This window comes from Equus quagga, chromosome 2, assembly GCF_021613505.1.
Source record: "Equus quagga isolate Etosha38 chromosome 2, UCLA_HA_Equagga_1.0, whole genome shotgun sequence".
Classification (NCBI taxonomy): domain Eukaryota; kingdom Metazoa; phylum Chordata; class Mammalia; order Perissodactyla; family Equidae; genus Equus; species Equus quagga.
In genome coordinates, this window is record NC_060268.1 from 133,455,750 (window position 1) to 133,599,928 (window position 144,179).

Consider the following 144,179-nt stretch of genomic DNA (forward strand, 5'->3'; position numbering starts at 1 on the left):
ACAGAAGTTTATTCTCTCACAGTTCTAGAGGCCACAAGTCCAAAATCAGTTCACTGGGCTAAAGTCAGGGTGTCAGCAGGGATGGTTCCTTCTGGAGACTAGGGGACAATCCATTTCCTCACCTTTTCTAGCTTCTGGAGGCTAGGTGCATTCCCTTGGCTCATATCTCCTTCCTCTTATTGCGCCAACATCTTGCTTCTGCCATCACATCTCCACCTCCTCCTTGGACCTTCTTGGCTTCCTCGTACGAGGACCCATGTGATCACATTTAGGGCCCACCCAGACAATGTAAGACAATTTTCCCATCTCCAAATCCTTAACCCAGTCATATCTGCAAGTCTCTTTTGCCATACAAGGTAATATTCACAGGTTCCAAGAATGAGGACACAAATGTCTTTTGGCGACCATTATTCAGTCCACCATAGACATCTTCCGAAAACTTGATTTCGCTTCTCTAAAAGTTAACTTTCCATCTACAACAGGGATGGGACCCTGTAGCCATGTACTATGCATCTCGGCCAGAGCTGTTTGAACCGGGGCGCACACTCTCTCCAGTGGATTTACAATCAGGAAACAGATGCAAGCAAGACCCTGCTAGAGTTACCCAGCTCAGCTGCAGAGAGACTCAAATCCAAGCCAGGATTTCAGCTTTATCTCAGGGTGGCTTTTGAATGCACGTACTAACTTAACAAGTTGCCCGCCATTAAGCTATAAACTCTGAAAGGATAGAAGCCAGTTTAATCTAAATTTCAATCTCAAGCCTTATTTGTCTTGCTTGTAAAGTTTAAAGACATTTAGGAAAGTTTTGCCAACCATTAAAACTTGCCAATCATTTCTTTCTGCCACTCACAATATCACAACATCAAATAGTTATAAAGAGAAACCAATGGGGAAATTCAAAGTGAAGATTAATGCCCCACTTATTTGTATAAGTAAACTCAGTGGTTCATTTATCAGCTCCCACTAAATTGCATTAGCTGTCTTTCCAGATTATAAATTGTTCTTATTAAACCAGAGGCATTTCAGTGGCAAAGTTGGGCACTCTAGCCAGGAAGATAACTTACCCCAAATGCCTTTAAGCCAGAGGGGCCTGGATCACCTTCACTCTAAAATCAAAGTTAAGATTACATATCATTAGCCGCACATCGTTTCTCTTCCACCAAAAGTATTTGATTTCATATCAGTGAAATCACCATGATGAAACCTACTAATTTCCTTATTTGTTTTAAATTCTTCTTAAATGCATTTCCATCCCCCCACTGCCTTACACTCTTCACTAACCAAGATTTAACCAAAGACAAAAGTGCCCACTGCAGAATCACACTTAGATCTTTTTTTGCTTTTTCCCAAGGCCAAGAGTTTCTTGGCTCACTCAGGCCACCGTGATGTGTGGCACAAGACAAAAAGGTGCTATACTTTCTATAAAGATCTTAACTGCAATGGCTGAGTCCTGGAACCACATTCTAAATTACTCATTGTCCTTTGTACGCATCCGCTGTGCCCCATCGTGTCAGATAACCACAGCTAACATTCTGTGGGCAAACATGGCCCCATTCATTCCATCAAGCAGTGAATAATTCATATAGCAAGTTTTACCCTGGGCAAAATACACTGACATCAGGAGGCATTAAACCGGAGTCATTCAAGGAACAAAATGGTTATTCATGCTTTCAATGTGAACCATTAAATCTTGCCAGTTAAGTTAAAGAATGAATTAACTCAATTCATGGGACATATCACATGAGGCCATGAAAACACAATTGCACGAGCAAGTTTCTTGCTTGGAGTTTTCGTACCTGAGAACGGAAATGCCAGTCATTGTGTCAAACAAGTCTGAACTGGTTGGGGGGAGAGGTGCTCGGGGGAACCTCTGCTTCCCTTTAGAGCCCCTTAAGAGAAAATGGTTTCCATTCATCATTTTTGTTTCATCTTGTTCCTAACCCCCCTCCCTTTCTTACTCTACCAACCACCCGTAGCCAAAAGAATGGCTCAAGGGAAGCTGGCTTCTCTCCACAGCAACTAACCTGTGCCTACAGATGATGCACTTGGATATATTTGGCATTTATTGGCTATTGCTGGCTACATGTCCACTGTCTGCTTTTTAAAACAAGGATGCGAATGGTGGCTACACATGCCTTTTGGAATTAATTTTCCAGAGCCAAAGACATCGTATGTTTGATGATTCCTGAAATGGTGCTTCCCTTTGGCCTCCATTCTCAGCTCTGACTCCAGATAAGAACTGGCTCCCACAGACACCTCATTTAGCCAAAATCTTCCTCCCAAATGGGTCTCTGAGGAGAGTAAATGTTTCTCCAAAACATGGAGCAAGAAAAGGGAGATTTCCAAACTGCATGAGCACGCATGCGCACACGCACACGCACACACGTTTTCCAACCAACTTCCTTCTAGCTGCTGACCCAGCCTTTCTCCTCAAGGAGGAAGAGAGATCCTTGGATCCATTTCATCAGCACCTGCAGTCGGTCCCTTGAGTACGAAACCCAGACTGTTGTGTTTAAGGTTTCTAATCAGACTGAAGAAATCCAGGAAAAAGAGTAAAGAGGGTGGAAACCAAATACACGTATGAGGAAAATAATCAATAAAACCAGGCTGAAATGTCAAAAAAGCCATTATTGAGATGTTTTATAGTATGATGATGCTCTTACTCCTGTAACTCCTTCTTCCCAAGTCATAGGGTAGGTAAACAGTAAACCCTTTTGAGTTGAAATTAGACTTTCAGCATTCAATATAGGAGAGCATTTGAGGATATGAGAGATGCAGAGGTGGGGAGAGTGAACACCAACATATACGTCAGCTCATTGAATCCCACTTCTGAGTCTGCATTATTAACATCTGTATTTTATAAATGAGGGCCAGAGAGCTTAAAGGCTATATTCAGCCAATAAGTGGCTGAACTGAGATTTGACTCCTAGGACTTCAAAGTCTATGCTCTGTCGACTGCCCTACAGTGCTGGAAGATTATGATATAATCTTTCTCTCTAGGGAAAAAAAAAGAATAAAATCCTAAGTGAAGTATTTAAGTACTTATGGCTTGTACTGGACCCACCTTTCCAAGTATACCTCCTCTTTTCTTGTAAAACCTTCTCTAGCCAACCAGGTCTCTCACCAAGGCTTGAAACTACCAGGTGTCATTCAAAAGAATTTACAATCTAGTTAAGGAGATATATATGCATAGTGAAAATGAATAAAGGATTGAATGACAAAAATTCTTTTCAGAAAGTGCTGATTTTCATCAAGAACCAAAAACAGATTTTTTTTTTTATCATTATAAACCTCAAAGACTTTCAGAAAAAGACAGAATCAATCAAGGCATCTGTTCTTGTATAGATCAATAGACACACTAAGGCCAAAGTTTATTGCTCAGCACTTTTCACACAGTTTTCACTCTTCTCCTCTGTCTCTTCCACCCCTTTATCCAGTGCAGAAACAAGAGGAGAGGGGAAATGAGATGGTCCATTTATTTCATTTTACGCAGATAAATGATTTCAACGTAGACTTAACTTTGCCCATTATAAAGAGTTAGCAGAGTCTGAGGAAAAAAAGAGCAGCTATAAAGACATTATTGGGAGAATTGATGAAATTTGATTATTGACTGTGAGTTAGACAATGGTATTGTATCACTAAGTACCCATTTTTGATAAATATACTGTGCATATGTAAGAGAATGTCTTAATTCTTAGAAAATTCACCCTTTGTGTACACGTCATCAAAAGTGTATCCCATGCATAGCACACTAATTCTGCAGGATTTTAATAGATGTTATATAAAGAGGTCTGTGCCCAAATAAGCTTGGGAACACGGGGTTAATACTTCTCAAGGCCTATAAGACACTAACGTGCCCATTGTGGCATAAGTAGCATTGACCAAACATACTTGGACAGAGAAGGATCTTTTTTTTTCCTCCAGATTCTTAGGGGTTACACATTTTGGAAAAGCTAGTGTAGAGGAGCCTGTGGATCACAACCGACTGTGACCGGACAGGTGCCTTGTGTCATTTCTCCCATTCAGCACCGTGAAGGTCCTATGTTTCCTGGACTGTAGGGACTTCTTATGTGGTGTTGCTAAAGGAGAGATGGAATACAGGGCTAAGTCCTAATTGGCTTTGAATTTACAAACTATAAACTTTGGACAAATCAGCAAACCCCTTTGAGACTGTTTCTTCATCCGTAAAAGAGACATGATGTCTATATTGCAGAGTGCTTTGCGTGGGTTAATGGATTTTATCTGTGAAAGTTCCTTGCAGTCTGTAGACCACTGCTTAAATATGTAAGGTAGCACAGAACTGCAGAACTAAAGGTGAGGGTGCTCTCTGAAGAAAAAACAAATAAAATACTGCCACAAACTGTGGAAGAGTATTGCGGGGTGGTCCCCATAGATGGTGGCTCTGGCAGAAGAAGTGGTTTGGAGAGAACTATGTGCAATTCCAGATCCATTGACTACCATTGTAAGTCCATTTGAAAAACAAAGATTCAGGGCATAGAACTAGAAGATGCTCACAATTGTTTGAGACACAATTAGGGAATACAAGTATTCGATTTGGTTTGTCACTCTTTGGCAAGGAACACTGATGTAATGCCTCTATCAACATTTTACATGATATTTGAACTAAAAGGTCTCGACTGCCTAAGAGGCAGCCAACTCTTTACCTCTGGCAGAACAAGCTTTCCTTACATTCAGCCCAGGTCAGAGGGAACAATAGTGGCTTCCTGTTGCCCAGCACATGGCCTCAACTGTGTCAAGCTATTCAGGCTCTTTCTGCCTCACATCCAGCCTAAGCCACCATTTAAGTGTTTCATAGCTCCCATCACAGCCGTAACTTTTTACTAACACTTACCAATACATAAGCTAGTTCCACTGTGGTTTTAGTTGCTGTTTTGATATCCCATGGATGCATAACATTTTACAAGCTTGAGATTCTTTTTAGGAAACTATCCAATTTTATCCCTCTTCACAACAGTTCTTTGAGGTGGACTTGACTGATGCTGTCATCCTCATTGTAGAAATGAGGACACTAAGGCCCAGGGTGGTAAGTATATTTCTAAACTGAGGTCACAGTGCTGAGATCAGACTCTGCTGATTCTTGGTCCTGCACGCCAGGCTGCCCCTAACACATTTGATGCCAGCATCTCGCCTGTAGGTCAGAGGCAACATCAATAGTAGAGCTTGTCTCTCATTTTTGTGGAAAAAAAAAAAATAGTGGATTATCCAGTGTGATAACCTTAAGGGTCCCTCAAACATCTCCCTACCTGGGTACTTCAATTTGGACAACAATTTGGCACCACTAAAGAATCATCCTGTCCGGTTCCTTGCTTTGAAGTTCTATTTTACCAAGCAAAATCTCCCAGAAGCCCACACCTGAAACAAACCTCAAAGAAGGTGAGAGGAGAAAGCAACTGGCGAAGACCCTCTCATCAGGGACTAAGAACAAACCAGAACTCCAGGCATGGAGGGAGAGAAAGCTGTGCTGACTGGGGAGGAGAGGAGGTGGCTTGGGCAAGTTGAGCCTTCTTCCCACTGGTCGAAAAGGAGAAGGCATGGCATTGCAAAGCCCCCTGTGTGCGTGAGACCCGACGAATCTGGCTAGAAGTCCTGCTCTAAGGTGTGGGGTCCCTGGGGTCCAGGAAGTGCCTACTTGCACATGTGAATTCCAGAGGGGCTGGGAGGCTTTTATTAAAGCTCGGGATCCTACAGAACCCAGAAGGCTACAAGCCGAGGAAAGGAAGTGGTGGAAACAATTAAGAAATCTAAGCAGAAACGGTTGCCGGAGAGAGGGCCGCAACTGTTCTTTCAACCACATCCGATATTTGCTTCAAATTGTTATGCAGGACAGTAATTGTCTCCTGGGAGGGCAAGAGGCAAACCGGGCCGGGCTGGCCTCTAATAGGTTTCAACAGCAAAGCACCCTCATAAATAGTGCATATTGTGAAACCAAAGTTTTCTCCTTTTCCAGTAGACCTCTCCCAACCCTCCTTTAATTAAAGAAACGTGGCTTACCAAGAAACAAATACCTCTTTTCATAAGGCATTAAGTATGGATTAAGGAGAAAAAAAGAGAATTCTACACTGAAGAAGTGGAGGTTCAATAAGCCATTCATGCAGAGCTATGATATATAGATAATTCTGTGTTTATGATCGTCAACACTGCTTGGTGATTGCCCAGCATCACTGTCTGGCATGTGACTAAACGATGCCCCCGAGGACCACGGCTAGACTGGAATGTGGATGCATCGGGACTCAGTCTGGGGCAAACCTTTGTTCTCGTGAGCCTGGTTTCTCACCAACCGGAATTGTTACCTGCACCAACCTCTCTAAATTTGTTCACATTGTATTTTCTTGTGCCATCTGGTGGATTTCAAGTGAATTTGCAGAAGAATCCAAAAACAGTCCCTCTTAAGTGCTGACTAGTTTCATTTCCAAGCTCATCTCAGACAATCATGACCACACCTCTACAGCCTTAATTTTCTTGATCTTTTCTAATCAATTTGCATGTGCTTTTCACACATCAATTTGACTTTTAAACAATCACATATTTTTGAATCAGTAAATCAAGCGTATGGTATAAAATTCAAAAGGCGCATACGGTAAAAACGTCTCTCCTCCAGTTGCCCAGTTCCTCTTCTAAGAGGCAACCCCCATTTACTTTATTCCAGGAATGTGCAGCACTCGTGTATATCTTTAACAAACTTTAGCATGTTTTGCACACTGATTTGTTTGGCTTTTTTCTCCCCATTTAACATAGCTTGGAGAGCTTTCCATACCAGTATATATCATTGCCTCATTGTTTTAGACAGCTACGTAATATTCCCTTGCATGCTGTAATGTACATTATTTAACCAGTCCCTTTTCTATAGATATCTAAGCAGTTTTTAATTTCTCAATATTCAAAATAATGTCACAGAATACTCTTGTATATCTATAGGATAAGTCCTGGAAGTGGGATTTCTAGATCAAAGGGCATCAGAAGCACTTTAATTGTAGCTAGGCATTTTCAAGTTACTCTTCAAGGAGGTAGTAACAGTTTACACTGCTATTAGCCACGTGCGAGCATGCCTGTTTCCTAGACTCCAGCCAACAGCATGTTATCAAACTTCTTGATCTTTGCCCATATGATACATGAAAAATGGTGTCACATTACCATTTTTCACTTTTTTTCGTAAGGAAGATTGGCCCTGAGCTAACATCTGTAGCTAGTCTTCCTCTTTTTGCTTAAGGAAGATTGGCCCTGAGCTAACATCTGTGCCAATCTTCCTCTATTTCGTATGTGGGATGCCACCACAGCATGACTTGATGAGCGGTATGTAGATCCGTGCCCTGGATCCAAACCTATGAACCCCAGGCTGCCAAAGTGGAGTGTGCAAACTTAACCATTACACCACCAGGTCAACCCCTACAATTTTTTTTTAAATTTGGAATGAGGTTAAGAATCATTTTATATGTTCAAAATTCATCTATATTTTCTTTTAGATGCTCATTCATTTTCTTTGTTCATCTTTCTGTTGAGTTACTGACTTGCTTAGTTATTTGTAGGAGCTCTTTGTATATGAACAAAATTACTCTGATTATATCAAGTTGGAAAATTTCTTCCCAATCTGTCATTTATCTTTACTCTTCCTGTATGATGTGTTTTTCCATGAAGACGTTTCTTTTTATTTTACTGTCAAATTTATCAATCTTTCCACTGAACACTAGAATCAGTTTGTCTAATTTAAATATCTTTACAAACTATTAATAGTTTTCTTAGAATTGCATTGTATTTCTAAATTAACTAATGAAGAATTACCATCTGTATAATATTGAGTCATCCTATCCTGGGATAGGTTATGTTTTCCTCCCATTTGTTAGTGTTCTTCTGTGTCCTTCGACAGTGTTTTAAAGTTGTCCTTATGTAAGTTTTACACTCTTTTGTATGTGAATTTTTTCCCAGGTACTTTATCTTTTTTGCTGTTATTGTAAATGAGATCTTTTCTGCCATTTTCTGTTCCAATGAGTTTTCAGATATATAAAGCCTATTGATTTCTGTATACCAGTTTTGTACCTAACAATTTAACTGCATTCTCTTATTGTTTCATAATTTTTCAGTTGATTTACATGGGCTTTTCAGGTAAACAATCATATCATCTGCAAATAATCACTTCTCACTTGGCCTCCAGGTCACCACCTCCCTTGGTTTTCCTTCTACCACATAAGTCCTTCCTTCTCGACCTTATTTCTTAGTTCCTTCTCGTTTTCCTGACCTCTTAATGTTTAAAACCCTGGAGTTCATTCTTTGAAACTCTAATCCCTGTGATGATTTCATCCTAATCTTATAGGCTTAAAATATTGTCACCAATGACTCCCACATTTAACTCTCCAGTCTGGACCTCCCTCCTGAACTCCAGACTCAGACATTCAACCAGCTCTCAACATCTCCACTTGGATGTCTAACCAACACCTCAAAAGGAACACACCAAAAACTGAACTCTTCATCTTCCCCTCCGGCCACCTGTACTCTTTCCTGTCTCTAGATGCACTCTGTTCTATCAGGTGCCCAGGTCCTAAACTTGGAGGTATCTTTGATTCCTTTCTTCCCCTCAAATTGTTCCAATCCATCAGGGAATCCTGTTGGTTTCACCTTCAGAATATATCCCAGAATCCCATTGCTTCTCACCATCTCCACTCCTACTGTCCAGGCCTGACCCTCCATCATCTCTCTCCCGGATGACTGCAACATCTTCCCAACTGGTCTCCCTTCTCCCACTCTTGGCCACTTAACAGTCTATTGTCAACACACTAGCTAGAGAGATTTTTCACTCACAAGCAGTCTTTTCACTCAGTACCATTCTGCAGATTCATCCAGAATATGTTGTGTGTGTACATACCTATAGTTCATTCCTTTTAATTGCTGACCAGTACTCCAGTGTGGATGGACCACAGATGGTTAATTCACCCATTGAGGGACATCTGGGTTGTTTCCAGTCTGGGCTTTTATGAATAAAGCTGCTAGGAACAACTGTGTACAGGAAACACACACACACACACACAAGCAGATCATATCAGCTACTCCACTAAAAGCCCTGCAGGGCTTCAGCTTTCATTCAGAATAAAAGCCAAAGAACTCATCAGGACCTATATGAACCTTCATAATCTGCCCACTCATTTCCCCACCTCACCGGCCTATTATCTCTCTGACCTCAGACTTCATCTCCTACTTCTCATCCTATGCTCACTCCACTTTAGCCCCTTGCTATACCTTGAACATGCGGGGCATGCTCCCTTCTAGGGCATTGTCAATGGCTATTCTCTCTGCCTAGAATAGGTTTTGCTCAAAATATAAAAGGCAGATTCTCTTACCTCCTTGAAGTCTGCCCAAATATTATCTTCTCAATAAAGCCTACTCTGATGCTCTTATTTATAATTACACCTCAGATTATTACAATCTACCCACCTCACCCTAGAACTTCCAATGCCCCTTACCCTGCTCTATTTTTCCCATGGTACTTACCACATTCTATTACACTGTATCATTTAATTTATTTGTTGCTTGTCTCTCCCAACTGAAACGTAAGTTCCATGAGGACAAGAATCATTGCCTATTTGTCCTGATTTATATACTTAAAACAGTGCTTGGCACACAATAGGCACCAAATAAGTATTTGTTGAATGAATGAACGGACCAATAAATGAATCGACAAATGGTAGGCTCTTCTTCATTTTGTCCAAGGGAAATACTCGTGCATTCTTGACTCTGGAGGCCCAGGCCATTCACTCCCAGCACAGCCTCCCTCCTTGCTGGACTCTCAGAACACGCAGCTCCAGCCATACCCTTTTCGCCTCCAACTGATTGCTCAGGCTCCACCTCATACCAGCCCACTGTGTTCAACAAACCACTGTGGAGACCATCAACCTCTGAGTGGTCCCAGAATAGCCCCTCTCATCTGATGAGACAAAAGAGTTCACCTCACCCTTCCCAAGATAATAGAGGCAGGAAAGACTCTCGTGGACTGTTATTTCAAAGCAAACCTTGCACTAACCTCCGTTGTCTCTCTTGACATTGTCATGCTCTTTTAAAGACTGGAGTTGTGATCAGTTAAGGAGCGCATAGCTGGGCTTCAAACGACTTCTTTGTAAGTCCTGCACCACTAGTCTAGCACCTCGTTTTAAAATGTGGGAGCACTTCTGCCTTTTGATTTGGGGCCCCAGTCTAAACTGAAACAGAAAGAGTCTTATGTTAACATCTTGTTACATACAAGTTCATAAATGATATGGGATATTGTTTTGTGTGTTTTTAACTTACAATGAATGGTTTCACAGTGTTTGTAACACTCTGCAGTTAGATTTTCCCAATCAACATTATACCATCAAGAATTACTCATATTGATACATAAAGATCTAGTTCATTCATTTTTATTGTTGTCTAGTAGTCCATTGTATACCACAATTTATTTATCCACTCTTTTATTCATGGATATTTGAGCTGTTTTCAATTTTTTATTATTACCAACTACAATAATATCCTTCTACATGTCCCCTTGGGCACATGTAAAAAAATATATCCAGGATATACACCTACAAGTGAATTTGTTGAGTATGCACATGCTCAATTTTAAGAGCTATTGCAAAATTGCTCTCCAATTTACACTCCCACAAGCAAAATACTAGAAATCCCTTTTCTCTAAATAGTCATTTCCTTGTCAACACTAGTTATGGTCACAATTCTTAATTTTTACAACTTTCTGAATGTAAAATAGCATCTTATTGTTTAGAATTGAATTTCTTTGATTACCAGTGAGGGTGAGTATCTTTTCATATTTTTAATCAAAATTCTTATTGAGATAATTGTAGATTCATTTGCAGTTGTAAGAAATAATATGAAGAGATCTCTTGTAGATTTTGCCCAGTTTTCCCTGTGGTAACATTTTGCAAAACTATAGTATAACATCACATTCAGGATATCGGCATTGATACACTATTGATCTTATTCAAATTTTTCCAGTATTACTTGTATTCATTTGTGTGAGCGACACTTTGAGGGGAGCTATTCAAATTTCCTGGTTTAAGAATTGACTGTCATATCCTTTGATGATTTTCTTTCAGGTTTTTTTTGTCTTTTTCTTATTCATATGTAAGATATATATATTCTGGATAATAATCTTTTATCTGTCATGTGTGTAACAAATACAGTATCTTTCTTCCGTCTGTTTTGTCACAAATTTTTAACTTTATTGTAACTTTTAAGAAATTTGAATAGTCAAATTTAATAAGTTTTTTCTCTTTACATTTAAACTTTTGCTATCTTGTTTGAGAAATCATTCCCTACTCTGTGAAATCGTCTAATATTTTCTTCTAACACTTTTTTGAATTTTTTTTTCACACTACAGTTTTTAATCCATTGGGAAATTGTTTTTATGTATGATGCGAAGCAGCAATATAATTTGACTTTTTCTGTATGAAAATCAGTTTGTCCTATGCAATAGTTACTGATTATTGGAATTTTTTTTCTGCCTCCTCTGTTATGTATCTAGAGCCCATATAAGCTTGTTTTCATTCCTAAGCTATTTGCTCTGTTCTGATGACCTATTTGTCCATCCAGCACCAATACCACCTCTCCTTACCTTAATTACTACACCTTTATAACTCATCTGGATGTCAGGTAGCACAAGTCTGCACTCTTTGTTCTTATCTGAGAACAGTTTTAACTATTGACTATTCTTGATTATTTTCTGACTTCCTTATGAATCATACAATTTTTCAAGTTTCATGAAAAACCCAAATCACTTTTTATGGACACAGAATTGAATTTATAGACTACAAATATTCTACTGAATACTGCTTTTAGCTCAAATTTTGAAATGGAGTACTACTGTTTTAGTTTAGTACTAAATAGTTCTTAATTTCCACATTTGTCCTCCTTAACACTTGAGTTTTTTAGAAATTTGTTTCTCCCCTAAAGGTATGACAGCTGCTGTTGTTTTTAACTATCTTTTTATTGTTGTTTCTAATTATTTCTCTTTGGTTACATAACATGGATCATATGAATAAATTCTTTGGAATTTGTTGAGATTCTTCTCATGACCGAGTATGGAATCAATGTTTATAAATGTTCATTAGGTGCTTTTAAAAAAATGTATTCTTGGCCTGTGGGGTATAAAGTTCCACATCTATCAATAGATTGAGCTTTTAAGTTATGCTGTGCAAATCTTCTACACTTTTACTAGTTTTCTTTTGTCTGCTTGATCTATCAGTTTCTGAGTGAAATATACTAGAATCTCCCACTATGATTCTGGATTAGTCTCTCTTTGTAATTCTCTCAAATTCTGCTTTAGGTATTTTGAGGCTAGGTCATTGCTATATGCAGGCTGGTGATTTATATATCTTCCTGGTGGATTGTTAAGCTACCCCTTTGCTTTCAAAGGTCCACAGTTCCTAGAAAGCATTTGTTTGTTCCTAAATCACATAAATCACAAAATATTCTAAACTGCAGGTGGCGGTGTGAATTGGGCTGCTTCTCTCTTGGGGCCCTCCTTGTGTAACATGCTCCAAGTAGAGCAGCAATAGCAGTGCATTTATATATCCCGTACAGAAGTGCAATATATAAAAAGATAAACATATTTTAGATCTGTATTGACTATTATAATCCTTAAACATTGGAACAAGTCCAAACATTTTTAGTTTATTTTAAACACTATTTATTGAATATTAATGATTCTCCTGAAAAATGCCAGGGAATACAGCTAATTCAAAATAAAATCATTTCTTCCACTATCCCCAGTCCACTTTGGTCTCATCAGCCTCCTTATTGTCCTCCGAATGGCCAGTGTTTCTTGAAATGTTTGCCCCTTCCTGTAGACCGAGGCAAACTATCCATCTGTCAAGATCTGGGTCAAGTCCCACTTGGTGTCCCAGCACGCTCTATGGGAGAAAGCTCTGAAGCCAAATTGTCTTGAAATCAAATTCAGGCTTCAATACTTAATTGCTACGTGATTATAGAGAGGTCAAGAAATATGACGAGAGGCCAGTCCCATGGCATAGTGGATATATTCAGCATACTCCACTTTGGTGGCCTGGGTTCACAGGTTCAGATCCTGGGCATGGACCTACACCACTCATCAGCCATGCTGTGGCAGCGACCCACATACAGTGGAGGAAGACTGGCACAGATGTTACCTCAGGGCTAATCTTCCTCAGCAAAAAGAAAAACAAAAAAATAAGAAATAATAAAAGAAAACAAAAGAAAAAGAAATACGACAAGGTCCTTTCTGTGTCTTCGTTTTTACATAGATTAAGTGGGGATAATGCCTGCTTCAGAGACTTGTTTGGATGCTTACTTAAAAAAAAAAAAAAAGAATGTGATGCTCCTAGAACTTAGTTATTTTCTCCTTTTTTCCTTCTTTCAATATTTTACCTGGAGAACCCAGTGCACTGTGCTTCTTTCCACCTCTGGTCTCACATTAGCCAGCACCACAAAGCTTAGTGCACAATTGATTTCTATCTTTTCATACAAGTGAATTTTGTTCCTTTCAGTAGACTGAGAAAACTCCATGGAGGCAGGGATATTTCCTATGTCTCTTTATATCCCCTATAAAGCTGAGAAGAACAGTGAGTCTGTGGTAGGAGACTTAGAAAATTGTTGACAGTTGATAGAAGGAATAAAATAAAATTTACCTAATTAATTCTTCTTCTCTTGCTCAACTTTTGGTGGATATTGTAATTAGCAGAGGAAACTACCAAACCAGAGAAAAGAAAAGAGCCTGGATCATCAGACCTTTTTCCATAACCAGATTCCTCTACCCAAGTCTCACTAGCAAGGAGAGAAATAAACAAATAGGGGGGAAAAACCAAATATAAGCCCATAGCTTCTGATACCACATTTTCTGGGAAAAAAAGTCAAATTTCTTATTCACTAAGTTTGACTTTGCAGATCAGAGTTTGAATGATTTCTTTCCTTTGGGAAGTTCCTATTGTAACAGGCACAGGTTTCTTAAGTACAAAGAGACGGTAACGCAGGTGTGTGGAGCCGCGGGCCTCTCTGTATCACCTCTCTCTCCACAGAGATCAGCAGAGGGCCTGAAACAAGGGAAGCTTCCAGGGGATGCTGCAAATGAATAACTGAATGAATAAGTAAGTTAATGATGCACAAACAACTATAGAAACCCAGAAACCAATGCTTTCCCCAATGCGGGTTCCAATGTCTTCAGTGCTGCCCAGGCCAGGAACGCACAGCTGTAGGCAGTGGCCTTGCCCCAGGGCAGCTCCAGTAGAGCAAGCAGCTGTCTGAAATATACTTAACCTCTGTCAGCAGAGCGAAGCGCAACCTCTACAGCTGGGGTCCCTCGGGAGGCTGAGCCAGGCCAGGATTGACCCATGGCAAAAATGTGAATGGCAAGGAATTGTGTCCCCACTGTTTTGCCACCTTCTCTTTCCATGGCTGTGTGTCCTTCCTCCACTTCCTGCCTCCAGCTCCTAGAGCACTAAGCTCTATACTCCTCTAAGAATTAGCATTCTATCCTCCTCGTCCAAAAGAAAAGAGAGGGGATAATGTTAGTGCATTACAGCAGTGAAATAGGATGGAAGGTAGGGAGAGGGTAGGGGAGGACAAGAAGAACAAACGGCAGTAACATCTATTTTGTTCAGACAATGGAGGAGACTTTGTGCTGGGCGCTTTCATACATTATCTCATTTAATCCCCCCAGTAACACTATGGGATCAGCATTATTAGGCCCAGAGAGGTTAAGTAACTTGCAGAAGCTCATAGGGCTGGGAACAGAACACAGGCCTCCAATTCAGGTGTGTCCAAAGCCAAAGTCTCTCCACAACACTATGCCAAGTCAATAGTTTGACTAATTTTCCAAATTGCGTTAGAGAGCTAATACTAGCCTAAAAGACAGAGGGACCATAAAATTTGGCCACACAGATAAATTATTTTTTAACAGATTGAACTCACTTGGTTACTTCTTCTGGAGCATGCTAAAGAAACAGGCTTATTTAGTGCAAATAAGAGAAACAAATATGACAATACACCACATATGCATATACAGGGATTGATGGAAATTCTGTGTTAATAAATCATGTTTCTTGCAATTTTGCACAGTGAATTATATATGTATTTTTAAAAAGGAGCAACACAATGAGTATATCGCATAAAGTCATTGAACATAACAGATTTTTTTATATCAATTGTCCATTTATCTTGTATAATTATCTATTTTTCCAGACTTTGGGGCCATCCTGTATAACGCAGGAATCAAAGGGTAGTAATACCTTGAACCCAAAGGAATAATTGCATGGTGATTTTCAAGCAGCGTGAGAGAGAAGTTGGACAGATATTTTGGGAGTAGCAAGGACTCCTGAAATCACACTGCATAAGTGATCTTCTGTTCTTCCCCTGTCTGAGATGGGTTCGATGCTGGGCCCACTTTTCATCCTATACTACTCAAAAGGTCTGACTATATTGCCATATCATGCTGAATCTCCAAACTTATCTGCAGGAAAAGGACCTTAGAAATCAATGATTCCTGTACCCAAAGTCCTGGAATACAAACCATCAGAGAATGGCCATCCTTGCATTTTTGTTATTAACCAGTCTAGAATGATCTAAGGTGCTGTACTTGGATCACCTCCCTCCATAGACCATCACTCCTCTAGTTTAGCACCCTATAAAATAAAAAATGGCAAAGACTGGTGAAAATAGGAATGAAGGAGTTAATTAAGCTGTGATCCTTAGCACAAGTCTATAACATCGATCTTATTGAATCTCAATAAATGCTTACAACTCATCACTACTAAGAATCTAATTAGACATTTATTGCTTATGTAATTCTGAGTTAATGGCATAGCAATAAGATTTATAACTCACATATTTGTTACACCTCAGCACTCTCCACTTTAATAATCAATTGATATTTAGTTAACTTACATTAACTATCCTATTAAAACTAAATTAAATGCTATTCTGATTTGATTTTATTAAATAAATGCTTGCAACACTAATGAGGTGCAGGCCATTTAAATCATGATGGAACAGCCAAATTTGGGCCCCTCTGTTAAATGAAGTAATTTCAGAGTGAAAAAAAAATGAGCAGATGTGTTCCTCGAATTGACAATTTCATAAATACTGCACAACTCAGTCATTATGGATTCCTGACCAACATCTTGAAAGACTAAAAAAAACTTCCATAATATTCTCATTTCTAATAAGGCTGTGTTAAATATGCCTTAGAGAAAAAGCACTTCCCCTTTGGCTCCTGTTATCAGGTCACTGACTTTGACAAGAGCAAGACAGTGTTGCGTCACGAGAGGAATTCAGTTTAGTCTCCAACTTTTCTGGCAAAAGTACTTCTGAAACAAACTACACTGGACTTCCTTCAGCAGTTGCTATTTCTACTTGCACAGGGAACTGAATTTTGTTTTACCAAGGGAATGGAACTTAAGAAATAAATTACACAATAAATATTCATTCATGTAACAACAATTGAGTACCTGCAATGTCCCAAACTAAATAGAATATGATCCTATCTGATAGGAACAAATATTCTGAAGCCTCTCTGGCAGGTTCTGTGAGAAATACACAGCACGTTCTACGAGAGATGGGTTGTGCCCTCAAGAAGTCTATAGGATCATTAGGGAGAAGAGTCACAGACATGTGAAAATGAGCTGGAGCTCACGCATCGGCAGTCTGAATCTGCTCCTCATGAGTAAGGTGTAGCCCAGTGCGTTGTAAAGTGCCCTGCATGTAAAATCTGCTTAATAAATATTTGTTGAATGAATGAAAGCTTCTCTGACCCAACGACTGCATGATTCTCTTGATCCAAGGCCTCATTCAGAAGCATACCATTTGAAGTTCACTCTTCCACAACTGCAGATTCCTACTCATAAAAACCAAAAGAAAAGTAAGAACAGCCAGCAATGGTATCTAGGTGCCAGCAACAATAGTCAAAAAAAGTGGATTCAACCACGGGTCTTGGCAAACACTTGTATTGGCAACTCCTCACTTAGGTGCTGCCAAATTGTGATTGACATGTAGAGTGCGTTTTTCTACAACTGAGAATTCATACTGTTCTGGCAAACTCTGTAATTGGAACTTGGAGCTGAGCAGATAGCTCAGGTAGGGAATCATACATCCTCGTTTGCACAAGATAGTCTCTATTTTTACCGTTTTTTGATGTAATTATTAATAGCACCAACTTTGACTCTCAAGAATGCCCTGATTCAGATGACAAATTATATAAACACCATGAATAGGGGATAATGCCTGCTAAGCCAGAGGTATGAAGCAAGACTTTCTGGTTAAAAAGGTAAATTGCACACACCTCCTTACTTTTGTCAGCTGCGTTCTTCTTTCCATGAGGTTAAGGTTTTCAGCACTTCTATTTTATAGGGTATACCTATAACTACCTTCTGTGTTTTGTCTATCTGTTGACTCTAAAATTAAGAGTAACTGTGGTAAGTTATGGTACTGATTATTAAATATTCTAGTTTCCCTCTCTGTGAGAGAAATATATATCCCTGCCTGTTGAACTCAGAAGTAGTCATACTACTTGCTTTGGCCAATGTGGATGGAAGTGATACATGCCATTTCTAGACAAAAGTCTTAAGTGCTAATACATGGATCAGTCTCTTTTCTCTCTTTCATAAAATCATAAATGTTATAGCTAGTATCTGCTCCATCAGTATTAGTCCTAAAGTGAAAGTCACATCAAGTAGAGCTATAGCCACCCCACAATGGACACTAAGGAAAGCAAGAAATAGACCTTTGTTGTTGTAAACACTGGCATTTTGGAGCCTTTTGTTACCTCAGTATAAACTAGCCATCCTGACTGATACAAAAATTATTAATGGACATGAGGTGCTATTGTAACAACAACAAAAACTAAAATAAGTTGCACTGGCTCAAGGGCTCATTAGTGGAAAGCAAGGATATTGTTACTGGAGGTGAAAGGATGCTGATCTGTATCCTTAATGGACTTGCAGCTTTAGGAGATGTGGGCAAACAGTATGTTAGCAGCTTCAGTTGGTTGTTATTAGATGCATTTGACAAGAAAGAGATGAGCTCAAAAGGAATTGATCAGTTTGGAAGCAGGGGAAAAAAGAAATAGATAGCATCCAGAAACTTGGGGATCTTCATGGTTTGAAAGATACAATTGATTCTCATTTGCAATCAATAAATCATAGAAAAAGAATATCTTTGAACAATAAAGTTTTACTAAAGCTTAACTTCACGTCAAGGACCAAATCAAGGAGTTGCATGTAATTTGTGAAATTTTTTAACCTGTGAAGATGGCATCCAGTAAATCCTTTTTTTTTTTAAAGTTTTGGCCCCTTTTTTTTTTTAAAGATTTTATTTTTTCCTTTTTCTCCCCAAAGCCCCCCAGTACATAGTTGTATATTCTTCGTTGTGGGTCCTTCTAGTTGTAGCATGTGGGACGCTGCCTCAGCGTGGTTTGATGAGCAGTGCCATGTCCGTGCCCAAGATTCGAACCAACGAAACACTGGGCCGCCTGCAGCGGAGCGCACAGACTTAACCACTCGGCCACGGGGCCAGCCCCCCAGTAAATCCTTTTAATTAGACAAAATGCCTAAAGGAGAAGAGATTAAGGGTGTGTGTCTCCTAGGAAAATCTGATAGATGCAAGGTACCAGCAATTAAACATGTCTATAGAGGCATTTTTTTTTTTAAAGATTGGCACTTGAGCTAACAACTGGTGCCAATCTTCTTTTTCTTTTCTTTCTGCCTTTTCTCCTTAAATCCTCCCAGTACACAGTTGTATATTTTAGTTGTGGGTCCTAGTTGTGGCACGTGGGACACTGCCTCAGCGTGGCCTGATGAGCAGTGCCATGTCCGTGCCCAGGATCCAAACCAGCAAAACCCTGGGCCGCCGAAGCGGAGTACGCAAACTTAACCACTCGGCCACGGGGCCAGCCCCTATAGAGGCATATTTCAAAACAGGATAGGAATTCTTTGACAAGAATCAAATAGACAAGAAGTTAAAAGTTGAAAGCATTGTACCACCAGAGAACCACTAGCCTAGATTGAAAGAGATTGTTCAAGACTTAAAACAACCCTTGCCTTTCCTGCATCCTTCCTGCTTGAGCTGGAAGCAGGGGGAGGAAGCTTTTCAGCCTCTAGGAGATCATGTTCTGCAAGTCTTTCTTGAGATACAGCCAATGAGAATAATGGATAAGAAATATTTCCCAAAGGATAGGCCATGAGCTAAGGAGAAAAATGGTTAGGGGCTATTCCCAGGGAGTAGAATGAAGGCCTAATCCAGGAATACTTTCCATTGCAGTCAACAAACGTCCAAGGGGATTTTAGAATTTGTAGAGACTGGTGACAACTGTATGTCTCCCATTCTTCACCTTTCCAAATGGGAGTGTTTACTATGATCTTCCTGGCTCTGTTCCACCACTGCATATTGGATATGTGAGGGGTATATAGCTTCTCCTTTTGTTCCTGCAGCCTTGGGTCAAGAAGAACTACACCCAGACCTGATACAGAGACTACCTCACATCACCTGGAGATATTGGCCTTTACCTTAGAAGTAAAGGTGACTTCTGGTTGTCTGGGAAGTTACCGTTTGGGTCTTCCGGTTGTCTCTCTTAGAGAAAAGGTGAGTGTGTTCAGCATGTGGGAAAAGGAGGATACTGATTAGTTGAATACTAGAAAGGCCTGAGGGAGTTTGTGTTATGTTCACCAAATATTTTTGTTGCCATCCCTGTGGTGCCTCTCCCTGTGCGAAGATTATACACATCCCTAGAGTTGAACTCAGGAGTGGCTTGAGCCAATAAAATGTGGGTGAAAGTGATGAATGTCATTCCTAGGCAGAGTGTTAAGAGACACGGATCACAAGTCTCTTTTTTCTCTTCTATGAGACTGACAATGTTTCAGACAGAGTCTAGGTCCCAAAATGAAGATAACACACATCAGGTGATCTAAGATGAACATTTAATGTGAGCAAGAAATAAACTTTTATTGTTGGAAGCAACTGACACCTGAGTCATTTGCAGCATAACCTAGCTCATTCTGATTGTCACAGCAATAAACAATGCTAACAATATTATGATTATGTAAAGCTTATTCACCATATTCACCATACGTTCCAAGCAATGTGACTGGACCTATGAAGAAGAAGATATAATTCCACACACCTAAAGGAGAAAGCTGCCAGCATTCAGTGACACAAAATCTTGCTACGTTTACTTGCTTCATGTTTGAACTGTGACTTTTTTATATAGCATTTAGTTTCCCTGGATTTTCCGGTTGCCTTTCTTTTTGTTTTTTGGGGTTTTTTTTGAGACCTTAGTGTTCTGAAATTTCACCAGGATACACCTAAAATGTGAGTCTTTTTTCATTTATTTTGCTTAATGCTCTCTTTCTGAATATAGTCCCCTTCTCTCCATTGCCTCATCTGAAAAACCTACCCTAGGCTTTCAATCATTATTTAGCTGGTACTACCTTATGGTAGGTACCCAAGGGGTACACTTGCAGTTTTCTTAGAATTACGTTAGGTTTCTTCTCTTCCATTAGACTACGAGCCACTTGAGTTCAGGGACTGAGTCTTGCTCCACTTTATATCCCTCAGCTACCACGATTATGGGGGCAGAGAATAAGCTTATTAGTAAGATGCTGAATTTTTTACATCCTATCTGCTTCCTGGTCACAAAAGTGATTAAACAGAAAATGGTAAATTGGATTTTAAGGGACAACTATCTTCAGCTTTCAGTAATGAATGATGGACACTGTCCACTAATACCTTCAAGGCAGGGCAGGAAACATGAATGGATTCCAGCATACAGATGCTCTCACAGCATGAAGCAGTATATGGTGTTTCTCTGCTTCCTAAAATCCAGATCGTGCAAAGAGACAGCATTCATGGCCTAGAACAAGGCTGCTTCAATTAAAGGAACAATTTAGATCAAGTTCTTAGCACAGTTTGACATCTAATTTTATTTCCTTAAATATTTGACTTACGCATTCCTGCTTTTCTCCAGAGCTTCCATGAAGGAGGAACAAGAGAAGTCCATAATTGAACTTCCTAGCACAAGATCTTAGCTGATCTTAATGGCTTCTTTGACATCAGGTGTCAGAATAATATCTTTCTCTAGACCTAAAGTGAACTATGATCTTAGTTAGGGCCTCATGGAATGAGCAACAAGTGTATGGTGGAATTTCAGAGCTTCAAGAAAGTTTCTCATCCATCCAAAGTATCTATCCAATTGTTGACTGGTACCCCAAATTAAGCCTTCAATCTTTAGCTTAGAAGTTTAAAAAACAAACCTTTTTTTAATACTTGGATGGAAATATTCCATAGAAGCCAATTACAGCATACCTTGTCTCTCAAACCAGGTTCTGTAGAAACTCCAAGGAACGTAGACGGTTCTGAGGAACATAGCTTGTAAACCATTGCAAAGCTCAAGGCTATATCTCCCTTGAGACATGTGAATGAAAATAACTCAACTATGTCACCAGTTAGTGACACCTCAAAGTAGAGGAACTTGAGGTCCTTTCCTAAGAGAAGATTTTTCTCCTGAGTGAGGAGAAAGCACAATAGACACTGGTCCCTGGGGCATGGAGACACTTTCCCATCCTCTACCCTACAGAAAATAGATATGGAACAGGTAAAACAAAGGTTCTTCAATATGTTTCTGCACAACTTCTCAGAGGGCAAACCCCGATCTTGGCCACCTCCTTCCAGTAACCTAATACCCCTCAGATGTATTCAATAAGATCCATCTGAGTTTTAAGAGGGGCTCCATAAATACAAATGGAATTGAAGTTTTAGGCAGCCAAGAGTCTGCTAGCTTTCTGGAAGATTCCAGTCCAGCTCCCACACTACTGAGCTGCCTGCACCTGATTGGCCTTTCGAATAATTGATCACAGCTGGTGGCTTAATTGGGCTGTTACAGGAAGACCAGCTCTTTCTAGACACAAGGTTCCATCCTGCTGCAGTGCCCTCGGGGCCGGTGAACTCACTGGGAGGAAACATGACTCCCACTTCTTCAGTTGAAGAACTTGGGGCATTTCCTAGATGGGGCTCCACGCCAGGGATCTGGTCTCAGTTTGGTGGGCTTGAGAGGAGAACGCAAGTTCCCTCCCTTCTCCTCTGAGTCTTCTAGTGTCTCTCTAGTTCTGTATGATCTGCTTTTTAAGGTTGCATGGGGGGGGGGGGGGGGGGGGGCAGGGGTTTCTTTAATATCAGTTCATGGTAAAGCAGTCTGAATCAGTGATAAAATCACAATTACATGGCATTTTAAAATTTCTTTTTATTGAATTCAAGTTCTCCCAATAGCAGGGCCTTTGGCTCCCCATCCCATTTGATTGATCACTTGTCCATTGTGAAGAATTAAGAGATGATGACAAACTTTTACCCCTTCATGACTGAGATAGAGCAAGAGACTGGCCACAGTCCAGAGCAAGGCCATGTCTTGCCAGAGTGGCCATGAGGGCTTCATGAGGGGTGGAGGGCCGGCGATAGAGCTCTGACTGTGCTGAGGTGCATTCTCGTCAGGATATAGACTGACAGGCATTGTCCAAAGGGACATTGCTTACTTGAGGACAAGAAAGCAGACAAGGAGGATTGGAAATGGAAACAGTTAATGAAAAAGTTGGTTAAGTTGACTGGGCAGGACCCAGAGAAATTAAGCATGTCTAAAGCATCCAGTCAGAAGCAAGACCAGGTGAGCTGGTGCTATTGCACTGTGAGCTCCACTGGGCAGGGCTGAGTCCTCTTCTTCCTTGATGATTATGTCAATTTAGGAGGAAACATGCTGAGTTCTGAACTTGTCTGAGATTCCTACAGGATAGCCAAATAAAGACTGTCATCAAGATGTTGAATACACTTTCTCTCTCACACACACACATACACACACACACGCAGCCCACAGAGAAAATGGCAAATAGTATAACTTTCTATGAAAAATTACCTGAGGCTGTAGAAACACATTGAGGGAAAACAAACAAACAAAAAAGTTTATGAGAATAAAGAAACTGAAATTTCAGCAACTCCATCCAGGAATCGAAAGGCAAACTAACTGCAGTGGAGATGTTTCTTGCTGACCTACTGCCCTGTTTCCAGGCTAACAGAACCCTGATTTTGTGTTCTCTGGTCTGAGTCATCACAGCCTTCAAGGAAGGTGGATTCCAGCCCAGGATCATGTGATTCTCATTCCACATCCTAAGGATTGGTTAAACATGGACATGTGATATAATGCTGGCCAATGAGACATGAGAAAACTTGTGGCAACTTCCAGGAAAGCTTTTTGCTTGTTCTTTAAAAGGGACATATGGTGGGGGAGGGGTACTCCCTTTACTGACTCTCTCTTTCAGTGTTATCAAGTCTGCATGGGACTCCTGGAATGTGATAGACATTTTGTGACCCTGAGGAGACAAGGCTGATGACAAAAGCCAACATGCTGAGGATGCTTAGCCCTCAAACATTGATGTTTCAAAGATAGGAGGAAGCTTTATTCTTGGTGCTGTCAACAAGCCACTGAATTACCAACCTTTAAACCTCCTTCAGAACTTCCTGCTATAGGAGATGACAAATGTCTTTACTCCTTAAACTCTTTTTTCTTGGATTTTCTGCTCCTTGCAGCCAGAAAGCATCCTAACTGATACACTAACAAACCCTTACAGCCCTTACTCTTTCCCAGGCATGGGTCTAAGAGCTTTAGCCCATTTAATCCTTATGGCAACTATAAAAAAGAGATACTATTGTTTTCTTCATTTCCCAGATAAAGAACTTGGTTACAGAGAGGTTAAGTCACTTATTGGACGTCACACAACTAGTGGTAGAACTAGTATTACAAAGAGTCTGGCCCCCAAATCCAAGCACTTAATCAGGATGTTAGACCGCCTCTCAGATTAATTAGTAGATTAATTAGTTGGGTGAGTCCTATTCAAAATCAATTACTGGGAACCATTAAGAAAGGCAAAGAAGTCAACAGCAAAGTTTTCATTTCCTCTTCAGTGAAGTTCCTCTGCTCACTCTCCCTAACATCACTCAATTCCTCACCATCTTCCCGCCCTGCTCCCCAAGCAAAATCTTCCCTCAGATCCTGCTTCACCCTAAAGGTGTAAGCGACTAAAGAACGGGAGTGTCGGATATTAACAGCAATCAAAGCCTTAAACCAGCTTGAATTTATGCGTCAGCCTGCCTGAACTTAGCTGGTGAATAGTTCATTAAACTCAGATTTAGTAAGAGCTGAGATGACACAGAAGGAAGCAATGTCCCTTCCCGCAAGGGGCCTGTGGCCAATGAGAGGAAACAGGGAACTAAACTAGGGCTGATCCCGAAACTAAGGATGTAAGATACAGATAAGAGTGTTTGCCTCTTGGAAGGGCACTTGGGGGGCTGGGGATTGGGTGCTCTAAGGAACCAGCAGAGGAGGATGCAGTTTCCACTCCAAGTCCATTTTGTACTGTTCCATACTCTTAGAATTCTTTTCCATGTGCATTTACTACCTGTTCAAAAACATCAGAAAACTCAAAATGCAACAGATCTCTTCTAGAGGCATAGGAAACATGCTTTGAGAGTACAAAGAAGTAACAAAGGCAAGGAAAATGTATGAGTTTACTGAGGCTGCTGTAACAGAGTACCACAAACTGGGCGACTTTACAACAGAAATTTATTCTCTCAGAGTTCTGGAGGTCAGAAGTCTAAGATTAAGGTGTTGGAAGGACCATGCTCCCTCTGAAAACACTAGGGAGGGATCTATTCCAGGCCTCTCTCCCAGCCTTGGAGGCCTCAGGTGATCCTTGGCCTACATTCCAGCCCTCTCTCGTTGGCTATGTAGATGGCCATCTTCTCTCTGTGTCTCTCATGTCATCTTCCCTCTATGCATGTCTGTCTCTGTGTCCAAATTTCCCCTTTTTATAAGGACACCAGTTATATCGGATTAGGACCCCCTCTTACAACCTCCGTTTAACTTGATTACCTCTGTGAAGGCCCTCTCTCCAACGGAAGTCACATTCTGAGGTACTGGTGGTTAGGACTTCAACACAGAAATTTGGTGGAAGGAGGGCACTATTCAACCCATAACAGAAAGCTACAGGAAGGCTTTCTGGAGAAAGTCTACTCCTTTGACACTGACAGAAGACCATTTTGAGGCTTCTTTTCTTAGAACAATAAATTTTCTCAAATCCTTGTAATAAGCAATCCCTTGGCATTTTAATACAGTGAGATGAGACCACATGGACTCAGCTTTGAGGGGCACAATTTAGACAATGGTAAATGTAACACATGACAGGCACATGTTGAATCAGGGAGGCTGGTAACTAAGCAACAGGCTGTTTGTAATGCTGGGCACCCCAGCTCTGGCTTACTTCCCCCGTGTAACTACAAAATCAGAAAAGGCATATTGTTGAAGCTTGAACACTTACAGGCAATTTCCATTCTCATGCTACTGATATTGCATTTGTGGAAACATAAGGAGTCCCTGGTGGCTGATTTAACATATACCAATTTCTAGAATTTTACTTTATAACCAAATAGTGTATCCCGCTGAAGAGAGTGTCGCCTTGTACAGAGACAAGGTAATTTAAAAATCATGTTCAAGTTATGTTTACAATAAAAATTCAAGATACAGTAATGTTTTCTTTCTGGTTGACGTTAAGAGTTTGACTTGTAGGTTGCAATGCTAAAGAATGCAAGAAGTTAGAGAATAATCATAGGATTGTTGTACATCCATGCCAAAAATATAGACAATGGTGGGTATACAGTATTGGTAGCCAGGATTTTTCAATAGTAAGCCATATGATCAGAGATTAATATGAATATAAGAAACCTGAATTTTTAAAATAAGCATTGTGAAATATCGTTAAAGTTAATAAGTAAATTAAAATTAATTATACAAAGTAAAATTAACATATATTATGTGAATTAAAATTAACAAGTATTCCAAAAATGGATACCAGTAAAAATAAGAAAATACAAATCAATCAAGAAATCCATTAATCCTTGTTTTCAATAAATTGATCTGTTAACATAAGAATTTAGTAAATGTGGCATTTCAAGTCAGCATGGGAAAAATAGATTATCTATTTGATCCCTACTGCAAACTATAAATCAAAATAAATATCAAATGTATTTGTGTAAAAGTTTTAAAAGTAAAAAAATAATTATGCATGAAAAAGCTGAGGCCATTAATGATATACAGATGAAAGTACATAAAAATTTATAACTTTTCCATGTTAATGAATTATAAAAATTACAAGGCAAAGAACAACCTAGGAAAAATATTTGCAACACATAAAACAATAGCAAATTTTAAAAGGTGAGCACTCCAACAGAAAAGTGGTCAAAGTAAATGGAGGGTAATGCACAAAAAAAGAAATATTAACTACAGTAATAAATAAATGAAAAAAAGTTTAACTACAACACTGATCAAGAAAATGCAAATAAGATAACTTTTTATATATAATGCCTTGACTAAGCACAGTAAACCCAATGTTGCTCATAGCACAGAAGGTATGTATAAATTGGTACAACATTTCTGTGGGCAAATTTGGCAATCAAAATTATCATATCTTAGGATTTTATTTTTCCTAAGTTTATCTAGAAGGAAAATATCATGGATATATTTTATAACAGATGTTGTCAGTGTTCATCCACAGCCCTTCTGTGCATGCAACCTGGTTTCCAACCGCCAGGACTGGCAACTCTCTGCCTGAGATCTTTTCTGGGTAAGGAAGTGTGCCAGATCACACGTGAGGCTGGCTGGAAGTTCCAAGGAGTAAACACCCCTGGGAGCAGTCTTCAACCAATGATGGACAGGAGTTAAGGATTCCTCACCCTCAATGGGGACAACTGTGAGGTGAGTTCAATACAGACTCCCAAAGGGCACAGGGGAATTGAGCCCTCAGTTGCCCATGGAGGTAACCTGCTCATTAATCCACCCTGGATTGACTTTCTTCCTTTCCTTTTCTCACTTCTCTTACTGATGTTTCCTCGATCACTCTCAAATAAGCTTCTGATGCTCAAATCCCTATTTCTAGGTCAGCATCTGGGGGAACTTAACCAAAGATATATGCAAACATTTATTGAAAAAGATGTTCATCACAGTGTCATTTATAATAGTAGAAAACTGGAAATATCATACCTTAACAACAACAATAATAATAGATTCATGAACATTACGACGCAGTATATACCCATTAAAATATGATAGAATGGGGATAGGGAGGAATAAATAGGCAGAGCACAGAGGATTTTCAGGGCAGTGAAAATACTCCGCAGGGTACCATAATGATGATACTTGTCATTATACATTTGTCCAAACCCACAGAAGGTACAACACCAAGAGCGAACCCTAAGATAAACCATGGACTTTGGGTGATTATGATGTGTCAATGCAGGTTCATCAAGTGTGAAAAATGTACCACTCTGATAGAGGATGCTGATAATGGGGGATGTGCGGGGACAAGAGGCATATGGGAAATCGCTGTACCTTCCCTTCAACTTTGCTGTGAATCTTAAACTACTCTAAAAAAAATAGTCTTAATAAAAAAGTATGATTGAAGAATATTTAATGTCTTGAGAAGGAAAGCGATATAGTGTAATGTTGTTAAGGTCACAGGTTCTGGAAAGAGACATCATTTCAAGTTCTGGCTCAACCAATTACTAACTCCATGACTTCAGACAGTTACTTAACTTCATTGTCTGTTTCCTCACGTGTAAAATAAGAGTGACAATAGTATCTCATAGGGTTACTGTGACGTTTGAATAAGACAGTTCCTACACAGTGCTTAGCCTGGTGCCTGGCACACAGTAAATAACCCTCATCACTATCATTATTAGTATTACAACATGTTATAAAGTTAAAAATACAAGTTTACAAAACAGTGTGTTCCATCATTTTAACACACACTTACATATATGTATTCATAATACATACATATAAAAAAACTCATACACATATATATTTACAGAAGCCTTGAAAAAATAGGAAATACATGCAAAAAAATTAACTGTACATGACTAGAATTTGTGCACTACGATGGTAGGTATTTTTCTATGTGTTTTTCTATATTTTCCTAATTTTTATAATTATTTCTTTTGTATTCATATGGGAAAACTTAGAGAATTTTACAAATAATTTTGAAGTGACTCAAGAAGTACTTTAGCCAAATTTCTTCACATAAAAACACACGGATTTTGGCCCAGGTCTAGTCCAGTCCTTGTTGATGAAATCAGGAAGAATACTATCCAGCCAATTCAATCTTCTTGAGAACTGTGAGTGCCTTCAGTCAGGGACCACTGCAATTCTGGCACTAGGTTTATATTGTTGACAATGAGTCTCAGTGTCACGAAATAGAAGGCAATGCCTCAGAGCCATGCAAACACAAACATTGCCCACATTGAGCACAAGTGGCTCTAGAAACTGAGTATCATGATATGACAGATACTTGATCATTCAGGAAACTTCCACATTTAAGCACCAAAAGCAAGCAAAGAGATTAAAGCATGATTTACAACATCAAAATGAGGGAATTGCTTCTGAAAGAGAGATTTCATTTTCTCAGATAGTTCTGCCCTTCTTCAGAATTTCTGATTCCATTAAGTTCAGATCCGGTCACAACGGAAAGTAAGTCCAACGTCTCTTTTGGGTCTAACAGATTGATTCCCTCAGGATACTCTTCCAAGGACTTCCCGAAAGTCTTTGATCTGAGTTTGGTAAATAACTTCAACGACTTTCTGCTACTCGACTAACCAGTTAGAATAATCTAATCCTTGCAGCTGACTTCCACTTCTCTCAAATAACCCATAAATTGTCAAAGGTCAAGGGCATTAGAACAAAGAAAATCCACAATTTTGATCACTTTTAGCATTGAATCATCCAATGAATTAATTTGAAAGTGGTATGGTCTGAATTCTGATGAATCATACAACAAAAGAAGAAAACACCAAACTTCTCTTTGGATTTGGGGGGTGGGGCAGAAAGTATTTCCCTTTTCATTATAGATGCCCTATGTATGGAAAATGAATTCCACTTTTTTTTTCAGGTTTAGAGAAAATTTCTTAGATTTTTCCCACTTGCAGCAAATGGCTAATATACACTCAGTTTAGTAAGGAATTCTTTTTTCTTGTGAAAAATCTCAGCAAGGCTAGGGCCCTGTCAGGTTAGCCACTCAGATAACCTGCTGAACGCCCCTTGCTGGGCCAGTGTATGAGAAAAGGCTGAAGATTAAGAAAGACAGTAAAATACAGTATATACTGAGCATGATAAGGAGGCTAGAGCTACAGACCAAGAAGCAAAAGATGGAGACCCTGTGCCGAACATACCACCAAAGAGATTATGTGACCCTGACAATTAACAATTACTCGTTTGACTTCAGCTATGGTGTTTCCAACAGGAGAGCCATAAAGTGATGATCCACCTATACCCAAGCTCTAAAATTACAATTCTTTACCAGGAGACGAATATTCTGGAGTTTGTAGAAGAAAGCAGGAAAGTGAATACATCTGTCAAACACCAGTGAAACAGAGAAGAAGAGAGGAATAAAGCTAAAATGGGTTGATTTGACTGATTCTATGTGCAGACTCTGTTAGAGGCATTACCTCCCAATCCTTCCACCAACCTCAGGACCAGATCAACCGTTCATTCATTCAACAACTGTTTATTGAACATCTGCTATGAGTTAGGCTGTGTGCAAGGAGCTTGGGATGATACTAAACAAGAGTACCTCTCCTTATCCCCATGGAGCTTATATTCCAGCAGCAGAGACAGATTACATAGAAGTGATTTCAGTATGATCCTCTTATGTGTTGTGAAGAAGTAGGACAGGTTACTTTGAGTGGGAGACCATTTAATAGGGACATTATGTAATATGGGGATCATGTCAGGAAAGTATTTTTTTAGAAAGTCATATTTGCGATGAGATATTAAGTATGAATAAGAATTGGCTAGGCAGGCAGATGCAATGACATGCGTAAGGACCCAAAGCAGAAAAGAACATGGTCAGTCCAAAAGGCCTTCTAATCCTTACCCTGCAAGCGAGGCTTAGGTATAGATTTCCCTCTTAAATCGCCTAATCATCTCATTGCTAGCAGCTGTGGGGTGAGGTTTAGCATTAGGACTATTTGAGTTCAGAGGCTTTTCTTCTTCCTAATAAAGTGTGCCTGGTTCCTCTTTGATGACTCCATCTACATCTTGTTAGAGTAGGGTTTTGAGGTGACCCCCAAATGCACCCAGTTTGAGTCTCCCATCTGTTGGAAGAAGACCTGCTGCTAGCAGATCGTTCAGATGCATCCTAGCAAGGTTTGCCCGAGGCTGAGCGACTTCATCTGCTGCGAGTCCCGCAGAAAGGATTGGTGAAGAGCTAGAGAAAGGGCTTCATGTTCCCTGCTCCTACCAAGACAGACTGAGAAAGTGTGCCCGCATTTTGCAAAGCCGGAGTGAACACTGAGCATTATGTTTACACTGTGCAAAAGATCACTATTATGACTTATTTACCATCTTTAAAGTTTCTACTTACTGCCTAACGACACTTTTAACCAACTCTCAATGCACTGAGTTGATTATAGTTATTATTAAGCTGAAAGTTAAGAAATTGCTCACAAGAAACCTGCATCCTGTCATGTACCAAAGCCTCACATATTTGTCCCAGTTCCTTCTCTGAGTGCAGATAAACATTTCCCTATGTCAGGGGGCTTTTCAACATTTCAATGGCCTAGTGGGAAGCTCTTTTGAGCCCAGAGGGCAATTACTAAAACTTAAGGTAAGTGGGGAAGGGAACAGAAAACGTGATTGCCAGTCCAAACAAGGGAGGTCCAGGGGACAGCTTAAGTTGTACATTAAGAATAATCTTTCAGCTTTGACAAGAAGGTGAGGTGACCAGTAATTAGCCATTCAAGTCAAACCCTGAGCAGCATGACTGGGATGGGAAGTAGGCGGCTGCCCGGCCCACAATTCCTGGCATTTGAGAGCTTTGCAGGCAGGAACTCATCTTGAGATTAATAAAATGATTTGCTAGAGTGAATTTGTTTGTTGGTTTGTTTTTGAACATGTGCATTTTTATTTTTTTCCCAGAAAATATTGGCAGAGAAGGATTAGGGCACTAGCTAAACAATCCTTGACAAGGCCTGGGAAAGACTGAGAAGCTGGTGGAGCTCATCTTCTGTGGCCCCTAGTGCTTCTATGGCCTTGAGTGTACCTTTCCTCCCTCTTTTGCTCATCCCATGGTGCATATCCATCCTGGGCTGGCAGAGACAGATCCCTGGGAGCTGTCAGGGAATCCTTCCCATCAGCAAGGCATTCAACAAATATTCGAAATAAGTGTAAATCTCAGTCTGTAAATTCATGTATTCAAGAAACATGAATCTTTTTAGATTTCCTTATATCAAATTAAATTTGAATTCTGAGTATCCAGCCCACCAAGTTGGCAGGAAATTTCATCCAGCCATGCTTGGGATGCTTCCACACCCCACACACCAGGATTTTACAGAAGTCTGAGTCTTACAGAGTACAGGGTCTGATATGGTGTAGAGGGATTGGGAAGACACTCCACCAGGATTTTGTCATGTCTACACTAGTTAGTACTGAGAGAGTAATTGTCCCCAGTCTACATGGGCCACTCAGGTTCCACTTCTGCTGCTTCCAGGCCACATATGGGGTGCAGGAATCTTTAGCAAAGTGAGAAGACCTACTCCTGGGGTCCAGCCTACCTCGCAGCACATGCTGCCCTCCCCTCAAGGGGGGCAGTTACAGAGTGGTACCCAGAGCCCCACTGCTCATGGGAGCCACAGAGCTCTCATCCCTTTCCAGCCTAGGAAAGCCACTTCTTTCTTTCCTCATCCTTTGAAAAGCAGGCTGTCTCCTTTCTTGCCTTAAGCAAGAAATAACAAGCCTGACTGCTTATTTGAAATGAAGAGAAAGTGTAGAACATATGGAAAGCAAACACAATTGAATTCACCAGAGGCAGCTTCCTACATGGGGGTGGGGGGTGGGGGGCCAGGGAAAGTGGTGGTTGTAACATCTAACTGGATATCAAGTGAGGATCTCACATACTCAAAATTCCTTTATATATGTGTTTGGTGGTGGTGGGGGGTCCAACTTTGTACAAAATATTCCTATACACACTGGAGTAAGAGAATCACTGAATTAAACCAAAGAAAGGAATAAGAAGAAAGTCTATTTTCAAATATCTAACATCCTTAGTAGTAAAAAGAGGATGGGTGGAGAATACTAAAGTTTTCCTGTTTGCCTGTAGAATTTACATCATTCTGAATTAATATAACCTTAATATATCTTAATGGGCTTGCTTACTATCAAAAGGATTAGAGCCAGGCCTGATGGCCTAGTGGTTAAAGTTTGGCACTCTCACCACTTCAGCAGCCCAGGTTCATTTCCCAGCCATGGAACCACAACACCCGACTGTCAGTAGCCATGCTATGGCAGTGGCTCACACAGAAGAACTAGAAGCACTTACAACTAGAATATACAACCATGCACTGGGGCTTTGGGGAGGAAAAACGGAATATTGGCAACAGATATTAGCTCAGAGCAAATCCTTCCCTGAAAAAAAAAAAAAGGATTAAAGGAGAGAATTAGGTATTTTATGCAGGGATTAAAATTTTTATAAATTTTTCCCCCTTTTTTTTCATGTCCTACAGTTTTGCTATATATGGATTTATTATTTTCTCTTTAATCCTATATAGGACTTGTGGAGCACATTCAATCCCAGGATTATCTTTCTTCAATTCTGGAAAATTCTACAGTCAGCTGTTAATTTAATCAGGACTGATGTGACTTGATTTTATTAAGTGATCTCTATTGAGTAGTTACATCTGAGGCAGTGTATTTATGGGAATAGGATTGGGGTGGTGGTGGATAAACCCTGTGTGCCAAAGGGGAGAAGCTCTAAATGGAACTGTGGCATAATAAGAAATGTACTTGGTCTTTTCCTTGTTTCCTGTCACAGAGTTCCTAAGACTCTTGGAATTTCCTAAGTGATAGGAGTGTCTTTTGTTATTTAAACAAGCCCTTTTCAGAACACCTGAGTTTACGCTAATGTGGTGACTTACATAGGGCTCCTAGAGAGTCTCAGTGTGCAGCTGGTCACCAGAAAGACCAAGCGATTAGAAGGCTGGAGATTAAGCTCTATAAAAACTCTTGAACAATAAGATTTGATGAGTTTCTAGGTTGGTGAATCATGGAGGTACTGGGAAGGTGGCACACCTGGAGAGGTCATGGAAGCTCCATGCCCCTTCCCCCATACCTTGCCCTACGCATCTCTTCCATCTGGCTTTTCCTGAGTCATGTCCTTTTATAATAAATCAGTAAATGTTAGCAAATGTTTTCCTGAGTTCTGTGAGCCATTCTAGCAAATTATCAAACCCAAGGAGGGGGCCACGAGAACCTCAATTTATAGCTGGTCAGTCAGAAGTACAGGTGATAACTTGGACTTGCTATTGGAGTCTGAGGTGAGGGCAGTCTTCTGGGACTGAACCCTGTGGGATCGGATGCTATCTCTACATCGATAGTGTCAGAATTCAGTTAAATTTGTAGGACTCTCAGTCAGTCTCTGCAGAGAAGCGGAGAATTGCTTGGTGTGGGAAAAACACCCACCCATTTGGTGACCCAAATTGAAGTGTTCTGAGTGTAAGTATAGTGAGTAAAGGAGAAATAGAAGAGTTTTTCCTCACAGGAGCACTGTAAGAAAAGCCGAGGCAGGGCATCAGACGCAAGTCCTTCTCTGAAGAGGTGGGATGGAATTTCCTCATCTGCATCATAACAATGTTCAGAGGTCTTTCTCTTCTCAGACAAGATCTTAGTCAGGAGCCCAACATGTGAAGCAGCTGCCCTGGCTGAAGCAGCATTCCTCTTTCCTCTCTACCGGGGGGCAGCCCTGGAATTCCAGGAGCACCCCTGGAAAATTAAGAGACCCAGCCTACTCCACCAGCTCTTCCACTGCTGGGTTTGTGGCCCACATACCCCATAGATAGAATGCCCCGTAAAAGCTAATTAAACTGATTTTTAAAGAATCTCATCTCCCACAGTGGAAAAGTGTATTTTTGCCTTTGAGGTCTTCTCTATCATAGTTCTGGGGGAGTCAACACTAGAAGATTGTGTTAGTTATGCAGATGTAATTGTGTCCTTGGAGGAAAGCTTGGGTCTCTCTCTGGGATGAAGGAGACAGATGAGTCTGAATTTAAAGGCAGAGGGGGCCTTTTGATGACGTAGATCTGCAGACAATGACTTGAATTATTTGACTTCGAATTTTTAATATGAAATTGAAAGCCTTTCTGTGGGGCATGCCCCTCAGTTTATCATAAGTTCCACCACTCCCAATTGCTTTACACCTGGTGGGACTCAAATATTTATGGTGACTGCCTGGCCCCCTTAGCGTCTGAGTTCATGGACCCCTTGGCCTACATATAAAGACAGCACTGCCTCTGGCTTTTTCTAAACCAATGAGGCAAAGAATCTTCTTCACACATTCCATATTCTCCTTTGACCATTCAGTCTTCTTTGCTTTGTACTCATTTTTCCCACTACCACCATCAGAATCAATCTCTATTGTCCCTGCCAACCTTATTTCTACCTCTCTTTGGGCATAATACAGTCTCCTCCATATTACAATTTTGTGTATATGTACCTAATACTCATTAAACCATATTTCTGCAGAGACTTCGATAATGCCATGTCTTCATAAAGAGTCCAATAATTATTCTTTGACATGTTCCCAGCTTGGATCAGCTCTGCCCACCATGCTGTTCAGAATAACATAACCATTGTCACAGCTTCTAATACCATTACCACCTACCTCCACTGATATGGCTCCCCTCAAGAGCTGTTTGGGTAGAGAACAGAACAAGACAAGGGGCAAAGCATTCAGATCAGGTGATATTTGTTAAAAGAAACATGATGTGTGAAAAGAAAGGTACAGAATAAAATAGACTCTCATTTTTACAAGAGAAATGGGCTTCCTCCTTGCTGCTGATGGATTGGAAGGAGGGGAACATGAGAATGAGTGTTTACATACAGCAACCAATTGCTTGCTCCAGCCCTTCCAGCCTCTATGGGTCTGACGGGCTGCTGGTTATTGTAACAACAAGACCAAATCCACCACCCATAGGATGGCTCTACCTCCATCCCAGATCATTTTGGAACACCAGGCAAGGTTCACCAGTGCCTCTCCAGCTATGAAATGGGAAAAAGAGTATCACCATCATGAATGGAGCTAGTGTGTAAAATGAATAGATCATAGCAAAACCACAAGCAGTGCTATGCTACATTCATTTAAATGAAGAGAGCTGACATATTTTCCCAGGCTAGAAGCAGAAATTGCATTAATGTGCTGTCTGATTGCAATCAGGACTATATCACTTTGACTTTTTAATTCAGTTCAATTTTTTGTTACCCTTTATTAAAAACCATATACTTCTCTGCATTTCCCTAAATATTTTAATTGGTACATTTTAGACTGGATGTGTGCACATTCTCTACTAGCTCCCATCTGGGTATAATTTTCCATAGTCTCCCCTGATGATCTGCATTTTCTCCTTCAAGTCCTTCCTCTAAACCCACTTCTGTGGATCTTGCCTTCACATTATGCCATTAAAAGCTCCAGCTGGAAGGAAGTGCCTCTGAATGGAGTCCAAGGGAAGAAACAAAGAAGATGGAAACCAGATGCCATTTAAGTCATCCTCGTGTGAGTCACCATTTTCTCCTGGAAAGTGTGTATCTCAGTGCTGTGCACCTCTTCAATGGAGCCCACTAGACAGAAGAAACCCTCCTTCAATCTATGCGTGGTTTAGCCATCCTCAGTAGACCTCTATGTTTTGAATACTATTGGCATACAGTAAATGTACACATAGTACTAGCAATAACAGATAAATATTTATTAGTTAGGTTTGACCCAACATAAGATAGTCATTTGCTTCATGGGTCATTTACCCACTCGTATTCCAGGCCCCTAGCCACCATTTCTCATCAACTATGCTCAGGATTTGAAGTGAGTCTTCTAATTTGATAAGAGTTTATGGTTTAGAATTGTTCAGGATTAAAACAAACAAATAACAACAAAAACAAATAAACAAAACATTCTCTAACCTCCAGAGGTTAGAATCGATTGATTTTCATGTATACTTTTTCCTGTTTTTTAAAAACCAACTTAATCTGATTTCTGTGTAGTGGATCTTATCATCCCTGAAGTTAAAATCTGAATCATTTATTCATTCAGGTAGCAAAACAAACAACCAAACCAAAAACCCAGGTAATGTTACTTTTTTAAAAAAAAAAGAGCAAGAGGAAGATCCCTGTTTTCCCAGAGTCACTTTGAGAAACAACTTTTGAAATTCTTCTAGAATGGTATTCAATTAAGCAGGTGGCAAAAAATGTATTGGCAGGATCCACTTCTGTTTAAAAAATTATTACATATGTATATAATATTATATATTATTAAATATTGGTATATATATTTCTATGATATTATATATTTTTATATGTGTGTGTGTTCAAGACTGAGTGTGTACATTTATCTATACTCCCTTTCAAAATTCTGCTGGAGAGTCAGTAAAGGGAATAAATTGGCAACCCTGCTGAAGATAAAAAGAGGACTATCAGCAAAGATTTTGATAATTTTCTGGAGGATGGGAAGGAAGTGAATAATATTGATGGATGAAGCAGAGCAAAGAAAGCAGCATCCCAGATATACTCAGGAGAAGGCTGTAGAAAGGGTGGAAACGTTCTTTCCAAAGAAGCCTTGGGGAATCTCCACGCTGGGTATCAACACATTCAGAGCTCAGGACTGGAAAGGGGGCCAAAATCAAGGTTGTCCAGAGAAGAGCTGTAACATTTGGCCTTTCTCGTCCTTCTTCACCTTTCCCATGCGTGCCGATGGGCCAACAAGAGAAGATTCAGAAACCCTCACTCACGCCCCAAGATCTGCTTAAGAAATAAGACTGCTACCTGGGCTGAACTAAGGCTCTTTATATGAGATTTGGCATTCCACAGTGAAGCCCTGTGTTTTGGTGTTTTTAGGGGAAAAGAACACCATTTGCATGATTCCCTATGCTTGCACCCTAAAGGGAAGCTTGTCAGTTGACACGTCCCACCCATGTACTCAGCGAGTCCCCACCTTCAGAGGGATATGCCACTTGAGGAAACACATCTACCCAGTGGCAGAGAACTGCACTACCCACACCCAGCCACCTTACTAATTACCTAGCCCTTCCCTGATAAACATAAAAAAAAACCCTTGAATTATCAAGCTGATAGAAGTGGGAAAAGTGGAGTGAAAGAGAACTCTTATGAGTTTGATGAGCCAAAGGCTCAAGAAACAGAAGTTTAAGTATATTACTTAAAGTTATAATCATCATTGTGGAATCCATGTCCCCTTCACGTGACCAATAGAACTCTGATCTTGGTTTGGGGTGAGCATTCCTTTCCCTCTCTGGGTCCACATGCTTCGGGTGAATCTGAATGCAACATCTGCTCCCAGAATGAAACATGGGATCTAGGCCTAGGCCAAAGTGTGCAATCCATGCTCTTGGCCACAATCACTGGTTTTGAAATGAGAAAGCAAAGCTCATCTGCTTAGAAATATTCTTTTCCTCCTTCTCACTTCCATGGGAGGAGTATACTTCCCCATTCTATTGATTTGGGGTGCAGCCATGTGACTTTATTTGGCTAATGGGATGTGCTTGTGGAGCTGGTCTCGTGCTCTTGCACCTCCATCATCACATGAGAACATGCTTAGGTTAGGTCACCAGTCCCAGGAAGAAAATGAGAGACACACAGAGCACCGCCGAACTACCTCAGCCCAAAGTTGTGAGCAGTCCCAAACAAGATCAACAGAGCCACCCAGCCAAGCCCAAACCAAATCAGCTGACTTCAGCCAACCCACAGATATACGAGTTAAATAAATGCTTATAGTACACCACTAAGATTTTGTGCGTGTGTGTGTTTTAACTCAGCCTTATCGTTGGCCATAGTTAAATAGCACAAGAATAAAGACACATGCATTCTTTCCTGATTGTCTGGAATCTGAGAAGATACAAAGCTCTAGCTCTTGTAGCTATGCCATCACATAGAATTTAGGGATGATGTTACAGACTGAGGAGAGCTGGGCTGAAATCGAGTCCTGCTCACATTGTTTGAGCTCTGAGTTCAGCCTTCCTAATGTCAGTTCCGCTCTGTCTGTAATGTAATGTCTGTAAGTAATGTCTGATCTTCTTGTTTATATGAGCCAATAAGTTTTCCTTTTCTTGCTCAAATCACATTTATTTGGCTTTTTTTTCTCACTTGCAATCAGAAGACTCTTAACTGATGTCAAAATATAGAGGTAAGGGCCGGCCCCGTAGCTGAGTGGTTAAGTTCGCGCACTCTGCTTCAGCAGCCCAGGGTTTCACCAGTTCATGTCCTGGATGTGGACATGGTACCGCTTATCAAGCCACGCTGAGGTGGTGTCCCACATAGCACAACCAGAAGGACCTACAACTAGAATATACAACTATGTACTGGGCAAAGAAGAGGAAGCAAAAAAAAAAAAAAAAGATTGGCAACAGATGTTAGCTCAGGTGACAATCTTTAAAAAAGAAAATATATAAATATATATAGATGTATATATATATATAGATAGATAGATAACCAGTGGAAGAATTAAAATAATTAGCAAAAGTTAGGAGAGGGGAAGGATGTGGAAGAGGGGCACACAAACTAATTTCTCCTCTTGCATGGCATAATCAATCCAATGTTTAAAGTAGGTAAATCAAGAAATAGAAATATAGGCACATTTTCTGGACTTAATAGAGATGAATATGAGAAAAGACTGAAATCAGAAATAAACAAACGTGTTTAACTGTGATCACTGGACAGGAAGCACGACAAAGGCATAAGGCGTCCGTTTTTTATCTTATGTAGTTCCGTGCTGTTCAATGCACAGCCACTAGCCACAGGTGGCTATTCAAGTTTAAATGAATTAAAATTTGAATAGAATTTAAAACTCAGTTCCTCATTCACAGTAGTGGCATGTCTAGTGCTCAACACTACATGTGGCTAGTTGGTACCACACTGGACAGTGCAGATGCAGAATATGTCCGCCTTTGAAGAAAATTCAGTTGGAGCACGCTATAGTAGAGCATCAAGAGTCACTGCGCAAAATCGATTAATCCAACAACAGAGGTTTGAATATATCATTCAAAATTGTACCGTAGGGGTTTAAGGGTACAGGCCCTGGAGATAAACTGCTCGGGTTCAAATCCCAGCTCTGACTATTACAAATTATGGAACCTTGGGCAAGTCATTCTCTTTCTATACTTCTATATTTCTTTTACCCATAAGTGGCAAAATACACACAGAGCTACGTCACAGCATTGTTGTGAGGATTAAATAAGCTAATACATATAATAAGTTATTGCATATTTTATGCTTCTGAGTGTCTAGCATGTGGTAAGCACTCAATAATTATTCTAATTTCTATCCTTTTGTAAGTTAGATTTTATTTTACCATATGCACCTATTTTAAATAAACTGTGTGTATATATGAGAGATTTATCTATATTTAATATTTTATATGTGACATATACACACACACATCTCAGCTCCAGTTCATGGGATATAAACATTTTCATTTTCTTCTTTATACATTCTATATTTTCCAAACTTTTACAGTGACCATGTATTATCTTTATCATCAGAAAAAACAAAATGTTTATTTTTAAAGACACCAACATATTTTGAAATGAGTAACATGTTAGCTACATCTGGATCATTTGCTTTTGTTGATTTGGTCCCCAGGGGGCCATTATATAATCATTGTCATTAGTCAGTCAGGGCTTTGTGACCTCTTTCCTGGACTATTACAAAATCCTCCTGGCTGGTTCCCCTCCCCCTGCCCAGGTCTGCTCCAGCCTCCCAGTCTAATCTCCACGGTGCTGCCAGAGTGAGCCTGCCACGCCACGACACTTAGCAGACTCCTCTGCTTAAAACCCGTCAATGTTTTCTCCTCCTTTAAAGTTTAGTGCCCAGTCCATGGCATGGCCCAAAGGCTTCCCATTCTAATCTTGCCTGCCTTTCCACCTCCTACCACCCCCCAAAGGCATCCAAGCCTCTACCCCCAGACCACAAGAAGGAACGCTTCTACATCCTTTCCATCTAGGGAAGTCCAATTTATCCTGCAAGACCCACCTAACACTTGCTTTCTGTGCAGGTTTTCTAGTCTCCCAAAGCAGAGCTCCAAGCTCCCGTCCAACTGCGCCTCTGACTCAGAGCCTGCTCTGCCGAACAGCAATCATTTGTTTACATTCCTGACTCACTCTCAATGATGTGCTCCATGAGGGTGTGGCATCTTTGTCTTCCCGCGTCTGTCCAAAAACTGACCCCAAATAGTGCTCAATACATGGTTGTTGCACAGATAAATTCAGGAAGAAATTATTTTAAGATAACTTTTATTGTTTTACTAAAACAGTAAGGGTTCATGGTAGAAAAATTAGAAAATTCAGCTAAGTCAAAAGTAGAAACTGTAAAGCAGCCATAATCCCATCACTTGGTAACATTTAACACTCTGCTATACGTCCAGGCTACTGCAGAAGTTCTCAAACTATCTCAGTTCATGGAACCCTTAGTGTTTCAGTAATTTTTTCTGGTAGTTCAAACCAATATAAATTATGTTTATTATGTAGTTAGGTCCAAACAAGTTAATAGTAGTTAATAGTAGTTCACACAGTGTCCAGAAGTGTTGTTTCTCTTGAAAATTTAAAATATCCCAGGGGGCCCCTGTGAGTTCATACAGTTGGCATACAGTTTGGGAAACCCTGGTCTAAATTTTCTAAACGGATTTTTAAAAAATGTCTATGTTGTTATACTATATAAACTGTTTTCTTAACCTGTTATTCCTAGCTAATAATAAGTAAAAAACAACTTTCCTTCTTGGTAGCTGCTTATCTAAAATATCAAATATTTGATGAGTACCTAATATGTTCCTTATGAGGAAAGTATAATATTATATCATTATTTTCATGAAGAAACTGAGACACTGAAAATTTAAGAAACTTGCCCAATGTCCCACAGCTAGTAAGTGGCACACCAGGTTGTACACCCAAGAAACTGAGTTCTAGAATCCCTACTCTTAACTACCTCACTCTAATGCCTTTTAACATTCACAGCATCATTTCGATGAGGGAGTCAAGACACAATTGTACCCTATTGTAAAGATATATTACAATTTATTTTAACAAATTCCAAATATTAGACATTTAAATTATTTCCAATTTTCACTGTTTTCGAGAACCTTGAAATGAACATCTTTGTAACTAAATCAATCCCTGGATGCTATCATGTTTATTTCCTTGGGGAAAATTTTCTAGAAGTAGAATTACTTTGTCAAAAGGCAAGAGACATGTAGGGGCATTAGTTGGTGCGCCCCTTTAAACGCCATGCGTCCTTGAGGCTCCTTGTCTGGGCTAGGTGCCAGCACTCACGATGATAACAGTCCTGGGTTTGGCCAACCCAGCTGCTGTCTCTTGGGAGAGTTAGCACCAAGACCCTTGCAGTCTGAGGGAACACAGAGGCCCTCCAGGAGGGGCTCAGGTCTTTGGAATGCAGGTCATACAGGGGACAGTCCCCCTTGGAAAGCATGCAGCCTTTGCTCCTCTGCCTACTTAAGCCAGCTTCTCTTAGGGGATGGGAGCAGATGCACATTGCCTGTCCAGCCAGTTGCCACTGGACCTTCCCTGTAAGTAAGTCCCAACAAACCTATATGTCTCATTCACTGTCTCCAAGTCTTTTCTTTGGTCTCTTGGCACCCTAACCCAGACTGCTCACCCAGATAGGCATGTAGTGGAACAAGATGCAAACTCCAATGTTTTTGGTACATATTGTCAAGTTATTCTACCAGATGAGTTAAACAAATTTCTATTCCACTCTGTTTTTTCTCATCCTCACTAATACTATTTTCATTCTTTAAAAAAGAAATCATTACCAATAAATCAAGGAAAAAATGTTGTAGTTTATCGTTATGTTAATTTGCACTGCTTGATGTTTATGAGGTTGAACATTTTTATCTTAATAACCAGAATTTATTTTTTACTTCAAAAGAAAGAAGCAAAGCCGTAGAAGCAAGATGACAGCTGGACTATGGTTGGGAAAGTCCCTTGCTGGAACTGACTAGGTCCCGTTCACATTCAACTCAAGCTACTCTGCAACCCATGTCCTATGCAATGAGAAGGGGATTGTAAACCACAGTCTACAGTATCCAAGATGGCATTATTTCTGCAACCTAATTTTCCTAAGGCAGGAAAATATACTCTCCTTTTAGAGTATATATCCACAACAAAGAATGGATTTATGGAATAGAGGAGAGAACAATAGACAAGGATTCAGGGGATCTTGGGCCCAGTCCTACTGCGACTATAGAAGAATCATTTAACACCTCTTAGTTTCAACTTGTCTACTAAAATGACCAGTGCTTTTCAAAGTTTTCACAGAAATAGTCCAAAGATATAAGAGAGTGAAAACTTATTTCTAGGGTTAGTACCTGGGATGTATTGATCCAGAGAGACCCACGTCAGATGTGTGGTTTTTCCTTTCTTTAAAATTCAGACCAAAATGTCGTCTTCTCCATAAGATGTTGGTGTTTTTAATAGATAACCACGTTTTGTCTATTTGTTCTCTTTGTTGTTTTTTCTCAAATAGAATTGGTGCTCTGGAGGGTGTGCCATAATTTAATATGTAGCTTCAAGAGCCCCAACACACTGCCCCGTACTCCACTTTGAGAAACAAGGAATTCTCTCCAAGATTCCTTCAACCTTCATCAATGTAAGATTCTAGAGAACAAGATCTACTCTTCAGTTAACTATAAAATGTGAGGTCATTATTCTGGGGGTTAATTTTCCTAAAGGGGTCAGAATTTTTCCTTCCTGTCAAGATCCTTGGTCCCTGATACAAAGATGACCCTTCCAGTCAGGTCAGACCATACCTGTCCATCATTGAATAGGCTGAAAATTTAGGTCCACATGCTAAAATCACTAATGATAATAATATTCCCAGCTTCACCCTGAAAGTAACACCTGTTTTCTCAAATAACTTCCTTCTTTCTACTCTGAATTTGTTTCATGATAGAAGCAATGAGATGCAGTAATGGAGAAATACTGTTCTTGGCATACAAAGATCTAGGCTGACATCTTAGATCCTGAGCGAATCACAACTTCCCTGAAATTCAGTTTCTGCTTTGGCAAAATAGGAATAACAATGGTTCTTATCTTGCCTACCTGACAGGTGCGTGATGCGGATCATATAAACAAACCTTGGGGCCAGGGGTAGGTATTACTTTTATTATTTAATATCCTTCCTTAATTCAGATTGAAGAAAAAATTACTCATCACGACAATCCTTCAGTTTGGAATGTTGGTCGTTGGGAACTGTGTTCCAGCTCTGAGAAGGCCGAACCCTCAGCTGGATGCTGCTGTGGACCTGCCTGTACAAGTGCTCACCAGACACAGGTGAAACCCTTTCAGAAACAATGATGGGCATTGTTGAACTGGGTGGGGCAAGAAGAGGAACGGCAGTAACTACAATGAACCTTAGCCAAGCCCCCTTGTGACAAGAAAAACTTTCTCCTGTGTTTCCATTTTCTAATTAAGTAACACTAAGCTAAAAGATTTAAAACTCGTGAGGCATCTATATCTCAAGGCTGTCCAGGGGCAGGCAGCAAACGCCTCGCATTTACCGGGAATGAAGGCTGCAGCCTCTACGCCAGCTTCCACTCTTTTGCTGTCTCCAGCCCTCACCCTCGTCCTCCACTGAACAAGTCGTTCCAGGGAGTAGGAGCCAAGGCTCATCTCACTGCCAAGCAGTGAGGACCCTTGAGGCTAAATTAGACAAGCTATTAACTAGCAGCTCAAATTGAGCAACTGGAGAGAGGAGACAAGCACAGACGAAGACCACAAGCAAAACAAGGGCAAAAATCACAGTAAGATGGAAAATGTGGGTGCCAAAGCAATCAGAGAAAAAAGGAGTTTCAAACCCAAATCAGAACATGTGGGAAATAGAGAGATCACAGGTAAAAGAAGTCACCAAACCTCTCCATATATCTCACATGTATGGGGATCCCACCGTGTAGTTTTCCCCAGTCTGCAGCCATTGTGTACTGAAGTTTCCTTTGGCGCAAGGGTAGATGAGTTTATAGGTCTAAAGCCTGGGCACAGAGAAGCTGTCCTCAATTGAGACAAACAGTGAACAAACCCACACGTTTGCTCAGAGATGCTGAGTTCACCCCTCTTCTTCCCCAAATAATGGTTTGTTTCAGAAAAGCTCTTGCCTTGACTACAGGCGATGAATGTAGAAAAATGAACTTTATGTCACAGGAGTATTTGCATTTCCTGAGGTAGAACAAGTCTCAAATATTAATTTCATTTGCCAAGAACAATACCCAGGAAATATTAATTTAAGCACAAGTCAGACATTTATAAGTTATTCTTCCCACATTGGTTTTTCATGTCTTTAGTTATAGGCATACGCCATGTTACCTGGTCATCTGTTACTAGTTTCTTGTTTGTTTTTTGTTTGTTTGTTTGGTGTGTGCTTGTCTTGCTTGTTTTGTTTCTTTGTTTTTCCTTCTCTTAGCTTCATTTAGAGGGGTATAAGGCAGCAGAATAGAATAGTGGTTAACAGCACAGCCTCTGGAGTCAAACACCCAACTCTACCCCACAGGGCATAATTTCCTGGGACCAGCATAAAATGAAAATGCGGGGCTCCTTGTGCAAAACTTGTTAAGAATTTTGAGATGGTAATCTCAGGGGATTAAACCAAATACAGAGCTCTTCTGACCACAGGGCCGTGTATGACTGACTGCCCAGGTCGCATGTCCATGAAGTCAGCCCTACTGTCCTATGCTATGTGACTTGAGAAAGTCACCTTCACAAGCCTCAGTCTTCTTATCTTTAAATTAGGGATAATAATAGTACTATTGGCAGAGTTGTGGAATGCTTAAATCAGATGATAATTGTAAAGTGCTTTGCAGAGTGCCCAGGACATAGCAAGTGCTTAAACATTATTAGCTCTTGCTGTCACCAATTACCTGCTTATGTCATAATGCTCTTAAGAACCTTAATTAAAACAGCAATGAGAAGGGCCAGCCCCATAGCCTAGTGGTTAAGTTTGGTGCACTCCACTTTGGTGGCACAGGTTCACAGGTTTGGATCCTGGGTGTGGACCTACACCACTCATCAGCCATGCTGTGGTGGCAACCCATATATAAAGTGGAGGAAGACTGGCACAGATGTTAGCCCACAGGTAATCTTCTTCAGCAAAAACCAAACAAAAATACAAACAAACAAAAAAACCGGCAATGAGATACCTCTACAATCCTACTAGAATGGCCAAAATCCAGAACACTGACAATTTCAAATGCTGACAAGGATGTGGAGCAACAGGAACTCCCATTATAATTGCTGGTGGGAATGCAGAATGGTACAGCCAGTTTAGAAGACAGTTTGGCAGTTTCTTACAAAACTAAACATACCCTTACCATTCAATCCAGCATATGCAGTGATTGCAACTCCTTATCCAAAGAAGTTGAACACTAACGTCTACACAAAAATTTGCACATAGACGTTTATAGCAGCTTTATTCATAGTTGCCAAAACTTGGAAGCAACCAAATAAACTGTCGTCCATCCAGACAATGGAATATTATTCAACACTAAAAAGACATGGAGAAACCTTAAATGCATATTATTAGGTGAAAGAAACCAATCTGAAAAGCCTACATACTGTGTGATTCCAACTATATGACGTTCTGGAAAAGATAAAACTATGAAGATAGTAAAAAGATCAGTGGGTGCCAGGGGATGGGGGGTGAGGGAGAGATGAATAGGTGGAGTACAGAGGATTTTTAGGGCAGTGAAAATATTCCATGTGATACCATAATGACAGATACATGTCATTATACATTTGTCCAAACTCATAGCGTGTACAACATGAAGGGTGTATCACTGTGTAAACCATGGACTTTAGGCGATTATGATGTGTCAATGTAGGTTCATCCTTGGTAACAAACATACCACTCTAGAAGGGGATGTTAGTAATGGGGGAGACCATACATGTGTTGGGGCAGGAAATATATGGGAAATCTCTGTACCTTCCTCTCAATTTTGCTGTAAACTTAAAACTGCTCTAAAAAAATTCTTTAAAAAAAAAACCTGATAGCCAAACAAAATGAATAATTGGGGCAATAATTAGGTAATGTAGGACAATCACTACTACACTCTTTTCTCTGCTTTTCTTTGAATTATCTGGACAAGAAAGCTTTAACATAAACTGCTCAATTAATTACTTTAATTATTACCATTCACTTTGGCTCTGAGTAGATCCAGTCAGATAACATTTAATATGAAGTTGTAAAAATATGTAGTAAAGATCAGATGTTTACGTTATTCATAAAATCAGTCAGGTTAAGATTCACACAAAAGAGCTGAGGAACTAGAATATTTGGAGATTGAAGAACTAATTTGAGGGGACAGTGCAAAGGAAGAATGTGCTGGTGACAATTTGGGGATGACCATCATCTACTACCACTTTTACAGGTCCCAGAAATGGAAGCCAAGATAAGAAGTCTATGCTTTCAAAGAAATGCTGGAGGTTAAAGAGGAGATTTTTTAAATTAAAATTTTATATTATGAAATATTCCAATGATACAGAAAAATAAAGAGTGTAATAAAATAACAACTAATAAGGTACCCACCTCGTAGCTTTGTCAGATCTTAACATCTTTACATATTTGCTTCAGATTTTAGGACTTTTATTGTAAAATATAAAACATAAAAGCAGAAACCCTTCAAAACAAACGCATGGCTTAATTTAAGTTGAACACACTTGTAACCACCATTCAGGTCAAGGAAGAGAACTTGGACACTGAGCCGGAAGTCCCCCATAGGTCCCTTCTGTTCATACGCCCTTCTCTTCCCCCAAAAGTAACCACTATTCTGACTTTTATAGAAATCACCAAGGAGGAACTGTTTATTTTGGTTTGAGACAAAGAGAGAGAAAGAAATTAATTCTGACCATAGAATACCAAAATAACACAACTGATAAATAGTATCATATGTAAGAACCAAATTCCCAAAAAAAGGACATAAGGACATTTCTCTTGGGCAATAAAATACTTCCTTTACTCCCCCTCGGATGATTGAGAGCCTTCTTCTCTTTCCCTTCTCTCACACATGGACTCAACATTTTCCAGATTGGACCCATTTCAGCATTTTGCAACCTATTCCACCTCTAACAGTGAAAACACGCTGCCTCTGTTTCTGCAATTATTTAGCTAAGCCACAAAAACTGGGTAATGTTCAAGTTAGAAAGAATAATTAGCAAGTCCACTAGGGTCCTGGTTTTAATGTTACTAACTATACTTTTAATATCAAGGTTATCATATGTCATGCTTTTGCTTTTATTTTTACTTGTTAAAGATTCTGCTTTGAATAAACTTGCTACTGCCAGCACAAAATTGTCTCTTATTCCATACACACAATGGACCAGAACCAACGTAAGGCCAATGCTTTCAATTTACTAGATCCACAGTCTCTCAGATTTGCAAGAAATCTCAGACTTTCTTAACCTCTTGCAATTTGGTCCTGATCCTTGAAATAGACACATAATACCTTACTTAAAATTAAAAGGGACAGTTTATGTATATTAATCAGGACTAGATGCAAGTAAAAGTAACTCAAAATAGTTTAGGCAAACATGAATTTAAATAAATTCTTAAATAAAAATTTAAGGGGTCATGTAACCAAATTGAAAAAAAAAGAAAAGAAGGGCAGAGATGACCACAACACTTTCAAAATTGTTTTTATCTCTTAGCTCTGCCTCCACATTGGTATTCAGCTTTCTTATCCCCAGCTGGTTTTCAGAATCCAAAGCTGGATTCATAACTGCCCCACTCTGGGCTCACATCTTTGAGCCTCACTTTATAAAAGAGAAAGAAGCTTTCTCCCTACTCCTGATGAAAATAAACCCTGAGTGCATACATTCGTCAAAACTCTGCAAATGTACAATTAAGATATGTGTACTTCATTGTATGCGATTTTTATGTTAAAGGAAAACCCACTGTAAACAAATATTGAACTCTAGTTAATGGACGCATTCTGAAATACTTACAGAGAAGTATACTAATGTCTGCAATATGAAATGCATCAGAAATAATTTGAATTAATAGCTAGATAGAGGGATGGAGAGACAGATGATAAATCAATGTAGTAAAATGCTAATGGTTAATGGCAGAGATTAGTTGGTGGGCGTTCACTATAAAATTCCTTTAGCTTTGTTGTATGTTTGAGAATTTTCATGATAACGTGTTGGGAGTGTGAGGAATAAATCCTGAGGAAGGACTGGTTAGACAAGCTTGGGTCTCCCCACAGCCTGCCCCAATGTAAGGTATGAGACACTGACTGCCCAGTTTAGGTCAACTGCCTACCATTAAACCATCCACTGTGACCAGTAAGGAATTGTCACAAAGCTCCTGTCCAGGACATATGATAGAGCAGGGAGTGGAAAGATGAGAGCTTGCAAAGAAAAGTCCTCCCCGCCAAAAGAAAGGAGCATGGCATAGAAAAGGCTATGGGAGCACATCACGAGGCAGGCAGCCACCCCAACGTGACTCCTCACAGTCTTTAGGACAACAGGGCAGATGACAGGATATAATTGAGTCCTCGCACTAAGATTGCATATCTTCTTGCCATTCACAGATCAAAACTAGCAGGAGAAGGTCTGACTTTTCTTAGCAGGTGACTTTTAAATACATGCCACAAGGAGTGGAAAAAATTAACAGAATATGCCAAAGAATATAAGTCATCGTTATGTCAGAGTAAAGACATACTTGTCTAAGGAAAGGCTAGTTTTCAACCATTTGCTAGATATTGGCTTAAGAGTGCATCAGTTTATGTCATTCAGCATCTGTCTCCTGTAAAGCCCAGATCTACATTTTTAAAAACCATTTAAACAAGGGTTTTTAAGCTTAGGTCTGCAGGGGTTGGCTAGGTTGGGTTAGGTGTGAAGAAAAAAGGGGTCAGCCTTTTCTTCCCAGCCAAGGAAGGGCTTAAGGAATAGTTCTTTAGGGTAAAATTATGTAATAATATGTATTTTTGTGCTAAATTATTAAAAGGCCCAAATTTCTTTCTCTCTGACTCTTTCTTTCTTGTGCAACTTTTGGAGATTGGATTTATCAGGAATTTTAATAGTCAGCATTGGGAGGTAATACACCCTTGCCTAGAAAATTCAAAACACATTTGCATAGTTTTTAATTGACAGGAACATGAGGTCAGGTTTGCTAAATGAAGCCGTATGTTCTCAAGTTGGCTGAGAATGGACATACGCAAGCCAAGGCCATCTCGGCATTTTTCTCTTTTCTGTTTGATTTAGGAACATCTTCAATGCTCCTCTGCTCTTCCCTTCACTATCACCTCCCACACATCAAAACCAGGAACTTGGGCTGCTTGTGTGAGTCCAGGCCAGAGCAGGGGAAGAATAGTTCCAGATCAACCAGGCCTTCCACCTAGGCTGGTGCCAAAGCCCAAAACTATACAAAATGACCAGCAACCAGGGAGTCAGCCACAGAGGCTTGTTTGAACGGATCTTTATCCCCCTGGATTTTATAGCCATCAATTTCTGCAAGATCTACAGCAGTAGTTCTCAAATTTTATTACAATAAAAAAAAACAATCCCTGGAAGCTCTATATCTTACTGTTGCTATGTTTCCTTCTGCCTAGTCCTCCAATGTTCTAAATATAAATTTAAGTAGCAATAATGATAATAGCATCAGCTAGCACTTATGAAGAACTCATTATACACAAGGCACAATACTATTTTCCTAACATATAGAGCTCATTTAATCTCCCCAACAACCCAATGATGTGGTTTCCATTAATATTTCCATTTATCAGACGAAAAAATTGAGTTATACAGAAGTTAAGAAACTTGCCCCAAGTCACATGGCTAGGAAGTGGCAGAACTATAATTAAAACCCAGAGACCACGCTTTTAACTACTCTACTATGAAATTGAAGAAATCAAGAAAAGTGAAAAGGTAAGTGTCTTGCCTAAGATCACACATGAGCAGAGACTGGAAACCTGAATTTGTTACTCAAAATTCTGGGTCTTTTTCTGGTACAGCACAAATAGAACTGTGGGACTTCTGAGGAATTTCTCATAAAGAAAGGACACAGGAGAAAGCCACATCAGAGTGTAGTGACTTGGGTTTTCCACTCTCACACTGACAGAATTTGGCTAAAGGCCACAAGTTGTGTCTATATGAGTGGGAACTGTTTGAAAAGGACCAAGGGATTTGGCCAAATCTGCTCAACCGCAATTATTAAAGGTATCCTGTGAAGTAGGGGCCAGAGGTCTTGGATCTCTGGTACCAAGGACTACAGTAAATGGAAGATGCTGGATCTCTTTGTCTCATCCCAGTTGTTTATACATAAACAGACCATATTTATAAATATGCCACAGTGTGATGGAGGCCCATGGATACAGGGAATAATGAGATTAGCAAACTAATTTCAGACTTCTACTTTGAATCAGTAGATTTAACTAAGAACCTTACACATCTGATTCTTTCTTATAATAAAAATCTTCAAATATACACAAAAGTAAAGAAAATGGTATAATGAATCCCATGTACCCATCACCCAACTTGAACAATTACCATTATTTTGCCATTCTTGGCTCATGGACTTTTTTAAAAGTAGAAATAGGGCTCTGCCACAGGAGAGTCTCATTTAATAGGTGGAGTTCTGAAATTTGTATCTTTTTCAAAGCTCTCCAAGTGATTCTGAGGACCTGCCAGGTTGAGATTGCCTAACTTCTGGTCCTGGGACAGGGAACTGCACCCACCTGAAGGAGGTAAGAAGGCTTCCCTGGTGCTGATGGCATGGTGCTCCATGACTCACAGAAGAGATTGAACATCCAGAGGTTTATCTGTCTGGGCCCAGGCAGGAAAGAAGTCATTCCAGACGGTTTGATTGAAGAGGCTGTAATGACAGGACAGAGGTGAGGGCAGGGTTAAGGAAAAGTTAGGGAGGTTGAGGCACCCAGAAACCAGCAACAATAGGCCACCACTAGTCCCAGGGCCCAGGGCCCAGAGGAGGACACAGAGTTCCTAGAGCCTAGCAAAAGCTGGAACCCTAGAGTAGGGGCTCTTGGCAGGAGCTGTAATTTGGAGTAAATGGGCACAGATACTTCTAGTGACATGCTAACAGAAGCACAGGGTTTGGAAGACAGGCACTGACCTCATTCTCTTCCCACCCTCTTACCTGGGCCTCTCATTGGCCAAACTGAACTGGAGGCCAGTGGCAAGTCAGAAGATGCACCTGCAGGGGCCAGCCTCCTGGGGCCAAGAGCAGGGCAGAGAAAAACAGAGAACACATCCAGAAAGCAGAACAAGGCGGGAAATGGGAGCAAAGAATGATCATTCAGGACAACGTCATTCCTTCCAAATTGCAAAGTAAGAGGAAATGGTCAACTCTTCCTGAGGTCAGTCTGATGGTTTTCAGCCCTAGAAGGAGCCAAGTCTAAGAGCAGAGGGATGGCCTGATCCTTGGTAATAGCCACAAACCCTTGTCATGGATGGCATTGAGCATGCTTTGGTGTAACAGCCTGGCCCCAGATTCATGTGCCCCTTCCCTCAGAGTCAAGTTTACTGGGCAGGATGGGAGGGGGTGTGGGGGCAAAATTTTAAGGAATCCAATCATTGCTTATTTCAGTTGTCACAATGGAGAAAGCTGGCTTAATTTTTTTGTACGTTAACATTATTCACTGGTCAGGGGTATATTAGTTCTCAGTGAAATGCAGTTAGAAGTGATTACTTTCTAGTTACCATTTATTCTCAATTTGCCAACTAAAGGAGAATGTAGGGGTTCTGATCACAGAAGTTTTATGGAACCTGTTTTCCCCTTGAAATCTTGAACTCTATTATTTGCAAGTTGTTTAAAAGCTAGCATTTCAGCTTTCAAAGCTATAATCGCATTTATTTTTCTGGCTAAAGAGCAGAAGAAAACCAACTCCCCAGGTTGAAGTTAATGTTTTTAACTCCTTCTCCCCAAGGGATATATACATATGCAAGCTCGCACCTCCAGGATTTGGAAACATGTCAAGCAATGTAACTCCACAGATTTAGGCAACTGTAATAAGCCCTGAGCATCCAAAGACAGGCAGAGAGCCCAGGAAGTAAGGTGGGATTCTGAGCAGTCTCCTTTGAAAGGGACATTGGCCAAGAGAACATGTCCAAAGGAAGGAGTGACCAGAATGACAGTGGCCTTTGAGGGGATCTGATTATTATCTTCAAATTTCTGAAGGAATGGGATGGCTAATTATATGGTTTCAATGGGCAGAATTAGAGCCAGTCTTTACAGGAAAACCACTTTCACTCCAGAAGGAAGAAGTTGATAATGGTCTGATTGATTCACTGCTCCAGTGCCCACTCAGAGTTTGACACCTAAAGTGTACTCAATAATATTTGTTAAGTGAATGGTAATCCCTGGCACTGGTCAGTGGTTAAATTTGCCATTGTCAAGCTAGAGAGCTGCCTGTCACTGATTAAAGTCCAGAGGAGCACTTACAGGGAGCACTGTAGAGGAGATCCCTGTATCAGACAGAAAATTGAATCTGTACTATTTCTGGAATTGATGGATTTTAAAGTAAATGCTGCTGAGGTGGACTAGGATTTGGTTGGAGGTGGTGAGCAAGACAGTTTTCAGGGCAAGTTCATCCTCATTCCTGGGGACAATTAGGAGTAGAAGGTAAATCTTATAAATCCCTCCAACACGGGGGGTAAAGGTGGCCTCTCAGAACAGAGAAATAAAAATCCAACGTAACTCAACAATAAGAAAACAAACAACCCAATTTAAAAATGGGCCAAAGCTTTTAGCCACCAAAGGAGATATACAGATGGCAAATAAGCATACGTAAAGATGCTCCACATCACACGTCATCAGGGAAATGCAAATTAAAACAACAATGAGATACCACTACACATCTATTAGAATGGCCAAAACTCAGAACAAAATGTCAAAACACTGACAACACCAGATGCTGACAAGGATGTGGAGCAACAGGAGGTCTCACTCCCCGCTGGTGGGGATGCGGAATGGTACCGCCACTCTGGAAGACAGTTTGGCAGTTTCTTATAAAACTGAACAGACTCTTACCCTACAATCCAGCAGATCCAGCAAGCGTGCTCCTTGGTCATACCAAAGGAGTCAAAAAATTTACGTCCACACAAAAACATACAGGGACATTTACAGCAGCCTTATTCATAATTGCCAAAACTTGGAAGCAACAAAGATGCCATTCAGTAGGTGAATGGGTAAATAAACTGTGGTACATCTAGACAATGAAATATTATTCAATGCTAAAAAGAAATGAGCTATCGAGCCATGAAAAGACAGGCAGGAACTTTAAATGCATATTACTAGGTGAAAGAAACCAATCTGAAAAGCCTACATACTGTGTGATTCCAACTATATGAGAGTCTAGAAAAGGCAAAACGATGAAGAGGGTAAAAAGATCAGTGGTTGCCAAGGGCTGGAGGGTTGGGGGAGGGACGAATAGATGGAGCACAGAATTTTTAGGGCAGTGAAAATACTCTGTATGATACCATAATGATGGATACATGTCATTATACATTCGTCCAAACCCATGGCGTGTACACCACCAAGAGTGAACCATAATGTAAACTAAGGACTTTGGGTGATTATGATGTATCAGTGTAGTTTCATCAGTTGTAATTAATGTCTCACCCTGATGGGGGAGGTTGATAATGGGGGAGGCTATGCATGTGTGGGGGCATTAAAAAAACAAAGTCTCAATTTAAAAAACAAAACAAAACAATGTAGGGGCTCCTTGAGAAAGTTTCCGAATATTTTCATTTGCTGGAAAAGAGGGAATCACTGCAGCTTGTTGTGAGAGTCAGATTCTGTGAGTCAGGGCAAAAGGTGTTTTTGCAAGGTTGAGGTACAGGAAAACCAAGAGGATTATTTAGAAGTTGATCTTTAAGCATCCAAAACAAAATCAATCCTCCACATCTCTAAGGGTAATAAACAAGAAAATGAATCCATCATTTCAGCACCGGCAATCATAATGTATGCCTGTGAGTATCTCCCTCCACCCCATCTACCATCAAATGAACACCTTTAAATATCCCCTGATTTTGCACCCAGATAATTAAAGAATGCAATTTGATTGCTCATCTCATCTGTTCTATAGTTGTGAGTCAATGTATGGAATTTACACTCTGGCTGTGGTTCATCTCTGAGCATTCAATTTAGCAGGGAAATTTTCCTTTTCTCTTTCTACTTGGGGTCTTAGCTCTTTAAATTCTATCCTTATTGGCAGGCTGTTGTCATGGAGAAAAATAACTTTAAGTAGCTCTTTGAAAAGCTTTGAGTTGCTGTTCCCTGCTATTTAAAGATCCCCCAGTAAAGTGAAAAGTACACTCTACTTCCATATATGGCTCTGCCACTCCAAAGCAGGAGTGTCACAGGGGCTTGCTTCCATGTGCTCACAGCAGAAAAAACATGTCCTGAGCATCTGGGGGCCACATTGACTAAGCATGTCTACTCATCTTGGGAAGACAAAAGAAATCAGAAGTTGGGACTCTGCTATCTGAAATCTTTGGCTGACCTAGCTCCCGAGTCATTATGAGCTGAAGCAAATGAGACCAGCCAAAGCTTATAGTCATCACCTATTTCACCTCCTACTTGGAGCGTTTGCTCTATGAGGCCTTGGACCTAATTGCCATAATCCATTTCTCTGCCATCTCCTAGTCAAATACTCAGTATCCAAAACTTGCCTCATTTTGATTCATAAGCATTTACTCGGCACTTAAAATATGTCCAGCTCCTGGCTGGACACTGTAGGGGACACCAAAGCAAAGACAAGATCTCCATAGAGTAAGATTTAAAAGATAAGACAATACAGGTGAGACAGATGAAACACCAAGTGATATAGAATATCAGTGATTCCCAACATTGCCTGATGATTGGACTCAATCATGGAGCTATTTTTAAAATACATATTCCCAGACCCTTGCACATGACCAACTGAATCGGAAACTCTAGGAAGGGGCCCTAAGAATCAGCAAGGTTCTGCCCTCTTTGAATAGCTAAGTTCTATAAGACCTCTGACAAGAAGGGCCTCTCTCTGATCCTCAATTTTCTCATCTGTAAAAGAAGAGAGGTGATCTAGATGGCCCCTGAATTCCTTCTTTCTCTGACCTTCTATGCTTTTGTTACACAAAGTACCAATACACATGGTTTATATAATAATCAATGTATAAAGTCAAAGAGGGTTTCCTGTACAATGTGGGACTTGGAGGAGCAAAAGAATGCCAGTGAGTGCACAATAGCTCCAAGCATGGACTTTAGATTTAGACATCCTTGGATTTGAATCTCAGTTCTGCAACATACTGGCTGGATGACCTTAGCCAAGTAATTTAACCTCTCTGATTATCCATTTCTTATCTACAAAATACTTATAATAAAAGTACCTACTTCTTGGAGTTTTTATGAGGATTCAAAGAAACAATATACATACAGCACATAGTTACCACTTAATGACTATTATGAGCATTATTCTTATTACTCCTGAATAATAAGGAATTCCAGCTGGAGCAAAAGATCTTGGGCAAATGTACATAGGCTGCAAGAAGCATGGCATGTTGGGCTGAGGCAAAGTGGCTTGACTCTGTTGGCAGGAGAGAGAGAATTCTGGATAGCTAGGCTGTGGCTAGATATCCAGTTTGTTGTGCAAACTACTTGGCTTAAAGAAGACATCTTTATTCCCTCCAAACAGATGCTTCCTCACTTCCTTGAAACCACATACTACTAAAAAGGATCCCCCAACATCAGCTATTCAAGCAAGAGCTTTCTCTCTTCCTGCATAGAAAGAATCCAGGCGGTGCCTCCAGATACAGTTGATCTAGTTATGCAGAGCAGGAAAGCTCAGGTCTATGTAACCATAGCTCTAAAGGAAGTGGGGCTGTCTGGCATGGAGATGATTCTACCTTCCACTTGGGTCAGAAGAGCTGGTAACCCCAGATTACCACTTCCAAGAGGAATCTGTGCTCACCATTTTGTTTGCTGTAGACAGGTTCCATCCCTGTCTAGAAAGTGAGCTCATCTGTCAATGAACCTATGGCCAAAGCCAGTTACGCCCAGGTTCTGGGGAGAAGTACTTGCGAGAAAGTGTCATAGAGATGTCACCAGGGATATTTACTGGGTTGGGGACCTAGAATGTTTTGTCAATTTCTAAGTAGCCAAGTATTTTAAAAGAAATCTTATTCTTGGATTCAACTTATTTACATTTGAGACCAAGTGAATCATTTAAATAGTTTGTCTTCTTGGTTATCAAAGTAAATATTTTGCTCATTTGAAAAAGAGGCTTTTTTAACTTTTTAAATGAAATATTTTCCTTATCAAATAAATGTCAGGTTTTAAAGGAATGACTTTAGAGACTGGATCCGAGTTTGAGAGACTGTTCTATGGTTACATCATTCACTTATTCATTCTATGATTTACTGAGTATCTAATATATACAAGCACTTTGCTAGGCATTGGGGCAGTAATTCACAAGTGAGTAAAATCATGGATTCCTGCCTACTTACAAAGATTTTCTTTCTGTAGTTCTAGAGTGGGGTCCAGGAATGTGAATTCTAGCAAAACTCCAGTTGATGCTGAATGATCATACTATGCTAGAAGTCTAGAATAGAAGATGCAAAGATGAATGTCAGTGTTTCTGCTTCAAGGAATTTACAATTATCTATCTCACATCCTTTAAGTAGCCAAATGCATTTTCCTGCTTCCAATTTTCTTCTCTCCTCCCCTCTCCTCCTTATCCACTCATTGTACACTCTGCAAGGCACAGGGCAGGCACAAGTAGACACAAAGATAAAAAAGAAAGATCTCTGCCCTCTAAAAGCATGTATTTATGAAGCTCATAATCATTAAAATTTGCCACGACAAAGTGAGCATAAGCTACCCCCTGACATCCATGCATCTTGTATAACAGACCCATGTAGGGAAAGTTCCTTATCCCAATTCAGTAGTCTCTCAAATAAGCATATGAGATTAATTTCAAGAAGTTCATTTGGTGGAAGAGAAAGTGGAGAGAGAACAAAAGAAAAACATGTAGATTGCACATATTTATTTAGCCGCTACTCTGTATCAAGAACTGGGCCAAGTTCTCAGGAGTATCAAAATTGAAAGTGAGATGATGTTTTTGAGGATTTTAATATTCAGATTGTGTTGGTTAGAGTCCATTTGGCTTCAAGGACAGAATAACAAATTAAGAGTGGTGTAAACAATAAACGCATTAAATTAAATGATATAATAAGAAGCTGGAAGCTGGTCATTCCAGAGCTGGCTCGTCAGCTCCACACGGTCAAGAGCGCTAGATTGGCATCTCTAAGAGCCTCTTGGGTTTCCCATTTTGTTCACAAGATTGTTCTGCAGACCCAGACACTATATCCTTCATAACCTCACCCAAAGGCAGGGCAAAGGAAGAGCCAAGGCATGGGAGGGCCTCTGCATATACCTTTTCCCTTCATCATGGAGACTATATCTTTCTCATAAGATACCAGTATATCTCCTCTTACATCTCATTGGTTAGAACTGGGTCACATGTCTCGTCCCTAGCTGCAAAGGAGGCTGGGAAAGGGAGAGATTGTTGGGTGGCCAGTCAACATTTTTTTTAAACGGAAATAAAATGATTATAAAATCCTAAGAATCTATTATTTAACCAATTGCTCAATTACATGAGTGCTTCTTGAATAAAGAAAAGAAAGGACTATATATGGCAATGCAGGGAAATTTAAAGAAAGACAGATCCATTAGAAATTGAAATATGAGGTGGACTTAAATTGATGGAAAATAAAGGGGAAAAGTCTTTAAAGTAAGAAAAGAAAATAAGAAATGACATTAAATGATACATAATGAGGGGCCAGCCTAGTGATGTGGTGGTTAAGTTCACGCACTCTACATTGGCAGCCCAGGGTTCACTGGTTCGATCCTGTGTGTGGACCTACACACCACTCATCAAGCCATGCTGTGGCAGCATCCCACATGGAAGAACTAGAAGGATTTACAACTAGGATATACAACTATGTACTAGGGCTTTGGGGAGAAAAAACAAGAGGAAGATTGGCAACAGATGTTAGCTCAGGGCCAATCTTCCTCACCAAAAAAGTAAAAAACAAAAATTATCTGTAATGACTAGAAAACGTGCAATATCAACAGCAACAAGACTATAGTCTTACTAATATTGATATCAACACCAACAAGACTATAGTCTTACTAATATTGATATCAACACTAGGATAATTTTCTCATTTTCCACTTTAAGTGACTTTAAATGAACACTATCTTTTATTTGAAGTATGTGTGTGTTTGTGTGATATTTCTCAAGAAGTGCTCCAATTATCTAGACAAAAGGAGTACAAGTTAGCGAGTTATGTCACAAAAGTTTCCATTCTGTAATGCAGAATGGAAAGAGGCAGATTCTTCTTATTGATGCCTCTCTGAATGAAGCTTTCCAAGCATCTGTGAGAGGTGTACCGAGGAGGGATGCTAGCGCTAGATACCAACCATCAATGATATTCCAAGGCACCAAGATGCTGAGCTATGAGAATTTTGCCAGAGCCTATGCAAGTGGAAAACAACCAAAGCAAGCATAACGTGTCTCTCACATCTGCTGATTAGGTGGAGAACAGCAAAGCCTTAGATAAAGTAATACTTGATCTAATATAATATCTCTTCTCTAACTCTGGTTATTCTATATCTCACCCTCATATTTCTTTCCTTTATCTGTCTTGTTAAAGCTCACAATTATTTTATTGATGTGTTTGTTTACCTGGTTTTTGTAATCTTTCCCCTCACAATAAATGTCCTTCATGAGGACAGACATTATATTCTTGTTCGCCATTGTATCCCCAGTGCCTGTCACAGAGCCTGTGGACTCTCAATATTCATTAAATAAATGCATGACTGAATAAATGTTCCTGTCTGTGAACTAATTTCCAGACAGTGACTCGAAATCTACAAAGCTGTCCAGCTCTAGCTGTCCTTCCATCGGGTCCATGTTGTGTATCACAACAGGAATGATACTGGGTGTGGAGCATGTTCGGTAAACAAAATGCTGGGAAACATCATCAGGCAATCAATACAAGAAGAAACACTACTGGAATACCCACAAAACCAAGCCAGGGGTTTGTCTCCCGCTAAGGGAAGCTGATTCATTATCAGCTGTCACCCCCTAGTGGTAAAGAATATACTTATCGTGGCTCCATATTTCTGGTTGGTTTCAAAAGACAGGAAAGAAGCCCCAGGCTTTTGCAGGAAAGTGCTTTTGCTACCAATCTCACAACCTTTGAATTTCACATAATACACACACATACACACACACACGCACATTTAGAAGGAAAAAGGTTACAAGTTACACCTTACTTTAATGATTTGCCTGTTTGTTAACTTACTGGAAAATATAGCTAGAGATTAAAATAACTTGTTTAAAATTCTCTTTGAACCTTGTCTGCTTCTGTCGTTTCACTTGCTTCTGAAAGCTTTTCCTAAGAAAGATTTAAAATAGCTATTTATTCTCAAAGGCTCTTAGCGAAGAATATTGATTTCCTATTCAAAATTTGACATTTACTCTACGACATGAATAGATCTTCCAGAAAGCAAGAGAACCATGACGAAGTTACCCTAAAGCTTGATATAGATCAACTTTTTTAGATGAATTTCAGCAAACCACATGTTTTTTTTAAAGAAAAAACAGTTAAATTCAGCCAAACCACTACTTACAAATCATTAGTTGCAAAACAGTCAGTTGCTTAACTGAATTCAACATTTCCCTGCCTCCACCCAATCTAGCCCCCAAAACACCCACAGAAACCTATATTTGTATCTATGAGTATAGACTGAGAAGGCTTTTAAAAATAAACCATCCAAAATGGTCTCTAATTCTGAAAGCATTATGAGAGCATAGAACACATTGTTTCATATATACATTTTAATTTGATATTTGACTCTCCCTCTTAGCTAGAGAGAGCTTACAGCAAGTTTATGATGGAGTTTAAAGTGAGACGATCACCTGCTTATAGGACTTATTTGAAATGCTTGGAGGGTAGGGGGTGTACTAGCAATATTTTCTTGAGCGTCAATTATGTTCCATGCATTGAACTTGGTATGTAACCCTCCTAACCGACCTACAAAATAGATACTATTATTATCACCATTTTACAGATCAGCCAGCTCAGATATATTAAATTCCTGGCACAAGGTTACCAACTGTGGGACTAGATCTTACTGGCTTCCAATTAGCTCTCCTTTTAGCAATGACTTTTTCAGTTAATTGTAACTACTCAACAAGTAGGAACTTAGTCAGTGCAATGTCGTTGGTAATCAAAGGTTCAACAGGAATCAAAAGGCTTCAGGAAATATTTATCTCCTGCTGACTAAAAACTGATTGAGGAAAATGGTTCTGCCTTAAGGAGTGGTGAACCTAATTAGCAACTAAAGTCTTACAGGGCATCAAAATTATTCTTCTTAATGTTACATTTTTTTATGTGCTATTACTGATGACCTGGACTTTTTCTAGAATTTTCTTATTTAGCCAAATCTCAATTATTAATTATTTTGTTGTCAGTTGCTTTTATTTCCCTTAAATTCAAAGTACAGTGCCTTGCGCCTTCTTTTCAATCATTAAACAAATGATAATTTAATTAAGGATTTTACTTACTTTAGTACCAGTTAACCAAGACTTTATTCTATTAAATTTGTGTGGCCATTTGGAACTTTCCCATCTATCTAGAAGAAAATTCCCATGGTCTAGAAAATTGGCTGCTTGCCTGGTGGGATTGCCAGTAACACGCTAACTGCAGTATCTTCTCTAATACACTAGATGGTGATTGTTCCTTTATATATATATAAATGAACGTCACAAAGATGTTCACACTAGTACATCAGTTAGGCTAGTAAAGAAAGGGAAGTCACAATTGTAAAGTATTACAGTATAGAAAACCAAACACTAAAGAGGTAATAATTTTCATGAACCTCAGATGTAAAATCCTACCTTCCAAGTTTCAAGAAAAAAAGCACGAAATGCCATAGCATTGTAAGAAGGGGTAGCTCGTCGTGTACCAATGCTGAAGAATCATTTTGACACAACCAATCCTTTGTTAACTATTTCAGAAACAGCACCATATTTGAGTATGCCATTCCACTTGGCTTACGGGAAACAGGATAGAGTAGACTGAGTCAACATCTTTTAAAAGAAATGAGTTCCTTTGTTTCCTTACCGGGGAAGGATTCAAGTATTGCCAGGAGTCTGGATGGAAACGTGGCCATAAAGATCCACGGCAAAAATAATTTTCGTGCTAGTTAACCGAATGGACAAGAATCGGCACTGGTTTCATTTCTGATGATCAAACCATTCCAGATCTCCCTTGACTGGGAATAACCCATTTTCCCATAGTCCCCATTAGGTTAGGTTAAAGTCTACAGTACCTCAGGGTTACTGGCTCACTGTTGTCCTTCAGTCTTCTGAAAATGGGCTACAAAGATTCCTTAGCACTCGGGTTGGAGAGCCTTACACTGCTCCAGATCTCTAAACCCATTTCAGCACCCAAACCCCAGCAAGAGAGGAACACAAAAGGACCCAGAGAAATATGTCTAAGGCATCTTTGAGGCAAAAAAATCTTCTTCATTGGGAGTATCATTCAGAGGTCAAGTTTATCAGAAAAAAAGTTACCTCCAAACACTGGGAAACCTAGCCTCCAGTGTCACCATTCCCTGGGTAAGTCCTTTGTCCTCTCTGGACCTCACTTATTTCACCCAGCAGCTACCGACAAATACTCATCTGGGGTATGTCCTTCCCAATCTCCTTAGCAAGGCTATAGAGTAGGCTCCCTCCCTCATCGCCCGCAATCACTCTTTAAGACCAGCTATCTATGGTGTTTCCATCATACCACTTACTGCCCTCTGAAACGGTCTTATTTATTTGTTCACTTATTTATTGTCTATCTCCTCTTTGTAAAAAAGGCGAAAAAAACTCTTCCTCTATCCTCTTAGCTTCTGTCTCTGGTGTCCTGGAAATTAAACTGACAAAAGAAAAAGGAGAAAATGTTCATTTCATATGCATCTGGGAGGGCCTCAAGAAATGAAGTGAAAATTCCAAAGAAGTAGTTAGACCCAGGGATTTATATACCATTTTAACAAAGAACAATGAACTTGTGGAATAGTGACAAAGCAAAGGAAAAGGGGTTTAGGCGTTTAGGAGGGATAAATTGTGAGACAGTAGATGTATGGGGAACCTAAAGGAAGACAAGGATTATTTCAGTAAGGGTTGTTTGTACAGCTTCATCTTGGCATTGTCTCCATCTCTGGTGATACAGATTGTTTTCCTCCTCCTGGTATGGGAGAGGGGAGAAGGGACATCTTCACAGAAGGAAATGTATATCCTGCCTTTAGGCAGATGGGGGAGGGGAGGGAGCTTTGACCTGCATCTGCTATTTCCTAATCAGCTCAAAATCATCTTTATGCCACAGTGGCATATCTTGGGGTGGCATATTCTGGTCCCTTTCACCTTCTAGAATACAAGCTCCATACACTCAAGAATCTGTCTTGCTCACTGCTGCATCCAGAAGGGCTAGAATAGTGCCTGGTGCATGGGAGGGCTCAACAAGAAATGTTGAATGTGTGAGGAAATGAATTTTCTCAATAAATAATGTTAAATACATGAAAGAATGAATTTATCATTTACAAATTTTTGCTCTTCTAAACAAATTTGCTCCAATGTCTCTTGTTAGCAGACTGGTTTGCGAGAAGAGACTATTACTGCTCAAGGGGGGCTGGCCGGGTGGCATAGTTGTTAAATTTGTGCACTCTGATTCAGTAGCCCGGGTTCAGGGTTCACAGGTTCCGATCCCAGGCATGGACCTATGCACCACTTATCAAGCCAGTCTATGGCAAGCGTCCCACGTATAAAGAGAGGGAGATGGGCACAGATGTTAGCTCAGGGCCAGTCTTCCTCAGCAAAAAGAGGAGGATTTGTGGCAGATGTTAGCTCAGGGCTAATCTTCCTCAAAACAAAAAAAAAGAGGAGGATTGGTAGTGGACGTTAGTTCAGGGCTAATCTTCCTCACCAAAAAAAAAAAAAAAAAAACTGCACAAGGAAGCCATCTAGAGTTTGTACCCTGCGACGGTGACACTAATTTTGTTGTGATTTCTGGTATACTTCCTTGCTGAGGTGATTAATGTCCTATTCCATCATCCTTGAATGGACACAGACTCTCCAGCTTCCTCTGGAACCATTCAGTGCAGTTTGCTGAGCACGTGAGATCACTGGCTGATTTCAGGGCCTGCCCTGCTTGCCGACATTCTCAATGCCTCTGTTCCATTGGCTTCCGATCTTGATAATACACCAGAGAGAAAATGCAAGGAGGCTCTTGAGCTATTTAAACTCCAGGATGAATGAATTGGCCCTTCTTGAGAGGAGATGTTGTTCTATAGCAGGGACGACATGCGGTCCTTGAGCATCTCAGGTTGAGTGCACCCAAGGTGATGGTCATATGTGCTATAATTTAGGTACAGGCCAGCCCCACCAATACCTTTCCACCCACAATCTAACTTGATTTGTTTTCCATTTGAGTCTTACCTCCCCAACATGATGGGAGGGAAAAAAAAAAGGGTGGTGTTTTGAAGGATCATTGAGCAATCTCAGAGCTGAAAGATATCTTAGTGATCATCTCAAAAGTGTTTCCCAAACTTGTCTGAGCCTAAGAGTCACCCAAGGTGCTGGTTAAAAAATCATTCTCAGGTCTCACCCCGTTGATATGGATTCAACAGGCTTGGGTGAGGCAAGGACTATCTGTATTTTTAACAAGAGCCACAGGTGATCCTCACGTTCAACACCAATCTAACACAACCCTTTCATTTATCAGAGGAAGAAACAGGCTTAGAAAGACCTCGATGTTCATCTGGGTCACATGGCTCAAGAATCTTTTTTTCCTTGACCTGGATTCTTTCTCTTATGCCACTCTGCCTCCACTAAATCTCCATGCTCCTAAAAAAAACTGTTAAAACACATGCAACAGGAGAACTGAGTACCCAAAAATGCTTCCTCACTATTTCCAATGAAAACGTTAGCTGACTTCCTTCAATATGCCCTCATTGTGAAATGTCATTTTTTCCCGAAAACTCTCTACTCATAATGTGTATGAGGTCCAGAGTAGCATCCAGACTTCAAAAGCAAGCTCTGCAAATGACATCTCAGGATGTTCTCTGGACCAGTCTTAGAGTTCTGTGGAGTCAGCCATCGGTCTCTTAAATTATAATCTGGATGCTCATCAAATATCATTTGGTTTATCTGGTGAGGAAAGAATCCAGCAAGGTAGGTGTTCAGAGCAGTTTTTTCATCACCAGGAACTAAAAACAATTACTAATCTGCTTTCACCAAGGCAGTCCATCTGTGCGTGAGCAATTTGTGTGGTTTTTCCGAAGGACATCATATTCTCCATATATTTAAATGCTTAATACTTGCAATCAGAGAGACAGAAATATCCAGCCAGCCCCAGTTCTTATAAAACAGAGCTGAGAGCAGGGGATTCAGCTGACTTTAGATGACTCAGCCCGCCGTGATGGCACAAAGTTGGTGAGTCATCTGTCTACTGTCTGAGGCAAGTCATTTCAGGAACCCAAATTCCAGGGGCCTCCAAAAGCTCATTAAACTCAGTAGTAACTCATTAGTTCTCTTTGAGTTATTCCAGCCTTTTCCTTCACCCTCAGTTTCTATCCTTCCTCAAAGAAATCCAAGTTGAATTTAGAGATGTCAAGCAGTAGGTCCTACCAGGAATACCCCACAATCTAGGGTGAACTTTTCCTTCTTTTTGGTTTGATTTCCCTGGTAATCTGGGCTTTCAGGGGAAACCCAAAGTGTGGAATGGCTTTGCTGGGGACAGATCCTTAGATTTGTTAAACTTCATAATGAAAGGAGAGTGAGTAGAAATAAATGCCAAGTTTGGGTTTACTGGGACAGAGCTCAATGTAAATTTTAGAACTTATAATAAAATATTCTTGGAACTCACATTTTTTTAATAATATTTGAGATAAACAAGTTATGTTTTCTATCTAGATCATCTTCAATCTTATTAATATATTTAAAAGTCTTTCAGGCACTGAACCTTATCTTAATTGGCTACTGCAAAACTGCTCACCTGTCATTATAATGATAGTAATAGTTGCTATTGTTTATTGGGCATTTACTTTTTACCCAGCATGGGGCTAAACTGAAAATATCGCGGTACTAATTTATTCACAGTGATCTTTTAAGAAATCTTTAAATATTAATTATTTGTTTAAGTGAGGGATTTAAAAAGGGAACCCAGAAAATGTCAATGGTCAATCCTTCCTAGATTTGTGAATACCAAAGCACCCATTTCTGTGAAATACTTTCTGGAAATCAGATTCCAAAATGGAAAAGACCAGTTACCCAAACCAATGGAGCAACACTGACATTCTATCATCCCTGAGATTGCTCTTTACTATGGAAGATTCTGATGGTCGAGTCAAATAGAGTATTGGCTCAAATTCCTACTGGGGCTGATAAGCATATGTCTGGGGCCAAATGACAAAGACAACGTAGAGAACATAAAAAATGTTCTCCTAAAACATCTTATATTTGCCCCTTAATACCCAGCAGTGCTAATCTAGACAAAGGCTGAACTTCTCACCAACAGAGCCATGTTCAGAGGGCCATGGCTCCCAGGTTTGACCAGCATCCACTCATGAACAATACTACTAGAAATCCTAAGTGGCAGACAAATCACAGAAAACAATTCTAAAAGATAGTTTCAAGATCTTTCAACACTTTCTTTTTACAGATGGGAAAACTGAGATCCCAAGAGGTGATTTGCCCAAAATCACAGTGTATGTTTGTGACCGACCCTAACAGGTCTCCCATTCTTTCCTCTGTATCAAATCTTTTTTTTTAAATGTCATTTTTGGATCTCGGTATCGTTGGAGTCTCTGTTTGTACCGGGTACTTTAAAAGAAAAATAAAGCAAACAACAACAAGAGAACAAATGCTACTTAAGTGTCTCTAGTTGGCAGAATGGAAAATTTATCAGATGGTTCCTTTTAAGAAATCCTCCTTAAAATATTACTCATTCTTATCTCATTCTTATATCCACAAGCTCATTCTCTGTTTTGCTTTGTCCTTATCACTGAAAGATTATTTTGTTGCATATACGTTTGATCTAGAAATTCACCATAGTCATACACTCCCAAAGGTGTACTGGGATCTACATTGTGGCAATGATCAAAAACAGGATATATCCATCAGTAGGGGACTGGTTAAAAAAACTACATTAGAGACATACATAGACTGTGTTTCTGTTAAAAAAAGAAAAGATCTCTACTTATGGATATAAAGAGATGTTCAGGACATTTGTAAAGTGAACTAAGAACAGTGTGGAAGGATATAGGATGACTCTGTGTTGGTTTATTTTTGAGTGTTCATATACATACATATATCTTTGTTTCTGAATAGAAAATTCTGGAAGGATATCCAAGAGCAGTACTGTTTTCACTATTAGCATTATTACTTGGTTAACAATTTCATAAGTAATAAGAAAGAGCAGGTGAGGGGAAGGCCATTGTGTTTTTCTTAATCTGGGGCCGTTGGCCAAAATCAATAGATTTGACCTAATTGCAAAAAGAAGCTAGTCCTCCCCAGCAGGAACTGCAACCAGGGAAACTCGATAGAGACAGACGGTAAAACACTTGACTTTTACCAACTGCTTTGGTTTTCCCCCTTTGGCCAAACACAGTAAGAGCCGTTTAAAAGGGAAACACTATAATTACACCCTACACGATAAATACAAACAGCAGTAAAATGATAGGATTAGACTCTTAATCCTTATTATCACCTCCTTAGAAGACGGGTGTGACAGCCACTCATTCAGGAATACACCTGAGGCCACACCTTATTTGTCATATTACATCTTGTTTGTCAGATACCTTATGCTTGGTGTTACAGCAGAAAGAAAAATAACCAAAGAAATTCCACCCAACAAGCTAGCCAGGTTAGTTAGCTGCGCATTTGCAAAGGCCGGAAACATTGCCAACGTCTCTTTCTCCTTCCTATTTTGGCAGCTTGCCCTGGGGTGACGAGTGATGAATGATTGTTTATAAAGTGTCACCAAACTAGCACTTCCTGTTTGCTCCAGGGTTTTAGCTATATGGCTGACAAAGCTTAAGTTAAAAACCTCACAGGGGTCCATTCCATGCTATTTATATGATAGTATGAGAAGAGTGTCAGCAGAGAGGGACCGGAGCCATTGCCCACCTCATTTCATAGACTGAACATTCAAACGCAGGGTGATTAGCAGGGGTCAGCATTCCTCCGGGGTAACATGGTGAAGTGAAGTAATGCGAGTACACAAACTACCAAGGTGGGATGTAAAAGGAAGATTACCAAGTATTATGGGAGCACACAGGGAAACAGTGTTTCCTGCTGGGAGAAATCAGAAAACTTCCCAGGAGGCAACTGATATTTGAACTGGACTGAAAGGCTAAGTGCACTTTCAATAATAGATATGGAGGAAGGGGCGTGTCTGCCAAAAGTTATTCTAGGTCATGAAAACAGCATAGGCAGAAGTACCTAATTGCTTAAATTGTTTATTTTCTGTGTATTATGGTGTTTTGACATCTTACAAACCTTTCTGGTTAGGGAGAAACTGACTACCCCTCCTGGGGCTAACCAATCCTTAGAGATAGCAAAGGGCTGAGGTGGGAGCACACCTTTGATCCGCAAATTTGCCAATCCAAAGCTCTCTTTCCTCTATCTGGCCCCTACACTCCAGGAGGCAATATTTCCTCTGCCTTATTCATCCCAGGGCCCAGGGCCAGGGAACTAGGGACCACCACAAAGGTTTAGAGCCTTTTGAAACGATTCACACTAGCCAATCCTAAACTGTGTGCCCTGCCCTGCCTTGCCTGTGCCACAGAAATCCCAGTAAAGGCCCTAGTCTCTGCTTTCCTTGGCTCCTGTCTTCCGCGACCTGATCAAACCCTGGTATTCCTCACATGGCCCTGCCTGCTGTGGCATGCCTCTGTCTCTAGGACCTGTGATTATGATTCACTTTGTTTTCCTGAGCTTCTCCTGTGTCCCTGCTTGTGCCCACACTGACCATCTTATAAAAGAACACAGACCAACTACAAAGCAAGAAGGTTCTGGATGTGTTCAGGAAACTGGAACTTGGGCTGTGCATGTTTAGGAAGGGAGACTGAAGGGCAGTTGACCGGCTCATGGAAAATCTGAACGGTAATAACGAGGAATAGACCACAAAGACTTCTGAACAGGGGAGTGGCAGGTACAGAGCTGTTTCTAGTTAGTATGACACTGGATGAGGCTGGAGATGGGGAACGAAAAGAAGTTGTTGGAATCATCCAGAGGAGCTGGCATCAAGAGAAGAGAAGTCAAAGAGTAGAAGACAGTGACAACAGTAATAGAGAAAGTGAACCATGTAATAAGGTTTGGGGACAAAGATGAAGAGTTTGGTTCTGGAGTTACAAGAACAAAACCTCTGGTATAGGCTTTAGCATCAACGGAGGGATTCGTATGTTTTGACTGATTGTTGGCAAGTTACCATTACAGAGTCAAAATGAAAACCCATTATAACATGATTGTTTTGACTTGCATTTCTTTAATTATGACAGACTTAAGCATCTTTTTATTCATTCCTTCTTTTATTCATTCATTCATTCATTCAACAAATACTTAAGGAATTCCTACTATGTGCCAGGTACTAATCTAAGTGTGAAGGACATAGTAGTAAGCACAAGAGACAAAACTCCCTGACCTCATGGACCTTGCCTTCTAACAGGGAGAAATTAACAATAACCAAATAAATGAGAAAATATATAGTATATCCAATGGTGATAAGCACTATGAGGAAAAGTAAGGCAGGGCAGGGGGATAGGAAATGCTGGAGGTAGGGTGCAATTTAAATAGAGGATGCCTCATAAGAAGGTGACATTTGAGCAAAGTCTCCACAGGTGAGGGTGTGACCCAAAACAATATTGGGGCGGGGGAGAGCAATTTAAGCAGAGGCAACAGTAAGCATAAAAGCCTCTCGCTGGACCATATCTGGCTCCCTCTTTTCAAATATTTATTGAGAATTTGTAGTTAGTACTCTGTGAACTGCGTGTTCATATGCACATTTTCTATTAGGTTGCCTGTCTTTTTTCGTATGAATTATAAGAGTTCTTTGCATGTTAAAGAAATTACCCCTTGCCTAGCATATATATTACAAATATTTCGCTCATTTATATTGTGAGTATATAGCCATATATATATATACATATATGTGTGCATCATATTTAGACATAACTGCTGTATAGAAGTATTACATTTTTTTTTTCTGAGGAAGATTAGCCCTGTGTTAACATCCACCACCAATCCTCCTCTTTTTGCTGAGGAAGACAGGCCCTGAGCTAACATCCATACCCATCTTCCTCTACTTTATATGTGGGACGCCTACCACAGCATGTCTTGACAAGCAGTGCCATGTCCACACCCAGGATCTGAACCAGCAGACCCCAGGCTGCCAAAGCGGAACATGCGAACTTAACCACTGTGCCACTGGGCTGGCCCCTAGAAGTATTAAATTTTATGTAATAAAATTTATCAAATCTTTCTTTATTGCTCCTAGGTTTTGTGACTTATTTAGAAATGTCATTCCTACTTCAAGAATAAAGAAAAAGTTATTCTTTTTTTTTCTTCCTTTAATTTATGGATTAAAAAAAACACTTAGAACTTTGGTCCATGTGGAACTTATTTTATAATAAAGGACATAGAGTTTACTGTTTAAAAAAACAACAGACTATTGAAATTGAAAAACTTCCAAGACCCAAAAGGATGGATTTTTAAATGTGATATAGCAGGCAGGTTGGGTTGAAACTAGTTGGAAAATATCCTATCAAAGTTGACATTCACAAATGTCACCAGCCATCCTCTACTGTCTCATTTCCCAAAGTGCTTCTGTGGCACTCTAGTTCCACAAGATGACTACAGGGATTCAGCAAAAAAGTATTCAGCCAAAAAGTTTTCCATGTTAAAACAAGTTTGAAAACTTGGAATAATTCTTTCTTGACTCTAAGACAATTGAGATCCTTTAATATGTTAATATCATTGGGAGTCTCCAACAGGAGTGCTTTCGGACTTGGAACCCTTGTTTCATAAGGCATCTTAGGAACCAGTGTTTATATCCGGAGCATTGGTTCCTAGACTTGGTTACATCAGAAATACCTAGAGAAATTTTTGTAACACAGACTGCTGAATCTCATTCCCTATCAACTGAATCAGAATCAGTGAGGATGCCATACAGAAATGTTTTAAGCTCTCATTGACTGTCATTTTGGAATCAAACAATGTTCCACTAGAGAATTAGCCCTACAGAAAATTATTTGAATGACTATTTTCTCAGTTGTCCCAAGGATAAGATATAGCTAGCACTGTTCTTGCTGCATAGGAGGGAAGTCAGTTCATTGTATACAATGGATTCCTGAGGTCATTATGGTTTAATTTTCTCCCAAAACCTAGGTTAAGAAGAGCTGATCTACAACGTCACTCGATAGCTGTAACAGAGCTAGATACGGTGCTTGCAAAAAAAAAAAGTCTACCCCCTTACACCTTACTATCGCTACATCCTATATCCCTTACAAACAGAACAATGAATGTTGAATTTGGTAGCAAGAATGGGTAATAGAATCAAAATTAAACTAAGCTTCATTAGATAGGCACACTTACTCGTGGGCTTCTCAAATTAATAAAGTTCTCAGAAATTTGGTCTGATCAATAATTTTTTGTTCTTTCTGCATATAACAATGTTTGATATCGTTTGTTATAAAAGCTCATTAATAACACAAAGTCATTTGTAATAAGATCTAATTTTCTTCTTTATCCTGACCTCACGCCCCTATCTTGCTTACAATTCTTTCTTCTCACCAGTGTCTCAAAAGAAAGTATAATATACTTCAGACTCCATGAACTTCAATGCATTGTGCAAAACTAGGTACATGCAATTTTGAAATTTAGAATTATTTTAATAATTTGAATAACCTAATATGTAATCATAGTGCCAAATATCGTGCTTATTATTATAATTATTTCTCTTTCTAAATCAATTGGTTTGTAAGCTCAAAGAATGCATTTCATTATATCCTAATTGGATTCACAGAGCTGTGATCTCCTTGTAACCCTAATCCCTATTACAAAATGGAAAAATCATCATTACATTTGACTTACACACTCCTTTTGGGTAGTTTCACCTACATTACCCTCATGGCAAGGATTTTCTATTAAAATCTCCTTGTGAACTAAGAATTCTAGACATTTAAAATAACCAAGATGAGCACATCTTACATCCTAGTCAGTCACTATAAAAATGTAACACTTTCGTTCCTGGCTATTAAAACGAATATTCTGTCAATGCCTCAATCATTGACAACCACAATTTGCAAAGCAGATTCTGAAAAGTGCTGCTTCTGTGAAATGCTCTGTGAAGAGGGGTCTTAGGGTGAAATAAATTTTGGAATGCTGAAATTCAAAATATATCTTAGTATCTTGTCTCCTTTAGAACTCTTGCAGGTTTTTTTTCAGTTTCTATTCAAGATTTTCCAAACTTACTAGACCAGAAATTCTTTTTTAATATCTTACCTAATGACATCCTACAGAACACAGTGTGGAAATTGCTGAGCGAGACTAACATTTATAGAACATTTATTATATGTGTTAATTCTCACAATAAATTCATTCAACTTTACAATAAATCTCTTCCTAGCTGGTGCAAACGTATTGTGTGAAACCATCCATAAACCAGGTCCAGATATCTCCTTCTTCAGACAACTAGTCATAGGGAACTCCTTAAGAGACCAGAAGATCTGCTGGACTTCAGTCTCATAGACAGCTCTTTCTCTTTCTTGTGATCATGGAGCGCTCTGTGAACACTCAATTTTCTGGTTTGGCAGATGTGATAACACCTAATTCATGAGGACTACTTTGGTTGCATGGTGACATGACATGGTGACCTGTTTCACCAGTCATTCTTTACCAGGACCCAGTGGAACACTAATAATTATTTAATAAATGGAGAATGTTTATTTTCAGAAGAGGACGTAGCTTTGCTCTGAAATGCTAGAGCTCTGCACTGTGATTCTCCTCCTGGGGTTTCTCAAAGCTCCACACAGCATCTCTAGTTGCCAGGTCTGCCGGGTCATAAGGCTCATCTAGCAGAGCCGCGTGCAGAGCAGTCTGGGCCAGCTGCAGGGCCTCTTTTATTCTAGGCTCATTCAAAACTGGCAAACTAAGTCATTACCTGGTAAATGGGTCAGAGCAGCACAATCGAATGTGGTGTGTGTTGCCTTTAAAAGCCAAAGAAACCACCAAATGTTACACCTTCCTAGTGATAAGCGTGTAAGGTGTAGCAATTTGTCTTCTATTTTTTAGGAGATATCACATTTCCCAGGCCACTCAACTCATAGAAATTTTACCAAGAAGACATTTCTTGAATTTTCCTGTGGTGTTTCTCCCACCTCTAGTATGCAAGTATTTTACCAAGGCATCTGAAGTACTTGTTACTTCCTCCTCACCTGGTCTAATCAGCACAAGTCATCCACATAATGGACTAACATGCTGTCCTGTAGAACGGTGAGATAATCTTGGTCTCTGTGGGCTAGATTATTGCTGAAAAATAGAATGTTGCCATAGCTCTGAATGAAGATGATGAAAGTATACTGCTATCCCTGGCAGATAAAAGCAAACTGGTTTTGATGTTTTTTTGTTTTTTTAGGGGTTTTTTCCTGCTTTTTCTCCCCAAATCCCCCCAGTACATAGTTGTATATATTTTAGTTGTGGCTCCTTCTAGTTGTGGTATGTGGGATGCCGCCTCAACATGTCCTAATGAGTAGTGCCATGTCCGCACCCAGGATCTGAACCAGCAAAACCCTGGGCCACCAAAGCAGAGCGTGCGAACTTAACCACTCGGCCACGGGGCCAGCCCATGATCTTTTTTACTATTCAGAACAGACAGGGAGAAACATTACCCAAATCAATAGCTAAGTACCAGTTACTGTTCCAGCAAGAAGTCCACACCTGTAACATCTGCAGTTGTAATTGCAATAATCTGCTGTCATTACTTCAGACTCATCTGTATTCTGCACGGACCAAACAAACAGATGAGTTAATGTCGATGTGAAATGAATCAACAGCCCTGCAGCTTTCAAGAGTTTTGATGGAGGCACTGATCTTTGCAATTACCTCGGGGATGTAGTATTAATTATTGTTTACTATTTGGGGGAAGAAATAGTAAACAACGACTTCCACTTGGCCTTTCCAATCATAAAAGCCTTTACTCCAATGTGAGGATATCAATTGGGGATGTTGCCAGGAGAAAATTAAATCTATTTCAACCATATACTTTGATACTGTGCTTTCATAGATTAGCACAGTATGGCTTTACAGACCTCCTAGGCCAATTGTGATATGGACTTAGGTTAAAACTCCATTTTCTATCTAGACTGCAAACCCGCCACTCTAACTGATGAACCAGGGGGGGCATTTTGAGCCCCTAGGGGATTGCATCAGCTCAAAGCCAGTGAGAAGTAATTCCTGAAAATTTTAGATATTTTCCTTTATTTCCTGAGGATTCACCCTAGTAAAAGGCCACAGATTTCTGTGGAAAAGGCTAGGTAATAGATTTATGGTGCATAATTGTGCCAATGTTGTGGTACAATTCAAGTTGACTATATTCCCTTCCATTCAGCAGGCATGTATACTGGCTCAGACTGGAAATTGGGGATGAGAACATGATTGTTGATGACTTAGATCTCTATTTTCAAACTTAATGGCTGCCTATCTATTTCAGTCCAAGGGACATCATAACCAATTAGGTGCTACCCAAGATGTCTGTAGAACCATTCTGAATACTGCTCTGGTCCAACCATTCCTTACAGTAACCACATCTTCCTTGTCTCAAGAAGTTAATTACTGCCACTTACCTACTATCACTTCAGGATCCCATCATCCTCACTACAATTAAAAAGCCCTTTTCAGTGATAGCATTTCCCACCACCATCTCTGAATTGTAGAGAGAGCTAGTGCAGAACTTTCCAAGGATACTTATTCTTTTTCTCATTGCTTTGGTTATGAAAGCATCCAATGGCCCTCCTTAGAAGATACAGTGGAAGAGTAGAGAGCAGGACACACACAATATATCCACGCCAATATTCCTATCCTCCTAAGCCTTTAGATTCATACCTCTATGTTATATCAAGAATGTTCTAGCAATTCAACTTCATTTACTCTGGGTCACTATTGATTCCAGTTTCAATCAACTAAATAAACTGTAAAGGCACTCTCAGTTGCTTGAGTTAGCACAATGAATCCAGAATTTCTGTTAAGTACTCCATGAGAAGACATTGTTCTATTCCTAACTGGTCTGGTACACATATAATCCATTCCCACACATATTCTCCAAGTTTCTGCCAACATAAATCAGGCACATCATGCAATTCTTTTGTATTTAAGCTATCCCTATGAGTTAGGCTGGGTAGCTGTTCCCCTGAAACATGTTGGGGATGTCACTCTGGTTACAAATCTGGAGAGAGTGTGGGGTGGGGTTGGGTGTTAAGAGAAATCAGCATCCCCTTTCAAAGAAATTGCCTAAAGTCATGATAGAGTCATCAAGCAATGGGAAATCAGCCTCTTCCAATGGGAAATGAGTGGGATTTTAGGGATTTCCTCACCCAAAATTCCCTATTCCAATTCTCAGTGTCTCAATCAATGCTCACATTTTTATAAAAGATATCTACACTTAACAGAAATCAAAATGGGGGTTGTTAGGGGCTGAGAGCTGGGAGAAATGGAGAGATGTTGATTAAGTGGTACAACCTTTCTATTATGAGATGAATAAGTTCCTGAGATCTATCGTACAGCATAGTGACTATAGTTAACAATGCTGTATTGTATACTTGAAAGTTGCTATGAGAGTAGAGCTTTAATGTTCTCACCATAACAGCAACAACAGCAAAATGACAACTATGTTAAATGAAGGATGTGTTAACTAACCTTATTTTGGTAAATATTTAGCAACATATTCATGTATAAAACCATCATATTGCACATCTTAAACTTACACAATGTTGTAGGGCAGTTATATCTCAATAATATTGGGGAAAAAAGAAGAAAATAAACCAGATGGCCCAGAAATAAAAAGAATGAGCATACTGAAAAAAAAAAAGATATCCTCACTTACACTATAATTCAGCAGCCTGCAGAATCAAACTTTGTGGTTTTAAGATAGATTAACACTGTAATTACAAAAGATAATGTATTCTTTTAGGACAGTCATAATTATGATTTTTCAATCATGCCTAAACCCACGAATTTAAAACCCTGAGTCTATAAGTTCAATTAGAATTTGTCATAGCCCTTTTTATCATTATTCCTAGTGTGGGGACCTGAAATGGGCACCCCAAGATATGTCTCTTTGGCATCAGGATTATTTGAGGCTGATTGCTTTTGATAAACTGGGACAGGGAAGGAGGAATGGAATTTGCCCTTTGTTAGGACACATTTACACTTGTAAGGTAAATCTCTATCTGTAAAAGGTGTCTCCCTCTCCGTACCAGGAAGAAGAAAGGAGATGACCTTCTCTCTAAAAAGTCTTAATCAATACCAAAGGCAAGGACTTAAAATCTGCATTTTATTGTGCTTCTCTGGTAACCTCCTGTAACTGACTTTCCTCCCCCTCCCAACGTTGGCATCTCCTTAAAGATTAAGCATCTTTCTTTAGGCTGGGAACCGATTGCGGCGCTCATCTGTGACCCGCTCCCCCCAGCCCGAGGCAACACACCTGCCACCCCGCGGCATTCACTGGGACAGCAGACCTATCTGTCGTTTCCATCGAGTTCTGTGCTGACAGAACGGCCTTGTGACTATTGTAAAAGGGACATTTCAATCACATGTGAAACACCCTGTTTGGGGGTATATAACCACTATGTGCACCCCACTTCTTTGGTGCCCTTTCTTCCTTCAGGAAGAAAGGCCCCGGGCCATGGCTCCTCATAAAGCTTTGTTTAATTTTCTGTTGCTATTCTGTCTCATGTGAATTTAATTCGTTCTCTGGCCAGACGAACCCACATTTGGGAAGAGGAAATGTCTTCCTCCCCTACACTAGCATAACAATAAATTGTAGCAGCCACTTGGTTTCCCAAAGACTTCCTCTCAATAAACATTTTATTCCAAGCAAAAATAAATGAAAACAGATAATTACATATTTTGCCACTGTATGTCATGAACTACCACTATCAGTTAGTTATCAATGCCTTTAAACCTAAGTATGCCAGATTCCCATCTATGAGAGTGTTTCCTGGAACTGCTTCTGGTACAAAATGCTTCCTTAACCAGTTCAGTAATAAAAACAGAAACCACTCCAGAAGGGATTAGGTGCTAACAAAACTTAACTAGGGAATTAGGTTCTTATAAACCATTGGAAGGACTGGAATAGAGAAAGTCAGGGAAGGCCATCAGTCATTTTCAAGTTCACTGTGAATTTGCAGGGACTCGAGATATTATTTCTGCAGTCCTGGCCAAGAACTCTAAAAGCTGCCAGAAACAGAAAAAATTGCCAAGCAGTCTATTTGCTTTCCTTTATTTGTCAGCTTCCTTGCAATTATATCAGGTACTGAAATGTGAGAAGTTATGTACATCATTTCTGGGTTAAGAAAAAGAAAATCCCATATGCAATTCTTTAGTCTCTTTATTTCTGCGACATGGTTATCAACAAGGATACAAGTTTTAGTTTGTGTAGTCACAAAGACAGTGGAAGCTCCATCTGCCTGGATCCCTAAATAACCACATGGAGCAGAGTACTCTATCAACCCACGATGGACATCAAGTAGTCACAAGAAAAAAATCCTTTTTGTGTTCAGACACTTAGATTTCATGGTTAACTTACTGCTGAAGAATAATCTAGGTATACTAACTGACAAATTTAAATGCTAGTGGTCACAGCTGCCTGCAGCACTAGAGTAACAGATTGTAGGTAATGTGGAGGTTGCTGCAAAATTCTGTATCTGCCTACTGTTGCAAAAAGAAGAATAACAGCCTCTGCTTCCCTCTGCCTTCCAAACTGTATATGAGTGCTTCTCATTGGTAGATCTAACCTGAGACTATTGGTAAAGGATTCCAGGAAATATAGTTTCAAGGCTTCTAGTCCCTGCTATATGGGGATAACAAAGAAGGTGGGCAAGATGGTACTGAGTACCAATAGACAATATGAAAGAAAATATAAAGAAAAAACCAGAAACTTAAAGATATAAATGTGAAACCAGAAATTTTAAAGAAATGAAAAAGATTTTCAAAAGAAGAAGGCTAAAATGTGCACAGATTTATAAACATAAGAATTGAAATGTAAAATTCATGGATAGATTAAATATCAGATTAGATAAGCTAAAGGAATTGTTACTGAATGAAAAGACAGTGCCAAAGACTTAATCCAAAATGCAAATCAGAGAGACAAAGAGGTGGAATATATGAAGGACAAGTTAAGAGGAAAAGAAGATAGAGCGAGAAGGTCTAAGATATGTTTACTAAAGTTTCCAGAATTAGATAATTTAGGAAAGAAAGAAAGTCAATCTTAAAAATAATATTGGTTGAGACTTCCCCAGAATTGTTGAAAGAACCCACTTCTCAAATTCAAGAAGCCTAATGAACTCCAAATGTATAAAATACAGGGAAATCCATAATTAGACCCATTGCAGGAAAATTTCAGAATACCGTATCAAAACCAAAAAAAGATCTTAAAAACAGCCAGAGAGAAAAGAAAGATCACCTGCAAAGGAAGAAAAATTAGAGTTATAACTGACTTCTCAACAGCAACAATGTAAACCAGAACAGAATGGAATAATATCTTCAACGTTCAGAGAGAAAATAATTGTCAACTTAGTACTCTATTTGTAGTGAAACCATTTTCACGAATGAGAGAGAATAAAGATGGTTTAGATAAATAAAAAATGAGTTTTCTACAGAGTGGAAATACAGTGTATAACCTCCAAACAAATACAGAGGAAATAAGAATAAGAAAGAAAAACTCAATTAATCCAAAATAAAAGACAAAAGGTGGGAAAAATTTTAAAGCAAGACAAATAGAAAATACATAAAAAGATGCTGGTACTAAATGTAAATGTATAAATCATCACAATTATAACAAGTTTAAACTCTCATATCAAAAAGCAAAGTTATCAGACCAGAAAAAAAAAAGTCAGTTATATGTTATTTACCAAAGACATACCAAAAATTTAAGGACAAGGAATTCTGAAAATAATAGGATAGAAAGAGAACCAAGCAAATATCAACCAAAATTAGCTGTTGTAGTTATATAAACATAGAGAAAACTGACTTCAAGGGAAAAAACTTTAACAGAGATAAGGAGGGTAATTACATAACAATAAAAGTTTCAATTCTTCAGGAAGGCATAAAAATGCCAAGTTTTTTGTACCTAATAATATAGCCTAAATATATATATAATAGATCTGATAGAACTAAGAGGTGAAATTGATAAACACAACATTGTAGTAAGAGATTTTAGTACAGTTTTCTCAATAGTTGACAGATCATAGAGACAAAATAAAACCAGTGATAATATATATGATATAATGAACAGTCAAATAAATGAGCTTGATTTCACATGTATATATGATATATATATATATATGTATAAGTTTGATATCATTGCAGACAACATTAGGAGAATGCATATCTTTTAAGCATATATAAATATTGATCATGTAATAAGCCATAAAGCTAGCATCTACAAATTCCAAAGGACAGGACTGGTGTCAAAGAACCACATATTCTAACTACTATGAAGCAAATTTACAATTGACTACAAAAGATAAATGGGGGAAAAGTCCATACAATTGGAAATTTAAAAAATACTCTTTCAAGTATTTATGGGTCAAAAAAGAAAACAATCGAATTAGAAAATACTTGGAATTGAAAATTACAAAAACATTTCACACTGAAATTTGTGACATATAACTAAGGAGGTACTAAACGGGAAAATTAGAGCCTTCAATGCTCATATTAGAAAAGAAGAAAGCCTAAAACAATGAGCTAAGTTTCCAATTTAAGAAACTAGAAAAACCATAACAGAGTGAATTCAAATAAAGCCGAAGATAACTAAATAAGAAAACTAAAAGAAATTAATGAAATAAAAAGGAAAAAAGTAATAGAAAGAAACAACAAAGACAAGACTTTATTCTTTGAAAAGATTAATAAAGTAATAAACTTCTGGCAAGATTAATCAAAGACAAAAGAAGGAAGACAAAAATAAAAATATGGGGAATCAAAAAGAGAAAATAAGGACATTTGTTCTAGAGATTAAAAATAGATAAGAGAATACTGTGAGCAACTCTATTGTTCACTTGAATTTCTTTAATTCTTAAGTTTTCACTTGAATTCTTAAATTTTCAAGACACCTAAAAATTTAATTAAATGGATAAATTAGTAGGAAAAAATGCAGCATAACAAAATTGACCAAAATCAGGAAATAAAGGACCTGGATAATCCTGTGACCAATAAAAATCTGAATCAGTAGTTTAAAATCTTCTCACAAAAAAAAAGAGACCCAGGTGGTTTTACAGGCACATCCTAACAAATATTCATTATGAGGTAATTTGAAATTTGCACAAACTATCCCAGAAAATAGTAAATCCTAGTCTAATTTGATATCTAAATAAGATGATGTCACATAAAGGAAAATTGCAGTCCAATCAATCTCAACCTAAATGAAGTAAAGTATACAAAAATAATATATAATGACCGTGTATGATTTATTCCAAGAATTCAGGTTTATTTAATATTACAACATAATATAACATAAGTTACTATAATTACTACAATTCACTACATTAGGAGGTTAAAGGAGATAAACAAAACAAAATAAATCTCATTCGGTACAGAAGAAAACACCCCTTAAAATTTATATCCATTCATGACATATATAATTAAATACAAAATCTCTTAGTAAGCTGAAAACTGAAAGGAACTGTAATAACTTGGAAAGGGTACATACCAAAAACGTATCGCGACCATCATACGCAATGGTAAAACATGAATTAGTATATCACGATATCTCCATGTCCTTGGGTAGGAAAAGAAACAAAAAACACTAAGCACAAAGGAAAAGAATACTGAAAAACGACCAAGTTAACATTTTGACTTTGTTGATCCAAACATAACATTAAAAATGCAAAGAAAACAGTCCAAAAGTCAGAGAAGATGAAGATCTTCTACAGGTTAATTTTTTTAAAAGAGAGAGAGGAAGAACAAGAAAGCTAATCCAGTAGAAAATAGGCAAAGGGCTTACAAATGACTAATCAACATAAGAAAAGTCTCAAATGAATTTGTAGTCATGGGATATAAATCCAAACAAAAATGACGGCCTTACCAGTACATATCCATCAAAATGGCTAAAATTAAAAAGACTGACAATACATATTGTTGGCAGGAAGTAGAATAAGAGCAACACTCCTACCTGCTGGAGGGATGACAAATTAACACAATCACTTCAGAGGATAATTTGAATTACCTAGTAAAGTTAAATTGCATTTCATAACATAGCAATTCCACCCCTAGGGATATGCGCTAGAGAAATTCCTGTGTATTTGTCCCTAGGAAAATGTATAAGAATGTTTACACCAACATTGCTAGTAATAGCAAAAACTGAAGTCAATCCAAATACCCATCAACAGCAGAATGGACTTTTTAAACAGCTATGGTGCATTCATAAAATAGAGCACCTCACAACAATGACATTGAGTGAAATGTAGCTAATAAGTATCTAACCACAAAGAAATGTTAAGAAAAAAGAAAAAAATAATCACAAAATCTACATACAGTAAAATCTCATTTTTAAAAATTTCTAAAACAAACAAAACTAAGGGGAGTATTGTTTTCAACAACTTAAAAATCCCTTATAAATGTTCCGTATCTTAAGGTAGGTAGGGGTACCTGAGTGTTTGTTACCGCACAAAACTGGGGTTCTCTTGTCCCATGGGCATAAATAGCTGGTTAATTACGGCATCAGCCTTTGGGACGAGCTCAGCTTTATTCTGCAAGATCAACCTGCAGGGAGAACAGGGGGCGTGTGCCCTCAGATCTGTCTCCCTGATTTAGGATTTGGGGCAAAATTTAAGAGTTTAGGGAGAACAAGCTGGAATGCAGAAAAGTTGGTGGGGGGGGGTTTGATTGGTGGGGTTCAAGCATTGATGGTCAGGTTTTAAATATTTATGACAGGGTTCTAAACTTCTACGATGGGATTCTAAACACTGATGATGAAGTGGGGAAGGAATTTTAACACTGGATCTTCCTGAATGAGGGACCCCTCGCTTCTGATACGAGTCTGACTTTCAAGTTCTGGTCATGTCCTGGTCCTTTGATTCCATGGGGAGGAAGCTCTTTGGCTCTATGCTCATTTCAGATCAAGATTTCTTCTTCTGTGAATGCTCTGGCTATGTGACTTTGCACATTTTCTGAAAGGCAATTCTTAATCACTCTGTTGATAAGAGATGGGGTCAGTTGAACTGGTCCTGGAGAGCCCATTGGTCATTGTACTATTTTTTAAAAATATACTATATATTATATATACTCTTTTGTGTATATATAATGTAGTTCACATTTTTTAATGTAAAAATAGATCTATTTACTTTTATTTTTCAGTTATTTTTACTTGTTGATGCATATTTCTTTAAACAATTGCCAAAATTTGTTGAGCTCTCACCCTATACCTGAGATTGTGCTAAAGTCTTTATGTGCTTTATCTATATTAATCCTCACAGCAAGTCCTTGAGGAAAAAACTATTACTATGTGCACTTTATACATATGCAAATGGAAGCTCAGAGAAGTTAAATAACTTGCTCAAGGTGACAAAAGTAGTCAATTGTTGATCTGAGATTAAGCCAACTATACAGCCCAAATCAAAAGCAGTATGTAATATCTTTAAGAATGACACAGTCCTGAAATGACCATGAAACACATGTTATATAATCTTTGGGAATAGACTGTATCAAAGCAGAATTCACGCATTTGCTGCTGGCTTTCCTTTCATTAGAAATATTGATCGGAGTTGATCATTATTATGATCTCCTTAGAGATTATGATCTCATCAGGGTTGATCTTATTATTATGTTCAAATATTGCCACTGGAAGGTAGATCACTTAAAATCATTCCTGACTGGAATCACGTCGGATTCTATACTTTATTCCTTTAGTTATTTGTGCATTTTTGTCATTGTTTTCAATTTTATACATTTAGATTGGTTTTTATTATGTAAAACATTTATGTTACTCCAAAATCAAAACCATTAAACAAAGTAATTCAGAGAAATCTTAGCTATATCCTTGTCCCCTCCCTCCTGTTCTCTCCCTCTCCTTAGAAGGGGAACTCATTTTTATAGTTTTTAATTTATCTTTCCATTGTTTCCTTTTGGAAATATATATTTCCTATTCTTCTCTTTCCCTTTTTACACAAAGGTAGCATACAATACACAATACACACACTGATTCTGATTTAGGTATTTTTTGTGGAGAGACGCATTATAAGAGGGAATTAAGTTTCTAAAGAAAAGCGAATTTGTTAGTTGCTCTCAAGGAGCTTCAAGTTTAAGAAAATTAAGAGACTGAAGCTGTCGTTGTTTCTTTCTCTGCTACTAACTCTCTGGGTGATTCTTGGAATGTCATGCTATCAACTCATGGCTCTGTTTCCCCAAGAATAAAACAGGAAGCAGACTAAAGATCTCAAAGTCCTGTCCAACTCCAAGGCAAAAATGCCACAACGAGGTCTGAGTTGTGGATGATGAAGCACACCTAACTTGAGCTGGATAAATAGTGTAAAGGTTCAGGATATGTCACCCCAAAGTATGCCACTTTGGCATATTGACTATTTTGAATTAAAGGTACTTAAGAGACAGCTGGTGCAAGAAGGATACCCTGACCCTCCTTTGTCTCCCTGAAACTAAGAGATAAATCTCTCACGTGAAAGGTACCCTCCCTAAACCAGGAGGGTAGAAGGCATCCTTATCATCAGACTGGGAACTTCGGGCCAACAAGGCTGTATAAACAAATCTTGTTACTTCTTCACCATTTTACTACCCCTAGCTCAAATCCCCTTCTCCTGTCGATTCTTCACAAATTTATTGTTTCTTTGTCTAAAAGGTACAAACGTTTCCTGCTTTGGTCACTTCTTTGAGTCTCATATCTTTGTAGGGTTCCCTATGTTCATATGTAATTAAAATTGTTTTTCTCTTGTTAGTCTGTCTTTTATGACATGGGGGGGAGGGGCGTGTCTCAGCGAAGAACCTAGAAGAGTAGAGGGAAAACTATTTTTCCTCCCCTACAATAAATCTGAGAAATATTAGCAAATGTCTCAAGGTTTTTACTAAGATGAGCCGATTTTCATTTTTTCTCACTTTCTTTGCCAACCCTTTAGAGGTAAAGGCTGCAGGAAAGAACTTTAGTTGAATCAAACATGGCATTAGCAAAGAAATGAGAATGGACATTTTGTTCATATTTAGAGCAGGTTCTATTTATGAAAGACTACTGAATGTTTTATCCACTGGAATCATTACTGGTATTTTAAAAAATGACTATTAGGGCACAAAGTACTAAAATAATCTACTCCAAGCACTTCAGACAGGATGCACAGTAATAATCAGCATTAGGCTGATGCATGAATAAACATTACAATGACGCAAAATAAGGAGAAAGACTAGTATGTTTAGCTCAAGTAGATTCAAGGAGTTGATGACTAATGTTGGAAATTTTTCAGGAACAATGTAAGTGGTCATTTGGTAAACAAAGTAAGTACATTTACTAAGGTTGATTCTTTTCAATAGAAATACATATTTTAATACTATTTCAAATAACTCTTGTGCTAACAAAATAGGTCTATTAGCTCTCAAATCATCTGAAATTCTATGGGTTAGTGAGCTACAGAGGGACCTTGCCTTCAAGGGTTCTTATAATTGGTTTGGAGAAGCACATCAAATTACAGTAATAACCTCACGCTGTATGATTACATGTCTGCTCAACTTCCTTTTCTCTCCTTCTCTCCCTCTCTCTCATAAGATTTCAGTGTGAATAAGAAAAGCTTATTCTGAGTTATAAATTACCACCTAGTATTTCAGAATCCATGGCCACTCCAAAATCTTTAATCCATTGTTTTTCCTACTTTCCATTATCAAGACATTGGAAGTAACAGGCTCTCCCTTCAAGACATGGGACAAGTTTTTTGAACTCAGTATTAGGAAAACATGGGAATATTTCAGATGAAATGAATTCTTCAGAGAATGAATATCTAGAGAAAATACTTCCCCTTTCTTTTTTTAGGAGACTATTACTTGAACACAAATAAATCAATCCTCCACCAAAAGTTGTTTCTTGCATTTGGCTTGCTCTGTGTTCAGCTTATACTGCTTTAGTTCCGTAGTAGTTTTTTTCCGGTAATCATACATCTGATCAGGTGGAAGCCTAAGACACTTGACCTGTGCTGGGGGAGGTATTGAGAGCTTTGCAATGGCTCAGAGCTGAGGGTGATCCAAGAAATAGCATCCAGAGTGAAACCAAAATGAAAAAAAACAGAGAAATTGTGTGATCAAAGTGTCAATCCAAAAGGCAAGATAAGAACATTCAGTTCTGGGTGGAATGGAGTAATCTGAGGCTGATCAATGCTTCCTTCAAGAACAACTATAAATACTGCATAAAATAGATTCACCTGCTTAAAGATATCAGACAGCTGCTGAATCAAAGTGGATAGCTGTGGCTAAATTTCTCAAGATGAGAGAACTTCAGCTCTCTGGCAATGTGCAGTCACTTTTTCCCTTGGGCATATGCAGATTCTAAGAGATTTGCAATCTGACATTTTCCCAGACCAATGTGGGAAAGACAAAACAGCAGAGATTTTAATGGTCTTGTGGGGCTACAGAGATGTAATTAAAGGCTTGAGGGACCTCAAACACAACCCCTCAACACATTTGCCAATTTCTGAAGCTGTGAGAGTAAGTGATTGAAAAGCTAAGCAGAAAACCTCTGAAACACACAGTAACATTTTTTTCATAGACTTACAATACTGGAGAAAAAAGGAGTAGACTTTAGGACTTACAAGCTATGCCAAAAACCTCTGAAAGTCAGAGGGGAGTTTTCCACTGTTTCATAATGCTAAAGAGACAAAGATTAGATCCTGCCAGAAGGAGAGAGACCAGTGAACACACCAGGCATTCAGTTGAAAACTCTGAAGGACAATATGTCTGTAACAGAAATAAATCAGAGGTAGACTGAACGTCACTAAAATGAAAAGTCAGCCTCAACTCAGTTCAATCCCTGACTGTGTTGGAGGACGTCATTGAGAGGACATGACCACCAGCTGATCCATGACCTAGACCCAGGCAATGAGAGGTTCCTTAACTGCTCCTCCTCCCTCCATCCTTGGGATGTACATTCTGACCATCATTCCCACACTAGGAGTTCCTGCACATTTCAAGGATGAAGCCTTGAGAGAGTAGTGTGCTGTTGAGACCATCTGGATTGAATATGTGACTAAACCCAGTTAAGGCCTCTATACAAACTTTTAAGATTCTGGCAAGTGCATACGGCTACCTACTTGGTGATCTACATCCAAGCCAAGCCTCATATGTAAGTTCCCTTGCTTATTAAAACTACCACCTACCAAACTGGAATGGTGTGCCTCTTTCTTCAGTCTCTCATTGCCCTCTGTGTAGGAGGGCCAATATTGAATTTCACCTGGGGAACTCCCAAGATTGTGAACCAACAGACTGGTTTAAGATTATCAGTCCCAATTTCATCTGCCTAGCAGGGGAAAGGATGAACCCACTGTGAAGGAAGAAAAAGTCATTTGGATCTATATAATTTTTATAAACAATGACAAGCATTCAATAAAAAATTTCTAGACAAGCTGTGAGTTAGGACCACATTACTAAAATCCACAAGAAAAAACATTCAAAAGAAATAGGACTACAGGTGATATACATATGGGGTTAGTACACAACAACTTTAAAATAACAATGATTAATATGGTCAAGAAAATCAATTTTAAAATGGAGAAATTTTCAGAGAATTATAACCTCTGAAAAAGAATCAAATGGAAATTTTAGAATTTAAAAATATAATATCTGATATTATGGGCTTAATAGAGATTAGACACAAAAGACAGAATTAACGAACTGGAAGAAAGGCCAATAGAAAATATCCAAACTGAAGCACAGAGGAAATAGGAATAAAAAATACAGAAAAAATCACAAGAGATATATAGGACACAATGAAAAGGTATAACACATATTATATGAGCCCCAGAAGGTTGGGAGAGAACAAAGCAAAAGTAGTATTTGAAGATATAATGACTAAGAATTTTCCAAATGAAGAATGATATCAACACTATCAATACACAAATTCATGAAACTCTGCCAGAGATTCAAGAAGCAACCAAAAGCAACATATATCCAAAGAAAACCACACATGATACACATCATAATAAAACTACTGAAAACCAAAAGGCAAGGCAAAGGAGAGAATCCAGGTTCACAGCAAAAGGCCAGAAACCGAGGAAAGGCCATATGAACAGAAAAAAAGAGGATGGATTATCTGGATGATCCACTGGGTGGTACACTTGGCAGAGTATTTCAGAAGCGAAAGCTCTTAAGAATAAAGAGACAGGATAACCTTGAGCTTCACTCTTAGTTCTCTTGTACTAAGTAGCCTAAAAGCAATGATACAATTCCAAGCAAGTTTTGCACTAATTAATATGAGTCACAATCAGTTTTTTTCCTATTAGATCCAACCAATTAATTTATATAATTTAGTACTTGAGTAACGCTGTAGTTTCAGGAAAGCTTTGCTTCTTGCTGGGTATCCTGAATCTGTGAGGATTGCTATCCCTGACTTTCTCAGCCAGAAGTCCAGCCTTGGAAAAATTGAGACAAAGAAGATCCAGAGAGAATATCAGTATTACCTAAGGACACTTTTTCCCCTTCTCTCCCTTTACAAGAATGACTTAGAAATTCTGATAAGGGATGGTGAGGAGAGGGCCAATAATGGCATATTGAATGGCTCCCCATGTATTCCTGGGCCCCTGATTAAGAGCCACTTCTCTATGTTGGTGCAAATTAATCATCCAGGAATCCTATTAAAATGCAGAGTCCAGGGGCTGGCCCTATGGCTGAGTAGTTAAGTTCACGTGTTCTGCTTCTGCGGCCCAGGATTTCGCCAGTTCGGATCCTGGGCGCGCACATGGTACCGCTCATCAGACCATGCTGAGGCAGGGTCCCATATGCCACAACTAGAAGGACTCACAACTAAAATTTACAACTATGTCCCGGGGGAATTTGGGGAGAAAAAGCAGGAAAAAAAAAGATTGGCAACAGTTGTTAGCTCAGGTGCCAATCTTTAAAAAAAAAATGCAGAGTCCAATTCAATAGCTCTGGGGTGGGACCTGGGATTCTGCATTTCTAACAAACTCCCAAGAGATGCTGGAAACTGCTGGCCCACAGACCACTTTGAGAAGCAAGGGTTTAGGTGAACCCCAAATCACCTAAAATGGGCCACTCTGGCTGTTATCTGTGAGCTGCTTTAGGATATGGGTCTCCTAAGAAGAGATTCTTAGTATATCCTGAACACTAAGTATATTCTGTACACTAACTATTGTGGTTTCAGAAGATGTTAACGTATGTTCCCTAGACAAAAGGAGTTCCATGGTCAAATAAGTTTGGGAAGCATTTGTATACCTTTTTCCCCTCCAGGAGATTCACAAAGCACATTTGCATTTTAATGATTCTGAACCATCTGCAGTAGGGGAACACGTTTAGCCTGATGATATATTTATTTAACTATTAACATTCCCAGGAGCTAACGTTCCATGGAATAAACTTTGGGAAATGCAACCATATAGAACAGTAGTTTTCACACTTTGGTGAGTATCAGAATTAGTTAGAGAGCTAGTAGAGATACAGAATTTGGGGCTTGTTGAAGTAAGATAGGCCCACCAAATTCCCCAAGTGGTTATGATTCCCACAAAGGTTTGAGAATCACTGCTATAGCGTAATCTCAGAGGAGTTTCTGTTACCATCTGGGGAGGCAGGGTTGCCTGTTAGCCCAGCTTGCCTCTTGCAGAAGTCTATGCTGTCCCTGGGAGGACCAGCATCAGCTATGAACTGCCTTCATCTAAGAAAGTACATTCAGACCAGATGAGGCACCCCAATGATTCCACTGTGTATTCTACATACTACAGGGATTCCTCCAAGTCTTTCCACTGTAGGATCCCAGTCAACAGTGGCTATCCCTTAGCCCTGCTCCAAATCAGAGCTCACGAGAAGGATTTCCTCTTTAGAACCAATTCTCTGATTCACTGAACAAATCTCCAGCAATTAGGATTTTGGCAATATTCAGTGAACAAGATGAACAAGGCACTCCCATGAGGCAGGGGTAGGGGACAGACAATAAACAAGTAAATGAATAAATAAGATAATTACAGATAGTAATTAATTCTGTGAAGAAAATAACCAGTGTCATGGGACAGAGAATGACTGAATCAGGGACTCCATTTAGATACTGTGGTCCTGGAAGACTGCAAAAGTCCTAGGGCCAGTCAGGGTAATGTGGACACCATTCCAGAGAGGCCAACAGTGACTGGGATTGGCCTTGATGGTTCGTAAAACTTCACCTCACATAAACCAGTCAGGAGGCAGCCTTTATCCCTTGTACCTACTACGGTTACTGGCTCATACAGGGCCCCCAATGAATATTGGCGAATAGTTGAATGGATGGATGGATGGATGGATGGATGGATGGATGGATGGATGGATGGTTGGATGCACGGATTGTTGGATATATAATTAATTTTAGTGATTTTGACAAGACCCATCTAGTGAGACCTTAAAGCAGGACTTGTTTAAGCTATTGGGCCAAACTGAGCATTCACTTTGATGAACAGCTCCCTCCTAAATGATAAGGCAAATGGTGAGAGATACTCTATACCTGACCCTGAAGCACAAGAAGTAAATGGGCTAAGTAAGAATACACACACACTTTTATGCTACAAAGTCAATAGCCACTTCATTGCAATCCACTTGGAATTCACTCTAGACTCACTTAAAAGGAACTGGTTCCCCAATTCCCAAGCTACTTGAAACAGATGCGCTATATTCATCAGGATCCTTAGTGGCAAGCAATGGAAACTGATTCTAGCTGATTTATCAGAAAGGAGTTTATTAAAATGGCATTGTAAGCTCACATTTTCTCTAGGAAGGATGGAGAACTAAGTGAGGAGGTGCTACTCAGCTAAGAACAATGCCAAAATTATACCACTTATACCAGTCTGGTGAAAGCACCAGGGGCACTGCCAGTGGGCACAAACATTACAACTTGCCTCAACCAAACCAGATGTTGGATCCTGCTGTCAGAACTATCATAACTGATGCCTCAGGAAACTTGGAGCTTCTGCCTCACTATCTTTCCTCACCAAACTGGATTCTGTACACCCCCTGCCTCTTTGAGTCAATTGTTCCTCATCAAAGACTGAGGTAGACATGTCTGATTGGCAGTCTAAGTCACAGAGCTTCAGGAAAGGATGGCAAAGTGGGTATGCAGCATTTTTACGTTCTGTAGTAGGAAATGGCTCTACCCTATTAGGTAGGGAATCTCCCTGTGGAATAAGAAGGGGGTTCAAATGCTGGGCAGCCAAAAAGGACAGATGTTGACTACAGCTAGAGCACAGACTCCCAAGAAAAGGTGGCCAGGGACACTACCTTGACCCTGCTGGAGAATGAAGACATAGGGTCTCAAGAACCAAAGCAAAGCAGTTGCACTAAGGTCCCAAAGCAGGGCATACAGCTATGGGTCCAAAGAGTGTTCTAGAATCCAGCTTTACCAGAAGCACTGATATTTTGGTCTCCATGTGCTGGCCAAGGCACAACATCATTCTGCCCACTTTCTAGGTGAGGAAACCGGACCCACAGTCGCGGCAGATGTAAGCTGTAAAGCAGACAGACAGTGCCAGTGCTCTTTCAAGTGCACCCTGGTTGAGAAACGGCAAATAGATCATGCTTTATGCGCCAATGAGACTAGTTGGTGCGTTCGTTTTCTATGGCGGCTTTAACAAATTACCACAAACTTAGCTGCTTAAAACAACACATTTATTATCTTATACTTTTTTAGTTCCAAAGTTCAAAATAGGTTTTACTTGGCCAAAATCAAAGTGTCATGAGGGCTGCCTTCTTTTCTGGAAACTCTGGGGAAAATCATTTTCTTGTCTTTTCCAGCTTCTAGGGGCTGTCCACATTCCTTGGATTGTGGCCCCTTTCTCCAAAGCCAGCAGTGACAGGAAGAGTCTTTCTTATATCACATCACTCCCACACTGACATTCCTGCCTCTCTCTTCCACATTTAAGTTCTCGTGTGATTACATTGGGCCCACCCAGACAAGCCAGGGAAATTTCCTTATTTTTAAAGCTGGCTGACTAGAAACCTTAACTCCATCTTCTATCATATACTTAACATACTCAAAGGTTTGGGGGATTAGAACATAGACATTTTGGTGGGGCCATTATTCTGCCTACCATAGCTAGAAATGGCTATGTTCAGAAGGATTCTGAGGTCACGTCTATGTTCATCAGGAAAGATGACCATGGCCAATTAGTAATGTTTAATATGGATTCAAAAGAAGGAAGTGCCATGTATTTCCATGCTTCCATAGATGCAGCCTAAAAAGAAGGAGAGTGATAAGAGGGGTGACCAGCCAATCTGTGTGCTCCAGCCCTAGCTGGAAGGGCCCTTAGAAGGGGAGTGCTCCAAAGATCTGCCTTCTCTTTCTATAGCTGGAGCTACTACTGTCCTTCACTGCCAAGCTGAGCCTCTTCCTAGGCTCTAGGTATAGTCCTGTTCTTCACGGTCTTTCTCACTGGATCTCCCAAATGGCTACACAGTAGCAGGCCTGGTGCAAGGGGCTGGAGACACCAAGACAGGTACAGTACTTTCACGACAGGACACAGTGCTGCAGGATTCGTGCAGACCCGAGGAGCTTACCCTCTATGTGGGGAGACAGACAGGCAAAGACATGGCCATACAAGGTGAAATAATGCTATGTCCTGGGCCTCCCTTGTCATGTGCTTTCTACCTCCATCACTGTATTTAGATTGCCTAAAATGCTCCTCTCTTCCGCCACCCCCAATCCTACTCATTCTTCAAACACCACTTCCTCTTTGATTCTCCTCAGATGGAAGAAAATCCACTTCCTCATTGTTTTTTCCTTTTTTTAATATATCTGAGGCTACCGATGCTCACATGCTCCACAAATACCCACTTACTGAAGACCTACTCTGTGCCATGCACTGCACCTGGCACTGGAGAGATACTGGGGATAAAAGACATAGACATGACCCCTTGTTCATGGAATGATGGGCTAGTGGGTGAGGCAGATATGAGTCAAGGAAGCACACCATTAAATCTAAAAGGGCACTAGGATCAGTCCTACAGGGGAAAGGTACACGGTGTTCTAACAGTTATGAAGCTGCCTTGGGGAAGTGACAGTTGAGCTGAAATCAGAAGGCCGAGTAGAAATTAAAAGTGGAGAAGAAAGAGGAGAGAGTTCCAGGCAGAAGGCATAACAGGGCATAACAGCAGGGCAGGGAGAGAGCATATTTGAGATGCTCTGAAAGGAAGCCAGTGGCTGGAGAGAAGTGAATGGCGGGTGTGGGGCTAGAGGAGGTGGGAGAGGCAGGCATGGGAGAGGCAGGCATGAGAGCCAGAGCAGGCAGGCAAGCTCAGGGCTTTGTACTGCATCCCAGTAACTGTGCCCCCACCAGTTTGCCCGTACCCCCCTGTAAGCTCCCTTGTGTTTATGCTAGAGTGTCCCTTGCCTTTTTTAAGAATCCCAGTTCCCTCCACCAATCTTCTGTGTTTAGGATTATACAGAAAATTTTAGCTGTGGTGTCAAGTTACTGGCCAACTTAAATAGGAATAAAAATAAAGTGGTGCATTCCTGAGAATGAGGGAAATGGCCACTCCACCTGAACAAAGAGCAGGAGTTGAGATATATAACCAGCTTTCTGTTTCTCTATGGTATATCTAACCAAGGTGAATGCAGCGCCCCTTGTGTCAGTCAGCAAACCATCAGTCTGGAGTGTCCAAAAATGTGTGCACTAAACTCTACCAGATGTAGGTGCAAAACTTTGGAATTCCTTGGCAAGTTGGGGTGGCCATTATAATGGGGGATGCCTAGTGATTACAGAGTGGTGATATTTATATCCCCCAGAGCAGCTTGCATTAAATAGGTGCAATAGTTGTTTATCAATATTAAACTGAATTTTAGGACATTGAGAACCATTGTATAATCAACAACTGCATGCGTTTTCTGGGACTTTTGTCAATGAGGCAGTACAACATCGTGAAAAGAGCACTGGCTGAGATTAAGGAAGACAATATTCTCGTTCTCCCTCTGGCTGTGTCACGGAGGTCTTGGGCCTTGGACAATTCTTTCAAACTAGTATAAGCCCCCCCCTATTCTAAAATATAATGAAGTCATGTACTTAAGTATTGTTAAAAGAAAGGCAAAAGCATGATCAAAACTACCTGAAAAATGCCTGAGGAAGGCACAATATTGGAGCCTGACACACTACAAACCATCTCTCACTAAGTCCAATGTTGCCAATTTCTCCCCCAGTGCTGGAAAGGACTGCTGTTGACTCAACTGAACACCAGATGAAGTAGTTGGCTTGCATTCAGGAGCCATGTTGTAACAAAAAATGTACCTTTTCTTTAAACACTGGAACTACATTCATGAGGTGAGATGCTTTCTGAGAAGCACATGGTCCTGAGGTAACAGTGCCAGGTGTACATCTCCCATTTGCCCAACTGCTGTTTCTGCACCTGCTAAGAGAAGAAAAGGATACCTCCTCATCTCTACCGACCTCGAAAGCAGTCTCTGAGGATAACTGTGGATGCACGTTATAGAAAACTTTAGAAAGCCCAACTCAGTGTAAGAAAACTTCCAAAATCACTTTGTCATGTCAACACTAAGTTTTATGTGGCCAACATACACAATAATGTAGTATCAGTACAAATGATAGAATTTCAGCACCACAAGTGTTCTTAGAAGGATCCAGTCCAATTCCCTACCCAAAGCTGAGTCCCATCTACCTCAAAGGCAAGAGCAGTGCTGAGACATGGAGCTCACTTTTCAACAAGGTGACCTATTCCGTGCTGCACTTCCATATTTTTCACTCAATGACTTGATACCTGCTTCTTCAGAACTTTCACTCACTGATTTTAGTAATGTCTTTCATGTGACAGCACTTCAGATATTTAAGGACAGCAATCACATCTCTTCTCACAGGACACGGGTACCAAAGCCCTCATTCACCATCACAGGCACATGCCTCCACATGTACAAAATAAACCAGTGTCCCCATTACAGTGTGGGCAGGAGACCTGGGCCTGCCTATATGTAAGTTTCCTCTAATAGAGAAACTCATTTCTGACTTGGAATAAAGGCTGCAAATCCAGAGTAAATTTACAAATAGGGCTACAGGTTGAAGATCTCTTTCTTAAATGAAAATTTCAGACATGCCCACTTTACTGATAAAGAACACGGACAGGGGCCAGCCCTGTGCCCAAGGGGTTAAGTTCGTGCACTCCGCTTCAGCAGCCCAGGGTTTCACTAGTTTGGATCCTGGGCACAGACATGGCACTGCTCATCAAGCCATGCTGAGGTAGCATCCCACAGAGCACAGCCAGAGGACCTATAACTAGAATAAACAACTATGTACTGTGGGGCTTTGGGGAGAAGCAGCAGAAGAAAAAGAAGATTGGCGCCTGATGTTAGTTCAGGTGCCCATCTTTAAAAAGGGAGAAGAAAAAAATTTCACCACCTTAATTCCACCAAAAGGAATCCAATTTCTCAAGTTCTCCATCATTTAAACAGTATTTGAAATGGTTCCAGGGCTTGTCTTTGGGATCCTGCATGGATGCCATTTCTGGAGTTCATTTTTCAAGGATTCATTTTCCAGACTGAGCAGAACTAAGATATTGGAATTTATTTGTTTTCTAATGCCCAGAGATAATCGAGAATGTCAAAGGTATTTCTCAAGAACATTATGACCCGGTGAACAAACTGACTTGAACATGAGTAAGCATAAGGGGAGACTGAGGTCACCTCCCTAATAGCTCTAACAGCTGCTGAACAAATGGGGTCCCCAAATTTTCCTAATTCCATGGTTCTTAAGAGACCAATGGCTGAGTAATTCTACCAGTGCTATACTTCCCTCTGCAATCCATCCTGATCACGCTCTGGGCCTTGCAACGACTAGGATATACAGCACAGATAGGTTGGGATACATACTGTGAAATCTGTTCATGCTTTTTGCCAAGAGTTGACAAGTTTAAAAATACAGTGCAGGAAAATTACTCATAGTTGTGGAGGAAGATAAGAGAAATGTGCCAAATGGGCTTTCAATGAGGACTTCTCAGTGTGAACATACGTAAAAAGAACTTTTAGATATAGGCATTATGATAAAAACAATCAAGTTAAGTTCTCAAGAAAGCTTATAGGTACAAGATCACGGTGATTATATGTACAAGAAACAGCCTGTTCATGAAGGACCATTTTGATCACTGTTAATGGACCAACATACTTGGCTCTCCAGAAACATTTCAACTAGACAAAACATACCAACACCTTAGTCAGAAATATAGCTTTATTATTATAATATTTCATAATCTAAAAACTTTTTTTTAATTCTGGGAACAGAATATTCCAACTTCCAACAACTGATTGACCCTGTAGAATACTGGAAAAGTGTCTAGGCAATCTGAACTCTGCAGTTAAGAATCTGTAAATTAGTCTGGGAAAAAAGAAAAATAGTTCAAATAAAGATTTCTTCCTTACAAAACAAATAAAATTAGATCCATTCCTCAGTTTAACCTTGAACACGTTTTCCCAGAAACTTTGGTGATTTCTTCAAAAAAGCAACTCTAAGGTTGACTGCCCATGTGGACAAAGAAAATATTTAAAAATAAGACCCAAGTGGGACATGGCACATGGCTCAAGTCATAGCATGTAAGTGGGATATCCTTCAGAGTGAGCCAGCTCCCGTGTTTCAGGAGGAAATTTACGGGAAGTACAACTTACATAATGCATTTCCTTGTATGAGGGTCAGAATTTAGTTGGAACTTAAAAAAATTTTTTTTAATATAATAAATCTTAAAATTATTTGTCTTGTGTAATGTACATAGAGTAGATATGACATTGTGGTGCTTTCTGAAGATTACTGGGTACCACTGCCAAGGAGAGCTGTCATGCCTTCTAGGCATATTAAATGAAAATGGAAAACGTAGGTTACATTAAATAAAATGGAAAAAAAAAATCTGGCTACACAAACAAGTTTAAAAACAGGTTGTCGTTATTGCATACATACATTACAGGACAAAGAACATGCAATACAACTAACCAGTCAATTTTTTAGTATGCAAAAGGCTAAAGTGCAATCATAGTATAAACATCAATAAGAAATAACCTGGGAGGAGGTTAATTCTCCAAATAAACAATAATAGTAACATTATAATTTTTACAATGTTAGCCTAAAAACATGATATTCACAGCAATGTCTTCTCCCACTTGACAGTTGCCTATATACCACATGAATGGCCCATCTCCATGAGCCAAAAGTCAAAGAGAAGATTCAAAAATCAACATTTTCACTATAAGAGGTTCAAAATGTTTATACAATGATTAAGTTACACTTTTCAATTTACTGGTATTTTAAGTAATTGCTTTATTACCTATTTTTAACGCACTGCTAATCTGATGCATATTGCAATAACAACCATAATTCTACTAATGTTAATTAGGTTACACTTTTAATTTTTAAAAGAAGAGAATTTAATCTACATGAACATATATAATTAAAAAATCATCCACCACAAACACATACCTTTTCCATGAGTATTTAAAAATAAATTAATATAGTTGACATACATATTTTGTATGTGTTATGTGTATGTATATATGTATCTATTTGTGGACATAATTATTCTTATTTCCAGAAGGATGTCAGCACTTTGTAAACTCTGCAGGAGACCTGATGATATTGCTAAATTAAAAAAGAAGGAACATGGAAATTCATTCTTGAAGAAAACTCGTAAAGCAGGAGGTTCTTAACAAAGGCCACTTTAGGGAGGAAGGGGAGGATGGTGTCAGATTCTGGATCCCACATGCAGTGTTTATTTCAGAAATTACTTTAGAAAGTGGTGTACAACGAACACTTCAGATACTTGGTTGAAAGGTCAGAAAGTATACTTTAGTCATGAAAGGGCACAGAAGCAGCAGGAGGTGGAAAAGCTAGGCCAGCAAGGAGAAAGTCATGCCTACAGCTACGAGGAGCAGGGAAGCAATCCGCTGGCATCCAACCATCCAGACCCTGCCCTGGTGACGGCGCTGATGGAAGGGCTGCACTGTTCTCCCCCAGCACAGCACAAGCAGCAGCTATTAAATAGAGGCCGGCAGCACGGTCTTAGGGTGCAGAGGACTCAGCCGAAGAAGAGAGCAGAGTGGACCAAAATCGGAATAAACATGCATCCAGGGAAACAAAAAGCCCAAAACAAACAAACAAACTGGAAAACAGTCCATTAAAACGAGAACTGAACTCTGAGTGAATGAGTCCCTGAAGCAACCCAAACATTGAAATCTTGATTAACCAGAACACTCAGGGAAACAGGAATCCTTATTTTGGAGGCTTCCAAACTAATTGAGGGGAAGGTTAAAAACAAACAAAAACATTTTTCTTCCACTGCTATTAACAGAACTTTACATTCCTATTCTTTGCCTTGCAATTCAGAGACCAGTGGGCACAGAGGAAGTTTTTCCAACCTGACATGCTGTGTGGCCGTGGGTCTGAGAATGAAGGACCATGGCATAGAATCCTCGATGCAGCAAGTACTGGAGACTGGGCTCAGTACTGTAGAAGATGGAACTTTGTTTTACTAAAACTTTGAGATACAACTGACTTCATCTTTTTACATTCTTTCTGTAATTTGCCTCTTGCTTCTAAAAAGGGGCTTGTAAAAAAATTCTGGTTCACCGAGATTCCTGTTTTTAAATTCTGGTTAATCCAGGTGCTTGTATGGACACGAAAGAAATGTGTAGTACCCTTTGCTTTCCCAGAGTGTCCTACTATGGGATGTATCCAAAAGGACATTATTGTTGGTTCCTAGAACAACACCCCCAAAGCCCAGCAACAGTGGTCCAGAGCCACCCACCCTTTTAGATGATGTTCACAATTGCTGTTGGCTTTTTTTTAGCCATTTTGGGCCTGATGTTGCCCTTGCGGCTAAGCCCCAGCTCCCCTTTCTTCAGTGGTCTGCAGAGCTCTCTTGGGGACTCAGCCTGTTCGTGAATGGCTTTCGAAGGCTGCGTGCTGGCTCTGTCATCCTTGGCTTTTTTCAGGTAGCTCCTTCCCTTTGGATGAAAATGGGTCTTGAGATCAGGGTGGTTACACACAGAATGTGGGTGCCCTCGGCTGCTACAGATGGTCGGGTGAGAGGGAGATGAGCAGAAAGAAAGATTTCTTTAAATACTGAAAAGAATAAAAACTACCTATGGCACAATCACCCCTGCATGCTAGAGTGGTGATAATGCTGCCAGTAAGACAAATAATATATATTCGTATTTTTCTTCCAAAAATTCCTGTGGCTGTCACAAAGCAGTTTCATGATACTAAATTCCCAGAGAGATATTACTAGTCCTATTGACCTGTGATAAAAACAGGCATAGAAAACTTAAATGACTATCCAGGAAAATATATACAGTTGGTCTACAGAGAAGAAGGGAACAGAACCCCTATCTCTTGACTCTTTAAGTAACTACTAAAGGACTCAAACAAATCTGTAGTATAGCTATTATAAAGCACATGATCCATAGTATAAATGTGTGTGTATATATATACATATATATATATATATATAAAATGTAGTACACATACTACATTAATTGTACTATAGAGCTATTATGACTACACTATACCTCAATAAGAAAAAGTTAGGCTATATAATACTGTAGAAATACTCCTGTAGTACTACCATACTGCCATATACTAAGACTATTAGCACATCTGAAAGTCACATTCACATTTTAGAAAGTATACAAGCATTTTTACCTGAAACTCTCAAATCCATTGGTATTATAGATATCAACAAAATGCAACAGGAAAACATATTATGCAAACATTATCAAATGGCCCAAGTATAAAAAAGATATACATACAGGCATTTGGGTTTCCTATTTGAGGAGATATCTGTAAGCTGAAGGAAAACAAATAAGAAAAAACATTACTTCACTTGAAGGTCGGATTTGGTTTTTAAAATCTTCCTTGCTTATATTTTTAGGAAACTGTATTCCTATTAAGGAAGCCAGTAACTGCTATCGCAGCCCCGCCCATGGAGCATCCATCACAGCAGTGACCAAGAACGTCTTGTGCTCAGCCTCTGCGGCTCCCTGTTCTGAGATTTCCCAGAAGCCAGTATCAGATCTCAAAAATTTCAACAAGTCAGAGAGTCCCCCCAATAGAGCAACATTTGAAAAAACATGTTTTTTAAAAACTGGAATGATGTGCCATTATTTCTTGATTGATTCAGGCTGTATTTGCAGCTAATTTACTACAGCTGTGGCTGGTCACAGTGTATCAACTAAGGGGAAAATTGGCATAAAATGTTTATTGCCTAAAATACAACATTTCTAAAATGAGAGCATATGAAGACCAACTCCATAACTGTCCCTGAGGTCATCTATCATTGAGATTATTTTTCACTCATAATAAAATATCCACGTGCACTTTTGTGGCTGGGCTCAGAATATCATTTGCAGAATAAATTGATAATCACCATTCTGCGATCCAGATGTCACCAACCACTTTATAGACAAACCCAGTGTATTCCCAACCTTCAGTTCCTGACCTCCCTCATGCAGCCTTCACTAAAAGAAATGGTGTCACATCAGAAGGCAGACCAAAAGAGGAAGAGGATGACAAAGAAAATGTGGAGAAAGGGCCATCTGGTTGTCCGGGGCCCACTGTAGAGAAGACCCGTGTTCCCGTTATGCTCAAATAACCCAAGAAACCAAACTCCACCTTACAGGATCACCCCTCAGGTTCTTCAGTCAGCAGCCTGAGCTTTAGACAGAAGCAAATCAGAAAGAAAGTTTCTTAACTTTTGAGGGTCGTGTCCTCAAGAAGGCAAGATGGGATTCTTGCCTTCCGCCTTTTGACACAATCAGAAATCAGCATTATTGTTGACCCTGTTCACGCTGGCTGGGTTCCACATGAGATTAGTAAACATGAACAGAAAAAGTCACCTTCCTTGCATGAAGGTTGTGAGGTTATGCAACATACAAAGGAGGTGGGACAGATGGCTCAGGCGAACACCAGGCTGGCAGCTTCTGAGAACCCCAAAGGCATCAGCATTTCCACCTTCTTACCCTCCTGCCCCACCAGCACCAACAGGAGCTTCTCAGCTGGGCTCCTTAATGGACTTCAGTGTATATATAACCTGCAAAAAATTTACAGGGTTTCTCTTCCTTTAAATTCTTCCTTCCTTTTTTTAATGACTCTTGAGGCATAACAAAATTTCTTCACTTTACTGTATGTATGTAAGCATAGAGTCTGATGAGTTCTTGCATATGTATACATAATACCCTTTGGAATTTTATGCAAAGTTAAGAGAAGGAGAGAGAAAGCGTGTGTGAGTGTGTGTGTGTACATGTGTGCACATGCTTCCTCTCCGGGGAAAAGGCCAACAGTGTTATCAAATGTTCAAAGGGGTCCCTGACTTCCAAAATGTTTTAAGAACTACAACCTTAGCGCCTATGAATGTCACTGACAGACCCTGCTGGGACCTCAGGAAATGGGAATAATTGACTATGTCTTACAGAAAGGGAAATGCATTAATAAACATGGGTAAAGATGAGCCATAAATCTCACACACACACATATATACAGGTACCATAAATTGCACGTGTCTATATGTCACTCACCAGGAAAAATACTGACCATATAACAAACACAACAAACCCTCAAAACAACCCCATGAGGGAAGCATTATCATCCTCAGTTTACAGATATGGAAACTAACGTAGAAAAGTTAAGTGGCTGGTTCGAAGCCTCAACGTTTCACCAGTGTTAGGGCTGGGCTTCAAACTCAAGTTAGCACATTCCAAGTCCTAGCAAGCCTTCACTCTGCACTGCCTCTCTACAAAGTACGGGTTTGTGTACATAAGAATAAGAGCAAGGAGGTGTGTACACAAAAAGTCTAGTGGAATCCACGGAAGGATCAGAATTTCTTCAGTGATCCTATAGATTAAGAAGCTTGGGGAGGAGGTGGGGCTCGTTATCAGTCCCCATAGAATTTCATATGCTCTCCTCCCCGTGAACACAAGAGGCCACTGTTCCTCCTGGTCCCTACAGCCTCAGGTGGATGGAAACACTCTTCCCACTTCACCTATCTAACTACCTCCATTTTCTCCTAGTCCAACTATTTCGTCTTCTTTTTGCTTAGGGAAAGGAGAGTCTGAAGATGGGGATCAACAGAGTCCCTGATCAAGGTTCCAGGTTGGAAAAATATACCTATTCACTGAGAGCCAACTGCAGTGAAAGCCAATCTGAGTACTTCTAAAACACAAACACAGCATCTCAGGTTATTATAGGCTTGGGGAAACTGGACACCCAGCCCTCCGCCAACTTCCCCTTTGTGGGAATAGCAGCACCATACACTCAATTGTTCAGGCCAAAACCTTAGAGTCATCCTTGATTCCTCTCTTTCCTTCACCTGCTACATCTAATCCTTCAGCAAGGCTGACTGGTCTTGTCAATTCTACTCCCAGAACATATCCTATATACCCATCACTTCTCTCTACCTCCACTCTATCCAAGCTGCCATCCCCTCTCACCTCCACACCATAATAGCATTCTAGCTCATCTCTCATTCTTTCACCCTCCAGTCAATTCCCCACAAAGCACACAGAGTGACTCTGCTAAAACACAGATCACCTCCTGCTTAAAATCTGCCAGTGGCTTCCCTGTGGGCTCTGGAATAGATCCAAACTCCTTATGTGACCTAGGAGCCCCGGCAGGATTTGGATCCTTCCCAACTCTCTGATTTCATCTCCTACCACTCAAATGTGCCAAGCTTGTTCCCTAAGGCACCTGCATTTCCTATTCCTTTCTCTAGAACATCCTACTTCCGAATTTTCACAGAGCTGCCTCCCTCTTGTTATTCAGGCCACAATGCAAATGTTGTCTCCTCAGCAAGGCTTTTCACTAAAGCTACCGTGGACATCTCAAACACACCATCTTACTTTTTTCTTTATAGTAGTTATCATTATACAAAATTATCTTCATTACGTGTTTACTTGTTTACTGTGTCCCCTCCTGAGAGCAGGGATCCCATCTATCTCGTTTACAGCAGTTCCCTCAGCACCCAGTGAGTGCTGCGTCCCCAGTAAATATGTGTTAAATGAATTATTGCTAGTCCTAATTTAGCAACTGCAGGAAATAAACACAACACTTAAAATAAGATTATCCACGCTGTTTTGTGACCTTCCACTTGAGCAGTTCCCTGAGTGATTCTGGCAGATGGGATATTAGGTCACTTTGTGTCTAATTCGACAGCATTTTTCAGAGCATAAAGACAAAACATCTGAGTAAGCATATTACATTTTTAGAAACCAGCCAGGTGGAAAAGAACATAAATGCTCAAGGGGATCAAGGGAAAGATACAGATGCCGAAACATAATTTCAGAAAAGGCAATAAATGTGAGGGGGAAGAAAATTTTTCTAGAGCACAAAAGAATCTTAAAGCAAGAAGACACCCTAGAAAGAAGCAACTTACATATCAACCTAGGATTTCACTGCTATCTGGAGGCAGCAATGAGAAAAAGAGGGAAGAGGAGAAAGGGAGGCGTCTGGGGGTGGGTAGAGGAAGGGAGATGAAGAGGACTGACACTGTTTTTGTAGTGCAGCCTTAGAGGAGATGGTGAGAACCAGGCTGCGGATGGTATTTCTGACTCTTTTGGAAAAAGGAGCTGAGGCGTGGGGGGAGGAAATCAGAATGTTCTGCTCCATCCTGGTGGGCACTGTGGCAAGGAGCTCTTCGGGGTGGGGCTGAGGCTCCAGCAGCCGGGCGTCTTGGTGCTCTATGCCTTCACCGAGCTGGGCCAAATAGGTTAATAGATATGACTCAAAGTTCTTCCTGCTAAAAGCATCCAAGTTCTTCTGTGTATTCAGAGCCACAGATACCCTGGGAGGCCAGACTCAACACTTTCATTACATCAAGGACATGGCTCCTAACTTCACAGGTGAATGGACAGTATTCCAATGAAATAGACTATGTAAATAGGAGAAATGGTCTTAGGGTCTGTAGACCATCTCATAATGTGGTACATGATGGTCCAAAGCAGAGCTTAGAGGATTTTACGTGAAAACAGGGAAAATTACCTCTGCTAAATGCTTTCAGAAATGAAACATCTCATTCTTGGTCTTCTTAGAGCAATGCAACCTCCCTCCAATGGTCAGCCAGTTGACCCCATTACAGCCTGATTACACCCTACTCACAGTCAGCTCTCACTTCTAATTCCCCGCTACAATCTTAACTGCACTTTATTTTCTTTGAATTAGTCAACTCTTCCCCAGGTAGGTCAAGTCTGAAGAAGGTAGATGATACCAAGTTTGGGACTCAGAGGGCATAAACATAAATATTTATTAATTTCCTACCCTATTTGTATGTATGTATACATACGTATTTATGTGTGCATGGACATCTATGTTATGTGTGCATGCACACATACATATAATCCTATAAGTACACATTTGGCTAGAAGAGCTGAGATGCTGTTCAACTTCTGATCACATGGTACAGCATGATGAGAAATAATGACTGACTACGTCTTTTCAAAGGTGTTCAATTTTCAAGATGGAAAAATAAACTGAGCAGAGGAAGTAAGCACAGAAATACAAATAAAAGAACTAATGGGCTTCTTTTCTTCCTTCTTGCCTTCCACTGTTTTCTCTTTAAGATTCCTCTTAGGTTAGTAGTAAAATTTCCCACATTTTTAGTTCTAGGTTACTACTTATAAGCCTAAATATTGAAATATTAATGTTACATTTTAATTTTAGAATTCCTAACCACCAAAGTCAGGTGATGATCAGAGAATTTAAGCAGCCAAAAGACGTCAGAGAGCATCTAGTCCAACTGCTTCATTTTATAGAAGAATTACAGACACAAGAAGACAAACTGTCTTGCCCAGTCAGAAGCAGGGTGGGAATGATCTGGAAGCCAGGTCTTTTCACCTCACATCTGGGCTCCATGACCTCATACCACACAACCCTCCCCTGAAAGAGGGCAAGATGGAGAAGAAGGCAGGAAAGGGCTCAGAGTGTCCCTCTAGGCACAGTTAGTATGACTGGACTCTCAGTTGCCCAAGCAGGTGACTGAGGAATCGAGGAGGGGAGTAACAGTTCTCTCTCAGGACGTCCACCCAGAAAATATATCATGTAGCTGAAACTGCTTTGATTACAATTACCAAAACCTCACAGATGTAACAAACTTACTTCCTTCCAGTCTACTTTTGTTCCTGAATGGAAAGTTCTGGAGCTTGCATTACTGTTCTAAGGCTGAGTCTGCATTATTACAGGAAGCACTAAGATTTCTTCATTTCTTTCCCTCCTCCCTCTTTCTTCCCTGTTGTCTCTCTCCATCCCTGCCGTGTCTTCCTTCTTTTATCCACCTGTCTTTCATTTCATTCCTTCTTTTATTATTTAATCATGTTTCCTTTTAACCTTGGTTTCCAGAATGCTCAAACTAAACTTGTTTTAACCAACCAACAGCAACCTTGCTAAACTTTTCATTAGCATAAATGTTTCCCATTTTTCTTTTCCTCATATATATAGTCCATTTGGTGGAAGTAAAAGAATCATTTTTAAACCTTCTGGGAAGGAAGTAAGCATAAATAAAGTTCAACAGATAATGAAGATGTTATAAATAAACCACTTCAGGGTTTCAACAATCCTTTCTATGGCTTTGTAGTTTTTACCACCAAAAAAATTGTCTAGAGGGCAAATACGACCACCCACCTCCCTCACCTACAGTGGGGTTATTTGTACTCCTCCCTCCACCCTCCAAAGAGACCAGGGAATCTTGATCAAGCCACTTATGAGAATCTCCACAGTTCTCATCTGGACTCTGGGGTGTTCTTAAGCCCCTGAAACTGTATGTAAAATTGTATGCAGAAATCTATTCCATAATTTAAATATCACCTGTAAATTTTTCTTTTTGAAAATATACTTAAAGAATGTTTAACCTATAAAGATTATTGAGTAGTGTTTTCTTTTCTATTAAGGGAAAAAAAGATTACATGGTTTAATCTTGCTTTACTGAGAAGCCCAAAGCTTTCATAAGATTCTCTTCAAGAGCTCCAAAACTCGATAATATTTTCCAATCTACTTGAACACCAAGGTTGGGATAGACGATTTCTTTGGATACACCAAATTCTGTGATTCTACAACATAAAACTATTTCTACCAATTCAGCTTGGCGTGGAGTTGGAGGGTGAAGAACCAGAGTCCATGTGCCAGGATCTCCTCGCTGACTTCCAGGTGTCTTGGATTTACTGGTATCACTTCCATAACACAGGCATGGCTGTGCTACGACATCCTGAGAGTCCCCGCAAGTCTCTCCCCAGCTCCCTTTTCCTCTGCCCTTGACCCAATCTCACCACACCCAAGAACCTCACACTTGGAGGCTGGACCTGTGCGACTTACCACGTGCTCACTGACGTCTCGGCCGAGGCCGGCGGCCTGCTGGCTTTGATAGTATTCTAACTGCTTTTCTGCCAGTTCTACCCGTTGTAAGAGATTCTCGATAAAGTCCTGGAGCCGAGCTTTCCCTTGAACCTCCTTCTCAGCTGCTGCTTCGAGGAAATGGTTGAATGTAACAACTTCTCTGCAAGGAAAAATGTCAGAACACAAAATGGAGAAATAAGACAGGAATTCATTCATTCAACACATATTTACTGAGTGCCTACTGTGTCAGATACTTCCCTAGGCAGTATGGCCACAACAATGATAAAAGAGAGAAAACTCCAGTTAAGTGATCACATTTAGAGATTACTTTCTAGTAGAAGGAGAGAGTCATTATAAAATATACAAATAAATATGTATGTCAGGCAATGGTAACTGCTAAGGAGAAAACTGAAACTGGGTACAGGGGAACAGAGAGTGAGGGAGGAATGGAAGGAGAGAGCCATATTTTAGCAAGCAAAGTCAGGGACGACCTATCGGACAGGGCAACATTTGAACAGACAACCTGAAGGAGGTGAGGAATAAGCCATGCAGACACCTGAGAGGAGCAAGCAGGGCCCTCGGTGGGACCGTGCAGGTGGCTCTGAGGTACAGAAAGGAGGGCTGCGTGGCCGGAGCAGAGTGGGGAATGGGGAGGGCAGTGGGAGCAGTGAGCCAGGTAGGGCCTCAGAGGTCACTGTGAGATTCCAGATTTTATGACAAATGATGCGGGAAACCATTGGACACTTGTGAGAAAAGTTCTGACTTACATTTTAAGAGTCTGGATGTTGGGGGAGAAAAGACTACAGGGAGGGAAGGTATGGAAGCAGGAGGCCATGCTGAACACCAAAGTGCATAAAATGAGTCACAGTGTCCAATAGTATATTTTGAGCAAAGACCAATAGTATGTTTTGAGCAAACAGCCCAAGAAACACCATCCTGAGGGAAATCCAAGGTCCACTGGGAAAGCTATTTTAGTTGACATAAGAGAAACAGCGTGCAGGTTGCCCTTCCCTAAAAGTTGAGCAAAATACCTCAAACCATCCTCCTGATAATTCTACATGATTCATCGTGACTAACAAATCCTGAAAATTTTTCATAACTTTATTGCTATTTTATCTTTTTATTTCTAATGCAAATATGAAAATAACACTTTCCTGATTTATAACTAAATAAGGTCTTTATTAAAAAATTCAGACACATTAAAAATATAAGGAAGAAAATATCACCTACAATTCCAATATCCTGAGACCACCACCATTAATATTTTGGTAGCCATCCTCAGGAGCATCTCTACAAACACACCCACACCCACACACACACACACAGGTGCTTCACCTTTTCCTCAAGCCAAGTACCAGGGAATCAGCACTACTATTAGGTGTATATTATCACAATTCTCTTCATCTGATTTGCCTCACTTACTAAGAAATCATGAAGATCCTTTGAGCCATCCCCTTTGGATGTTCTGCCACCCCCACTGGGGCTAATGAATTCCATAATTTCACTACCTGTTGGATATAGTATTTCTTTTATGTTTCTTCAAAATCTCTCGCAACCTTCAGGGAGTGGCCCCTCTTTTTTCCACCATGTTCAACTTATGCAGAACCAGGATTCTGAAGACCGACCATTGTTCCCCCAGCCTCTTTCATTTTAGATAAGGGAATCCTTTTTTTCTTAATCTAACTTCATGCAGTTCTACACAGTCAATTAAATTTACTGCCTTCTCTGCATCTCTCAACCTCCACTTGATTTTTATTTTCCATTAAGCTCCATAATTTCTTGAGAGCAGAACTTCAGGGAAGTTCCGCTCAGGAGGTCACAGTTTCGCAGAAGGTCTTGCGAAATAGCTGATAGTAGCTTCCAGCTCCTCCAGTCTGTACGGCGAGTCAGCATGCCACTTCTACAATTAGTCGTGATTTTTCTCTCTCAAATACATTATGGCACACTTGGTCATACTGAAACTTTGCTGACGCTTCCTACAGAGTCTCTGCAAAACCTTTGGAATTATACATTTACAAAAACAGAAAAAAGTCTCCAGCCCCATGGCCCAGCGGTTAAGTTTAGCACACTCTGTTTTGGTGGCCCGGGTTTGGATCCCGGATGCAGACCTACAGCCCTCGGCAGCAGCCACACTACGGTAGCGACCCACATACAAAATAGAGGAAGATCAGTACAGACGTTAGCTCAGGGCAAATCTTCCTTGAGCAAAAAGAGGAAAAATGGCAATAGATGTTAGCTCAGGGTGAATCTTCCTCAGCAGAAAATAAAAAAAAAAATAGAAAAGAGACTGGTTCTAAAAAGGATTCACTCAAAGAATTGCTCATTATACCAACCCCCTTTTTTCTAGTTTCCTATCCAAGATCAAACATAAACCCCAATCCTGTAATAATTCCATTATCTTTCAGCAGCTAATAAATATTCACATAAGAGAAGTAAGAGTCCCTTTGGAAAGGAGTTTTCTTTCATCAGCAAGTTTCAAGTTTATTTCCAGATGTTTACGTATGAGCCCCAAATAGAAGATGTGCACTTGCCAAGCTGTTCAGGCCATGGACACAAGCCAATTTTCAAACTCTACCATCATTCAGCTTTGATCTGCCTCCCAGGTGAGTCACAAACCTTAACTAGCAGCAAAATAGTGCAGGGTCCGTCCGGGTGCTACATTTAGCCCTTTCAAGGTTCCTAGTTATGGCTGAGATCCTTCAGATGGAGTATCTTCACAGCTCAAAAGCACCACTAGAAACACAGCCCAGGAAAATGGCTGTTGCTTCCTCTTTCTAACATTAAGGCTTCAATTCATTCAGCATCAAGCCCATTACAGAGACTTCCTGGGTGATACTTACGGTAACTGAATCATGAAATAGTCTCCAAATTGTACTTAAGGGAAAACAACCAAAAACCCAAAACGCTCATTCCCATCAAACAGAAAAACATAGAAAAAAGAGTCTAGTGTTACTTGTTTTTCAATTCAATTTGGTTTATAATAGTTACTATATTGAATTTATTAAAGACCTATTTCACATTTATTATGGAAAATATGAACATTGACCTACTGCAGGATCTAACTGGGCAAAGGCTGATGAGTTGTTTGTTCTCTGCTCTAAGCCCATCACTCAATACAATACACGACACATAATAAATATTCAATAAATATTGGTTGTAATTAATGTTTGAACAGGACAAGGAAGAAACAAAAAGTGAACCATAATCCTACCACCCAGAGGTAATTACTGTCAACATCCTGGTATATTTTTTCCACTCTTTTTTAATCTGTGCATATTTAGTATTCTGGGGCTTTTGGGCTGTACAGTTTAGAACATAAAAGAGCAATATTTGACATCTTAATCCCACAGGATTAACATCTCAAAAGCAAGAAAACAAATCTGAATGCCGTTTCTGATTGTGGCTGTATTGTTTTTTGGTTTTTTTTAAAGATTGGCACCTGAGCTAACAACTGTTGCCAATTATTTTTTTCTCTTCCTGCTTTTTCTACCCAAATCTCCCCAGTACATAGCTGTACATTTTAGTTGTGGGTCCTTCTAGTTGTGGGACATGGGATGCCACCTCACCGTGGCCTGATGAGCTGTGCCATGTCTGCCCCCAGGATCCGAACCGGTGAAATGCTGGGCCGCTGAAGCAGAGGGCGCAAACTTAACCCTCAGCCATGGGGCCGGCGCCATGTGGCTGTATTCTTAAATTATGTAATGTTTTGCTACTGGTTCCACATAAAACTTTCACAAATTAACATTAATGCTCCTCACCAACCATGGAGTGTTATGTCATGCTACAGAAGCATCTTTTTCTAACCTCCTCCTCATTCAATTATTTTGTGCCTGAAGCTGAGAACTTAATTCCTTTGTATTTTTCAACCAACCTGGCACCAATGCTCACCTAATTTCAGTTTATGGATGTTTCACATCAACTAAAAAACAAGACATTAAAAACAAGGCTGATATTTTAATTTTAAATTAGAAGTTACACAAGACAAGGGCTGGAGAAATTCATCACACTGAGATTGTGTTTGGGTATCTGTATTAGATAAAAACAGTAACAAAAACCAGAGACTAATTGTGGAATATCATGTGTACAACTCCAGATTCCCCTTTCACATCCTGTTCAGTCTGGATTAACAATATCCAGGAAGACATATTATTTCCCCAAGGATTCTTGGGAATTTCCCGAATGGAAAAGAAAGAGGACTAACCACGTTGCATTTGTAATCTCTTTAATAATTGTACTCCAAAGAGTAAAATATCGATAAAAAGTGCAAGACAGACCAATGGATTTCAATGTAAGAGAGAACAAAATATTCACTGATATAATTTCAGATTCCACGTTGCCATTAACTTTTAGGAAACTACCAATTGTCAAGTTTTGGCATAGCATCAAAGCAGAATATCTATTATTCTCTGGAAAGGCTATTAAAATACCCCTCCATTCTCCTACTACATATCTGTGTGAGACTGGATTTCCCTCATCTACTTCAACCAAAACAATAAATCTGCAACCGATTAAATGCAGAAGAACTAACAAGGTCCAGTTGCATTCTATTAAGCCAGACATTAAAAATATTTGCAAAACTTACACAACGATGCCACTCTTGTCGCTAAACTGTTTCTGGGGAAACAAGTTATTTATATGTTAAAATATGTTATTTATGTTAACAAGTAACGGATTTCTTATCGCTATTTTTAAATGAATTAATAAGTGTTTTTTAAATTTCTAAGTTTTAATTTCTAATATAGTCATGTGCTGCATAAAGACGTTTCGGTCAACAACGGACCACATATACAATGGTGGTCCCAGGAGTACCAGACAGCCTAGGTGTGCAGCAGGCTCTACCATCTAGGTTTGCGAAGCACACTCTATGACGTCCACACAAACATGAAATCACCTAACAACGCATTTCTCAGAACATGTCCCCCTTGTTAAGTGACCCATGCTGTAAATATCAACAGGTATAAACCCACACAAACAAAAGCTTTTTGGGTTCTTCAGATTCCTTTTAGAACTGTAAGGGGAAGGGAGGCCAAAAAGTTTGAGAACTGTAGCCATACTGTGTACCAGAGTGATCCTGAACCTCAGACCTCTGCGGAGGGTGGACAACGTGGCCTGGAACAGTAAGATACAGCCAGGATCCAAACGTCTATTTATTCCAATATTCAGTAACTCAACCAACATTTACTGAGTGCTCCCAGGTACTGGGCTCAGTGCTGGGGCACTCATGAACCCATAACCATCTTCATGAAGCTTACTGCCTAACCCGGGGGTCAGCCACCTTGTCCTATGAAGGGCCAGGGAGTACATATTTCAGGCTCTGCAGGCCATGCAGTCTCTGTCACAACTATTCAACCCTGCCTAGCACAAAAGAGCCATAGACCACATGTAAACAAATGAGTGTGGCTGTGTAACAACAAGACTTCATTGTTTATATATTTTTACTTTATTTATGAACACTGACATTTGAATTTCATATAATTTTCATATGTCATGAATTATTACTTTTCTTTTCAATTTTTTGCAACCATTATTAAAATGTAAAAACCATCCTTAGCTCATGGGCTCCACAAAAATAGGTAGCAGGCTGGATCTGGCCGGTGGTGTGCTGACTCCTGATGAAGCGAGAGAAGCAGACACTAAAAGAAACAAGTACTCTGGGGCTGGTCCAGTGGTGTAGTGGTTAAGTTCGCACGCTCTGCTTCAGCGGCCTGGGGTTCCTGGGTTCCGATTCTGGGTGCAGACCCACACACCGCTCGCCAAGCTATGCTGCGGTGGCATCCCACATACAAAATAGAGGAAGACTAGCACAGATGTTAGCTCACGGCCAATCTTCCTCACCAAAAACAAAAGAAACAAATACTGGAACAAACATGCAATTACAAAGCTGAGCTGAATGTGACTAAGAAAAAGAATAATATGCTATCAGACAGAAGAGTAAAAACACTTGTGTGGTTTCATTTTAGGTTCTCAACCCTGTAACTCAGCATATGGTGTGAAAGCTGGAAGACCAGATGAGGCTATAAGGGCAAACCTGAGTGAAATTCAATCAGGGTGTGGGTACAGACTAGCCATGAGGAAATTAACCGATTCTAGGCTACTTCCAGCCCCATCTTTGACTTCTTGTTTGTTTTTTCAAAAAAAAAAGGTTAAATATGATTAAATCCAAGGTTTTAAGTTTTAAGCTTCAGTGGGAAATTTGCTCACTAAAAGCAATATTTGATACTCAAGGAAAAAATACCAGTATAATACAAGAAACTGGACTGAAGTTCATTATCACGCTGGATGATCTGCAGACCTAGAAATCTGTCAGTATCCTGAGATTCACAGACATTTATATACAAACACAGTGAAGGAGCAATGAGTGAAAAAGCCCTCTCAACACAATCAAAGCTTTATTTAGGGAAAATATTTGTTCACTCATGAACTCGTTCATTACAGGATGGCCATAAGGTCTGAAACATAAATATTATTGCATTTTTTACAGATTGAACCCCCTCTGTTACTTCTCCTGAGGCAGGTTAAAGACAGGTTAAACCAGAAAAATCAAAGACATACTATCATGTGAACAACACATTCTAGAAGGAGGCGCAGAGAGAGAGGGACGCGTGCATTAATGCACTGTGGCGCTCTCTGCAATTTTACACGGGCGTTGAACTACACACTGTTAACGAGGGACAGCACACTCATCATATCACATATTGTAATCTACTACCAATAAACCATTTACTACTCCCCCAGGTCTCCAGCTTTCATGGCCATCCTGTAGCCTTGTGTTCCCCTCGGACCTCATCAATGCACATCACCTCTCTCTCTGCTCCACCATCAGTGAATTCCCTTCATTCAGCCAGATTCTTACTTTTGCACAAGCTGTTCCTCCACCAGACTTCCTCCCCATGCCTTTCCCAAGCCCCCACTCTTAATGATCCCTTCAACCTCAGGGCTCTCCTGTCAGGAAGCTTTCCCAGACACAGGCCTGGGTGCGGATCAGCTGACCTGTGTTCTCCCGCAGAACCTCCTATCACAGACCACACCGCAGAGAACTAGTTGTGCCGTCTACCCCATTCCACTGTGAAGTCAGTGAGTTCGGGGACCCTGCCTGCTCCTTCACTGTGGGACCCCCAGCACCTAACATAAGCCCAGCAGACAACAGGGGCTCAGCAAATTTCTGCCGAATGCATGAAATGTGCAACTACATCTCTAGCTGAATATCTTTAATTGATGAAAAGATCCTTAGATTTCTTTTTTAATTTTTTCTAGACAAGTCGTAGGGCATAAAACCAGTCAGTAACCTACAATACGGGTATCTCCCACAGGAGCCGGGGCAGGATCTAACACTGATGCCTCTCTTCAATTCTTAAACAACACTTTAACATCAGCTTCTCGTCCCAAAGGTAAAGCTCTACCAAGTCACTTAAATTTCCTTTTACAGTACTGATTTATGAACCTCTTCAGAGGCATATGAAATGGTAAAAATACCTCTGGCTAAAAATAGTCTAGCTATTGATCACAGACCACCTGAGACAGACCGTAATGTCAGCCAGGAGACAAACCCTGAAGCCAAAGTTAACCGCCTCCAAGCACCGGGAGCCTGGCTGCCAGCTCGGAGCTCAGGGTCGGCTCCTGTGTACCCATGGGGCCCCACAAGGTGGAATCTGCACCTGCCACAGGTCTGGGGCCACGTCACATCTCTACTCTTGTCACCGGCCCTTTTCCTCATTTTTCTTTTTTGGATTCTTTGAAGAAATCAAGGAGCATTATTTCTCATTAAGGATTTAAAAAACATGGGAAAGTCAAATTATTCTTATTGATTCTAAGTAGACCAACACTACATTCTGAGCTCCTCAGGCCAGAGAGAGAGAGGGGCTAGGGGGAGAGCAGAGAGAGAAAGGGGGAGGGGGAGAGAGAGAAAAATAGCAAATCTTCCTGGGTCTCAAATTTTACCACATGACATCCCTAAGAGAGCATATTTGACAACCGTTTTTTCCTATATTACTTTGTCAGTCTGCATGGGACATAAGAGGACCCCATTTATATAAATGCATTAAAATGTGGAGCAAAGAGACCCCTCCCCGTCCCACTGAACTCCACATCTAACATGAGTTTTCTTGGCCTGCTTCCTAGCTATGGATCAGTCTGGAGACCAAGTTGTCTATCCACTGCTTTAGCTGATCAAAAAGAGGAAAGACGTAATTAAGTGGAAGGGTTGGGCTGTGCAAAAGCAAGTTACCAAGTCAAACCTGCCTTTTAAAGGAGAGCGTTCCACAGGGGGCTTTGGACAGAAACCTAAATGGACATTACCTGGCTCAGGCCACCCCTATATGTCTCTTTTATCATATCCCTAATGATCTGTTTAACGTCTATTTTCAAACCTTCTGGTCTGTTCCTGCCATGAAAGCAGTAACTGGACTCACTTGGTTTACCACTGTATGACCAGAACCTAGAACAGTATCTGACACTCAATAAAGATTTGTCTTCTGGCTGACTCTTGGGTGGGAACAGGGCAAATGATGAAGGAAGAAGGGAAAGATTACATCTATGGCAGCTTGCAAGGGAGCAGGATGGAAATTAGAGGTGGAATTACAAAGAGGCCGCTCATCATGGTCAAAGGCTGGCAGGGGCACGGGCTCCACCCTGACTGGGCATGGACATCGAGACTTAAGTTAAAAGCACTTGCTGGAAGTCAAAAGCCCTGGGCTGGTGTTCTGGAAGCTTAATATCATAACCATACTTATGACACCACCATTTTCCCATTTCCTAGCACCTTTGATGCCAGCTGACATTTTCTTTAATCTCATCAGAAAAATAAATGATGTCACCATGGCAGCCCTCTCAAAATAGAAAGGAAGCAAGCCCGTTCCAAAATGGGCCAGATTCGGTATTACATAAGTCTTGACACTTCGGGCAAATAGCACATTTTCAAAAGTCTGGCTGTGACACAGTGAATTAACGGAAAAAGCACTCAGCGGAGAGACAGGGAATGTGGGTTCCAGTTTCAGCTTGGCTACCAAATTTTTGTCCTTGAAGAAGTCATTCCACTGCTCTGGGCCTTATTTTCCACATCTGTAAAATGAAGATGTTATCCTGAAGGAGACAAGGGGTACATTCCAGCACTAAAATTACACAGTCCCCTTAGGGGCCATCTCTAACGGTCACTTCCTTGCTGTCCTTCAATGTCACTCTCCTCCGGCCACCAATGCATATCCCGCCCCTCCTCACTCCCTCAGCATGGCCTCTCCAGACAGAAAAGTCTGCTCTCTGACATTTCATCAACTTGAAACCATGGCTTGTATTTGAGCACTGGTTCAAATCACCCTGGGTGTGAACATGGGTGTGTTGAGGGGTATGTTTTATTCTTCCTGTGCAGAGTGTAAGCTCCTTTGTGAAAAAGACCAAGAATTTTATGTTCCCCCCACACACCTAGCACAGTTCTGGGCACATCACAGGTGCTCAGTCAGGACTCTGCAACCTCATCAGCAGAAAAGCGTGCGAGTAAATTTAGGATTACTGTTGTCACACCGATATTCTCCACGACCCAGGTGATCGACTCTGCCAGGAATCAGCTCCTCTCCACATCCATCCTCTCCTGTGAAGCGATACCTTTGCTGCAAGGGTGGCCAGGATTGATTTACCTGATTACTGCCAGTGCTACCCTTACAGCTCTGAAGACTTGAATAAGTAAATACCTGTTTCCATAGGACTTTTAAAGTGGCAGAGACTTCACAACCACGATGAGCAACCTCTTTCTTGGATTTGCACTCCAGAAACATACAGATTCGGTCATGCGCCACATAATGACATTTCAGTCAACAATGGACCACATAGATGACCAGGGTCCCTTAAAATTAGTACCACATAGCTTAGGTGTGTAGCAGGCTATACCATCCAGGTTTGTGTAAATACACTCTATGATATTCCCACAATGACAAAATTGCTAACGACGCATTTCCCAGAACATATCCTTGTTGTCAAGCGATGCATGACTATACTTCTCGACAGAGGGACACTGAGACTCACCAGCAAAAAAGCACAAAATATTGCCAATTCAAACAATCTCCTGTGCTGTGGAGCATATATAAGACTTCTACAATCTGAGGTGATTCAGCCTACAGACGGCCTCAGGGCAGAATCGGCCCTTGAGTCGTTCATTCGTTTGAAAGGATTCTAAACTTGGAAAAATCCATAAGCAAGGGAGCCTCATGTGAATGTTAAATATTAGATGTTTGCGGGTTTTTTTAACTGAATCTACTATCTGTGTCTCAAAGGGTCCCCAGAGTTTACGTCAACTTCAAATGCGACTGTAATCACCTACTTCTCTCACAAATGGGCCTTGAGAGCTCATACGGAAGGGTTTAGAGCAGGGGAGCACAGCTCGTTATGTTCCCTGGTCAAATAGGGTCCTTCTGTATCGGAAAGGTCACCTCTTTGGTGGAAAGCACAGCTCTGAGAGGGATGGTGAGGAGGGAAGAGGCACCGCCCAGCCAGGCAGATCTAGTCAAATTAACCTGGTTGCAATGGTGTGGCAGATAGGCAGCTGGCTCGCTCTGCATCCCCATTTCAGGGGGTTGGGGAGTTGCGGAGGCTGGACACTGTAGACACTAAGGGCCCAAGCCACAGTCGCTCTCTCAGACCAAGAGCTCCACTGTCCTTCCTGGAAACAAGACTCTTTCAGTCCTATCTTATGTACAGAAAGAGTTATTATTTGAGGCTTGAATACAGAAACTGACGGGACAGGCCAAATGAAGGCTTAAAAAAATGAAGACTTTATTTTATGTTTAAAAGTTTAAGGCAGTTTCATTGTATTTTCATTTAAAGTGTGTGTTTTTTTTAATGTCATTGCTTTTCTTCCCTAGTAGCCCAACAAGGTCATACTAAAAATCAACTCATAATTTACCCTCAGATATACTCACAATGAACAAAGATCTAAGTATGGGTGTTAACTGAGGCACTACAGTCATACGTTGCTTAATGATGGGGATAAGTTCTGAGAAATGCATCATCAGCTGATCTTGGCATTGTGCGAACATCCTAGAGCGAACCTACACAAACCTGGACGGTATAGCTACTACACACCTAGGCTATGTGGTATTTATCTGTGGATCACCATCATATATGCAGTCCATCGTTGAACAAAACGTCATGATGTGGCACATGTACTAGGAAAACACAATAAAACCATGCATTCATCAATAGCAAACTCGATTAAATCAGCCATGATGCAGCCATGCCCTGGAATACCATGCAATAGCCAAAAGGCATGACATAACTTCATATTTAGCGCATGAATCATACTGACAACATACTACATTATAACAAAAAACCTCCACAGACAAGCGGCAGAATGGTACATGTCATGATTCCGTGTGGGAAAACACAGTAACTCTCTATGTGTGTATAAAGTGCATATGATTGTTTGCTCATAGGAAAGGTCTAGAAGGACATTCACTGAACTAAACAGCGGCTGTCCCCCGAGGATGGGGTGCGATATGCCTGGAGAAGACAGAGGACGTTTAACATAATTCTACCCTGTCAGATTTTTTTTTTAAGTATGCATTAGTTTTTCAGTTGGTCCTGGATTAACTACAACTCATTATCATTACCGATCCACGCATGGCCCACTTTTACTTAAGTTAGTTCAGTTATTTTTAATAATAAAGCACTCTTGAGCTCACCACCTGAAATAAAAGCTAGACCCTTGACGATAACCTAGATCTAACCCTGCCATGATATTGTCTTCCCATACTCCAGGCCACCACCAACCCAAATGCCACGTCCATTATTACTTGTGTCATTAATAAACAAAATACAACAAATATATGCAAACAATCTGGTTCCTTTTAAATTCATTGCTCTTGAATCAAACAGAAATACCACAACATTTAATTCTAGGCTTTTCTCTGCACCATAGGGCAACCCCATCTGCCATTTTTCCGGTGGTGCTATGTTAGTCACCCTGGTGGCCATAACATTCACGGCACTAACTTTCCACCAGGAAAGACCAGAAGCCAAGAGAGAAATACTTTTCGTTAGAGATGATCTCCCTAAAAGCAAAGTAAATCAGTGGCTGATTCAAATCTGTCCTCACTAGCAATTTAACAAATGTCTACTTGAGCAGAGCAGGATTGCCCTCTGGGTAGAATGTTAAGCATTTAGTGATAGCTGGTGAGGATCGCTTTAATAAATACGGTTTCTAAGCCTCTTACCAAATGGAGGAAGCTTTAATTATTACATTTTAAGAGACAGTACAAGAGAGAAGAGTGCCAGAGGGCAAAGAAAGCACGAAATTAAGTCAATCTCTATGACAGAACTCAAATTATTTGGAAACCTTCCTTCTAGTATGCTTTAGTCTATCAATTTTCATGTTCTTTGATTCTATGAATTCTGAGCCTCTTTTTAAAATTAAACCCAACACTCTGTATTTGGGAAATACACTTCATTGTTACGCATACTTTCCTAGTTTGGGTTGAATCCATACTTATTGATAAGGAAATACTTTTCCAAGTATAATAATTTCTACAAGAACTTCTCTGATCATTGTAAACTGACACTGAAAACCAGCGTCAATTCTTTGCAAGGAGGCATGACTTAGCCTAGTATCACATATCAGTTTACAAAAAGAAAATTCTCAAACTTACATCATAGAAGTATAGCAATCTCAGAAAATTTCCTCTGGGTTTCCTAATGTCTGCTTCTTCCAAATAAAAATTATAATTAAGTGGATTCTCAGCTATCGACATTTAATTAACATAGGCTGTTAAGCCAAACAGCAAAGAAGCCAAAATTATTTGTATTCAGAGCATATTTTTATACTTGAATAAGACAGCATCTCACGTTCTGGACTTTCCTCCATGGAGACCCTCAAGAAGGAGTGGCTCCCGGAGCAGGCCCTTTCTGCCTTCCCATTCAACGGCCCCCAACACCAGCTGGCGCTGGGAACAGATCCCACCACAGAGAGACTGAACCACTCTTCTCTCTAAAAACAGTATCTGCAGTTTACAGTTTCCAAGGTGAGAAGGGATTAGATATTTTGACTTTCACGTTGCTTGGCTGCAGACCACACAAAGAGAGGGTACAAAATATTAAAAGCCTTGTGCCTCCTACATTCAACTATCTCGCTGAGAAATGCAGCCCAGGTATCTGCAAGCAACAAAAACCAAACCTCACTTAACATTTGCTTGTAACTCGCCGGGAGGTGCCTACAGCAATGCGGTTAGCATCCTGTTCAGGCGCCACTTACTCCTCTTTCCTGAGAAGCTCCTCCTCGGACTCCGTCAGGCGCTGCTTCAGCGCCGCAATCATCTCCACGGCCACGTCCACCTGTCTATTCAGGGCCCGCTCTCGTCTCTGAACTTCCTGCTTTTTCTGAGTCAGCTGAACAAAAGCTGCCCGAACTTCCAACAGTTCAGCAGTTTTCTGAGCCAACTCTTTGGTGAGTTTATCAATTCTCTTCTCGATGGTCCTGTCCACGGCTTCCACCATCCGATTGAACTTTTCTCTGACATGTGCCTCGAAAGAAGCTTTGGTGTCTGGGGCGGGAAGGCCGGGACTCGACCGGGACCCATCCAGCGAGTCTGCACGGAGGTCCACTGCAGTGTAGGTCTGCACGTAGGACACAGGTCTCTCTGCCACCACCTCGAATGGCTTCCTGTCCTTGGAGTGTTCGTGTGAAATGCTATACAAGTTAACATAGCTCGGCTTCTGCTTCACCACGTTGCCACAGCTCTGCAATTTTGCCTGTTTCAGGGGTTCTGAGGAGGTGACTAGGTCTGTGTCTTTGAGGGATGGAAGGAGGCTGCATTTTGTCAAGAGGGTTCTTTCCTGGTAGCTGTGACTGAATTCCAGATGGGCCCTCAACGACGACAGGCTTCTAAATCTGGTATGGTCTCCACACCTCGGGCAGCGGAATGGCAGGCACACAGCAACATTCTCAAAGGACTCCTGCCAGGGGTATCTGCTTTCCTCAAAAGCCTGCTGTTGCATTACTCTAAAAGTCCTGGGCAGAGGAAAATAAAACGAGTAGTTTACATGTCTGTTTAAACAATGCTACTGAAGTGATTGTTGCTGCTCATCTTTACGAGGGCAGAGGCTTTTCGGTTTCAGTTGCAGATATTACCTTATGTTAAAATTAAAACCTACACCCCACGGGCCAAATCTAGGTACAGCCATCTGTTTCCATATTGTCCACTACTATTTTTCCACTAAGTGACAGAGGTGAGTGGCTGAGTCAGAGACTCTATGGCCTGCAAAGCCAAAATTACTTACTACTTGGCCTCTAGAGAAAAAGTTTGCCAACCCCTGTCTAGGATAAAAAAGGTGGGTAACATTCCCTTTTCACAGATGAGAAAATCGGAGCAAAGAGGTAAAGTAATTAATCCGAGGCCAGACGGGAAGTGGCAGATCCAGAAGTGGAATTCAAGTTTTCTGCCCTCCTGAATTTAGTAGACTAACTGCAAAACCGTGCCCTAGTTTACTGATACAATCCTGATAAACATGAATGCATAAAATGAGGAAAATTCACATGAATTGTTAAAATAGGTCCTAAGAGAGAAAGCTCTGCGATCTTTCCTCAAGTATAGGAAGGATATTATTCAAACTAGGCACAGTGGCATTAAGCACACCATCAGCTGGAAAGTTTTCCATCTAAGATTTTTGCCGTTACTTTGTCCTTTAATTATTGCGGTGATGACATAAGTTAAATGTTATCCTAACAATAACGACCTTCTATACTAAAGATTTACTGAAATTTGGGAACCCAAGGGGTCAAATATCATTTGACCTAAGTGGGGCCGTGGCCAAGACTATCAAAATAGGGTGTTCTGGATGGACTGCCTTGTCTCTGATGCTGTTTTAACAAGACAACCTCTAGACATAGCCAACGTGTGAACCAGGTAGGTATGAGCATAACTTTTTTAATAACAGGAAGTTCTTATTTCCTAGTAGGAATGTATCTTCGCCCTAGCAACAGATGACTGCTAGCAACCCAATTCTGCAAGCAGCGCACATCTATTCCCTCCCTTAACGGTTTCGACTTAAACGTATCAAGCATTGGGCCAAAAAAGTGGGAGACCAGGTAAGGGTCTAAACCGAAAACTGTTGTTACTGGGCCCTCAACCGCTTCAAAGGCAGAGGTGCAAACGGTCCCCAGACAGCTAGGCAAATCTTCCAGGTTATCAAGCCTCTGGTCCGCAGAGCGGAACCTCTTCCCGTGCTACACTGAGTTGTTTAACCATCGGTTTTCTGGGTATGAGATGCAAACCCCAGGAATGGGATGCGAACCCGGGCCAAACACGCAGGCAAGAGGGGAAGGAAGGGGAAGTCAGGATTCTAGGGGGCCATAGTAAAGAGGTGGCATTCTTGGATGGGGAAAAGGGTAACCACACACTCCGGGAGTACTCAAGCTTCCAGGGGCCCAGCGGAAACCCCAGTCCACCGGGTTAGCAGGGAAGCCTTAGTTTCCTCCGCCTGGGCAGGGCAGGCCGGCAACGACCTGCCTCGGGGGTCCGACTCTCCCCGCCCCCGCTCCTCGGCAAGCCAGCCCGCGGGTGCCGAAGCGCGCAAGTGCGCACGCGAGTTCCTGCAGGTGGGGCCGAGAAGCCCGAGTGCCCGCCGCGCAGAGGGGACGGGACCTCCTGCCCAGCCCCGGCCGGCCCCCTCCGCCGCGCCCCCTGGGCTGGGCCGCCGGCGCACACGCGCCGCGGCCGCCACTTACCCGACTTGTTGCTGCAGCTGCAGCTGCTGCTGCTGCCGCCGCGGCCGGTGCTGCTGCTGCTGCGGGAGCGAAGCGGTTTTCAGCAGAGCCGTAAATCAGGCTGAGGCGGCCCGCTCCCACCCCCGCGCGCCCCGGCGCCGGGCCGAGCGGCGGCCAGGGCGGAGCGTGGCGCGGCCGGCGGGGGCGGCGCGGCGGGCCGGCCCGCGAACGCCCGGGGTGCCTGGAGCGCGTGGCCCCTGGAGCGCGTGGCCCCGTGGGTGACACCCCGGGCCCAGCTGCCGGGAGCAGCGTGCCCGCCCCCCACCCGCCCAGGGAGCGGGATCGGGATTCCGCTGACACACGGGGAGAGATGCTGGGATCGCTCCCCGGGGAAGACAAGGGGAAAAGTGTGCCCACCTCGGAGGCGCTGCGCTTTCTGCAGGCCCTCACAAGCTTTTATGCACTTTACAGTTGTTCAAGAGCGGGAGAGCGTGGACGAGGATGGAGCGTGGCTGGGAATTTTCGAAAATCTGCCGGCAAGGTCCGGGTGTTCATATTAGGACCTTGGTCATCCTAAGCAACGGGAAGAGACTGTCCCAAATAAGTAGCCTTCCTAGCGGAGTGTTCTGGTGCTAAGTTAACCGACAGAACTAAATCTGGTAAAGTGTATTGGTTGTGAATAAGTAAAACAAGATCCCCCCATCCGCGGTCCCCCTCCCCGGCAGCCCCTCCCCCCCACGCAGAAGCAAAGATTTATCAACCGAGAGTTTATTTCCTTCTACAAGACCCTAGTGACTCAGCTTTAAAAAAAAAAAAAATCTGTTTTGGGATATTCCCAGTCTTAACTCTTGAAATATGAAACCAGGATAAAAGTTATTGTTGTGTTTTCTTGTCAAAAAGAGAGATTGTTCATTTGTAGACAGTTATTTAAATGCATCTTTTTGACTCCTCAGGGTGTCTCTGTTCTCAGAGCTTACTATTACTCATTTCAACACTGATTTTATTTTAACTGTAAATATCTCAATAATTATCTTAGGTTTTTTTTTTTTTAATGAACAAATGAATCATCACATCGATGTAATTAAGAGCCCAAGCTCTGGAGTCAGACTTGATTCAAATCCTGGCTCTAGGACCTGCATCAAGTTACTAGACTTTTCTGTGCCTTGGAATCCTCATCTATGAAATGGAGATATCAGGACTTCCCTCTTAATATGGTGGGGAGGATCAGATGAGAGGATGAGGATAAAGCATGCACTCTGACCCAGACATACACTGATAATATCGGCTGTCGTTTTTATTTCGTTTACTCATATTATTACTGTTACCGAAAGTTCCATCTCTGAACTTGGTGCCAATCCAAATAACGAGAACAGAGTTTTGGGTGAAAAGGAAAGAAAGCTTTATTCTCATCGCCAGGCAAAGGGAATGAACTGCTGGCTTGCCATCAAGAAGTGGGTAAGGGGTTTTAAAGGTTGCGATGATGAGGCTGCTTTTAGGGAGGGGGAGCCTGTGGCCTTGCTGGTTGGTGCTTTTCCACCAGCATGTTTGGCCTTGTGAGGCTGCTTGCAGAGAGGAGGATGGAGAGATAAGGGAATCCATAGGTGGATGTCCTTGGTCTCCTGGTGGTTGATGGTAGATTCTGGTGCCAGGAAGCCAGGGATTAAGGAGGGGAAGGGGATGAGTGCTTTTGGTTTTAACCCCATGTGTGCTGGGTTTAATGTAGGGGAACTGATATCAGGGCCAGTATCAATTAAAAGCCTATAACATTACCACAAGAGAGGGGCCTACACACCTATAAAAAAACAAAAGAGAAGGGGCTGGCCCCGTGGCCAAGTGGTTAAGTTCGCACGCTCCGCTGCAGGCAGCCCAGTGTTTCGTTGGTTCAAATCCTGGGCGCGGACATGGCACTGCTCATCAGACCACGCTGAGGCAGCGTCCCACATACCACAACTAGAAGGACCCACAACGAAATATACAACTATGTACCGGATGGCTTTGAAGAGAAAAATAAAATCTTTTAAAAAAAAAAAAAAGAGAAGGGGAGCTAATATGTACTCACTGCCACATAAAACATGATAGGCAATTGTGCTGGGATGTATTCTCTTTGAAAAGATTATATTTCATTGAATTTATCTTGTGATTCTCTCAAAAATATGTTTATTCCAAACAATTCATTTAGTAAGAAAATTTTAAGTATGAAAGAGGTATGTAAGGGAGGCCTAGGTCATCTTGGTTATCTAGCCAGTGTGAGGAGCATATGGGGTAAGCCTCTCTCAGGGGCTGCCTTGTACCTGCTGTAGTTCAGAATGTACAAAAAGTACACTCTTAAGAGGAAAAGCTCTTGGGTTCAGTTTCCTCCCATTTCTTAAGCAGCTTCCTCACTTTCTCTGGTCCTTGAATTCCTCCTCTGTAAAAATGAAAGATGGGGATTTATGAAGGGCCTTTTCTTGCTCTAAAAGTATCAAGAATATTATTAAATAATTATGGGAAGGTTGCTCTGTGCAGGGTCTAGAGCTGGGTATCAGTGGGAGATTCAACTTTGATTGACAGTTTGCACCAGTTGTTCTCAAAGTATACCCCTCCACCCAACCAGCAGCATGAGCGTGACCTGGCAGCTTGTTAGAATTGCAGATTATCTGCCCCATGCCAGACCTACTGAGTTGGAAACTCTGGAGGTGGGCCCCAGCAATGGGTGGTTTAAGAAGCCCTCCAGCTGATTCTGATGGACGCTAGTTTGAGAGCCTCTGGTTTACACAGAACTTCATACACGGTCTACAGCAAACCAGAAAGTGTGTTATCCCCATGATCATTATGGTTCTCTGTGCCAGGCACTGTGGTAAGCACTATATTATCTCATTTAATCCTTTCAACACTTGTGAGGTAGGGGGGACCTTGTGCACTCAGTTTCAGCCACACTGGCATCCCTTTCCTTCTTCAGAGTCCAGCTTCTTCCCACCTCAGGTCCTTCTGTTCTGGGTAATGTCTACTCATTCTTCAGTGCTCAGCTTAAGTATCCCCCCTCTCGGGAGGTCTTCTCTGATACTCCCAGGCTAGGTTAGCTCCCACTAGTAAAATTTATCACAATGAAATTGGTTATTTGTGTAGTTACCTATTTAATATTTGTGTCCACTATTTAATTGAAAGCTACATGAGTCAGGGACCCTGTCCGTCTTACTCCTTAGTGTATTCTCAGTACCTAGCACAGTGTTGGTACATAGAAAATGCTCAATAAATATTTGTGGAAGGAATGAATGTTGAACAAATGAATCCCCTTTCTACATAAGAGGAAGCTGAGGCTCAAGGAAGTTAACAATCTCGTGATTACACACCTGGAAAGTATTAGAGCCAGGACTCCAAACTCTAGACTTTTAGCCACTATACTCACCTTTCCCATTTTTGATGAAGAAAATAAAGTTCTGAGAGATAAAATGACTTGCCTAAAGTCATATAGCTAGTAAATAATAGAATAAGGATTAGAATTCATGTCTTCTAACATTTCTGTTCTTCTGTACCACATTATGCTGCTTTATTCTGCCCTCCAGGACTTTACAACTAGTGGGATGGGACAAGGCATACATACAGGACAATTAAATTCATAGTAAAAGAAATTAAGTTGGGACATATCTACGGGGCCTGGTATCATGAACATAGTAGATGTTCAATAAACATTTACTGAATGAATAATAACCGTAGCTAGAATATTTACATGTCTCATTCCACTAAGTGTTTATGAGCGTATCTAGTGTTTCTCAAAGCAGGACCCTCGAAGTTTGGAAAGCTTGTTAAAATGCAGATGACTGGGATTTTCATCTAATGGATTGGAATCTGTGGGTGTGGTTCTTGAGAATCTGCATTTTCACCTATCTCCTCAGGTGACTCTCATGCGCACTAAAGTTTGAGAAACACTCCATTCTTACAGTAACCATCCGAGGCAGACATTGGTAGCTCCTTGTGCACAAGAGGAAGTGCTTCTCAAGATGTAATGAAAGTTGCTGAAGGTCACACCACTAACAAACATCAGAGATAGTGAGGATTTGAATCTAATTTTGACTCCAAAGCCTGTGCTCTTTCCAAGGCCACTGTGGAAGGAAGGAGGGAGAGCGAGAGGAAAAGAGGATAGGCAGAAGGGAGAATAGGCAGAGAGGGAGGAAAAGGAGAGGAAGGAGGGAGGGAGGGAGGACGAATGGTTAAGAGAGAAAGTAGATTTTATTGAGAAGGGCAAGAGCCCGTCAGGCGGGGGTGAGGGAGAACCCTTGCTGAAAGCCCCGGGAACTAACGGAGATTTATGCGCTCTGTTGCCCCTCTGCTTATCTAATAACGTTCACTCATCGTGGCTAGAAGGACTGCCTTTCAAACCAGAGAGGCAGTTTAAATAAAAACATGCATTTATTAAATATGGTGATTACATTTTCCAAAAGTGACCTTAGAAGGGCTGAACACCATCCCTCTCAGATGTGAATAAGCTCCCCAGATAAAAGGCCTGCAAGGGGAACTCCAGGATCGGATTCCTGCTGCCTTTTCCAAGTCTGCAACAACCATCTGTGTGCGGTCGGAGCCCTGGGTTGCAGAGTTAGTAAGTGGCCTGGAGATCAGAGGCAGTCCTTTGGAATCAGACAAATCATCTCACACAGAGAGTGTCAGGTAATGTGAAAATCCAAGGAGGATATGAGTAAACTTGCTCCAGACTGACTTTAAGTATTGACTTTAAGTAGCAGATCAGTTGGGTACTACATCATCTCTCTAAGGCAACTAACTGCATTCACGTATTCTGTTTTTCAACAAGTATTATGATGTGCCTACTATGTACCAGTACTAATCACTTGCATCATTTAAACTTCAGAGTTAGAGCTGTAATCTGGCTCTAAAGCCTCCACCAGAATAATCTACTAGAAAACTCTTTATCTTAAATTTTGTTGCCATGGCAACCAACAGGCAACACCATGGAGAGTGTCTTAAATCCCACAGCAGTCTGTTAGCTAGAGTGAGTCTGCAGAGAGCAGGCCATATAGAGAGGCTAAAAATAGACAATTTACAGCAAGGTGCCCTCCCCCTCCAACTGGAGGAATGTGACTGACTTGCTCCCGTTGGTGAAGTCAAATGTGAGGCAGACAAGAGCACAGGCAAATCTTTCAGTTTGCAGGCTTTTCCAGCCCAGTGCGTGGACTAAGAATGTGGAGACCCAAGGTCTAATACCAGCTTCAACTCTGAATTAGCTGTGTCAGATTTGATTCAAGCTGGGCAGTGTCTCTTGGCTTCAGTGTCTGCATTTGTAAAATGCAGGAGCTGGAATGGACTAAGGACTTCAGTGCCACAAGCCTAGCTGCTAGTTCAGTTCAAACATTTGTCACTTCCTTGCCAGCATGGATGGGATGGCTAGAGGAGAGGACATGGCAGGTAGTCATGGTGGTGGTGAACTTTGTCAACAGGCGATTTGGCAAAAATCATTAGGTGTCATCTCTTCTGGTAATAACAGCTGACATGTACTGAATGCTTACCATATGTGCCAAGGATGGTTCTAAGTGATTTCCACATAATATTCCATTTAACCTTCCTAGCAAAGCTGGGAGAAAGGCATTACTGGTGTCTCTACTCCATAACTGAGTAAACTGAGTCAGAGAGAGGTAAAGTAAACAGATCAATTTTATAGAGGTAGTTAAATTATTTTCTAGGATTTGAACCCAGGCTGTGTAAATTCAGACCCTACATGCTTGACCATTATTGCACTGTATCTCTGGTGCCTAGATCATTGCCTGGCACCTAAGAGCCCTCAAAAACTGATTGTTGAATGTGCAATGAATAATTGCTACTCTAGAATTTTCTCAGTGCCTATTGTTCACAAAGCTTCAAGCCTTTCCTTTCTTGGTAGTTTATAACGTGAAGAGAAACCTTTGAGACATCTCCTCTAAGCGAAATGGTTGTGGAAGAGCTAGAAAGCATGTTGCTATGGATGAAATATACAGAAAAAGATTCAGTTAAAATAGGGGGATTGTTAGATAATGAGTTTGAGTTATGTAATTATGTGAAGAATGAATTGTAGAACTCATGTTTTGTCAAAATAGGGCCTGTTTTCTAGGACCTAGAATACATGGGCAATTTTATTCTACTATTTTAGAGGAAAATTCTATTTGTTTTTAGAAGCAGAGAGGAAAAAGAGAGCACTTATAGCTATAGGCAAGAGAGAACTGAGCTTGAAAATAATATATAGGCTATAGAAATAATTCTTCTGATTGGGAAGAAGGAAGGATTCCCTCCCACCTCCAGCACCCACAGCAGTACAGGAGTAATTTCCTAGGTTATGCCGAGAGATGGATCTTACTAGGTGACTCATGGCTAAGATCATAAGGTGAGTTAAAAAGATAGCTTCTATGGAATATTATTATTATAAGGTAAAAATAGTGTTCTTCAATCTTTACCCTCTAGTCTGATTCCTCTCTAAAAATGAGTTGTTAGATTACTTTTAAATTTTTATTGGACGTGAATATACATATAAAAATTTTTTGTATCATAAGTGTAAATCCTAGTGGATTTTCACAACTAGATATACTCATGTGGCCGGCATCCAGCTTAAGAAACAGATCAATTCCCTGCTTTCCAGAACACTCCTTCTTACTCCCTTCAAGTTCTTGTCCCCTCCTCCCCTAGGATAACCATCATCCTGACATCTCACAGCATGGGTTAGGCCTGCCTCTGTGAGCTTCATGTAAATGAAATCCTATTGTGTGTACCCTTTTTAGTTTTGGTAGATACTGCCTAATAGTATTCAAAAATATTATACCAATTTACAAACCTACCAGCAATGACTAAAAATTCCAAATGCTGCACATGCTCTCCAACTCCTGGAATTTTCTGACTTTCATTTCGCCGTTCTGGTACATGGGTAGTAATAATCTCACTGTGGTTTATGGTTTAATTTACAAGCCCCTGCTGGTTAATAAGGTTGAAGCACCTTTTCACACTTTTTTATTTTGATATTTAGATATCCTCTTGTGAAGTGTCTGTTCAAATCTTTTGTTCTTCTTCCTCTTGTGCTGTCTATCTTATTCTTATTGATTAGTAAAAGTTTGTATGTATTCTAAATATGAATCCTTTGTCGGATATACATGTGGGGATTTTTTTTCTCTATGTTAGTGTCTTTTATGTCTTGTTTAAGAAATCTCTACCTACTCCGAGGTCATGAAGATGTTTTCCTGTGTTCTCCTCTAAAAGCTTTATTCTTTTATTTTCACGTTTATTTCGGCAATCCATCTGGAATTAATTTTTGAGGAATGGTATAGGAAGGGGGAGGGAAAGATGGAGAGTTCCATGGTGTAACTGTTGAGTTGAGGGTAAGATGATGTCTAACATTTTGAACATGTTTGAGTTGTAGATATCCAGTGACTCTATTGAGTAAGTCCTTGTATGTGTGGGTCTGATCATTTGGAAAGATATTAGACATAGAAGTATAGGTTTCATTATTTTTATCCCTTTTGAAAACCATATTTTGTTAATTGTTCCCATCTATTCCAAATCTTTCCATATAGAGTGAGATAAAGATCATTTTCTTTAAACTGCCAAGATGAAAGGACAATAGGATATTATTCTTTACAATAATATTATGATATGTTTATTACTGTCAGGTAATGAAAATAAACCACCACTTCATTCCTGTTTCTCCTCCTACTTTACAAATACTAATTAGCATTCAGATCACTAACACGTGGTGAGTAAGAGCTTCACAGAGATTATTCATGTACTTCCTGGTTGCTAGGGATCCAATTTGCCCACATAGTAGATTGGACACACAGGAAGTGACTAACACATGCGTTAAGTTGCATGATGAAATAAACAAAGTAGAATTCCCTGGGTTAAAAACTTCCGAGAGAGAGAGAGAGAAAAATTCCCCCTTTGGAACAGTGTTCAGAGATTATCCAGGGCTTGATGATCCAGTTTGTAGCTACATATATTTTAATAGCATATATTTTGATAATCAGATGTATTTTTTATTTTCCTCTTGTTGCCACCTTGTGGTTATTTGCAAAGAAAGACAGATACTGTGACACCATTCATTCACTCAAGCATTCTACTACCCCATACAATCCTTGTTTGTTGAGTCCTAGACATGGAAACTTGGTTTTTTGAACACACCATACTCTTTCTGACCTCAAGAGCATCCTAGAAATCTCCCTATCACCACCCCCAAATGTCCTACAGCTAGACTGGGTCCTTCTCCTCCTTAGACTAGGAAAGCTTTCACCCCGCCATGCTATCTTCTCATTAGTTCACCTGAGTCAATTTTTCATCACAGAATCCTGTTTGCTTCCTTCTTAGAAATAAGCAAAGTCTATATCATCTACTCTATTTTTTCTTAATCAGACTCAAGAGGAGTTTAATTTTATTGATCTTTTTTCCATGTTGAAAGCATTATTTATCTTTTGATTTTTTAGCTTTACATTTATTAATGTTTTTGTTCCTATCTTAAAATTCCTCCTTTCTAGTTCTTTTGGTTTATTTTGTTAATCTTTTTCAATGTTCTTCAGATGTACTAAGAATCCACTCCCTTTTTGGTTGTTCCTTCTTTAATAATCAAATCCTTTCAGGCTAACACTTTCTCTCTTTATGGTATAAGCTAGTATAGCTTTTGCAGCAGTGTCTCATAGGTTTTGATATGAAGTGATCTCCTTGTATTACTTTCTAGATAGTTTATAATTTCTTTTGACTTCATCCTTAATCCAGTGGTTATCTAGAAGCATATTTCTTAATGTCCAAGTACTTACAATGTAAGCACATTTCATTATGCAATAGTTGATACATTCAAAAGACTATGTAAGAATTGGTGCCTATCAATCAAACTAAAAAATGGAACATTAACAATATCATTAGGGGCTGGTCCCATGGCCTAGTGGTTAAGTTCAGTGCGCTCTGCTTCAGGAGCCCGGGTTCGGTTTACAGGTGTGGACCTACACCGCTTACTGGCAGCCATGCTGTGGTGGTGATCCACATACAAAAAATAAAGGAAGATTGGCACAAATGTTAGCTAAGGGAGAATCTTCCTCAGCAAAAAAAAAAAAAAAAAGTATCATTGAAGGGCACCTCTGTGCTTTCTCTTCTTTTCTATTGATCAATTTGACTAAACTTAAAACAAAAGCACACTATCTCATTACTCTGGCTTTATAATAACTCTTAATACTTGGTATGGCAAGCCCCTATATTGTTCTATTTCTTAGAAAGTGTTTGAGGAATGTTAGGAAAGAGGGTAAGTAAGGAAATCTAAGGACCTGCCCCTCAAGAAAAACACTGAAAAACTGACAAAAACTGTCAGCATCAACTTTATCACAACTCTGGAAGCACTCAACAGTTTACAGTAACCAAGAAAACACTTAATCCAGAAAAAGGCAACTGAAAACTGGAAGTAATTCTTTGTGGCATTTTAACCCTTTCTTACCCCGTTCCCCATTCCCCAGCTCAGTGGTGAGCTGAAGACGTGCCTATGAAGGGAGCAGAGCTAACCTTGTTCTCAAAGAATTGTGGTTATCTGTTTTGAATTGTCTAGTCACTCCCTGGAGGACTAATACAAAGCTCTTGCCTTAATTTTGTCTAATTTGAAACTCTCTTAGGGCAAAGAAGTTGCTATATTGAAGGATTTTTCAAAAACATTTACAGGCGGATGAATTACTTTCTGCCACCTGGGACTAAGGATATATCAGTTGAGGCAAAAGTCAACACTTCAAGAGGTTGTTATGGGTTGAATTGTGTCCCCCCAAAAAGATAAGTTGAAGTCCTGACTCCCAGCATCCTGAAATGTGATCTTATTTGGAAATAGAATCCTTATAGTGGTAATCCAGTCAAAGTGAGGTTATTAGGGTGGGCTCTAATCCAGTATGACTGGTGTTCTTATAAAAAGGGGAAGTGTGGGCTCAAAGACAGACATGCACAGAGGGACGATGATAGGAAGACACCCAGGGAGAAGATGACTGTGTGATGCACCTAAAAGCCAAAGAATGACAAGGATTGCCAGCACACTCCAGCAGCTCAAAGAGACAAGAAAAGATCCTCCCCTGGAGCTGTCAGAGAGAATATGGCCCTGTGGACACCTTTGGATTTCTAGCCTCCAGGCCCATGAGACAATAAATTTCTGTTGTTTTAATTTGCCCAGTTTTTGGCACTTTATTGCAGCAGTCCTGGGAAACCAGTAGAAGGTCTTCACGGCCTATGATTTGGTAATGGTTTCTTAGAGATGACACCAAAAGCATAAGCAACAAAAGAAAAACTAGATAAATTAGGCTTCATCAAAATTTAAAACTTTTCTGCATCAAGGGGTACTATCAGGAGAATGAAAATCCAATTTACAGAACAGGAGAAAATATTTGAAAATCATACCTCTGATAAATGTCTAGTATCTAGAATATATAGAGAGCTCTTACAATTCAACAATAAAAGGACAAAAAACCCAAGTTAAAAATGGGCAAAGGACTTAAATAGACATTTCTCCAAACAGTACATACACATCATCAGCAAGCACGTGAATAGACGCTTAGTATCACTCGTCATTAGGGAAATGCAAATCAAAATCACATGAGATGCCACTTGGCACTCACTAAAATGGCTATAATTTAAAAACAAAAATAAGTGTTGGTGAGGATGTATAGAAATTGGAGCTCTCATATGTTGCCAGTGGGAATGTAAAATGGTATAGCCATCTGGAAAGTAGTTTGATGTTTCTTTAATAAGTTAAACGTAGAAAATACCATATGACACACCAATTACCATATGACTCCACTCCTAGGTATATACCAAAAAGAATTGAAAACAGGTGTTCAAATGAAAATTTGTACAAAAATGTTCATAGCAGCACTATTCACAATAGCCAAAAGGTGGAAACAATTCAATTGATGAAGGGACAAATATGGCAAATCCATACAACAGAGTATTATTTAGTCATAAGAAATCATAAAGTCCTGATATATGCTACAACATAGATGAACCTTAAAAACGTTATGCTAACTGAAATAAGTCACACACAAAAGGCCACATACTGTATGATTCCATTTATATGAAATATCCAGAATATCCAAATTCATAGAAACAGAAAGCAGATTAGTGGTTGCCAGGGACTGGGGAGAAAGGAGAATGGGGACTAATTACTTAATGGATTTGGGATTTCCTTTTGGGGTGATGAATATTCTGGAATAGTGATGATGGTTGCTGAACATTGTGAATGTACTAAAGGCCGCTGAACTGTAAACTTTAAAATGGTAATTTTTATGTTATATATATTTTTCCACAATAAAAAGAAGTGATAAGATAGTGAATGGGCTCATTTTCAGTTACTGCTTCTCCATATAAAATTTTTAGATGAGTCTATCAATATCCTTGACAGCTCCACATTACTGAATCTTTCAATCTATTAACATAGTGTAGGCCTCAATGTCTTCTTTACACCATTTATTTAGTTTTAATTTCTTCTCTTTAAAGAAATTGCATATTTTTCATTAGATTTATTCATAGGTACCTTATATTTTACAATAATTTTTTGTAAAATTTCATATGCATACAGAAAAGAACACAAATAATCAATGTGTGGCTTGATGAATTAACAGGAAATGGATATACTCATGTGAGTAGTAACCAAATCAAGAAACAGAACATTACCAGCCGCTCCCCCCAGAAGTTTCCTTTGTGTTCCTTCTAAGCCACTAACACTACCCTCCTCCCAAAAGAAACTGCTTACTCCTTTCACATCTAATTTTAATGTACTTCAAATTTTCAATGCTTCCGTCGTGGTTAGTGCTTCTTGTTTGCAGTTTAATAAATCCCCCCTAAATTTAATAAAGTATGCCTCCATTTTATTATATTGCACATGCTTCCATTGTGACTTCTTATTTGACTCGTAAGTTATGTAAATATATTTGTTTAATCTCCAAAATTTGGGGGTATTTTCTAATTTTCTTTTTATTATTGATTTCTAGTTTAATCTCACCATGATCAAAGAGCATATTCTACCCACATTGCTTCGAAGCAATGTGATCAGTTAAGGTTTCTTCCATGTACACCTGATAAAATGTGAATTCTATCACCGTTGAGTGGAGTGTTCTGTATTTGTCTTTTGGTCAAGTTTGTTAATCCTATTATTCAAATCTTCTTTACCTTAAAGATTTTTTTCACCTTTTTTCTTTCTTTTTTTTTTTAGTGAGGACATTTAAGATCTACTCTCTTAGGAAATTTCAAGTATACAATACAGGATTGTTAACTACAGTCCCCAGGCTTTATGTTAGACCCTCCAAACTTATTCATCTTATTCGTACTCTTTGACCAACATGTCCCCATTTCACCTACCCTCAGCTCCTGGCAACTATTATTTTCCTCTCTGTCTCTAGGAGTACAATGCTTTTAGATTCCACATATAAGTGATACTATACAGTATTTGTCTTTTTCTCTCTGGTTTATTTCACTTAACATAATACCCTCCAGGTTCATCCATGTTGCCACCAATGACAGGCTTTCCTTCTTTTTACGGCTGAATAATATTCCATTGTATATATACACCACATTTTCTTTATCCATTCATGCATTGATGGACATTTAGGTTATTTCCATAATTTGCTATTGTGAATAATGCTGCAACGAACATGGGAGTGCAGGTATCTCTTCAAGATACCGATTTTATTTCCTTCAAATATATACCCAGGAGTGGGATTGCTAGATCATATGGTAGTTCTATTTTTAATTTTTTGAGAAACTCTTTTCCACAAGGGTTCTATCAATTTACATTCCCACCAACAGTGTACAAGGATGGATTTTTACTGCTTGCTTTATCACTTAGTGAAAGAAGCATGTAAATTCTTCCACTATCTTTATAAACTTGGATATTCCTCTTCTTTGGTCTGTAAGCTTTGTTTTATATATTTCAGAGACATAGCCAAATATAAGATCTTGTTTGGATTCTGGTTCAAAAGTACATTTTAAGACACTACGGACACTTGAACATAGGCCGTCTATTAGCTGATAGTAAGGAATCATTGTTAAATTTGTTGGATGTAGTGATATCTACCAGAGATACAGACTAAGGGGTTTATGGGTTAAATTTTATAATGTTTTGTAGAATTTGCCCGTAGGGTAAGTTGAGAAGACTGAGAAATATATTTCTTTTAAGATTTGTATAACAAATACTTCTTCCTACTCACAAAGATATATATGATGGATAAATCAAGGTGCTTGGCTTCACATGGAAAGCTGGCCTGGAATTTTGTCAGAGGCCTTAGTCAAGCATAGGTAAAGACTCCATTTTTTTTTAAATTTTTATTTTTTCCTTTTTCTCCCCAAAGCCCCCCAGTACATAGTTGTGTATTCTTCGTTGTGGGTTCTTCTAGTTGTGGCATGTGGGACGCTGCCTCAGCGTGGTCTGATGAGCAGTGCCATGTCCGCGCCCAGGACTCGAACCAACGAAACACTGGGCCGCCTGCAGCGGAGCGCGCGAACTTAACCACTCGGCCACGGGGCCAGCCCCAAGACTCCATTTTTTTAACCAATAATAGATGATTTTCTTTTCTGTCTCTTTCTGTACATGAGCCAACAAATATTTTGGGGAAAAAATTCCAATATATACAATTTTGGATGGGTGGGAATATTTTCAGAGTGAAATCAGAAAACTCATGTGATGGTTAATTTTACACATCAATTTGACTGGGCTAAGAGATTCCCAGATAGCTTGGTAAACATTATTTCTGAGTGTGTCTGTGAGGGTGTTTCTGGAAGAGATTAGCATTTGATTCAGTAGACTGAGTAAAGAAGATCCATCTCACCAACATGGGTGGACATCATCCAATCCACTGAGGACCCAAACAGCACAAAAAAGAGGAAGAAGGGTGTATTCCCTCTCTCTCTTCTTGAGCTTAGACAGCCATATTTCCTGCCCTTGGACGTTGGAGCTCCTGGTTCTTGGGCCTTTGGACTCTGGAACTTACATCAGTGGCCCACTGGGGAACTGAGAGTTACACCATGGGCTCCCCTCTGACTTAGACTAAGTTACACCACCAGCTTTCCTGGTTCTTCAGCTTAGAGACAGCAGATTATGGGACTTCTCGACCTCCATAACTGCATGACCCTATTCTTTTAATAAATCTCCTCAAATGTATATCCATATATATCCTACTGGTTCTGTTTCTCTGAAGAACCTTGACAAATACAACCCATAAGAAAAAAAAAATTTTTTTTTAAGATTTTATTTTTTTCCTTTTTCTCCCCAAAGCCCCCTGCTACATAGTTGTATATTCTTCATTGTGGGTCCTTCTAGCTGTGGCATGTGGGACGCTGCCTCAGCGTGGTTTGATGAGCAGTGCCATGTCTGCGCCCAGGATTCAAACCAATGAAACACTGGGCCGCCTGCAGCGGAGCGCGCAAACTTAACCACTCGGCCACGGGGCCAGCCCCTAAAAAACTTTATTTAAATTAAAAAGAAACCAAAACATGGACAGACTGAGGTGAGAGTTCTGATTACAGTAAGTTTGCTAAGATGTAAACTATCATTAGTGCCCAGGGATGTGAGCCAGCAGTCTTCAACATAGGAATCAACTAACAAGGTTGTGAGCAGCAAGATATAAGAGGAGAATGCCACTGGGAGATCATTCAACTAGAATTGTCTTTTGTAGGCTGATCATGGAGTGGATTTAATGGAAACTAACGTTTTTCCTCTATTCTATGAGTTGAAACCACCCTCAAGTATAGTTCTCAGGAAATTTGTGCAGAGGTATTAAAAATAGCATGTGCGAATTGCCTGATCTCACTTCTTTATAGCCAATATAATGGGCACTAATTTTTCCTGTTTGCAGATGTAGAAACTGAAGTTGAGACTTTCTCAAGTCCATATAGGTTGTGTATAGTGTAATGACTGCAGCAACCCTTAATTGAACAAATATTGTGGGACAGGCAGTATGCCATGTGTGTTACCAACGTAATAGTTCTCACAATGAACCTGTAAGGAAAGTATGATCATATCCACTTGACGGATGTGAAAACTGAGTTTCTGAGAGCTTGAGCAACCTGCCAAAGCTCTACTCTAAGTGCTGGGTAGTTGAGATTTTATTTTGGCTCCAAACCCTGCATTCTTTCTTGTGTATTGTAAAGCCATTGACTGCCATGTGCTTCAGATTAAAATGATCATTTAACTACATTCATATGGGATTCTTTTAGAACACGTTACCTTAAATTTCTTTTCCTTTTCTTTGCCAATTGTTTTATTTCTTTGCCATTTAGTTTTTAAAAATTATAAAACTAATGCTTACTTTTTAAAAAGAAAAAGATCAAATAATAAGAAAGGTATAATTAAAAGTAAAACTTCTCCCATCCTCATCCCATACCTTTCCTAGAGATGACCACTGTTAAATTTCTTACATAGTCCTTTTCGGAAAATTTCTGTCTATATTCAAACACACAACACATTTCTTTTGACTTGGATGAATACACACTTTACATACTGGTCTGCACCTTTCTTTTTTCACTTAACATATCATACACATCTTTCCATATAAGTATGTATAGTTCTACATTTTCATTTTAACGGCTACATCTATTGGCATTCCATTGTATGGATGTACATCATCCAGGTAACCAACCCTACCAGGGTTGTTTCCCTTTTTTATCGTAAACAATACTGCAACAACCCATTGTGGATGGATATCTTTGCACATGTATGCGAGTTTATCTGTCAAATTAAATTAAGTGCTTGAAACTCAAGGATTATCCTCTAGGCAAGTCCTAATTTTGGTTATAATAAGTAATGGGGCATAAATGTCAGGGATCAAAGAGACCCAGAAGCCAGTTAAAAAGAATTCTTCTGCAGCATCTTTATTATCTACTGAAAGCAACATTATTTAATATTCAGATATTACCACATTGGCTGGTGAGCAGGATTCTTTCAAATATCTGAGCTGTCCGGACTCACCATTTTTTACCAAGATGATCATGGAGGGTTTTGCCTACAGGTGAGTGACATCTTCAAAGGGCCAGTACATTCTGGTTCTTTTAATTACCTTTCTTAAGGAATCACTGGGGTGTCCCAAGTCCCTCACACTAACTTGCTAAAGTAATATTAAACAGCATGCTGGATCAGTCCTGAACAGAGATTTTCCATAAGCTGTGCAATCATAACGTGTTCAATTTGTGCCAATAATGGGAAGTTGTTCTAAGAAAGGAGCGTGCCAATCCTGGTATGACTTACTTTGAACAATTTTTATCTCCCAGTTTGATATTTCTCTTTTTCCTCAAGAGACTAAGGATCGTTAAATATATAGAGTGTATTAAAAGGCGAGTTTGACTAAAGATTTATTGGAATGAGGATAAATCCCAATAAGTGGAAATGCTGACTTAAATGACATGCCTTTTAAATTTTGATAAATACTGTCAAAATGTACTCTAAAAAGTTGTTTAAAAGTATATTCCCACAAGCTTATATTACCCTGAACCCCACCCCTTTCCACATACACATCTTCATCGTGGAAGTTACTGATGTTATGATTATGGAAAATATAATTTGTAAAATATGATATCTTGTTTTTCAATTAAATCCTTAAATTATGAATGAGATTTAGCATCACATATTTCTTTTACTTACAAACTACCCATCTCAGAATTTCTTTTGAGCACTTCATAGCAAAGTGGGGAAATTATCTCATGTAAATATGAAGGGAGACAAGTCCAAATTCCCTTTGAAAAGTAGCTTCTTTTCTGGAGCAATGCTCAGATTTTTTAATAAACTCCTTGGCTCCTTGAGTGCACTGTGACTCCCCAAGAGGAGAGGTGGAAGAGAGGTTTGGAGGAAAATCTTCATTTCACACTCCTTTCCCTGACCTTTCTTATCACAACAGATCATAACGACTCCATCTCTGGTTCCTAGATGCTGTGAAAATATTATTTATGAGTATGTATTACTGTGTGTAAAAACTGTAAAGTACAAGTTTTTTGTTTTTATTCATTATACAGTTGTGTTATGTATTTAGCCTTAAGAACTGTCTTATGTGATGACCAAAAAAGGGGCTAGATAATGTAATAGATTGTCTGCAAAAAAAAAACCGTTCCTCCCATGAAGCAGTGAAGACTATTTGCCGTCCCCTTGACTCCAGTTGGTCTTGTGACTTGCTGTGACCTATAGAATGTGATGGAAGCAATGTTGGGCAAGTTCCAGGCCCAGTTCTTAAGAGGTCTGGCAGCTTCTGCTTTCACTTGTTTATAGGGTGAAACAAGAATTGAACTATAATGTAAGAGAAAGGGAGAGACCCAGCCAGCTCTCGACCATTCCAGTCACACTAGCTGAGGTACCTGACATGTAAGTGAAACCATCTTGGACATTATAGGGCACATGAAGTTCCCAGCTAACTGCAGTCACACAAGGGAGACTAGTCAATACCATGTGAAGAAAAACCACCAACGGAGCCCAGCTAACTCTCAGAATCATGGAAATAAAAAAGATAACTGAAACACTAAGGTAAGGACTAAAATAGTACCTAGAGAGAAAATCATATGAAATATAAAATAAAAACCAATTGTCAAGACAAGGGAGCTCAGTGTAGATGGATGGGGAAGGCCCAGACCAACGTGACAGTACAGAACTCTTGTCCTGAGTTAGAATTCAATGGCTGGGACCAGTATTCTAGACATGTGTTTCCAATAGAACTTTCTGTGATAATGGAAATGTTCATCTGTGGCTATTGAACATTTGAAATGTGGCCAGTGCATCTGTGGAGCTCAGTTTTTAATTTCTTTTAATTTTAATTAATTATGTTTAAATATAATAGCCCCGTGTGGCTAGTGACTACCATATTGGACAGTGCAGCTACTCCATCACATATCAGACTTGACCCGAGAGGGATAAAATCAATAACTCACTCCAATGTTGTGTCTTTTCATCTGCGTCCTCCTCAGAATTCTGAGAAGAACCTCATCACTCAGACCTTGATCTGCTTACGAGTCCCAGATTGCTGCTTAGAGTGACCATATCGTCAGTCACCATCTCCATTTGGAGAACCAGGAATCAGAAGAAGTGTGTTCTCCCTTGTTGTGGTCTCTGAGTAAATAGAGATGAGGCTGAGACTACAACTTGAGAAAAATCTGCCTTTGCCTTTTATTCTACGTCTATGAATAGTCTTGAGGTTAAAGCACCTATTACAAAGGAAATTTCTAAGAACTTTAATTAGGGTATTGAAATTCAAACCCAAACTTCTTTCAATATAGAAATGTTTTGTGTGTGTGACCTCTGTCAGCCTCCTGCAGCAGCAATAGGACACATTTTGGGAATGCTCTTTTAGAAAACTGCAGAAGAATTTTTATTAAACTGGGCTAAATGTCAGAATGAAATATTGAACACTTCAACCATAAATACTACATGATAACTTTCCCAAATCAATTCCATTTCCTTAATTAGAAAATTAATCACTTGAGATTATTAAACAAATATGAGGCAAGACTAAAATGATGATTTTCATTTCCTTATGGGTTAATTTTTAAATATTTAACAAAAATAGAATAATGCTTTTCTCAGAGAAGGCAAGATTGTAGCTGAGATTTAATTTAATTATATGGTAACGAGGCTCCAAAATTTTCAAACACCATTTTTAACATTCCTACCTCCTGAAGGCAATATTGACATTCACATGAATAAAATCATCCTTCTTCTATACTCACCTGGCAATGAGCCATGATTTTCCGAGGAGCCAAGGACAAATAATTATTTCAAGGACTCTTTTTTGCCAGAGAAAAATTCTTGCTTTCTTAGGAGAATAGAATTTGTTCTGCTTCACTGACTGATTTCACACCACCAAGATTGAAAATGTACTGTTTCTACTTCCTATGAGTCCTTAAAAGACTCTCCTACCCTCCAGACTTAGTTCCAATCGGATCGTCAAATTAAGGTAAACCAGCAAATTATTTCAATCACTTAAAGACTCAGTTAAAATGTGAGAAGGCGTCTCTTCTCCACAAATTCCTATTCATGAAATTTTATTGTCGATAGTAGTCCTCAAAGATCATCTTCCTCCACAGTTCTCACGTTGGCTGCGTGTTAAAATGGGAGGGGGGACTTTTAAAAATACAGATTCCTGGGCCCCACTCCAGACTAATCTCAGCTTGAGCGTGGGGAGAGCAGGCATAGACATCCTTAAAGCCACTTGGGAGATTCTAATGACAGTTACACCATTGAGCCAGTCCACCATGCTCACTTTCCAGATGTGGCAACTGAGGACCAGCGACTAAGTGTGATGTCGCCATTTCCTTTCTTATTTATGAGGCCATCAGGACTGGAGCTGTCTAAATAAAGTAGTGGTTTTCCAGCTTGTGAACAAGTCACCAGGGTTACATGGGGGTGTCTCTAGGGCCACTTCAGGAGGTGAAAGGGGACAGTGAGGAAGGGGGAGCCTCTGATATCCCACTAGAACACCGTCCTAGCTGTTTGTATATTGAAGTTCTTCATATTTTGTTTGAAGAAAGGGTTCCACTGCTAAAGTATGCCAAGTCTGAAAAATCACTCCTCAAAAATGTGAATATTGTGTGTCCATTTCTGAGATGTTTATCAAAGTATCTTAGGAGCCAGACACCAATTCAACTATTAGTGAAATGTAAAAACACTTAAAAGAACAGAGGAGTGTTTATTCTTAAGTCACATTTTTTTCAGGTGTTTCATGAGCTCTAAGGGGCTATCTAAGCTCAAATATTTGCACCAATGAAAAATATGTGTACCAGGTAAGAATCTCAGGCCACAAGTGCAAGTTTTTAAAATGTACTTCATTTTTCTGCCTATTACCCTCATATCTAATGGATCTTGCTCCTGCCCATGCTTGTGTGCAATCCACGGGATTTAGGCAATTCCAAAGCATTGGGGAGGAACTCTGGTCCCTGGTCTTTGTCTGTCCTCAATGGGATCCTCTTTCCCCCCTAGCTTCAGGTCATGAGGTATACATGAGGATCCTGTTTACTTCTGACCACAGAGTCTCTTAGGTCCAGCTCTCTATCAATGGCTTTTGCCCATTGGTTGGTCTCTCAGGAAAGCATTCTTCTTCTCCTCCAGACCTCTTGGGTTTGGGGACCATGTGAGGGTGTATCAGGCTCCTCCATACAGACACCCCTTCACCATATCTACTCTATTGCTTCCCCACCATGTGCTGAGAGAAGACCCATAAAGCTTGCTACCTCTCCTGGCTCCATGATGGAAATGAGGCAGAGCTTTTCTCTGTTGCTGGATCCCTTCCCAAAGCTTTCTTCAGCAGTAGGGACCAAGGCACAGGGACCCTCTCTAGAAAACATCAGTGTCAGTGTACTCTGATTCTTCTTTCTCATGGATATTGTAATTGAGAAGATGGGAAAACTGTCTTGAACTGAGAATATTTTCTTCTTAAACCATTATTCTATTCTGAAGCCTTCAGAATCCAGGCTCTTGCAACTCAAAACACCTTTTCTCCCAAGACAGTTGTTTCTACTATCATTCCAAAGGCCTGTTTAAAACTAAAGTGTGAACAATTGCCTACTTGTTCTTCCTTCTCTTGGGTCATCTCCTCCTAGAAGTTGCCTCAGTGGAGGTGAGGAGAGTCACAGGGGACAAAGGAGGATGGGGGAAAAAACACATCAGTTAATACATTGACATTGTATCTTTCTACACATGCATACAGGGAAATACTGATCAAGTTCTGATCAATTTCTTGACCTCTTTTCAACGTTCATCACCGTTTCATCCCTTTCTCTTCGTTGCGTATATTCTCTAAACAGGACTGGCTATATAGTTTGAGGGACTTAGTGCAAAATAAAAAGGCAAGGCACCACGTTCAAAAATTATTAGCAATTTCAAGATGCCTATGGCAGAACATTAAACCAAATACAGGGTCCTTCTGAACACAGTGGCCCTGGGCAATTGCACAGGTTATATCTGTGAAGCTGGCCCTGCTTCTACCCCTTAAAGCATCTCTTTCCTTGATTTTTATTGGAGTTTTGTTTCTTTTGTCAAAAGAAAATTCAGAGAGCTTTACTTGATATGAATATTTTTTGAGTGAGAAACAAGCTGTTTGTTACAATGATTGGTTATTTCAATGGGGTTTCCAGACGGCATGGGTTTGGTTAAAAGTGATTATCTTAGGGGCCAGCTGGGTGGCACAGTGGTTAAGTTCTGCGCGTTCTGCTTCAGTGGCCTGGGGTTCACAGATTTGAATCCCCGGCATGGACCTATACTACTCATCAAGCCATGCTGTGGTGGTGTCACACATACAAAATGGAGGAAGATGGGGACAAGGTGTTAGCTCAGGGCCACTCTTCCTCAAACAGAAAGAGGAAAATTGGCAACAAGTGTCAGCTCATGGCCCATCTTCCTCACCAAAAAAAAAAAAAAAAAGTGATTATCCTATACTATTTTAGGAAAATGACTTAAGTTTTGTTTATGATTATCAGAAGCATTGACAAGAAATAGCCTAAATTAAGTTTCACTTTTGTTTATGAAATAACCTAGATTTAGTTTTGCCTATGAGGCTTAAATTGTTTTGTCTGCTTGGGGGATTTTCAAGCCTGGTCTCTATTTTATTTTATTTTAACAGGGTTATCAAAATAATTTAAGAAAATCTAAATGTCTAGCAATAGGAATTCATAATATAAATTACAGAATTTCCATGTGATAGACAACTATGCAGTTATTTATGATCATGTGGGGATATTAAAAGACATGGAAAAATGTTATCATGATTCTGTATACCCATACTGGAAATGTTAATGTGCCTGCCCTGCCCACACCCCAGTGTAAGGGAATCAGTCCCACTCACCCATCTTGCAGCCAGGAAGTGGGGACCTTGTTTCACCACATGGCTCCTCTCTCTACTACCGCTGATTGGCTCAGGAGTGAATAATGGATCCGAGAGTAACCAATCAGTAGACTTGCCAGCAACCTACTCTCTGTACTGGCTCGATGGAAAAATGAGCAGGGCAAAGTTTGAAATTTGTACTAAAAACCCAGAGAGTATGAGACAATAAGGGTGAGAGCTCAATTAAAAGGTCACAAAGCAGGGATGAAGCTGGGCAAAAAGACAGACAGAGGGCAGCCAGCCACATAGTCAGCCCAGCTCTGCAGGGCTGACTCCAGCTCCTGGTCTGAGGTCTTGGCAGCTGCTTGGGATCCAGACCCACACTTCAGCCCGGTCCACAAGGGGGCTGCCCTAACTCTATTTCAAATCTATACATGTAAGCACACATTAAAAATATAAAATTGGATTCATAGTCTACACACTCTTTTAACAGTTGCAAGATAGAGATCCACTGAGGCCAGTCCATATGAAGGCCTTAGTGAAAGGATTTACAAAGAATGACAAGGAAATTGTCTTGGAAATCTAAGAGCACGGCCCTTGTGGACTGGGCTGGAGCGTGAGCTCAATTTTATATATATACTGCAAATACATATATATTATGTATACACACACATATATTCTCTTTTTGGTGAGGAAGATTGGCCCTGAGCTAACATCTGTTGTTAATCTTCCTCTTTTTGCTTGAGGAAGATTGTCATTGAACTAACATCTATGCCAGTCCTCCTCCACTTTGTTTGTGGTATGCTACCACAGCATAGCTTGATGAGCTGTGTGCTGGTTCACGTCTGGGATCCAAACCATGAACCCTGGGCCGCCAAAGGGGAGCACGGAACTTAACCACTATGCCACTGGGCTGGCCTCTCATTTTTATGTGTTTCATGTGTGCTTATATATATGTATGCATTTGAAGTAGAGTGACAAACTTACTAACAATATTCTTACATGTACCAAGAATATGTGGCTTCTTTATTTCTCCATTAACTGATCTGATCACCTAAAAGATACGTCCTACTGGGTGCCTGGCAATGTTCCAGTTTTCTGTGGCATAAATGTCTCCATCCAGTTTACACATTCATTTAAGTTCAACCCCCTACATTTTTGTTAAAGATATATCTGCATGTAGACAAAATATCATATTTATAAGAGTATTCATTGCAGTATTCTTTATAATATCAAAATTTTATCTATGTCCATCAATAAGGAAAGAGTTAAATAAATTATGAAGCATCTTTACAATGAAATACTCTCCAGAAACAAACAAAACAAACAAACAAAAAAGTGCACTATATACTGTACTGATATGGAAATCCCAGTGATATATTTTAAATGGGGAAAAAAAGGGTTAAAAATATTTATACCATCTTTGATTTAAGAAAAGGAAAAAGCAAGGATAAGAATATATATTCACATTTGCTAACAATAGCATAAAGAAACTCTGGAAAGATACACAAGAAGCCAATTTAAATTGCGTCCTTTGGGAGGAGTGCTACTGGGGGACTAGGAATAGTGTCGATAGGAAGCAAGACCTTTTCCTGTCTATATCGTTTCAATTTATGGACAGTGTGAATATATTACTATAAAAATGAAGCATATTTTTATAAAGTAATAACATTCGACTGCCTATGAGAGTGATTTAAATAGTATCTTTTGTGTGACTTTGGGTGAAATATCAGCTCCTCAGACTTACCCTAATTCCCCCTAATTAGTATCTGGTTAGGGCTAGGTTAAATCATCTCAGGGTGGTGGAGTGAGGGGAACTTGGATCCCTGTT

At 40.1% G+C, this 144,179-nt stretch overlaps 1 protein-coding gene across 3 annotated transcripts; it reads right to left on the reverse strand.

Moving 5' to 3' along the window:
* Nucleotides 1–22,430: 22,430 nt before the first annotated feature.
* Nucleotides 22,431–120,865, reverse strand: ZNF365 (zinc finger protein 365). Of its 3 annotated transcripts, none has more exons than XR_006887649.1 (5): nt 120,630–120,865; nt 118,158–118,913; nt 104,906–105,086; nt 50,820–50,956; nt 22,431–22,782 (listed from the first exon to the last, which is right to left on the reverse strand). XR_006887649.1 is itself a non-coding variant. In XM_046654831.1 (5 exons), the coding sequence occupies exons 2-5, from the start codon at nt 118,898–118,900 to the stop codon at nt 97,363–97,365; spliced, it is 1,218 nt and encodes a 405-aa protein (XP_046510787.1). In that variant the 5' UTR covers nt 118,901–118,913; nt 120,630–120,863; the 3' UTR covers nt 94,771–97,362. The 3 variants fall into 3 exon arrangements, 2 of the variants coding, with proteins under 2 accessions (XP_046510787.1, XP_046510785.1); XM_046654831.1 differs by lacking the exons at nt 22,431–22,782; nt 50,820–50,956 and adding exons at nt 94,771–97,618; nt 98,362–98,399 and having other exon boundaries at nt 120,630–120,863; XM_046654829.1 differs by lacking the exons at nt 22,431–22,782; nt 50,820–50,956 and adding exons at nt 94,771–97,621; nt 98,362–98,399 and having other exon boundaries at nt 120,630–120,859.
* Nucleotides 120,866–144,179: the final 23,314 nt, after the last annotated feature.

Coding starts and splice junctions, on each gene's coding strand:
- ZNF365 (XM_046654829.1), bottom strand. CDS start 118,900: ATGCAACAGCAGGCTTTTGAGGAAAGCAGATACCCCTGGCAGGAGTCC. Junction 98,400..104,905: donor GAGACGTCAGTGAGCACGTG/GTAAGTCGCACA, acceptor GTTTTCCTTCAG/CTTACAGATATCTCCTCAAA. Junction 97,622..98,361: donor AATAGGAAACCCAAATGCCT/GTATGTATATCT, acceptor GACCATCTGTAG/CAGCCGAGGGCACCCACATT.